The sequence below is a fragment of the Ammospiza nelsoni genome, chromosome 3, assembly GCF_027579445.1.
Source record: "Ammospiza nelsoni isolate bAmmNel1 chromosome 3, bAmmNel1.pri, whole genome shotgun sequence".
Classification (NCBI taxonomy): Eukaryota; Metazoa; Chordata; class Aves; order Passeriformes; family Passerellidae; genus Ammospiza; species Ammospiza nelsoni.
In genome coordinates, this window is record NC_080635.1 from 48627109 (window position 1) to 48769454 (window position 142346).

At 37.8% G+C, this 142346-nt stretch overlaps 1 protein-coding gene across 8 annotated transcripts; it reads right to left on the minus strand.

Annotated features, from left to right (window-relative positions):
• Window positions 1–17437: 17437 nt before the first annotated feature.
• STXBP5 (syntaxin binding protein 5) lies at window positions 17438–121492 on the minus strand. 8 transcript variants are annotated; one of them, XM_059467234.1, is made up of 28 exons: window positions 121205–121492; window positions 119288–119385; window positions 93816–93897; window positions 92926–93026; window positions 81229–81363; window positions 80021–80084; window positions 77561–77644; window positions 68536–68659; window positions 67409–67487; window positions 61485–61639; window positions 60386–60458; window positions 60115–60262; window positions 59815–59882; window positions 58690–58730; window positions 57602–57822; window positions 55929–56107; window positions 54039–54164; window positions 53404–53555; window positions 46030–46092; window positions 42645–42704; window positions 42497–42544; window positions 35718–35768; window positions 31382–31621; window positions 29617–29980; window positions 26971–27136; window positions 26094–26205; window positions 23873–24093; window positions 17438–23179 (listed from the first exon to the last, which is right to left on the minus strand). In XM_059467234.1, the coding sequence occupies exons 1-28, from the start codon at window positions 121355–121357 to the stop codon at window positions 23138–23140; spliced, it is 3450 nt and encodes a 1149-aa protein (XP_059323217.1). In that variant the 5' UTR covers window positions 121358–121492; the 3' UTR covers window positions 17438–23137. The 8 variants fall into 8 exon arrangements, with proteins under 8 accessions (XP_059323217.1, XP_059323216.1, XP_059323219.1 ...); XM_059467233.1 differs by having other exon boundaries at window positions 46030–46095; XM_059467236.1 differs by lacking the exon at window positions 35718–35768.
• Window positions 121493–142346: the final 20854 nt, after the last annotated feature.

Consider the following 142346-nt stretch of genomic DNA (forward strand, 5'->3'; position numbering starts at 1 on the left):
TGGAGGAAGCCATGTTATGTCAGTTTTGGGTACCCCTTGTGATGCCTTTGGCAACTGCGGTGTGCCTGGAGCCGTGGGCTCTGTGGTTTCAGACATGCTAACCCTAGGCATAACCTTAACCCTAACCCTAGGCAGGAAAAGAAGCTTTGGGCTAAGGCCGGTCTCGAGGTAAAACAGTGGAGGCAGCCATGTTGTGGCAGATTTGCATTCCCTTTTGGGTGTCCTTGGCGGCCACGGTGTGCCTGGAGCTGTGGGCCTTGTGGTTTTTGAGATGCTAACCCTAGACGTAACCCTAAACCTAGGCAGGAAATGCAGCTTTAGGCTAAGGCCAGTCCCAAGGAAAAACAGTGGAGGCAGGCATGTTGTAGCAGATTTGCGTTCCCTTTTGTGTGTCTTTGGCAGCCACAGTGTGCCTGGAGCCGTGGGCACTGCGGTTTTGGGGACGCTAACCCTAGCCGTAACCCTAACGCTAACCCTAGGCAGGAAGTGCCGCCTTGGGCTAAGAGTGGTCCCGAAGAAAAAGTGGTGGAGGCAGCCATGTTGTGGCAGATTTTTGTTCCCTTTTGGGTTTCTTTGGCAGCCACGGTGTGCCTGGGAGTATGGGCGCTGTGGTTTTGGAGATGCTAACCCTAGGTGTAACCCTAACCATAACCCTAGGCAGGAAAAGCAGCCTTGGGTTAAGACTGGTCCCGAGGAAATAGCAGTCAAGGCACCCATATTGTGGTAATTTTGGGTTCCCCTCGGGGTGTCTTTGGCAGCCGCAGTGTGCCTGGTGCGGTGGGCTCTGTGGTTTTGGAGATGCTAACCCTAGGCATAACCGTAATCCTAACCTATTGCAGGAAAAGCAGCCTTGAGCTAATTGTGGTCCTGAAAAAAAAGTGGTGGAGGTAGCCGTGTTGTGGTAATTTTGGGTTCCCCTTGGGATGCCTTTGGCAGCTGCGGTGTGCCTGGAGCCGTGGGCACTGTGGTTTTGGAGACGCTGACTCTAGGCGTAACCCTAACCCTAGGGAGGAAGTGACGCCTTGGGTTAAGACTGGTCCCAAGGAAATAGCAGTGGAGACAGCAATGTTGTAATTTTGAGTGCCCCTTGGGATGCCTTTGGCAGCTGCGGTGTGCCTGGAGCCTTGGGCTCTGTGGTTTTGGAGACGCTAACCCTAGGCATAACCCTAACCCTAACCCTAGGCAGGAAAGGCAGCCTTGGGCTAAGGGTGGTCCCGAGGTAAAACCGTGGAGGCAGCCATGTTGTGGTAATTTAGGGTTCTCCTTGGCATGCCTTATGCAGCCGCTGTGTGCCTGGTGCCTTGGGCACTGTGGTTTTTGAGACTCTAGGTGTAACCCTAACCCTGACCCTAGGCAGGAAATGCAACCTTGGGCTAAGGGTGGTCCCCAGGAACAAGCGGTGGAGGCAGGAATATTGTGGCAGTTTTGCATTCCCCTTGGGATGCCTTTGGCAGCTGCGGTGTGCTGGGAGAAGCTGGTTTTGGGACGCTAACTCTAGGCATAACCCTAACCATAGGCAGGGAATGCAGCCTTGGGTAAAGGGTGATCCTGGGGAAAAACTGTTGGGAACAGCCATGTTGTTGCAGTTTCCTGTTCCCATTGGGGTGTCTTTGGCAGCCACGGTGTGCATGGAGCAATGAGTTCTGTGGTTTTGGAGACGCTAACCCTAGGTCTAACCCTAACCCTAGGTGGAAAAAGTTGCCTTTGGCTAAAGCTAGTCCCCAGGAAAAAGTAGTCTAGGCTGCCATGTTGTGGCAGTTTTTGATTCACCTTTGGATGCCTTTGGCAGCTATGGTGTGCCTGGAGCTGTGGGCTCTGTGTATTTGGAGGCATAACCCTAACCCTAATCCTAGGTGGGAAAAGCAGCCTTGGGCTAAGGCTGGTCCTGAGGAAGAACAGTGGAGGTAGCAATATTGTGGCAGATTTGCATTCTCCTTGGGGTGCCTTTGGAAGTGGTGGTGTGCCTAGAGCCCTCGGCTCTGTGGTTTTGGAGATGCTAACCCTAGGCGTAACCCTGACCCTAGGCAGGAAATGCAGCCTTGGGCTAAGAGTGATCCCACAGAAAAAGCAGTTTAGGCAGCCATTTTGTGGCAGTTTTGCGTTCCCCTTGGGATTCCTTTGACAGCCGTGGTGTTCCTGGAGCCGTGGACTCTGTGTTTTTGGATACAGTAACCCTAGGCAGGAAAAGCAGTCTTGGTCAAGGCTGTTCCCTATCTAAATATTCAAGAGAATCATGCTGAGGGAATCTCACCCCTGCGGTGTGTCAGCTGTACTGATCCCCAAAAATTCAGAACAGTCCTGCCCATAAGCTTCCACGGCTCTCTTCAATAATGATTAAAGGTTTATAACAGTGTTCAGCAGGTGATTGATTAGAGATTTAGAGTTTTTGGGCTGTGCTGTGACAGATCTGGTGTTTTGTGGTTGTGTTGTGACAAATGCTGCAGTTTGTTGGGTCTTCTTTGAAGAAGAATTAATCTGTCCTGCAAGGAGCTGCCCATGACAAGTCGTCGAGAATGTGTGGGAACTTTTGGTCTAAGATGGCCACAGTTAGTGAGCACGATGTGATCCTATGCTGATTTTGGCAGAGAACTGTAGAGAGAGCAGCAAGGAGGTGATCCTGTTGTGGTTTGGGAAAAAGACTTAAATATTAAGCAATGTGTTCCCATGGTGATTCAGGAAGATGACTGTAGACTTAAGAGAAATAAGATGGTGGAGTCAGGCAGACCAAGAGCCTGAGAGCCTAAAAATCCAGATGAGTCGTAGCCAAGCAGACCTGAGGACATAGAAGTCTGGACAATGTAGGAGATACCACCACCAAGAAGAAGAGTGTTGGATATGAGGAGTGGACACTACCCACTTTTCTTTGTTGGTGCTTTGGAGCAAGCCCCGTGCCCCCTGTCAAGGTATGGCTGCAGTTCAGGGGGGACCCAGGGCCGTGCCGGGTTCCCCCTGAAGGGCAGTGTGTGCAGCAGGACACAGGAGTGGCATGATAGAAGTGGCAAATGGCACGGCCACAGCAGCAATAGCATGGCCCCTGAGGAGTACAGGGGGAGGTTTGCTAAGTCGCTGCTACATGAGCACTGGAACAAAAGCAACATGGAGCTCTGAGAGGCAGAGTAAGAGCTGCACAGACAACATGTAAGAGAAGCCTTCTAAAATTGTATAGTGGCCATCTCCACAGTAACCTGATGTGATTTGGGATTGGGCTGTAGGGTGAGGTGCAGCCAGAGATGGAGCCCAGCGTAGCACTGAGAGCAGCTGGGGACACTGCCTGGTCTGGATGTGACAGATTTTGACACCTGGACTACAGGTGAGCTGCTGGGGACACAATGGGAAATAACATATCAAGTGAAGAACAGATTGTTTCATCTACATGGAAAACAGAGCAGGGCAAGAGAGGCTTGCAGTGGCCAACTAATACAACAAAGAACTGTAAAAGGAAGAAGAGACAGCAGTTGGAGCTGGGAAGAGTAGCTCTATCATTCAGTATGGTGTATTTGTTTGCTGATGAAATTTGCATTTTGTTTGTGAATTGCAACTATTAATCTTTGATTAGGCATAAGTGTAAAAGTTAATATTCCATAAGCATAAGTGAAATCTTTGGTGCAAGTTATATTTTGGCAGTATTGTGTTCACCATGGCATGCCTTTTGCAGCTGCAGTGCTCTTGGAGCTCTGGGCTTTGTGGTTTTCAGAACCCTAACCCTAGGCGGAGCCCTTACTTTAAGCACAATCCTTACCCTTGGTGGGTGGGTAAATGGTGCAAGGGGTGAGGCTGCTGCCAAGGAGAAAAGTGGGAATGGAGCCATGTTGTGGCAGTTCTGTGTTTCCTTCAGCATGACTTTGGCAGCTGCAGTGTGCCTGGAGCTCTGGGCTTTGTGGTTTTTGGAATTCTAACCCCAGGCATAATCCTCATCCTACACTCATCACTGGGGTTGTGCAAAGTTTTGGGGTGGAGGTGGGAAAGGAGCACTTTTTACCTGGCAGCAGGTTCTTTAAAAGGATGGCTCCTGATTTCTGAGTGAGCCTTTTCATGGTATTTAATGTTAGAGAACACTGAGGGTTTTAGGGAAAACAAGTTTTCTAAACCTTTTCTATTCAATTCTGCAAATGCTTATCAAGGATTGTTTATTTTAGGCAGAAAATTATTGATTTGGGAGGATTTGTTGGGGCTGGGAATTCAATGCCAGACTATGGAATGGGAGACAAATCCTGAATATGGGAGGATTTGAAGAAAGTCAGATTGGCAGAAACTATAAAAGAGTGACAGGGTAGGAAACTAGAGAGGGAGCGGATTGCCCAAGAGGAGAGGGCAAAATCTGGCAAAGATACAGATGCTGGGAATTTGGGGACAATCAGCAAAGCAGGGTTGGTATGATCCTATCTGGACCTTTTAAACTTCTCCTAGCATAGAGAGAGGAGTGCATAGCTGAGAGGTGTGAGGTGCTGTAGGGCAAAAGGAGCAGCAGGAGAAGAATGATGGGGACAGGCTGCTCTGTCCGGGGTCTGCAGTCCCCAGCAGCCCTCAGAGGCCAGCCCAGGACACTGGGATGAGCTGGGGAGCAGTGATGGGGATGCACACTGGCTGGAAAACTGTTGTGTTGGAGCAGGGACAAGGAGAAAAGGTCTGCCTTGCAACCAGATCTGCTCCTACAGTACTCATATAAAGCAAAGCTGTTTTGCCATAAGTGGCTTACATTTTCACTTTTCAAGCTAGGAATCGAATCTATTCTGATCTGTTTGTCGTGTTTCAGGTTAGCATAAAATATACAAATCTTATACACATAAAAGATAAAGGACTAGCATAATTTAACATCTAAAATACAGCTTCCTATCATAGTTCTCTGTATTTCTGTTCAACATTTGAAAGGGGAAAAAAAAATCATCTTTGCTTTAAGCTGGTATTTTTACCCACTAAGGATTTCCTTCAGAATAAGCCACGCTGACCCATCTGCCCACAGATCTCTGTAGCCTGAACTGGATTTTCCACATGTCATTATGCCATCATTTACTTAACTTGCTATAAATTTTTAAAAGTAGAGAAAAGGGCAATTGTAAATAAAAAACCTGCAACTTCTTTTTGTGGATTAACAGATGGTGGGGAAAGTTTGATAGAAAATGGACAGTGGACATTGTTGTTCTATCAACATGGTTTTCTGTTCCATGCAAACACTGTTAAATTTGTTCTATTTAGAACAAATAAGATCTAAGCTGCAGATGTATACTCCTAAAAGAGTATATTAGAACAAGTAAAGGTCCAAGCTACAGATGTATAGTCCTAAAAGCTGAATGAGTAATTATTAGCAAAATAAATAGTATGCAAGCTTGGGAATGACAACCAGGTCATAGAAACAGAAATTGATCAGGACTGCAAACCCTTCAGCCTGGCACAAAAGAGACTTCTCTGATGAGTGTGACAAGAAGGGTCCTGGATGAAGTAAATTGGATCCAGGCTGCCTGTCTCCATTTTGCAGAAATGTGAAGTAGCTTCACAGATGGAAAGCAAGACGAAACAGTATGACCACCACACTACTTTGAAGACAACTCTAAGGAAGAAACCTCTCCTCACACAACCAACACATTCAGCTCTTGGCTTATGCATATGAAGTACAAAGCAGCTGTATGAGACCCCACATACCACTTTGGGTTGACAAATTTTACTTACACTGAGGGAAACTACATTTTTCAGGGTTGCTCCTATCAGGGGTGTAAGCGCCAGGAGAGTACAGCATTTATAGCACCACACCATAGAGATCTTGCTCTGAAATGCAGTGAAAGCATGTATTGAAATATAAAGTGCCTGTACAGTCATCTTCCTGGGGTCACAAAAAATTGCTTTGCTTTACATGAAGATGTAATGTAATGAATCAAATCCACAGAAACAAAAGAACTGGAGGCTACAAAGCGTCAGTGTTGGAATTTGTTCATGAAAAAGTTCTAACTTTGCTTTTACTTAATTCATTGCAGTTTATTTTTTTTTTCTTTGCTTATAATGACAGTAACTTACCACAACAAGGAGGAAATCCAGACAGGTGTGGCATGGGCTGTGTTGTCCTTGACTGGTGTGGGAGGAGCTGGGCTGAGCTGACAGTGGTCCTGCCATTGCTGCCTGAGTGAGGTCCAGCCCTTCTTCCCTCTTCCTATCCTCCATGCCTGCCCTTCTCCTCTCAGCCTCACCAAACCATTTTCATCTACCATTTCAAATAGCAGCTGTGCTGGCACTGTAGCTTAGGCTTGCAATTAAATTGCAGGCTGAGATGTTTCATGAAAAATGCCATGGGAGTATGAATGATCCCAATGAAAACAGGACATCTCTAGCACAAGAGGGCTGTTGCTGCTTATTGGCGGCATCAGGGAGATTGTTCCAGTAGTTATCACCTGTGATACCATTTACCTGTTGTGATTCAATGAGGTCATACCTCCACAGACAGGAATCTTGATGATACGTAGATACCCAAGCACATGGATAGGTCCCCGAAAGCCATGCTCAACCCCACAGGTTCACAGCTTTATCAGAAAAAAAAAATGGCACTTAAGTGCTTCTGGAAATGCCCAAAGAAGCAAAGCTTTAAAGGTAAGCATGGCCTGATTTCCACTTATTTTATCGCTTATTGAGGATCTACTTCTAACTGCTCTATGACTGCAGGTTCCAGCATAAGACGGAGCCAGACCCTAAGTTTGCACTGCTCTGGATTTTCTTTAGCATTGTCTAGTTCTTTTACTGGTGTACAGAGGAATGCTAGCAAGCATACTCCAGAATGATTCCCATATGCCCAAATGTTTCAGAGACCACACTAGGCTTGAGTGGCACACTGCTCTCATTGTCCTCACAATTTGTTGTCGTAGAATTTGAAGAGTTTGAAATAATCACACTCTATCACATCTGCACTTGAAGGGAAACATCTAAAACTTTTCTTTAATGTTCTAAATGACTTGCAACTAACAAGTCACTACTTCACAGCTGGCATTAATGAATCTACACTCTGTACATCTTCTACTGAGTGGCCAAGGAGCTCCACCATAATGGACAAAACATGGAAGTGAGGGTGGGGTTGCATAGGGTCACTGGAATAACAGCAAAAGCAGCTTTGTGAGAACATGGTCTGCTAATAAACGAGATCTGCAACCCAAATAAAATATCTGAGAAGACTAAAGCAAGAATGAAATATAATACATAACACTTTTGAAACATAAAACTCCACTTTTTTCCCAGGGGACAAAATGTGATTTGTTAACACCCACAGTAGCTGTTCATAGCAGAAATACGTCAATGAGTATTGCTCATATGGAAAGGCAGCAGAACCCCTGTTTCAGCAAAATCTTTTGAGAAGACGGTTTGTCATAAGCTGCTGATGTTACACAGTATCATATCCAAGGTGGTGAAAGACATCAATTTTTTTTTCTTTGGAACAACTGCCAGAGAAATACCTGATGGGTCAATGGCCTCACTATGTGGGGGGAAAAATTCATGGGCATCTTTTGTCAGGAATGCATAAGTAATTATTTGCACTTGCTCATTCTGCATGAGAGAAATTGTTTGCAAGTGAGCAATAGTAAATTAGGCACTTTAAACAGTTGATCCTCTGCTGTCAGAAAAATGTCAATACAAAGACAGTTTCCAGAAGCTAAGATTTGTAATAGAAATTTAAGCCCTTTGTGCAAAGGGCATTGGATTTAAGGATCTCATCTTTTTCTGTAGTGGAAAAATAAGTAAGAACCTTGTCTATTTAGGTAAATCTATATGCTTGATAAAAACTTTATAGGATTTTCAACTGGCTGTTAGATTTAGAATGAACCCATTGACACATTGTTATTCTTACTCTTATTCTTAGCTGAAATGCTGGATTTTGCTAATGCATGTGGCTGGTTAATGGGGTCACTGCAGTATTGAAAGAATAATTGTCAGAAACAGGGTAAATTGTTTTCTCTGCAATTTATTGTTACCATTACTATTCTGAGATGCATATCAAACAAAGTTACCTAAATTGCCTCAGAGAACCTCATTGCAAAGTGATAGATTCCAACAATTTAGCTGGAAGGATGAGTTGCCTCATGGTCTTAACATGCTGCTCTGTGAGATGCCCCCTTCCCAGTTCAAGAGGCTTTATGGTTTAGTCTCTGAAAAAAGTGATACAGTTGTGCTACTTCACCTTCATGACATCACTGTGACTATCGCTACTTCGACCAGACTTCCTATGTATTTTTTAAAATTTCCCAGGGCAAGAATAATTATGCAGATTATAATCATGGTTTCTACAAAATGCATTATAGAAACCCTTGTGAAGAAGGCTCCATGTAAAATGGAATGAAAAGACATAAACAGGACTTGATTGAGTCCTGCAGTAAAAACTTAGAGGATATTTTTTCTGGAATGCAGTTATATAAAAATTACTTCTGATTTCCGACTGAATGGCCTCTTACAATATCCAGTCATATCTGCTTAGTTGTTTGACAGAAATTTCTTTTATTGCCTCTTCCCCTTGAGATACAGTAAATACTAAAGCCATTTTTAAAGTCTCCTTTCAGTACAGAACCACCTCTTGCAGCCAGAAAGAGACAAAGACTCCAGCAAGGCCTTTCAGTTCTCCTCTCCCCCTGCCTGGGCTCACGCACTATAAGGATGGCCTTTCTCTAACATTTTTTGTTGTTGTTGTCAAACAATTTATTGCAAATATCCAGGGAGGTAAATTGACAGGCAGGTACATGTTAGGGTGATATTTCTCTCCTGACAACACTAGATGGACCCAGACATAGGAAACAATGTGCTATCATGAGATATTTTTGCTGAATATGACACTTTCAATTGAGCATCTTCAAGACTGCTTCAGCTTTAAATCTGAATTTGCCTGATATAACAAGGATTTGACATTGACCTTTCACCTGACAGTAATACATTTTTTATCTTTTAATAACATACAGTAATGCTGCTTTGTGATTTCAGGGAGATCTTTGAGTAAACAAATCACATTCATTGCCTGGAGACTAACATGCCTTTCCAGAGTCTATAAAGATTAGAGATAAGCTGAAAGGCAGGCTTGAAAAAGTTTTTAGCCATCTAGCAGAATATTTTTAGGAGCACACTGCTGCACCATTTAGAAATTATTACTTACTTCTATTTTTTTCAAGGGACTGTTGTTTATATGATTTCTCAAATTAATTTCTCAATACTGTTTGATTCAAATGTACTGAGGGTTTCAGAGTGGGTCTTTATGCCAGTTTCTCAGAAAAACAAATGTTATGTCCATATACTGTCTATCTGCCTATGCTGAGCAAATTATTTTTGAACTCAAACTTCAATTTACAATTTCTCTTAAATTTCACATCACACTAGAAGCAATTCCCTCCAAATTCTGATTTACTCTCTGGTCATCAACTGTTAGAATGAGAAAAGCAGTCCCACTTGTGCCATCACGCCCACACCCCATGGCAGAAATGCTGAGGCCTGGAGAGTGTTTAGTCTGGCAGAAATGAGTCAGCGTGGGGAAGATCAGTACTACAGTGAAATACAGCTTTTAGACAGTGATGCTTTAAAACAGAAAATGAAGACACTAGCAATAGAATTGAGGACTTTTGTTTAAAAGGCATTCTTGCAATGTCCAGGGGACATCAGCATTGCAGTGTGAAACCAATGCAGCATCACGTGCTGCATGCACCCCTGGGTCCTCCCAGCAGAGCACAGCACAGACTTTCCTCCAGATCCAATTTTGCGTGACAGCTGCCACTTACAGGGAACTTCATTTGGCAGCTGGTGGTAGGAATGAAATGTGTCCAGAACAGTAGGATGACAAAAAATTAATTAACTGTGGTTTAGCTTGGAAAATTGGCAGGATGAGGGGAAGCAGAAAGATTTGTTTGAAGTTTGAGGAATAGCCTCAGCAAAGTATTTCAGAACATAGAGGGGACACGTGATACTTGCAAACCAAGAAGAATTTCCAAATATGTGTTTAGGAGGTGAAGGCAGAAAGACACAAATACACACACAAAGGATGGAACATCACCCATATATATGTTTCAAGGTTCCTAATGAGGCTTTTGAAACTGTGTTCAAACTGGAAGGGAATATTTTTGTGTAGCACAGTGGAGAATAATTACTGGCAGATTGAAGTGAATAGCACATGCATTGTACCATTTATTTTATCAAATGAATTCTATTTGTTCCTTATCCTACAGTCTTGTAATGGCATTAAGTGATAATTCTGTGCTACCATGGGTAATCAGAATGAAAATTAGCCTTTTCCAGTTGAATTAATTGTCTCTATTTATTCTGCTTCCAATTCAGTTTTTAGCCATTATTTGTGGTCTATTTAAAAAAGATTGCATCTCTTCTGCAAAACCACTGTCTTCAGCAAAACCACTGTCAGAAATAAGAGCAGTTTTACAAAATCTGAAATAGTGCAGTGTTTCTCATTTCAGTTGGCTGTGCCTTCCATAGTTAGCTTTTGGCTTGAAAAGAAAGCCATTATATTCAGATAATAGTTTTCCCAGCCAAAAGCACGCATCATATGGAAAAGATTGACTGTTAGACTATAGCAAAATCTGTAATCTACACACAATGACATTTTATAATAGCAGCCTAAGCTAAGTAAAGGCATTTTGTTTTTATTTAAAAAAAAACTCCTGAGAAACCACAGGGCTGATGTCTGAATCCAGACAAGCAAGCGGCCTAGTACCCCACTGTGCTTTTGACAAAAGCTGATTTGTTCAGTTCCAGAAAAGGCTGGGATGGTTCTATCAATGTGTTTTTACAACATAGCAAAGGTTGCTATCTGATACAGCTTTGTCTTGCACAGGAACTGAGTCCCATAATTTGTCAAGTGCTATTGGTCAAACATTATAATTGCTAAATGACCCAAGGTTCACTTCTTTGCCATCAGACCTATGTAAAAAATCCACACTGCTGCTTTCATTATGTATTTTGGGGTAAGTTTTTCCTCTTGCTCTGCCTCTTGTCCCCCTCCAGGCAGGCAGTAATCACAAGTCTATGTAAAGCAACCTCTGAGAAACAAGATTTTCCTGGCAAACACAAATTACAGGTGAGGTGGATTATACAGGGTGCAGCATACCCAAGTGTTTGATTCGGTCAGACTTTGGGTGACCCACGGACTGGTGCTACTCTTCCTGTCCCTGGGGGATTTTCTCAGAACTTAAAAGAGGTGAAAGGCTGTATGCATAGCTGGTCCCTCTGTTGTACTCTGCTGGTTAGAGAGCAAATTAAATTGATGGGTAATAGCATGAGGTGGAAGAGTCAGAGAAGCCAGACCACATCTCACAGGTATCCAGGCTTGCCCAGTGTTTGGTAAACATGACACTGGATCCCAGCAAGCCGTTGAAGCAGCAACTCTCCCTACACAGAGCTTTTTCTTCCTGCCATCCTTGGCCCATCCCCTCCACCTTTGAACTCACCAGCTGCACACAAAACTCCTGTGGTGGCAATCCACAGGCTTTTCTTCTTCCTATCCCTCATTTGTCCAAAATACAGCTGAACCCTGCCTGGGGTCCAGCAGATGTGGCTGGGACCCTGTCCAGCCCCTCCTGCACTGGAAATTCTGTTCCTCCTGAGCCCATGTCCCTCCAAATATTCCCTTCCTGTGTACTCCAGTCCCTTGTCCCCATAAGTGCAACCTGCTTAGCCCCAGGGGTCACCTCACCTGGGAGGGGGTAAAGAGCAGGGGGAACAGCCCTGCAAACTCTACACATCCCACCCTGCTGCCTCTCATTTCTCCTCCTTGTGGTATAACAGCATCTTCTTCATGCACCTGATGGGAAAACGGTGGCTGCTAGTGAAAAGACAAAGACTTGGAGAAACCTTCCTCTTCCACGACATACCTCCATACCTCCACTCCTGTGGCCCAGTGGCATTTGTTTCCCTGGCACAGAAAGCAAGGAAAACCCTCCCCAGTGAGCTGCCATGCTGATGCACAAAAAAAAAAAAAAAAAAAAGAAAAAGTGGAGCACAGGTTTTGGGAAAGGTTTTCTTGTACTTTACACAGTGATAGGAAGAGTTAATATAAAAAGTAGCTGAATGTGTGAATCTTTTAAGTGACTCGATCAAAGTAGAAGTTTGAGACTCATATTTTAGTTATCCAGGAGCTTTTAATGGGAAGTTTTACTACAGCATATACTGGTGACTGCATTACTCCCATGTGCAGAGGAGCAAAGGATAATGCTGTCGGGAAGATATACAACTTCCCATTTCCTATGCAGTAAATCATCCCATGTAGGAGAAGAGGTGTCTGCAATTTCAATCATTCTTGATGCCCTATAACATACCAGCACTGCTTTTAATTAAAACTATGGAGCAGGAAGGGCTTTTATTTCATTCCAGAGCAGGATGGGTGGTAATGGTGAGAAGGGGATGACTCTTTGCTTATTAACTTGCAATATTACCAGTACTCCTCCCATGAACAGCCATCTGGTGCCTGAGAACAACCCGACTTATTTTTACAGGGCACGTTCACTGCTGCGTCTGTGAGGCTGTTGCACATCCCACTCACAGAGACCTGGCAGTGAAGCTCAGAAACCTGGCATGCCCATGAAATCCCTGTCTCACAAGTCTTTAGCCAAAGTGTGACACTCCACTGAAAACTATGAGAATGAATCAATGAAAAAATCTGCTCCTGTGTCCCATGCATTGCTTGCAGGGAGCAAATGTCCCAAGGCATGGCATACCTACAGAACAGCAACTGTGAGGCCAAAAGTAAGTGTGCTCTGCAAATCAATTTCTTTGCACCAGAGGGTGTTTGCATCTGCAGTGCTCTTTAGACAGATGTGGCCCCATATCAGTTCACTGAAGTAAGCTGCATTAAGAAACATTGCTTGCCAGTTATTTTGGCCTTGAGCAGTGGAGGGTAGGGTCTTTTCTTAAAGAAAAAGATCTTTAAAAATCAAAGGCTGTATCTTCATATTCAGTTCACAGCCACCTCGGGAAATCTCGGGCATCAGAACCCCAGTGTCAGAGTCAGACAAGCCAACAGGACCACACACCTCCCACCATCCGCAAGGGACAAGAACCCCACTGGCATCCCTTTGAGGAGGACAGAGATTCTGGTCTGCAGTCAGGGTCTGCCAGGACTTTGGTGTCAGACTCTGGTTCTCAGTTTCTCTCCACCAGCAGAAGAGCCTTGGGGTCAGCGTTCTCCTCATCCTGGCTGCCAGACATATTTGAAGCCAGTCACTCCTGGGCTGTCACAAGCCACAGGTCGGCCCACTGGAAACATGTGGCCCATGTCTGATAGTGTCCATATGTGAAGTGATACCTGGGGTAACATGGGTCCTCTGGTCAAGCAGGTGTCTCCTCAGGCATTGTTTCCAGCTGCTCTCTCCAGGTGCTGGAAATGGGGCTGCCTGCTGCCTTGTGGGACCTTTTTTGTGCCCCTCTTCTAAAGCAAATCCTGTTGTACACATCTCCAGGACAAAACTTCATGCCAGCGCTCACTTAGATGCTCTCCTCCAGTTCTGACAAACACCATCCTACACAACACAGCCACAGAGGTAATTTCAGAGCTGGCTGTCAGGCTTTTGCTGCCTTCCCTCTTGAGAGCAGCAAATGCAAGCAGCTTGTCTCCATGTCCATTGCCTTCTCAGCACCCTGTCCCCTCCAGAGCTATTGCTGCTCTTTCAGTGGCATGCCAGGTCTCTCATGATCAGTGAATTATGCCAAACACTACCACTTCTGGTTGGGTTTTTCAAACAGTCCAACTTCTCTCTTTCCATGCTGTTTATGTTAGGGAGCAGCTCCCTGTAAATGCACAAACTGTCACTTTTTCTCATTTAAAATGCATTTTTAAAAGACTTTCTTTGGAACAATAGCTGCAAAAATGTGTCAAGAAGAGAATCGGTGCTGTGCCAAGCAGCTCAAGCCTCTTGTTTCTGCCTCCTTGCCTCTCTGAGCTATGCTGCAAATTCTTTTTCCAGGCTGAAGTCTATGGGACCATGAGCTCAGATCCACATACTTCCCATGTTTTTCCATTGCCTGGAACAATCAGGTAGTAGACCAACGATAGTAGCTCAATGATAAACCAAGACATGCAACTCACACTCTTGACTGAGAGCAAATTATTGTTTATTAGTGCAAATATAAAGAAATTCCTTTAACACCTACAGGAAAAATGGTAGGTAATTGCTTCCCATCAGTCCAGTGGGGGAATACAGCAAACCACCATTATTCACATAGGCTTTGCCTTTTCCCCAGGTTAAATCAAAAGGAGTGGGGTTTTCAGGCTAGAAATTTGCTCTCTAGGATGTGGTCAATGTCTCCAGGACATAGCCAATCCCTGTCACCTTATACTTTGAAAGACATCTTGGTGGTCTGAGTTACAGCCCTCACTAAACTCTGCATTCACTTCAGCCATGTCCACTCCTACTGTTGAAATACTCTGAAATAGTGAAAGGCCTCAGATGCAATACTCCCCAGGTCCAACATGATGCAAATCCCAAGAGTTGCACTGTTCCCTGCAGAGGGCACACTAAGTGATTTCCTATTGCTCCTTAGGCTATAATCTGCTAAATACTTTGAAGTAGTTGTGATACTGGTGTTGGAACCTCATAGTTCCAGCCATATTTAGAAATTCTTCAGTTTTCTTTACCTGGAGAAAGTTTGCATTGGTGACTACAATCCACATGGGTGACTACTTGCCAAAACTGGTTCATGCAGCATAACTAGACTACTGGAGAGAAAGAAGCTGCATACAGAATAATCCTAAAAAGAGCAAGGAATTGCATGTCAGACATAGACCCAAACCAACTACTGGCCTTTTAAAAATGAGGGAATGTGGTAGAAGTCAATGCAACTTTTATAGATCCTACTCTGACTACAAATTATATTTTAAAATGTGTAAAAACAAGTTTTCTAAAGGGGTTTACTGAAACAGTAAAATAAGGAGCTAATTACCAGAATGTCTTGAAAAAAATCTGTGAAGTGGTTGGGAACTCAAACCCAACCAATAACTGCTCTGCTAGAGACAAAATGGGAGGTAAAGGGCCTCTAAGTTGACAGCTAGAATTGACTTTGGATTCAAGCATACTTAAAAGAAACCATGATTCAATGACCTTGATTAGTCCTTTTTCTAACCCTTTCATATTTAAAAAAGAAAAACACAGCAGTTCTTCCTTCTATAAATTTATATTAAGTTCTGACATACATCTTGAACAACAGACATGCATACTCAGTGTGAAGACAGCAATTCTAAGGAAGAGAAGTCTCATGAGACCTTGGACCACTGTGCTGAGACCTTAGAAATCCTGGAAGAAAAAGCACCACAGTGGGTAGGTGATGCTAGCACTCAGTTAAAAAGTACTTGACTCAAGTGGTGCTCAGGGAGTTGCAGGTGCACAGGAGAATTAGGGGATACCAGCTTGAAATTGTTTTCTGATCACTCTCTTATGGGAGACTGCATTCCACATTATTCTTTCCAGGAGTGTCTTGCATCACAGAAACCAGAATTATATCAAATTTCTCATTATGTCTGCTTAATTAGGCAGAGGAGTTCCTAAATTTATCAAAACATAAGCACAGTCTGGCATTTTGACTGCAAACCCCTTCAAACACTCAACTCTCAAACAAGTCCTGTTTGCACTGAGACTGCAGCAAGATACAAAAATGCAGTCACTTGCTCCAAAACACCTCAACCTTTCCATTTTTGTCTTGACTGTGGCTTTGCTGGAGTCCTCCATCAGTCCTTCTGAGCAGTGTTGGAATCAATCAGCTCTAAAGGAGTGTTTGAGGCTAAAGGAGTGTTCCCCAGGTCTCAGCAGGGGCAGTAGGGGTGGGTACAGCTTCCTCCTTCTGGGCAGCCTGTACACAAAGCCTTAGCCCAGATTGTCTCCTGTGGCTGGCAAATACAGAAAGCTACAGCAAGTTTGTCTGCTGCAGCAAGTGAGCAGAGGTCTGCTACTATAATGAGTTGCATATGCAAGCCCCCAAGCCCTCAGTGAGGGAACATTAATTACACATTGCGAAAAATCAGCCAGCAAACTAGGAGATGAGAAACTGGGGCTTGCTGCCATCCCGCTCTTGTGGGCTCACCTCCGTGCAGGACTGTGTGGGAAACATCCCATTTCCTCAGGCCAGGCTGGGATGCCTCCTGCAAGAGGAAGCAGACAGTGCCTCTTGCTTGGCTGACCCGAGGCCAAGGGAGCAGTGCAGGTGCACAAGGCAGGAGGAGGGAGCAGGCAAGATCAGGGATACCACTGAGCACCCACAGGCCAGTGGGCAACAAGGAGGGGCTGATTCAGTGACCCTGCCTGGATGAAAATTCCCAATTTAAAAAATCAGGGTAAGAAAAGTGCTGATGGGCATATAATCCTATGTCTGTAGGTATTAAATGCATTTAATTTACTGTACCTTGGCAACAAAATTGTTGAAGCACATGATGCGCAAAGGAACCACGTTTTTAATATAGGTCTCATCAAATCCTGAGTTTCACTGAATGAAAATGCTTCACTTTGCAACCTCACTCTGGTACTCCCCTCTTGTCAGTCCATTGGTCTGTGCAGTCCTACAGTACCCATAAGAAGCAGCTACTTCTCCTGTAGCTTTTTTACTTTTATTGGAGACTACCAGACCTAGTGAGTAGCTGGAGGCGCTGTGACAGCTCCAAATATCTTGAATCCAATTAAACTGAATATTAAACAATTTTTTTTCATTCCAATGCATTATCCTTTTTATAACTCCAAGCACTGCAGAGCATCCAGTTCATTATGCGTAACCATCAAAGAAAAAAACAAGTCTGGAACTAGCAGACTTTTTCCACAGATGAAACTATATTCTCACATACTAAAACAACCAACATGAAATATTTTGCTATTTGTCATCAAGAGATCCAAAAATTTCTCCAAGGTACAGCAATTTCACTTCTCAGATTTACTGCCCAAGCCTCTCTTCGGATTCATTATTTCCCCACCATTGAGAGAGTATGTTTACAAAGCCAGGTTGTTTGTATTTCCCTCTCTCCCCAACAGTAAAAGATAGCAAATTTAATAACACTGCAAGCTAGAAAACTGCTCTGTGGCAAAGCTGAGCCTCAGTCCAAGAGAACAATCCATCTGCTGTACTGTAAACATGGCAAAGAAAAAAATACCAGTTTCATCTCTTCTCCCCTTACACGCTGGATTTTTCATTTAATAGACAAAATGCAAGTACAGAAAATACTTTGCTTTACTAAGTCTGTACAATGAATGACCTTAACTTTTCTGGTAACTTAAAAAGATAACAGGACTCCACATTTTCACCATCAGTATACACATTTCAGAATGTTCTTACATGTGCTTGGGGACATCACTGCAGATGAAGCATTTCACACCTCTCAGGGTCTTTCAGGGCTGTTCCTCATCAGCCAGGCTGGCTGCTCTGCTTGCTGTAAAGCACAACTCACACCTTCCTGCTGCTCCGGCCAGCAGAAAAACAACTGGTCAGGAAGAAAAGGAGTAAGCTACACTCATTTCAGGAGAGATTTGAATAGTTTATTTTGCCCAATCAAGAGCCCTTCATCATAATGACACATTCATATACACATATATGAACATTTTTTTCTGAAACATTAATGTATAATACATTTTAAATTTAAAATACCAGCTGCACAGGTATTTTTATTTACAAAAATATTCCATACTTAATTTTTTAACTTCATTATGATGACATAGTTCAGTCCAAGTACATGTAAGTAAAATAACTCTATGCAATCTAACATAGTTGAGTTTGTAACAGTACAGTTTGCAGTTCATATGAAACTATATTTGTAGACAGATGGATTTGCAACCCTACCTAAAAATGCATATTCCAGTAATCATCCTCAGAAGAGCTAGTGGGGCTCAGCAAGACTTAACTGAAGAATAAGTTGCAATGAACATAAGGGAAAAAGAAAACACTCATGTACACACTAACATATACAGAAACGAGAACTGCTACACATCAAGCATGCTTACCCAAGAGTGGGCAATGTTAGAAAAATTTACGGATGTATTTTTTCCCCCATGGTGCTGGTACAATGAAGCAGCAGCATAACTAGAAAGCAGCATGTTTTCCTAGTTCTAACCACTACAGATAGCAGAGCTCAGGTCTAAAATAACACAGTACTGCTTATTTACAATTCTGTTTTAAAAGGGAATATTTAAAACATGTTCCCACCCCTCTCCCTTTCCATCACCTATGACTGAATGGTAGTGGTAATCCACATACAACTTCTTACATGTTTTCAACTGAAACAGTTTAACTTCTAGTTATTTGCCTGGTTAATATGGAACTTAGGTACTAACAGAAAAATACAAGTGTCAAAGTAACCTACAGCTGTAGGTTAGCTTAAACGTTTCTAGGTGCACATGGAACTTCTAAAAGATACTGATTGACATCTTCCATTTGATTGTTTGGTGTTTCTGCCTCATTTCTCTTCCTTTTTTTCCACTTTTAAAAAATTAATGCCTACATCTTTAAGTCTAAACTTTATAAGGTGGAAAAGAACCCAGAAACAGTACACTCATCGGATTTGAAACAGTAATAAGGTAGATATATAGCACATCTTTATAATGGGCTTAAGAAGAAATCGGCCCAGATCAGCTTTTCAATGAAAACGGAAGTAAAATTGGTTTAACTGATTCACCTACATTACACCCTTTTTTCCCCTGATTCTGTTCACTTCCACCCCTCAAGCATCATTAATTTCTGTCTACAGAGTATTTGAAGATTTTGTGGTAGTAGCAAAGTTATCAACATCCACCCAAAAAGACTCAAATCAATTACCCAGGAAATTGGCTGGCACGAGGGAAGATTGAAGTGACCAGCTGCCCTTCTACCTGGAAAGGGAGGCAAGGCACTGCAGTCCCTCCCTCCCACACTGGACTGTCTGCAGTCAGTGCCTGCCCAGACATGTTAAACTACAAAGAGAAAGTAGTGGGCACTTCAGCCACAGACTCTTTAATTTTTCCAACATGTTTCAGACACAAAAAAACCCCAACAAAACAAACCCACATAAAAACCAACCCTGATTTACATGTAAAGAGCTGATGTATAATCAAAATACGCAAATTACTCAAAGAAAATGTTTACTGGACAAACCTCACTTCAGTTTTGGAGAATTTTAAAAGTTCAAGAAATAGAGCTGAAAAAAGTCTCTCATGTGTACCAGAAAAAAACCCAAACCATAGAAAACCAGTCAGCCATGGACTGCAGCTATTGAGAAAACTTGAATATTAGGCTAGTTCCCTATCTTCTTGCTCCATACTTGGAGAATTATTCAAGGAAGTTCATAATGGGAGGTAAAAATAACTGATTATTTTCTGCAAAGCAAAATGGGCTATTTGTTTTAATTGCTTAGTAATTGTATCATCTCGATATGAGATATGAATGTATTCATAAGCTTAAAACAACTTCTATGGATAATATACATACTTTAAGTACTTTGACTTAAAACTTGAACACAAGTCTTTTTAAAATTAAAGGTAGAAGTGTACATATAAAAATTATTTAAAACTAAAAGTATATTCTTAAGCAGTATGTATAAATATAACAGATTTCTTTTGTATTATCTAGTAACAAATGCGAAAGTGTTGCAGTAATTTATAAACTGAATGCTGACACAGAATACGTGCCTTTCATTAAATTCTATATTGTATATACATCTTTTGCTAAGAAAACACACATTCTAAATAAATCACATAATTAGCAAAGGTGCCTGAAAGTAATCTGTTCTAAAGTCTTTATTGAACATGTGTGTTTATATACAAATAATGAACCTGAACTGCACAAATGCAGAAACAAAATTAAGGAATAAAATACCATGATTGAATTAAAGTGCAGGAAAAATTCAAGTTTAAAAGTTCAGGTAAGATCAGTGCCATTAATTAAGCAAAAATGAAAAATAAAAGAAACAAAAGCAATGAAACAAAAATTCCCACCCTTCAAAAAAACCCAAACAAACCAAAACACCACCAAAACAAATGAAATTAAAAAAACCAAAACCAAAACATAGAAAGGAAAATAAAAGGAAAACTAAAAGGAAAAAAAAGCAAATGAACTTGCTTCCAAAAATCCTCCTTTGGATGTAGCTTTCCAATCTCCTGCCATGCAAGTACCACCTCAGGCACAAAAACTTTGCATAAAGACAGACAAAGAACACAGCTATATATTACTCTACTTTATAACTGACTGTTTGCTGAAGAACAAATCACTGGAGATGCCTGTGGTGTAACATTTTCAGACTGATTTGGAATACACACATATTTACACATACCAGGAATCAAAAGTTACGATTTGGCAGGACTAAGGTGAAGAAAAGTTTCTTCAGTTTACAGTTTCTAATGAGACACACTACATATAAACAGATAGGTAGCAGCAGGTAGTTTCTTACTTTCATTTAAAAAAAAGTAATAGCTCAATAGTATTTTTTTAGTTTTCCAGACACTCTAAAAAATGTCACACAACTAAAATGCTAGTGAAAAAACCAGGGGTGCTTCCCTGCAAGGATTTCAATACACTTTGCTGTACAAAAGGTGCACCACCAATAGCACAATAAGATGCAATGATGGGTGTGTGATCGCCTTCCTTCCACTGGGAAGGAAAAAGTAACATTTTAGACTAAAATTGTACATAGCCCCTTTTATTGACCAAGAACCATTTGTGTATTTATCTCAAGAACAACCATGCCTATTCTTCCTATCTAGAAGCATGCCCTGAACACAAGCACCAGAAGAGATTCAACTACGATAGATTCTGTAACACCAAATCAGCCGCTACTCCTCTGGTACTGCCAGATGGTCTCTCATTGCCTCTGATTATTTCGCTTGCTGGTGGTTGTCAAATACATCTTGATGAGAAAGTTAAGTAGGCTTTCCTTTCAAGCCAAGGTCATCTTCATTGATTGATACCATAATTTGTTGAAGAATACTTTTGCAATCCTCTCCCCCAGAGCCTGACCAGATTAATTCCCCAGTATTCTGTTGCCCTGAAATGTACTTTATTTTCAGCAGGTCAAATAATAATGAGTCAACTCAATTTATAAATGTGAGACAAGGAAGGGGTCAAGTGTCAGCTAGGGTGGGTTTTTTTGGATGTGGTATGGATAGTGGTTTATCTCATTTTCTTCTACCTGAATGTCTCACAAAATGGTGTTAAATAGGCATTAATTAGACACTAAAAAATAAATTAACATGCAGAGGCAAATATTGCATGGCAAACTGAGTTAAGTAACTCAAGTAAACATTGCCTCAGTAGCTATGGGACAGACCTGTCAAGAAATCATAATACTGCTTGTTTGAATTGTCACATTCTTATTTTTTAAGTCCTTTGAGCAGTGGGCATAGTAGAGCATGCCCTTTTACTGGCAACACAATTCAACTGTCTTTTTAAAATGTTGCTCTACCTAAAGTGAGAACATGTATTAGTTTGTGCTTCAAAGCCCGAACATATTTTTCTCTCATTTGAAAAGTGATTTAAGGAACCATAAGTAACTTCAATATTTTGCATCCTTGAGGTGTTTTGTAAGGTGCCTTATCTGTGTACCTGCAACATCACTTCACAATACAAATATAACCAAAGTTCTGCTTTGGGAACATTCGGGAAGTTTGTGAAAAAAGTACACAAAATGCAATGCTCGGAGAAGCAAACCTAAGTGATTAATTTCAGACAATGTAGACCTATCAGCTTCTAAGTACTCCCTTTTATAAAACAAAATGCGTCAATGACTATTCCTGATTTGAGAAAAAATGTCTAAAGGAATTTTTGAAATGCAAGCATTTATTTTAAGGAATACTCTCTTTTAAAAAGAGCCCTGGTTATTCACACTGATACAGCTTTAGTGCAGTAGCCATTAAAAAGTTAGCTCAGCTGTATTATTTATCTCACCCAAATAGAACATTATTTCAGCAATTCCTAAAGTTTTTATGCACACTTTACCACTGCTTACAATGAAAACACTGCTTTAGAGATTAAATCCAAACTTTAGGACAAATGCCTTTAGTGCTGCACGGGGCTGAGACAGGTACTTGTAAAATAGCACTACTGGCAGAACTTAGAGATTGGCTAAACAACATACTGACAATTATCAAGTATTAAATGCTTGCTTGCCATTGTTCATGCATCAGCACCTCCATGGTGTGCGGAAGATTGAAAACCTGAGTCCAAGGTTATCTGATTTCCTAGTGAAGGACTAAAGGGGCATCTCGAACTTAAGTCTTGAGCAAAACTATCTCAGCTATTTCAATTAATGGCTGTAAAGATACATTCTGTTAAACATTTATAAAAATTCACAGCATGAATGGAACCCACAGCCAATTCTAAATGTTACACAACCTGAACCAATAACTATTTTTGGCAAAAATAATATTTAACTGAACAGAAGTTGAAGAATTCTTACCACAAGGAAGATGTTACCACATTTCACATTGCACGGCCATAACACAAACGAAAACTCCCAGCATGACACATTCCAGTCATATTATTCACTTGACTTTTTAATGCAAAAATTACGTATTCTTTTGTTTTGCACGTCACAGAATATGATGTGAATACAAGAATACTAGATCAGGGGTCCAAGAAAAGACTATGCACAGGTCAACTATGTATACAATTTTCAATAAGAAATCTTCCAAGCTTCCAGCTTTTTAAATGAAAGAATGACAGGAAACTTCAACTCTTCTTCAACAATAATGGTAAATATAGCGAGTCCTAGAGAGGGCAATTGTAAGTCAGCTACTGTCCAGCAAGACAAACAGCTCGATTCCAGCTCTTGGACCCCTGATTTATTGCCTCTCCTTACAGGAGGGTATAACACTGGCAGCAATTACAATAGCACAAAAACTTTTGGCATATGAAATATTAACACAGGATTGACCCTGCATTGCCCCTGCCCATCTCACCACGATTTCCTTTTACTCTCTTTCCCACATCTTCCAGCTACCTTCTCTGTTCCAACTTTATGCTAACCAACAGCTAAGAAACACTCAAGTTTCTTTTTTTGTGTGTGTTTCTTAGATATAAAGCTCCTCAGTTAAAGCCAGGACTGAGGTAAAACAGTGTGTGATTTGTGCTAAGAAACAACAGTATCCGATGGTGAATACTCCTTTAAATATCAGTGGTCCTGCCAAAATTAATGAAAAAACAAGATTTTTTCATCAGGACAAAATTAAACAGATGTGATTGATGAGAGTCATCAGAACTGGTACCACTTCTTGTCTTTGTACTTCAACATCATCTAAAAAAACAACAAAAAAATTCTAATTACTGTTTTTGTAATGTACCAAAATGTACAATGACACAAACAAATAATATGCTTTACAAAGCAGCGTGAGAAAGAAAGATTTTAGCAAGGTTGCACACATGTCGCTGAACACTGAGCGTTTAGCATGATGAATTTTCTAATGGTAACATTATTGGTGGTGAGCTAGCCTCAGAAAAAGACATTTTAGGGAGAATGGGGAGGTTGCACAGGAGTTTAGGGTGTGGAAAGAAGTTGGCATGAAAATGAATGAGAACAGCCATTCTGTGGAAGTCACTGAGGAAAAAAACAAAGTGGCACTTAGAGGGTTTGCATACAACAGGACCTTTCTTAAGGACAGCAGGAATCTGACATAAAACATTACTCTTCTTATTAATTCAGTGACAATAAGCAATTTTTACAGTAATAGGGATTGAGTTGCACATTTAGAAGCTTGCATGCCACTCCAGCAGACTGCATGCTCTAGAGCAATGTGCTAGGAGACAAGGCTGTTTCCAGGGAGTACTTAATTGTTAGGAGTGACAAGTGATGGATGAAAAGGAAGTATCCTTTATCAATGATGCTGCATGTCCTTCAAATACCTCTAACATGCCTTTGGCAGAACTCAGTCACCTTGCAGAATTTGCATTTATGTGACAATCAGTTTAATGTTCAGTTTAACATACTCACCTCATGAGCATGTTTTGAGAAAGAATCAGCACTGTAAAGCATAGCTGCAGTTTTCTCTTCCAGTTCTCCCAGTTTCTGTCCTCTTTCATCCAGTGCCAGCCGGGCTCGTGCCAGTTCACCAACTACACCAGATGCTGCTCCTTTGACACCTTCGATACCCCCAGGTCCTGGAATATGCTGGGCAAGACTCCTTGATGCCTTCCCAGATGCTGATTCTCCAACTGGAGGCATTTGCAAAAGCAGCAAATACAGAATAGTAAGTTTTTCTATCATTGTGACATAAATACCACTGAAACGAGTTTATCTAGTGGTGTAATTTCTTTGCATGGAGACCAAACAGCTTATTTTGGGTATGACTAAGCAACACTCACTACTCTATGTTAGCAGATGTTTCTACATTAGAACTGAGGCATTCAAACATATTCTTAAGTTTCCAGGTAGTTTATAAAACTGTAAGTGCTTTGCTGGTATGTGAGCCAGCCAGTGCGATTCCACCAGCAGAAGTTTTTTTTGATGGAAGCATGCAGACACCCGAAGATTAGGTGTCAATGCTACCATTATTGTAAAAACCTTGCCAAAAAAAAAAAAAAAAAAAAAGGAAAAGGAATGTAAAACCACAGTATGGCTGTAAGAACAAATCAGCACAAAAGGTCAGCTGAACAGCTCCAGACTCCAGTGATAGCACTGACTACACTGACTTTGCTCTTAATGGCATGTCACTCACCCAGTTCAATCCATACACTTGATGTGCCAATCTCAAGCAGAACTGTACAGACCACAGAAATATGAGTATTTGTTTCAAACAGTGAAATATTGTTTGAATATTTTCTGTTTTTTAACCTCTAGGAAAAATAATATTAACTGGTTAAACACATTTTGATGCAGTATTTCCAGACTCTCTGATTTGATTTTATGCTACCAAGAATAATTTACATTTAAATTAGTCCCATAAAGACCTTTCTGTGAATTCCCAAAACAAAAAAAATAATTTCAATTATTACAGATTCTGCTGTGACCCTCATGGTAAATATGGCTACATTAAAGATATTCTCAAATGTCTTTTGAATTGTCATTGAAGTCTCTGTCAGGCTTTCTTTCATTCATTAGGATTTTTTATTTCGATTCAATAATATTTTCTTTCTAAAGATCCAAGCCAAAACTTAATGGTGGAAACTTGACATGATATAAAGAGGTAGCTTCTTAAGTTACACAATATTTTTCCTCTGTCTCATTCATATTAAATTATAATTTGTGCACATAAATTTCTCTACTGGAATACTTCACCAACCTTCCATAGTATTATATATACATATATGTATATAAAAACGCACAAAAAATAAACCTTTGACACAAAAAGTGACCTCTAAATATCTGAGAGTTGCTCAAAATGTAGAGGCACAAGTAATGAAGTTTAATTTTTATTCTACAGAAATCAAAAGAACCACCATAAAAGAAAGGATTGGCAGGGCACCTTGTCCATTTTGACAGGTACATTTCACATTAATAAGAAAAAGGTTCTTAAAAGGAAGGATGCATAATATGGTGTTGCATCTAGCAAATATCTAAATAAATAAGTGGAAGCTATTTTCCTTAAATATATTAAAATGCTTAATGCCATCACAGTAAAAAAAGTAATAAAAAAAAAGAGAAAATTATAAAGCAATGAAAATTTTGCCAAATCTGAATTTTACTGTCCTATAAACAGAGGACTGAATTGAAATATCATACAGTTCTGCCCTTGCTGTCATTTCTAAGGCATTTCCACACAAGCAAAACAAGGAAAATCTGGCAAATAACTGAAGCAGAGTGAAATTTTAATTTTCTCACTGTCCAGAATAGAATTCTCTAAAAGCAGTGCCTTTCAGTTCACCAGCATAGATAGAATCATGGTCAGTACTACATGCTTCATAAAGATCAATAAACATAAGATTATAAAACAAGAAAAGGTTATAAAACAAAACCAAAATGTTCTAAAACAAAACTCATCTACTGCTGAATAAATGAGCTAAAAGAACCTGTTAAAAAAATCCATCCATGCTTTTCTGATCTTGTTGGTAGGTTGTACAACACAAAATCTATGAAAAAAACACATTTGTCACTCCCTATTTTACTCTCCTCTTCACAAAGGTAACGTTCTGTGAACACAGGTAATACATTCACCAAGGATCACTAGGTTCCTTGGGAAGAAATACCAGAAAAATAACAATTAACAATAACTTACAGAGTTCTTCTCTGTCAAGTGATTGTGCCCCACCTCCGAACAGACCTTTGAAGAACCCCCTGTTTGGTGCTTCTGGTGTTTCTACAAGAGTGAAGAGCTCGCCCAACATTTCCTTTGCAATGAAAAAGAGACAGAAAAAGTCATAAATTATTAAAAATAATGGAATATTCTTGCACTTTCCAGATTTGTTTAATGGATTTGAATTTTAAAAGAGATACGCTTTAATGAGCATCTGTCTTTGCAAGGTGATGTAGGAAATAGAAAAATAAAAAACATATTAAGAAACTTGTCCAAACTATCTGCTTCTGATGGTTACAAGCTCAGAGCTCATAGAATTCAGAAGCAAAGAAATGCATTCAAGTAAAGCTTATTTGCCCCTCTACAACTTGGGCAAGGCTTTTGACTTTGTTCTATTGAAACTGCATCTACAAATACTTATATCCACATAGCAGTATGAAAGTAGAGCCTGCAACTCTGCTGTTTCATTATTCTATACATCTACCAACCTGAAGCATGACTGAGAATTTTTCAAGCTGTTAACACCCCTGAGATATAATAGCTTCCTTCAAATATCCTGAGTTGGCATTCCCCACTTGTGTTAGCACACACCTCCCCCAGTGTCAACTGATCAAGCGAATTTTAATGGCATGTTAAAGGAGGATATTTCCTGTTGATCAAAATTAAATTAGGCAAGAAACTGATTCAGCTACAATAGGATGGATGAAACAAAAATTTAAGGTAGAAGTGATTTATTCAGAATCAGACTCTACAGTGAAAGAAAACAAAAGGGAAAAACAAATATCAGAGCACAAAAGCCTAAATGCTCAGCTCAGAATGTATCTAAGACAAAAGTGATTTTTTAAAGAGAGTTCATTACCTGAAGATTTTCACATGTTTCTTGGCTGTAGGTGAGCCTCTGTATTTCAGTTGGTGAGACAAGATAGAGTGCTTGTCCATTATCGGTGAAGCAGAACGTTCTGGCTATCCGCATGTTGGTGAGTGGCAGGTAATACACATCCAACAACGGCCTTAAACTGGGCAAACTTAAGGAAAATAATTAAAACCCCATTAAATATAGCAGAAATGTCTCTTATTGATCAAATGCTGATTTTTAAAATGCAATACATAATTTTTTCTCTTCACCATCTGCATGATACCACATAAACAGGTATCATTTAATGATGCTACAGAATCTCAAAACATCAGATTTTTCAAGGCAGCACCTCAAATGTGAAATTTAAACATCTGCATCACAGATGCATTTAAAAGCATTTTTTAAAAATTATAGTCTGAGCATGTAAATCACAAATTCAGTATTTAATGAATTAGGCATTACTTAATAATTACCAAGGTATTTTGATAAGTATGTACCAGGAGTTTACAATTAAACATCCTGTCTCTTCTCCCAGGTTAATAATTTCTCCTTTACTAAAAATAAAATCTAAAAGATCTCTCCTCAAGAAAATGTAAATATATTACGAGTGTGCTGTCAAAGGAAAGCACAATACAGTAGCTTCAAGCAATTTTTTTAGTTAAGTCCCCCCTTTTTCTCTAACTAGATGTTGAAGAGAAAGTCCTCTTAGAGCAAAGTTTGCTTACCTTGTATTTTTGGATTCTATACATGTAACTGCAGAACTTACTGTATCAATCTACTGAAGAAGAGACAGCACACTTGGGCTAGAGCAATATTCCCCTACCAAACAGTCCTCTCCCTCAAAGTGATAATAAATGCAAGGGACAAAACACCTAATTTCTTGACCAGTAGAACACAAAATAAACCACTGTCTCAAACATCCCCTGCAAAGGTCTTCTAAAAAAATTACTAAAGTTGTTAGCTTCCAATGTCCCAATAATTCAATAAACAGCTTCTGCTGCAGCCACCATCCACATAAGGTTATTAATTCTAGACACTATAAAAGCAGTCAATGGGGAAAACTGAAGTTAAAATCTAAAAAAGATGTAGTAACCACAACAGTATCAGGCTGTTTTCTTTTGTTTTTTTCTTTTTCTTTTTTTTTGCATGATGCTGAGATTGCCTTTGGAGGCAGGTTTCAAAAGTGAGAAATAAAAAGCAATATTCTCTTGTAAGCATATCACCCAGATATGACACCTCTGCCACGCATGTCTAAAATAAGAATATTCCTAAGAGTCAGTAACAGGGAAGTGTTTTGCTTCAGATCAATGGGAGCATAAAACATTCTTACAGCTTCAAAACACAAAAATATCATATCAGATAGGACAAGTGTGATATCCATGATAACATTTTCATAATTTCTGTTACAGATATGTTTGTTACTAAGTACTATCTGAATTTATTTCAGTAGTTAAGTATTGGGCATCTTGGGTATGACACAGTGCTCTGACAACTTTACATGAACTGCAAATAAGGTCCATCTCCAGCAGCAATTCATGCTTATGAAATGGAGCTCAGCATCAGAATTAAACTTCCCTACACAAGGAAACAATTCAGCATTTATAATTTACCACTTATGTAGAGTTCATTAGAGAATAATGTGAATCCTCAAGAAGACAGGATTTGTTTCACTATATGATATCTGAACATAAGTTTAGTTTTAGTAGGAAAAACAATAGTGTTTGCCCTGCAAGGTGAGCAGCATTTTTTAGAGATGTTTAGCATACATAAAACATGGGATATATACCAATGGATTTACAGACTTACATACTACAATTAAAAAACAAGTTTTGATTGTATCAGTTTTAGTTTTACTCCTAATAACTTCCTAAAGAAGTATTTTTTACAGAGTTTTCCAAGCTGAAAGCTTCTTTTGGCATCATTAAAATAATCTTTTAGGAACTTTACTGGCATAATTTTATAGGGCCATGTTCTACATTCATCTTATCATCAGGCCACAGCGAAACTGCAGGTGGAAGCGTTTAAGTATATACACACTGCTGGTTCAGAATAAAATAACACTTAGAAACATTTAAGATAAAGCACATGAAAATTACATAGGTGACCTGTAAGTATATTTAAACACTACTGCTACAATAACAACATGCTTAAACTCCTAACTTAAACCCCTTACTTTATTTGGTACTATACAAATGGCAGTTTATCTTGCCTTTATAGCCTGGGTTTGAGCCTTTAAGGCACAAGCAAGCTACACGAGAAAATATTGAGGCATGAATGGGATGCCCACAACTGCACAAAAATAGGCAGAGTTCTGGTCAGGTGCAAGCTAAAGGTCTGACTGAAGGCATTTTTCTCCATCAGGAAGTAAATTCAACTTTTAGACAAACTTAAAGTCATGGACCTATATCACCTGTTTGGAACTGTGTGTTGAATCAATGTAGCTTGAGCTAAAGTGGTAAACTTTTTCATGTGTTAAAGACATAACTAACAGGAATGTGCAGTCAAAATTATTCAAGCTTAAGTATTAGAGAATCATCAACACTGAGTGAATGTAATTTTTTTTAAGTTCACCATCCTGTGGAAAAGGAACCTTTCTGTGTAGCAGAGGACTATTTCTTTTTGTAGAAGTTACTATCAAACAGGTCTTACCTAAAAGTCATGATATGTCCATTGGCACAAAAACATGCAAGGCAGATACTGTTACTCAACGACACTATGTCTCCACGAAGAACAAAAGAAGTCTCTGTTATATTTTGCTTATAAATACAGTTCTGGGATGGCAGTGAGATAACTTTTGCTTGCTTTTCTGAACATATCACTGCATATTGGTTTTCACTGATTTCCTGAGAGGAAGAAGGGGACACTGAGACAGGTCGTCGCTTTTTTGCTTTTTCTTTTTCATCTTTATCTTCATGGTGTTCTCTCCAGGTTTCATGTGCTGGTGGGACCAAAGATCCTGTGGTGTCCAAAAAAGCCATTCTCAAGATTGCCCCTTTTAGCCTCAGGATGGTTCCTAGGAAAGAGTAGTTGAGCACATTTCTAAAACAGTTCTCCTAAATTGCTTTCCAAGCTACAAAATACTCCTTTAAGAAGCTAGGAGAATGAAAAGAAAAGAAGAACTTCAGTTTGTCTCCCTAGGAAAACAGATGTACACAAACCTTGGGCATTTATCTAAAAACTAATGAAGCACAAAAGTAATCAGGAAAATGTTAAACCAGTTTTCAAGGGTAAAGTGGGTGCATACTCTTTTATTAACTTCAAGGGAAATGTATTTGTATTTAAGTTCAGTGCCACAAATGCAACTCATTTAATTCTCTCCTGATGAGTACACAGTATATTTAATATCAACAATAAATGTTATCAGTCAAAGGTGAGCACCATCTTTTCCTTCAACTGGTTCAGAGACAAGCATGTGCAGTTTTTTTATTTCTCCCCTGCAGTTCACATTTGAATCTGCTTCTCTAGCTTGAAACGAAAAAGTATTCCCTCCTTACAGTTCAAATCACTGTCTCTGTAGGCCAGACCTTTAGCAAATCAATTTTATTTTACCTTAATTCATTTACATGTAAGTAACAACATCAACATCTGCTAGGTCCAAAATAAAAAGCAGTATCTTTTAAGGATTATGCTGCAGATGCAAAGGGGAAACACACTGCCTAGCCTGCAGCATTGCTTTTATGGCCAAATGTTACCAAATCTGACCACTGCTGCCAATCCCTCACTCAATGGGCACAAATCCCATGTATGGTCTAGATGTCCACTCCTCATCATTCCTAAAACCAAATGGCATTGCAATTTGTATGTTTGATACCATCTGTGTAGCAAAATGGACTAGAGCAGCATGTTCTGCATGAGAGTGGTAGCAGGAAAGCTAAATCTGTGACTAACAGTCTATCCAATAAACCATGAATACAAAATTACAACAAAATTAGTGGCTGTGCATCAGAAAAACAAGATCCAAGACCTTTCACAGCAATTCAAAGGAATATAATTACCGCTAATATTTCAAGCTAGTTGTTCAATTTACAGCCTTAGTTTGCACTCCCTTTTTTTGCTGCAGGAAAACTGATTGACTCTTACCTCATGACTGAAAAACAGTAATAAAATGAGCATTTGATACTATTAATCTCTTCTGCTATCTCTGTTAACAACTACAAATGGTTTCTCAGCAAGCAAACACTAAAGTTACATTTTTTTATTTTATGAAATTGTACTTACTATTTTTCCAATTTAAGAAACTCTGGTAACAAAGTAACCAGTCTAGCTTGTTAAACTTACCAGCTAAATCAATGCAATATATATTTTAAATTAATCAAACATTGAAAAGCAAACCCCAAACAGTTTCCTAAAAAATAGGAAGAACGACAACAATACTTTATCAAAGCGTCCTTTAGCCTGTCTGCTTTGTACATACCACTGGGAGAAACAATTACTGGCTGAAGAAGTCTCTGCTCTCCTCCTGGGGGTAAGTTCAGTACAATGACAAGCACTGTACCCAGCGTGGTGCCAACCCACAGGCATGGGGAAGGTGATGTATCAGCCTTTCTTGTGAAAGTCTCACAAAAATGAAGAGCGGAAATTGCCTCGCGTGACTCTTTATCAATGCTAGTTACACTAGAACTCCGGGATCGACTGCAAGAGTTGTCTTTGACATCTGAAAATAAACCAGTATTAATTAAAAAGAATGGCTAATTGGAGGGATTAAGAGAATTTAATTATTTTTGTTCTTTAGCATCAACTGTATACTAACTATAACGCTATTGATTTTTGTACCCCTATCCTTCATAAGTCATATCTCCTCATTCCCCAATTTCCAGCTGTTTCTTGAGCAAAGCACCCAATATTTGTTGCAGAGGTTGCCATTAGATAATTATAATGAAAAATCTGAAGGCATATTTTTGTCTTCTAGAGCCAGAGAATAATAGTTATCAAGTGGTACTCTTTTAAAAAGCTGAATGACAAACCTCTCTGCCAATTAGTTCATTGAGCAGATGAAAAAATATTGGTTTTTTCAACACAGTTAACTAATCTTAAGAAGATACAACTATTTTACTTTAGGAAATGCAGTGACATCTGCACAGCATAATAGCATGGGTCCTTGTAATGACCCACAATATTGTTCCACTTAATGAAACTGTGTGCAGGAGATCTAACAAGCTACTTACACACCCCCAAACTTTAGTGAGGGGGAAACACATGCTACCAAATGCCACCTGGCACTGTTCTGCAAAGCTGAATATTTCCACTGGGAATGCTGTAGCATAGTGCCAGTAGTAGCACTAAAGCCCTTCTGGATGTCTTGCTCACTGTTTAGCAACAAGTGAATTCTAATGTTAACAAAAGTAAATTGCTGCTCCACTTTTGCTGCATGCTGTCTGTAGGTGTGGCAATACCTGATACATCAGCAGACACTGAATTTATCTATGCATTCACATATTAATGCTGTACTTTCTTATTTCATAATTACAAAGTTTTAACACAAGACAGCCCTCACCAGCAAAAGTTGGATGCAATTTATATTATGCTTTAAAAAAAAACCCTCAGAAAATCTTTTGAGTAGGGTATAGATGCAATTGACATTTTAAAGCAGGATTAAGAGCTAAAGAACAACATTCAACCATGTACTATTTGGAACTACTATGTTAGTTTCATTAAATTATTGAAAAACTTTCTACAAAGAATATCTAACATGCAATTGGAAAACATACATGCTAGATTTCAACTGACTAAATACACACATCTACTTAACACAGTGAATCTTCTGAGGAATTTCCTCATTCCAACAAGGATAGAAAAAAACCATTGTCCTGTTGAATTTTAGCTGTCAAATATAAAACATGGATTATAGGAACTAACTCCACCAGATGTTGACATACTAAGTTTTCACATTAAAAACAATAAATCCAGTGTAAAACAATGAAAACAATAATGTGTTTTTATAATTCTTCTAATGACCACCACCTCTTATGATGCTTGTTTTTTTCAGGCTTCAGTATTTACTAATTTAGTTTTTTTTTTTCAATTTTAACATGGATCAATCAGTCTGAATATAATCAATCATACAGTAACTACAATAAGCATAGCTTTACATGTGCATTTGTGTGTTCTAGCTATTAGATTTGAAGAACATGTGTACAAATTCCAGAAGCATTGGAATGGACAGGAGAAAACCAATGAAAACTAACTTGTCAGACACATGGGCATTTTTGAGAGAGGACAATCCATTTGGAAGAGAGAACAGAGGGCTAAAAGTTTAACTGCTTTAGTTCATCCTACTTATCCTGAAGTCAAGGAAGAAGTTTGTAAATGGATTAGGTTTAGATGAAGAGGAAGGAACAGCAGTGTGATGAATCACTACGCACCACCAGAAGGATGGACAGATGAGGCTCTTTTGAAGAAGCAAAGCAAGGAGTAGCACCTATGGCAGTAGCATCTTAATTGCTGGATTAGAACATTGAAAAGCAATGGTATAATGCAGACAAGGGTATGATCAAGATAACTTCTGTTTTAGAAAGCAGAGAATAAATACAGAAACACATAGTTTAGATTTTATCTGTTCAGAGAGGAAGAGGAGCCGGTTAAAGCTCCAAAGACAGAAAATTAATTTGAAAGAACAAGATCATGAAAGAGAAGGTTTAAGAAGCCATGGAAAGAAACAAGAGACAATGATAAGGATAATGAATTTAGGAGAAAGGCATTTCTGTTGTCTCCTACAGCCCATAGATATGGCCACATAAGTGACAAAAATACAAGCAAGCCAACACTGAAGAACACTATGCAAAAACTGTATCACTACAAGAAAAGATAGAAGCAAAATTAAATGTAACTGCTTAAGAAAGTGATTTACAGACCTGAAAACCTAGAATAATTTTATACAGAACAAAATGAGGTGTCTAAGCACAGACATTCACATACATGCAAAGTCAAAACCAGTCAAAAGCTATTGCAACTCAGAAGGTACAAACCATTTTATGAGTTCATCAGAAATGATGTGACAAAAAAACCCTTCCATTATTTCAGCAGAAGAAATAGCAAATATTAAGTGATGTAGAAAACACTGTAACTCTTTCAAGATTGGAAAGTGCTGAAAAAAATTCAGCATCCACTTTTCACCAGTCTTCATTAGGAAAAAGCAACACTTCCAAGTAATTATTGCCATCAAAGAAATTTGAGTAGAGCAGCAGAATTACAATTGGTTGATACTTAAGTATAAATGTGTTCCAGTTTGCCAAGTATGAAATTAACCCTATACCAAAATTATCCCTAAACCATTGGTGAACATAGCATAGAACAACAGAAACATATTGAAAAGAGTTGTCAAATTCTTCAGCTCTTCTGTGCCAACATGGCCACAGTCAAACTGCTCTAGTTCCAGACACTGAGCTTAGAAAGATGAGGACAAATTCCAGTTCCAGAGGAGATTAACAGAAGCCATCTCAGGGTTAGATAACATAACCTAAAGAAGAAGGAACTGCATTCTAGAAAAATAATTCTGTAAAAATGAAATTAGAGATATGATGACAGATTTCAACAGCATTAAAAAATTACTAACAAAGAGGGGGAGTATGTGTTATTCCTGTTTATTGTGCAAAGGACAAGAAAAAGTTAATATGGAAGCAAGAAAGTTGGATTAAGTAACAGGAAATCTGTCTAATTAGACTACACAACACTGAAACTTTGTCTGGTATATTTCTAAAAAACTTTTTTATTAGAGGTTCATGAATAGATCAGAGGTTGAATTGTCCAAATATCTGTATCCCTGCCAAAGGATCCTTGCCAATCCTTGGATAAAGAATCCCTGAGAATTGCTTCCAACTTAACATTTCTCTGAGAGGGGCAAGCTGTAACTGTAAATCAGGGTGGTCCAGCTCAGTTTGAGAATATCCCAGTGCCACGGACTTTTCCCCTTGTTGACAGCAGCAGCACCTGGCAAACACACAGAGCTACAGCTCCCATCTGATCCTGGCTGTCTTCTGCTGGGCTGGTGGTGGCAATTCTGCTGCAGAGAGAGGAGCAAGCTGTGGCAGGCAGAAGGCAGCTGCATTTGTTACTGCAGGTCTACAGTTGTGCCCCATCATCTTTAGAGAACAAGTCAGAGGAGCTGGACCTGATCTAACAGCTGGCAGTCAAAGTATTTAAAAAAACTCCAACCAACTCATTTGTACATTGTTTTAGGCAGCACAATGACCTTTAGTACCACAGACCTCATAACTGAACTGATCCTTAAAAAGTTACAGTGCATTTTCAAGAAAAATAAATTCTCAGACTGGTCATCCATCCAAACAGCTGTATATTGCTTTACTTTAGAGAGAGTGGTCACAAGACAATTAACATTTATAAAATTATGCCCAACTATTCGTTGAGAGTGTCTCAACATATCTAGTTAAGATATTTCATTTTTCAATTTAAAGTGTATCAGATGGTCCTAAACAGGAAGCAGCAGTTTTCCTAATGCTGTCTGCTTATTCGTGGTTTTGCTATCACAGCACTACTGATAAAGTGAGTGACAGATACCTAAAAATTATGATGAAAGTGTGATAAGCCATATACAGGAATTGCAGGCTTACCTTATGATGACAGCAATGACATTTTGTGCCTGAGAGTCCCCAAAAAGAGTGGAATTAAAATTTTATTTCTACACTTCAGATAAATGCAACATAAAGTCATGATAGCTTACATAATTCAGGCCTCTTACTTTAACATACTCACATTCAGATTTAGTAAAAATAAAATCAACTATATAAACTTACCTAAATCAGGCTTTAACTCAGTTGGCAAACTTAGCTTCCTGGACATCTTTGCTGAAAAGTGAAGTATATCTTTTTTTTAAAAAGAATAAACATAATTTTGCTGGTCCTTATTTGCTTCTTTTGCAATATTTAATACATAATTATTTATTACATTCATTGAGGTACTTTAAAGGATTTCCACTAAAGCAGAGCCTCACTTCCTCAAGTGAGTGGTATCAACTAAATCATGGAAGACAGCAAAATCCCTAAATACAGCATCTTATGACTTTGCTGAGCTTGATTTCCCTTCAGGCAGGACTTAATGGATTGGATGAACTTGGCTTTGGCTCGACCTCAAGTTTTAAATCCTCAGGTGAGAGGTCAGAATTGCAAGGATGTGCAGAGATTCTTACAAAAAGTTAAGATCCCATCCCCCTTTCTTATGCCCTACTTTCTGATCAAACCTGAGACATTTAAAATAGAAAAAAAAAGAACTTGAAATTATACTACAATTAATGCACATGTGTAAAAAGATAATCACCTGAGAGAAAATCCACAGCCTGAGAACCATGAAGACATTACAGAGAATAATCATAAAATCAGCAATGTACAAATACTTGCAACACATTCAAAAAACCAGAAAGATTTTGAAAATACTGCTCAAGTGAAAAACAGCACTTCAACTCATCCCTGACTTAGAAATTATTTTTATAGGATTGGAAATCTTGCAATCCATTTAAACTGCAGTACAATACAAGCAAATGCTGCTACAAAAGCCATCACAAATAAACTAGTAGGCATACATACCACTTTCATCTTACTTTCAGTAATTACTGGAGAAGGAATTATTTTGATATAGTTTATCTGCTAGACCAGGAATACACTCTAAAATTATTTCTCAGCCACATGCTTCTGCTTTGATGTATCATTTTTATGATCTTGCATGGGTAATACTTCTTTTCCTAAAGTAGATACTAAGCTTAGCCTCATAATTCTAGGAGTACCTTGTAATGGGTACATCTCAAAGCAGTCTGAATTCTGCTGCTTTTCTCTGTTAAAATTGGAGTTACCTCATTCCAATTATCACTTTAACAGAAGTCATTCCAATTTCTTCATACCATGAAGAACAGCATGTGGCCCAAAGTTAGTTCTAGTCCTCCAAAAGTGAAATACTTCACTGTATCATCAATTATGCTCATCAATATTGAAAATTCTAGTTATCTGAGTAGTTGAACAGTTTTATTCCTGTCATACATCATAAAAATTTGAGAACAAGACTCCAGAAATAATCTCCTAATTTCCTTTATGTGTCAATGTTAAAAGTATGCTTGAATTAAATTGAAATTACTTACTCTCAGGCAGAAATGCTAATCACCTATTTTACTGCAGGCTGAAACTGAAAAGGGCAGCCTGACTACGTGTTTTGTACCCTCATCCTTGCTTAAGCACTGGCAAATACCTAACCTAATGGTGAGGTCAAAACTCATCTAAATGAAGTTTCTGCCAAGGGCTGCTTCCAAACAAGATCAACTCAAATTTCAGATCAGAGCTCAGAGACAGGAACAGAAGACCAGGGTACACAACAGCAGTAGTGATGAGGAGCCCGTCTTTTTGCTGTCAGCTTGAACTTAAATCAGCTTCTGGAGAGATCATGAAATCTCATCTGGAATAGTCAATTTCAGGATGGGCATTCCTCATAACACTTGTTTTCTCAGTTGGACATTTAAATAACAAGAGCTGAGGTACTGAACAAAGCCTCAAGTATGTACACACAAAATAACTGGAGCTATTTTTGGTTTTTAACAGCTTTCACCATGTGTAAATAACCTATTAAATTAATTGAAGACCAGTACAGTCACTCTTGGCTTTTCAAACAGAAACATTTGGCACAATCTTAACAACTGGGAGAAAACTGACAAAAAAAAATTCCAAAGTTACAGATAATATAACATGTAATAGCAAGTATGGACAAATGTGCTGGATTCTGAGAGCTGATCCAGTTTTAGCTTTTTGTTCCTTAGTGAAAGGCCAGCTGTGTGAACTAAGCCGGTAAGATAAAACAAATTTGTCAGACAATTTTCAACACACACTGAACTATGCCTCATTAATAGGACAAGAGGATACAAGATTTGTTAAAAAGGATATAATTACTGGAAATTGTGAATTACTGTGCTATGCAAAAAACCCCCAACATTTCAAAACATATGTTAATGTGTCAGAAACCTCAATAATTTAAATGTAAATGAGAAATAAGAACTTATTTCAACAGCAATGGTGCCATCTTGTGTTTAAACAAAAAACTGCCTTAACATGCAGCAAAAAAATAGGAATATTTTACCAGCTAATCCCTTTTTGACTAACATTACTCAGTATTAAAAAAAAACTCTGCTTTCATTCACATTGGCTAAGTTTTACAATTTTTGATAAATTCAGTTTTTTTATGCCTCAGATGAAAACCAGCAACATGCTAGATACCTTGTACAAAGCAAAAGATATAAATCAGAAAAATGGAAGATACATTTGGAGAGCTACAGAGACAGCATTCAACGTCAGGCTTTTCACTTCAGCTGCACAACAGGGCAGAGGTGATGCTGACTGCTCCTGCTGCACGTGGCTGACTTCAAGTAGCAGCTGTCATATCAGAGTTCAGTATCTCCCTTGCTGCTGCAGCATTTACAGCCCAGACAGAGACCTGGGAGCAATTGTGCTCCCCCGGCACACTGCTGCTCAAGGCAACAGTCACTGTTTTGCCTGGGTTTAGTCCTACAGTTAATATTTCTCTATTTTAGAAAACCTAGAGTAATACACAGGTGCACACACATATTCTCTCAATATATATAATTAGGTATCATATTAGAGAACTGTCCAAACCCAGGGATTCTTGGAGATTTCTCACAGGTCAGGCTTGGGAAGGTAGGTGTTAAAATATGAAAGACTGCCTTTCCATAAGATGTTGTGTGTCAGTGTAGCAGGAACAACCTTCAATTCAATGAAGAAAACCTGAAGGCTGAGAAGGCTTCTCACTAGGAAGCTGTGGCTTAGAAGCAACAGCCACATTTCATTTGCAGTGGGTTATCCTGAGCTGATGCTTTAAATGTATAGCACATCAGTTTGAAAGCTATACAGTGACTTCTCCTCCACTCCTCTTATTTTAAAATAAAATTCTAAAGATTATAAAAGAGACACGTGTCTTGAAGCTTTGACAACTAAGAGAACAACTTATGAAGCCTATTTCATATAACATCACACAAGAAATAACGAAGCAGCTTAGAATTTGTTAGAGACACCAAAGCTCCCTAATAATTCTATATTTGACAACTACACAAAATGAAATATTTCTACATTACCAATTAACTAATGTTGAAATCTCTAAAATTCACATGAGAACAATAAAACCATTTTATAAGAAACTGTATGTAAACATGTGCTTGGGTACATCAAAAATTAGATCAAAGTATTAAAAACACATTGAAAGAATTGGTCTTTGACATTAGGGCAAATAAGAACTTATTATGAACATCCTAAAATTTGATTCAATGAAAACAGCTGTAACTGTCAATTATGATAGCAATGTTTGAAAAATTTAGGTACACGCTTAGAATTTAAGAAATGTGAGAAACCTCTGTCAGTATTAACAGCAGGGATTACAAAAGTTTGGAACTAAATCCACTCTGCTTAAGTCCGTCTACTAATACTTTTTACAATTATTTTTAAATTTGTAAAGTGCAGGAAATAAATAAGACAAATTTTCCTAAGAATTATCTGACACAGGCTACTAGTACAGTTATAAAGGTTTTAAAATCTATCATATTTTGCAGGCACCTTTACTAAAGGTTTTTTCCAGAAATGGTTATTATATCGTAACTTCCAATACAATTTGTAGTTATACTATTTAGTCATCTGTATCTCTTCATGCCAAATACTTAGTTCACCAAATTATGAGTAAAAAAGCGGAAGGTTTTGCTTCCACTGAAGTTGGATCCCAATGTCTTTCTATAAAAATGTCATAGCCTTAGAAAATAAGTACTTCCTTCCTGTAAATTCATTTACATTTAGTATATTCCTTCATATTACTTCACAGGATATTGTTTATACCTTCAAATATGTGACATTTGTAAGAGAATGGGCTGGATTCAGTAATGGCCACAGTACTTTCTAAAATTTCTAGAAATGTTTAGTTAAATCAAGTATCTCAATATCTCCAAGGAAACAATTAACTATGATTTTTTCAAGGTTCATCTTTGATGCAAATAAAAAGGAAACATGACCCAAAAGCAACACATTCACAACAGGTCTTTAACTTGACTTACTATCCATTCCTTAGCACAGAGCATTCACACTTGTGTATTTAGAAGAAGACAACAAACCAGACCAACTGATCAAAATGTTGGTGCATGAAGGATTTGCAGAAATCTGTAGAAATTATGATGCTTTACATCAGTTGCAATAAATAATAAATTAACAATGGCTTCATATTTATAATTGTGTGTGTGATGTTACCACCTTGCAGCCCTACCACTGAAATGAAATTACTTTTTCCTTTGCTTCTTGTTCCCATTGGGAAAACACAGGCATGATATTAACAGCAACTGAAGTTACCAATGTGAATGATTTTAATTCTGTTTTGCACCACATTTAGCAGGTTGCATTTTACACATTGACAAGGAATGGAAAGACCTTGAACTGACTGCTCTGTGTGCCAGTGCAGAGAGCTATGACCATGCCATACACATCAAATACATCTAATTCATCCCCAAGAATACAGTTGATGGCAAACAATGTGTTTCATACAACACAGTGATGTTGATGACAGTGACATATTTTACAAAACTCATCATCCATGCACATTTGGTTGTCAATTCAGTTTAAAACAATGAAAAGCAAAACCATGCAACTATTAACACAGGAAAGGTGTTTTATTTACATTAAAGAGCTTAGAAGTAAGTTCAGAAAGAGCTAGAATAAGCATGCCAGATATAGAAAACATGGTAGCAAAACAACAACATTAGTGCACAGCAAACCACTCAAAACTATGAAAATGCAAAATAAATAATTATCTTTGGGCTTCCAATAAACTCTGCAAATTACACAAATCACAGTATAACTTACACCCTGAAGAATGCATTGTTTATAAATAAATGTTTTTCTTTTTTTAGCTTTGAGAAACATTTCAAATACTTTCAGTTGAAAGGCTTCCAGATGTGAATGGCTCTACAGAATCCTCATTAGCATACTTTATTAATGCTCTAACATAACTCTTTCAAAATAAGTGGAAAAAAATAAAAAGAGGTCACAGTCAGTCAAATTTTCCATGTGTTTTGCACAAGACAGTGTGTCTTATGTTCAAAAGAGACAAAAGGGAAGCATTACCTCAAAGGACATTGATATAACACGCACAAGATTAGGTCCTGTTTTTTTCATGGTTTTCTCAACCTGAATATTAGGTTCTAGTTACTCTGAAATTCCTTTAGGGGAACATATTAAAGCTCATGTAAAAGACACTAATTTCTTTTTTAATTACAGATGAATTCACATAATGTATTATTGACAGCCATTTGCTTTCTTGACTGATATTCAGACTTTTGCTGCCCCAAAATTAATTTTCCCTGCTATTTCTGAGGTCATTGCAAGAATGTCTCAACACAGGGCAAAAATAGACTTTTGTACAGTACTTTCTCATTCTGTACCTCAGATTTCAAGGATTAATTTGCCATACTCCCGAATTCTGAATGATTCTTTGTCTCCCTGAATTCTGAATGACTCTTTGCCTCAAATACTGAATTATGATTGAAGGGATTAATATTTTAGGACAAAATTTAAATTGTCAAACAGAAAAACAAAAGGGAGACTTCAGGAAAAGAAATCTCTTCCTCCTTGGTCTCAAGCTATGATTCCACACAACCTGTGAAATAGTAGCTTAGTAACTAGTTTTACTTTATAATTTCAACCTAAACTGACTGAAGAGAAAAAATGAAATTATTCTACAATGATATACTAATTTGCTAAATGAAAACAAAATGAACATTAGCAAAGTCATTCTGCAATCAAAGTAACCATATCCCAGTTAAGGAAGAAGAGTCCCTTTCCCAAAGACAAATCATACAGCCTGTTGCTTTCATTTATTTAATGAGCCAGTTGTCAGAAGCAGAGTTATTTCCATCCCAGCCATGAAAGGGTTCAATCCACCTGCATACAATATATCCCAAGGCAATTTTGTTGCCAAATTAAGACACAAGTCTAGAGCTGGTAGGTTATTGTGTCACTGTTGGATGCAGAAAATTAGAGAGTTCTGGAACAGCAGTGGGGAATACTTATATATATATACAAGCCAGTCCTCTTCCAAATGAATAAATGAAACCATGATAGTACCTCTTTCCTGACCACAGCCATGTAAAAATCTGACCATATGGCTATGAATACAACATATAAAAAAGAAATGGCATCAGCCATATGTTTCCAAAACCAGCGCATCTTCGCAAAAGTGGAATCACGTTGTGACTTGTATAGACTGAACTCTTACTATGCATTAGAATTTCACCCATCCAGAAAAAGAGAAGTGAAACTGCAAAATCAGAGAATTTAAATCACCAATATCCTTGATTTTTTTAGATTATTGTGCCCAGTGTATTTAGTACAAAAGCAGCCCATAGAATAACCAAGTAGCGCAAAGAATGAAAAAATTAGTAACAGAATGCATTAAAATTTGACTGTTATTTTGCCTTTTTTTTTTTGCTGCTGGGTTAGCGCTGCATAGAGTAAGGCACTGAATTAGAAAGAGTAGATTTTTTTCTAGTTCCTACCTATGTCATTGGTTACCATCTTGGAAAACTTTCTGCTTTTGGTCCTCACTGTAAATAATATTATAATTAAAAAAAAAAAAAAATCAATCTAAGTGTATCAAAAGGTGAACTAAAAAAAATAAGACTAAAGAAAAGAAAAATACTGTACCCTTTTCTATAAAATTATTCATTTTTTGTTCATCATCAGAATTGTTTGGTGAACCAGAACCTACAAGTGGAGACAGAATGAAATGGATATACATTTGACATGAATGAAGGAGATAGTTTTGACACAAAAATCAATGTATATTAATACACTTAAGATATACATATATTATACAATATATGTATACATTTAATATACAAAATTATATTCAAGATTTGAGTTTAACAAAGACACAAAGAAAATATCAAATACTGATATTGGTATTCTCTGTAGCTGTATTAGATATTATAAAGTACAAATTACTTTGGCATGACACAATTCTGGCATATTGGAATTAGCCACAGAAATTACAATGCAAGGTCCAACGCTGCACATTGAGTTTATTTCTAGAAATAATGCCCTCATTGAACAAATGTTTATACTAAATAACTAAATGGCTCTACTAATCATTGCTCCAGACACAGAGATTAGCCTAAGTTATGATTCACAAAACACAGCTGTAACAATAAAAACAAGTTCTATAAATCTGTTTGGGTTTATTTCCCCCCCAATGCAGTAAATTACTGTTGGACCACAGTTCTTGAATTACTATGCAGACAACTGTAGGCCAATAGTGCCACCTGGATTTTTCTGTATCCCTACCCTGAAAAACTGATCTTAGCAACAGACCAGAACTCCAGGCTTACCATTGTCATGAAAGTAAAAAATTGCCAGGAAATTAAAACAATTTGTCTAAAAATTTTAAAATTTAATTGGATTTTATATTGTGGCAGTGTGAAAAGAGAATAGAACACCAGTATTTTGGCACTTCTCTAAGAAGACAAAAACTTGACAGTTTAAATGCTGTACAATCTTTTAGGTCAGATAAATGTTCCCAGAGTCTAAGCCTATTGCTGCTTGACATCTGTAGAAAAAGCAGGAGGTAAGATTATTCCTACTGCATTTTCACAGTATTTCTATAGTTCTGTGTTCCTGAAACTGTAGGATACTCTCCTAACTTGCATAGACAGGCAGTCCCTTTTGCAGTCCTCTCATCTATATAACCACCCACTGGAGGAATCCTAATGGAAGTTACCTTCCACTTCACTCGGACATGGAAAGGTGGATTTGAGGCTTCAGTCCAAACAGCGACTGGTATCTTTTACAGATCACATTGTAACAATGAACACCAATAAAGCATTCAATTGCCAATCTCATCCTCGAATTTTAGAGCTAGTAGCACGCAAACATTTTGTGTATTTTACTCTTAACTAGAAAACCTCTAGACTGCAAAAAGTTTCCTTAAATTTAGCCTCCATCCTTCTTCTCAAGCTTGCCAATACTCTGCAGCAAATTTCTCAAAGAGGTCTTTTCTTACCTCTGAAAGCTAAATGCCACTTTCAAGCATGTTTTCAGTCTTGAGGTTTTGCCCAGAAAAGATATAAAACTTAAACCAAACCTAAGGAATTACAGTTCTTCTCTCTTCACAAACATCAACAAATTATTTCCATCCCAGGGTGGTTCATCCAAGACTTATTTCAAAGGAAAAGTTGAGAAGTCTACCATAAGCCAAATCTAATTCACTGAGAGCAGAGGACAGAATCAAGTGAAGCAAGGCACAGTCCAACCTCGCTACTAGAAGTTTCTATTTTACAGGAGAACGCAAGAGCTACATTCCCCCTCTATCTTTTGTGCATTCACACTTTTTGGTACTTTAGACATTATTTTTTAACCTTCTTCAGCTCACACTCAACTCAAACAAGCAGGAGGAAGGTAGGGGAAACCAATTGTTAAATTTAGTAGTTTTCCATAAACCTTAATTTTCATCTTTGCAGTTGTCTTCCTTGCACTGTTGCAGAAGTGTTGAAATTAGTTTTACTCTACTTCAACACTCAATTATGAAAGAATCCTCTAATTTAAACAACACAGTGTTTTAAGTAGGGTAAGTTAGGAGTTGTTTGGGCTAACATTTGGGTGATTCTGGAGCAGGGGAAAAAAGGATACACTTTAAAGGCTATGATCTATTAGCTGTTCATTGCAGACATTTTATAGCAGTGTTCCAGAACCTATATTTAGCCCAGACTTTTCAAGTGGGTCAAATTCAAATAGTGAATTGATAACTATGCTCAACCTTGACAGACAAAGGATTTACTGCAACTGCAGCAATGCATAGCAAATTATTTACAGGCATTGGTGTCAGTGTGTAAAAATGAAATAGGAAACATGCTCTTTATTCTCAACACCACAAAAAAAGCTTTCATCATGAACTATACTGAAGTTGATGACTTCAGCATGCCAATACTTAGCAACACAGATTTGTCATGAAATGACATCTTCAGGCAAGACTTTTAACTAAAACTCACAGCTAGGTTGTGCTTTAATTATGAATAAATCAAATTTACTCTAAGAAAGCTAGCAAAAATGAAAATGACATTGATTGATCTAGAGGAGTGTTTGGCAGAATTTATAATGAACGTCAAAAGACAATTGTCAAATCAGAAATTAAAATTCATGTTAAAATTTCTACTACTGCTACAAACACAATGTTTTAGTTTGTTGTGTTTTCAATTTGGCTTTGAAAGACACAGGCTACAATAGAAAAGGAACCTATATTAGACTCCCATCTTAATTAGCATTTTACACTACATACTACTTTTCGTGCTTCATTTAAATCTGCAGTTGAGTCCTTTAACCTTGAGTAGCTTTGAATGAAACAAAATGAAATCTTTAAAAGTTCTCAGAGCAATAAATAAAGTGACAATTTTTAGGTACTACAAAAACTATTCACTCTATACATTGACATGCATTATTAAGTATTTATATGGTTATAGCCTCAACTAGCCAATATAAAAATAATAATTCTTGAAAGTTTCATTTAAAATATTCACATACAGCAGTGGCAACTGGAAAATGGAAAAAAAAAAAAAAGGGTGCAGGAGGAGGAGTATTAAGTAGGGAAATCTTATTTTCTCAGCATGCTGGTTTCTGAAGACCTCTGATTCCACAGAAAAATAGTAATTTGCCACTTATGAGGAAGCGGAAGTAAACTTGCTCAGAAATAATCTCTACCACTTTTGAGGAATACGAAACACAACCATACGAATTATTACAGGAATTTGTGCATCTCTTGTCAATGCTTCAAAACTCCATTGTGCAGCAGGTTCCCTGAGACATAAATATTTCAGCTTATTCTCTCTTCAATCATCTTTATAACATACTCCTATTGCATCTCTTAAGTCAGCCTTGTTTTAAAAATGCAGTTGTGCAAGATGGCAAAATTTATGACAGTTCCAAAAGTTTATGAGAGGACAAGAGGCTTTATATAATTACTTAACTAGTAAGTGTTAACTTAATGCATGCCATCTTCTGGGAAAATAAGAAGCTGAAGATCAGGGAAAGTTATGATTACCTGATGTGGGTGACTTGCAGCGGTCTTCTGGCACCACTGTACCTTCATTTATATCACAGAGACCTGCTGAAACACAAAACCAGTGTATTATAAATACAGCTCCCATTTTAGTTTTACTTCCACCGCAGTCAGGAACTTCATTTCTTATTAGAGACAAACAAGCCAGTTGTGATAGAATTTCTGTTACATACTACTCTTTTTGACACTACCTACAGTAACTGTAGAGTCACTTCTTCTTACTAAAGTTGTCTTTGCAAAATATACTCTCTCAATAAATTTTAGTGAAAACCATTATATTTTCAGCTAGACAGACTTATCAGAAGAGTTAATTATTTACATGTTCCAGGAATATATTAAGCATAAACATAATTTGTTTTGAAAAAAAATGCATCATATTAAAATATGCATCATATTAAAAATGTAATTGCAAAAAAAATCATATAAAAGAGGGTCCTGATGATTGCAAACAGGATGTGTGAAATTACAGTGCCTTTTTCAAACTAATTTTCCACTGTTAAACTGATATGCCTTGTATTTGCAAATTTGAATTACCAAGTTAATTTTCCAGAAAAACTCCTTATTGGTGTCACTTAAAGAACTCAGGTGTTAGGGTGTTGATAGGTGTTCTCCCTTGCATGGAAGAACTTCACTAAATTTCTTACAGCATCAAATCTGATCAATTTGAATAACTGCAGTATGTTAAGATCTGAAAGGTAATTCCTTTCATTCCACTGAAGGAAACAAAATCTAGTCATACACAATCAGATGCAAAAGATGGAAGCTGCCTCAAAATGCTCCTAAATATTATTCCATTGCATAAATTAAAAGTATACAAGAAATTTTCTGTTTTTTTTGACAAGGAATTGCTGTCAATACTGCCCAAAATTAAGAGAAGTGCATTTTGTTGATATTTTAAAGTTAGTAATGCATCTTCAGGTTTATATCATGAAGCTCTCCTACAGAAATTTCATTATGTGATACTAAGGCAAACAAGCATGTAATACTGAACAGTAATAGCTAAGAAATATTTGCTAAAATTACAGAGTTTTGCATGCACACAAATATTCTAATACTCAAAAAGTTTGAGTTTTAATGGTAATGGCTAAGGCAGGAAAGGAATCACGTGGAAAGCCTGTCTATACAACTGCACACTACATATTCACAAGCGCAACTGTACATATCTATATATGTACATATAGACATACATATATATGTACATATACCTACAAAAATACAACAGCTCTACTCCACCAAAGTTTTAAAATTTCCAAACACTTAACCAGAAGTTAATACTTTAAAGGGAAAAAGGTTCTCCTGAAATAAAATATTAATATGGAACACATTAAAATTATGTTACATTAACAGTTCCATTTATCCAAAATAGTCTTTTTTAAGATTACTAAGAGCATGTATAGCTTAAACCCCAAAACTCAATGACTAGAATTGTCAAATGGCCTTAAGGCTTTGTTAATCCTACATTTAACAGTCCTGGAACCAATTTAAATTTTCTAAAATGTCAAATGAAATTCCAGGTGGAAGCTATATATTTCCACTACACAGGAGAAAGAAAAGAGCAATTTATTTAGTCATCTGTCAGTAAATCAATGAACACTATGGGATAATCAGAACATTACACCAGAGTTTTAAACAGGCACGGGAGACTAAATGTTTTGAACTAGACAGGATTGTGTAAAAAGATTTTTGAAAAATCCTGAAGTTGCTTTCACCACAAGCAATATAAGTTTTAGATGATAGCTGTACTGGGAAGATAAATCCATATTGTGCTCTTAGAAGTAATTGCACCCTCAGGAGCCAAACCAAACAAATTCATACATGCAGTTCAGGAACACAATTTCCTCCTTTCCAATAAAGATTAATTCTTTACCTTCAAAGGAAGAGTTTAACTCCTTGTACAAGTTCTCCTATGAAAATTCATTAATTGACAGCAATAATCTTTAGCCAAGAACGAAGATACCTGCACACTTGATTTCTTTGTAGGAACTCTCAAGGCTATAATTTGATTAATATACATTTTAAATAGTAATAAGAATAAGTGTGCATTGTGGTAATCATTATGGTATGTAAATCTTGGATATCTGTTCATAGCCATTACTGCTATTACTTAGGAGAGAAAAGGAACAAGAATAGATGAAAAGTCATATTAGCTATGATTAAATTGGTAATTAAACCAAACAGAATATAACAAGAATGATCTAAGTTTGTGAACTAGGAGGGTCTGCCTATGACCAAGCTGAAGAAACCTGCAAGATAATCTCTTGCTATTCATCTTGAAACCCCAGGTATCCTGACAGAAGCGCTGGGAGCAAGGCAGCAATCCTGGAAAAATTCTCTGGTTTCAGGTTTATAGTATCCATGCAAATTGCTATGAATTACAAAAGAAAATTGATCCAAGAGTTTCTGTTTCAGAAATACAAACTATATCCTTTTAGAATACCAATATATGTACAAGTGACCTTCTAATAAGCTTTTAGTTTATCTATGCAAACTCTAGAAGCAAGAAATTGGAAACTCTCCAAATTACCAAAAATTAAAGAATGTAATTGAAAACATCATTACCATGCTGCATTAAAAACTCCACAGAATTACAGCTGAAATTAAATTATATATAAAGCTTCATGAAAATTAGTCCGTTTTTTGCACCAGTTTTAAGCAGACATCTCTTAGAAGATATGAAAACTGTGCAATTAAAGACTGAAAACAGTGCAATTAAAAATTACAACTAAAACTAACTTGATATTAGGTAAAAGTTAGAATTAAATACAACCTGAAAAACAAAGTCCAAAACTCCCCCCCAGCCCAACAATAAAACTTTCTGATACAGTTTTGGCCTTGGCTGATGTAAGCCACAGCTGATATTGGTCTCAAAACATTTAAGTTAAAAATTCAAATGTTTCATGAGGGAGGATGGGAAAAAGAAGATGACCAAGCAACTCAAGAAGAGTTCCAGGCATGTATTTTCTTCCAGTTTTCTCCACCCTACTTTTTGAATCACTCATAGATTACTGCCAAAAAACTTTTTGATACAAAATAAAAATTTTAAAAAGTCACATGCATGTAAGAACGGTTTCATTTTTGTCACAAACCTAAACTGCCTCTTGTAGAACTAAGAAATCCTAACTTTTAAAGAGTTGTACTAAATTGCACTAATCAAAGAGTCACATAAAATCTTGTAACTCTCACCAACAGTAATTTACAAAAAAAGGAGTTATGATTCATGTTCTTTGTGAACTTATGGAACTACGCAGGAAAAAATAACAGCTATATAAGTTTTGGTGTTTCATCATGAAATTATGACCTTATTAATGATTGATTTAATGACTCCTGTCTTATTTAGCAAAGAATACATCAAGCAAAGCTGCATAACAGTGTAAGCTCCATCATGTATAGCTTTCATCACACTATAAACTTTTACTTACACATTTTATGTCTTTGGGCACATGGCCAAAGCTGATTTTCTACACCCTCCCCCCTCACTATTAGACTCTGAAGGCAAACTTTGATTTTGTTTTTAACCTTGACAAGCAACTGATGACACTGTCTGGAAGCCTTAACAAAACACATATACTGCATGCTTCACGAACTATAAATTGCCACCCAAAACATGTGAGTAGTATACCTGGTAGGAATCACTGATAAATTCCAAAACACGATCCCAACTGGGAGCTTGTGTCTGTAGAGCTAGCCTGAAATGACATTTTACAGTCTAGCTAGTGTAGAGAGCCTTGTCTCTAAATAGATGCTGCTTTAAGACGGGAATCTGAATTTCTTTTCTGAGTAGAAAAAATAAGATGACAGAGAAATACATCATATTCTTGCAACACAAGAGAAGGGAAAAAATCTCGCATTTCCATTCATATTTTAGAAGATAAGTAACTCTCACTCTATAAAATTTTTTAAAAGATGCCTTTGTAAATTTTTAATTGTTTGATTAAGGACATACCATTTACTAAATCTTAAGTATGCTGGCAGATACTGATAATCTATTGAATTGACATTTTATGCTGAAACATACAAAATATCTGGGTTTTTATGAGGAAGGATCAATCCTTCCTGCATTTTCTGGGCTTGGTTGAATGTACAATAGCAATATCCTGCTCTGTTGCAGGCTGTCTGAATGCATATGTAAACTAGTATTTTTTTTTTTTCCTTAAATACACTGGTGTTGTCTCAAAGAATAGGAATTTTCTAAACCAACGATATTAGATAGAAAAATACCTTTTCTAGGAAGATTTAAATATCAAGTACTAGTAGTCCCTGAAGATTATTAGTTGTATAGCCATTGAAAATATCTTATTCATAGATAAAAATAATTTTGAAGTATTAAAGTAGAAATGTTTCCAAGATAGAGATTCAATGAAGGCACATCTTTCAAAGCAAAAAACAAGGAAGCATAAGCTCCTTGCATTTTTGAAAGCACTAAATGCAAATAATGAATGTCCAAGAAAGGGAGAATGCAAAATCTGACTATCTCATATAGTTCCAATCCTATAAATAAATCAGAGGGTAGTACTTAGATGTAACAGACTCATTATTTGTGGAAAATTGTTGAAGCAATAATTGAAGTCTGGGCAACACATACACTGAAAGAACTACAAATAATGAAAAATGTTAAATGATAACTAAAGAAATTATTTTCGGTTTTTAAACCACTGTAGCTCCGGTTAACTGAGATACTTTCAGAATGGTAAAAAGAAAGAGAATTACATGGTTATGAAATTAACTCTCAGGTACAAAACTTGTTTACACTTATTCCTAAATAAAATAGTCCAAGTAAATACAGCTTTACAATATTTACTAGCTTTGGGATTTCTACCCATCTTGTTCTTTTTTTCAAAACAATAATCAATCAGTGCCAGATTCTGGTTTTCAGTTCTGTATCATCTTAAGGTGGACGCATTTCTTTTATGCCCAGCTCCCTTTCTGCCATGGCAGTAGAAGAGGAAAGACTATAGAGAAAGCAGTATTTGGCAATTGAGACTATCCTCTGAGATGTATTTATTTTTTCTTGTTGGGAGAAAAGAAATGGCAGAACTAAGACTTGGACCATAATTTCAAGTTTGTTTTGCAGTTCTGTTTGTTTGTTGTTTTACTTTTTTAACTCCATTTTTACAGTAGCTTAATCTGCTCTACTTCATTAAAAAAAGGGCTGAGACTACCTACCTCTGCCTGGGGGCTGGAGAAAACTGACATCCTAAGAAAAGGCACAATTCTATGCTTTTAAAAAATAAGATTTACATTCTCCAGATCCTTGGATGCTGTGAATGATGTCATAAGTCAGACTCTCTTGGGTAATTCATGGTTCTGATGGCTTCCCTTCCTCACACAGATACCTGAACTTCAAAACTGCTTGGAAACTGAACAGGGCTGTTCACAAACACCTCTTAATCCCTATAAACAACATTTTTGTAGAAGTAACTTTTCACTTTTAGAAGAAGAATCTCTCTGTAATCACAATGTTGATTCTTATCATTGCTACTAATACTCTAACTCTAGACTTCTGAAGCTTTTTCTGCCAGAAAGGGAACCCAGCAAGGAAAGTTTCTAGTAAAATAACACTAAATTTTTGAGTAAGATCTTAGCTCTATAAACATCAGCAAACTCTGAGATAGGATCTCCTTTTGATTTTGAGATTTATTTGTTTAAAAACCCAAAACACAGAGACTATTATGGTTGCTTTATTCCTTTAAATTTCTTAAAGATAACACGAACGACAAATACAATGGATGCAGGATGGATTGCAATCAGTTTCGATAAGTAAAACAATTACTTAAAAAGAACTAAAGAAAATAATTATGGTGAGTGAACCAAACAAAAAAAAAAGGTCAAGTTCAGATGTTCAAAAAATATTTGAATGCCATGAGATGACTTACTTATATAAGAGGTGCGAAGCTTTTTCACAGACTCTGAATATAAGTTAGAAAGGCCGCACATGCAAGAAGCCACAGTCAGCATACCTTCATGAAGCAATGAGAAAAGGAAAGACCAAGACACTAACAGTACATTTGAGACAGAAAAGCCAGCTAAGTAACTTGTACAACCAGGTTATTAAAATGCCATTGCCATGCAGATTGTTAGTATCAGAAGTTAAGATGCAAAAAATATGACTTCATATAACAGCTATATCAATGAGCAAAAAGGGCTTTCATCATGAACATCTTAGAGACACAGTTGAAACACAGAGTTATGTGAATCCAATGTATTGGATCAAAATAACGACAGTTAGGAAAACAAAAGCAATGAAGTTTAAAGCTCCAAAAGGCAGTTTATAATCTATATGCATGAGGCAGAATTTAAGCCCTTTACTCCCAGGACAAATTAACACAGTGAAACAGTAAAGCTATTTCTTTCTCTCACAGTTTGTATCACACAAGACAATATTTTATCTGACAGGACACCGACTGTGTATGCTCTGCTCTGTATGAATGATTTTTACATCCAATTGCTCAGTTAAAATAAGCTGACTGGTGTTAACTAGATCTTTTTCAAACCATTCATTTACTAAATACCTCCTAGAACATCAATTTGAATAAAATATTACCTGAAGAACTTACAAGGACTTTACTCTGGATCTCTTAGAGAAATTAACAGTCAATCATGAGAAAGGGTTTTTTTTGAACAGCTTATTATTATGTCTTGTGTTTTCTGAAATAACTTAGGAGTACCCATGACACATCAGGGAGAAGAAAATTTTAAAATACTAAATTTTCCTTCTGGTTACAAAAAGCTTTGCATTTTGATTGAAAAGTCACTTTCCATTTTAGCTGAAAAGGAACATTCTTCAGCATATTTTAAAATCAAAATCCTTTTTTTCTATTTCAAAGAGATTTATTTTATCAATCTGTGTGTAGAAGTTTATTTTGTTCATTTCAATCAAAGGTTTCCTCAAGCATAACATATATGTATTAACAACATAACATGATTTAGCTCATCAGGGACATTTGTAGTCAAATTTTAAAATAGGTGCAAAAAGATCCCAGCAAACACTCAGGCTATCTGCAAACATTAATGGATTTATACAAACATGTAATATGGGTACTATCTTTATCAGAAACGTCAGGATACTTCCTAATGCTGAGTAAATTCTTGTAAACTGCATAAATCCATTGTAAATTTATATTTTTTCTTAAAATACACATTACCCTGAAAAATAAGTGATGGTGTGAAGCATCAGTAAATTTCACTAAGCAACAATTTTTAAGGAAAGATGAATTAAGAAAGCTGCAATAGTGACATTAGCAACAGATCAAGAAAGAAAACCACAGCGAAGAAAGTGTGCATTTTTTAATACAAACAAAGACTAGATGACCAACTGTGCCTTTCTTCTGAGCTTAAAATAAGTTTTGGGTTACCCACCTCCAGATGGTTGCCGGGTTTTTCGGGGAGATCGTGGCTCCCTGCGGTAGGGATCATTGGAGCCATACAGTTCAATAGTGCCTAGATTCAAGAGCACTGTCTTCTGGAGGTAATCAACCATGGCAATACCATTACAGTTTCCAAAAACTACTCTGGAAAAAGAGAAGTTAAAGGAAATACAATGCTAATTAAATGTTGGTAATGTTTCACACAGATATTTTTTGCAGTTCAGCATTTAACACTTCCTAATTTTTAGGAATTATCCTAGATTGCACTTATTTATAAATTTTTATTGTAGAGTGCAGTATTGATTAATTGTTCTCCTGTAAAAACATGGTGCCAGGTAGAACAGATCACTGTCAGTGTCCTTGCCAACCCATCTGACACAGAGCCCTAAGTGACACTTCCTCTTGGCCGCACAGTGCCAGGTGAGGAAGAATGATGCTGATTTGCCTCTGCTGTTAGCATCATCAGTATCTGCCATCACCCAAAAGGAATTCTCTCAGAAGCACAATAAATTGATTACCTGTATGTTGCTGTGCAGCTCATGTGAACACACACAGAGACTCAATTTTAATGGATAGTTTCGAACCACTGTGATGGAATAATGAAAGAATTGTGTAGAATATACTTACAGGCCATATGCAGAGTTGATGGCTAAGCTGGTTATCTGTTGAGGAGGTTCACCACTCACCCACACCAGCTGGATAACAAGCTCAATTTGGTAGCCTGGAGACTGCTTGAGAGGAGAATTTTTGACTCTGCAAAGTAAACAAAACATGGTGTCTCCAGTGTCTCAAGTTTTTCCTTATGGGATCAGAGTTCATTAAATTCTACATCATGCTGGACTTTAAAATCTTGGAAAATGGTAAAAACTATTATCAAAAGCAAACAAAAGCAACCAGAAGAAAAAGCCACAGTGAAACTAGGAATTCACTTATTTTGATTCACTACCTGATTGAAAATTAATTGAACAATGATCACATATTTTTAATTTTTTTCAACCTCAGAACAAGGTGTAATAGTGCTATTATGCTGTATTTCCTTTAATAGATAAAGGTACTCAGTCAGTGTCTAAAAAAGAAGGTGTTACACATTTTTTCAGACCTTCCAAAAGAACTCTGATTTAGAGAACAGAAGGGGGTGAGAGGTGTATGTGGAATAAGCACAAAGAAAGGGAAACAGAAGCACAATGTATTGAGATAAATGCAAATAAAAAGCTGACTATATGGCAAAACCAAAATGAAAACAAGGAAATTATTGTAATGGTACACCAATTGTATGCAATGCACCTGGGACTGGGGGAATTGAAACTCCTGTAAAGATTTTGTTTGCATGCTGATAAATTTACACAGAAAAGATTAGATCTTGCATTTTTTTACACTAAGAAAATTGTGTAGAACAAGCTCTTGTCTCCTCAATTCCACTATTTTACCCATTTATTCTCACTAATGGATATTTGAAATTGATATTTGAAAAATTATTTGAAAATATTTTACATAAGTTTAGAATTTTCCAATTTTTCTACTTAGGTGAGTTTCCTTCAGAAATACACCTCTCCAACTCAGTACAATCAATACAATTTGAAAACTCTTATCCAAATAAAGCAACTCTATCAGAATTGTTTTCTGGATGGATACACTCAAAAAAATTAAAATCCAAGTTGGAATCTTAAACTTCAGAAAACAAAGTATATACTTAACTTTATATCTCTAGATATACATTAGATATTTCTTACATTCTGTTAGAAAAAGTCATGGCTCATAAGTCACAAAAGGCACTCTTGTAGGAGAGTAAAAAAAGACTTTTTAAAATCTATTTTCTCTAAATGGGTAAAAGCTCACACAAAGAAGCTTGCAGAAAAAGCTCACAATTTAAAAAGATCAAAAAACTTGTCAAAGACTTACAGTGAGAGCACTATTAGGCATCATGCAAAGTGAAGGTCCATGAAAAAGGGACATTTAATTAATTCTGTTTCCAATACACAAAGTTGTTCCGTTGCAAGACTTTCAAAAAATAAATATATTTATAAGCCTAAAGAGTTAGCACTCAGCAAGCTATCTGTAAGAATTTTCACTTCTGATTTGCTTCTAAAGCTTAAGGCTCTGCAAAACTTATAGAAGAAACATATTCAGACATACTTGGTCTAAAATTAAGGAGAGCCACAAAACATCAGCTTTCCCATTCATTTCAAGGACAATAATCAGTCCAAGTGACTGAACTGCTGCTATTAAAAATTGCTCTAAGGCACCATCATCTATAGTTATACTAACATCTATGCCAAATTTTCCTAAAATCAGGTAAACCAAAAGATATGAACCTTTTTTTAAAAGTCAGCTTAAAAAGTAAAAAAAAAAAAAAAAAAAAAGGAGATTGCAATATTTATTTCTTAAAGCAGAGCTCAAATTACAGACACTTGGAAAACTCTGCTTTACAAAATAAAATATTTTCAGCAGCAGTGACATACTCTGACATATTCTTGCAATGTTTCAGACTCACTTGAAAGTGTAACAGAATAAACTTACTTCAAACATGGGACATTATCACGAAGTCCATCAGATGAACTGCTACTAGTAGATGGATGAGACTGGGGAACAATGGATTGGGGATTGGAGCCTGTGCCTGGAGTTGGTACAGGTGGCACCTGCTCACCGTCTGGAGTTTCAACATCATTTATCTCATATAGGAGACGTACTTCCAGCATCTGTTAATTAAAGGAAAGAAAAGTATCTGTAAAGTACTGCCTTTCAAAACACTGAGTATGAAATAAATGAAGTGCAACTGAAGGTAGTAGTGATAAAAGTGACATCCAGAACTTTTCCATCTTTTGAAAGATAACCACCCAATAGAAAGTGTAACAAAGACACATGTAGCATTCAGAAATGCAGAGTCATACTAATACAGACTGAATATCTGAAGATTGCTAGAACTTGAATGTCTGATGTATTTCCCAGTTTTTAAAAGTTTCCTTCTTAATAGCGAAATAAATTAAATACTGGACCTATTTAATTATCATTCTGCTGACTACATATTTAGTTATGAAGATGACTTGGTTTATGTACTTCAGGAATGGTAAAACAGAGCTAAAGCCACACAGACTGCTAAATTTTTACTGATGTAATACTGTACACATGGTGACTTAGTTCAGTGTTTGATGTGTTGAACTGGATCATACATTTTAAAGAACTGTAAATTCATCATGACTTTAGATTTCCTTCTCCAGCATCTGTAACAACATCAGAATTAACTGCAGTGCAGTGTAAAGGAAGCTTTCAACTATTTTATAATCTGCAAAATAGAACTTAACTCATAGACTATAGAACTGTATAGTATTTTTTAAAATGTTGAAGAGTACTCTAGATTAACTCAATTTAGGCTGATTCATAAAAACTTAGAAAAAAACCTGTTCCCTAAGAAGGAAATGTACTTGTACATAAAAACACACAAAAAAAGCCCCACACCTCAGGTCCTAAACTACAGCTTACACGTGAGCAGAATAGCAGGGGGAGGATGTGTGTGTTGGAGAAAGGAGGTGAGAGAAAAAACCCCAACTACATTGCAATTAACACTTAGAACAGGCAACACTTTATAATTAAATGTTAAGTTTTTGTTCTTACATTCAAATACATAAATTTGCATGTGTGTGCTTCTGATTTAACAAGAAACTTCTCAACTCTTGTTATAGAATCATTGTATCTTATACAGAATAAAACAGTGACACAGCAAAGTTCTTAACAGATTTCAGGGCATGTTTGGCACATTTTTATTCTTCTAGCTCTGCGTACTGCAGAAGTTTTGATAGGACAGATGGTAATTACGAAGATTCAAGGGTCAACTCCCTAAAATCTTCAAAATTCCTCAACTCCATAGCTCATTCACTTCTGTTATCATTATACCTTTGATACAGACAAGCTTTGATCCACTATTTGTTTCCATAGAATGACCGAAGAATGATTATTGGCTGAAAAGCCTCAAAATGTCACTGAAAACCATCTCTCTGTGCAATATTTACTTTTGCTGAATTTCATAATTAATTACTTTCTCTCCAAAAACCCACACCTCTGTTTTGAGTCAATTACTTTTGTCCATTTCACTAATGTAACTAAAGACAAAAACAAAAAAAAAAAAAAAAGAATTGCTACAACAGTCTTATTATAGCTAAATTCTACCAAGTTAAAAAATGGTCATAACTCTTTACCGGAATGACTTCTGTCGTCACTTCCTGCTTGCTGAACCTGTAAATAATGACATGTGCAGAAACTCCAGCTATGCACAGCATTCTACTTTCTGGACACCATGAGATGATCTGAATAGCGTATGGATCTTCATCTACTATATCTGTGTTTGGCCTGTCATCTTTATTCCGTGATTTTTCAAATACTTTGGCTGTTTTTAGCTTATAGAGTACTTGCAGCGTTACTAGAACAAAGCAGAAAAGAAAAATCAGTTTTGATCTAAATATATAGCTAATACATTGATACAGCTAATTTTTGAATTGTACCTTCTCAACTGGAATTTTAATTTTGTGTTAGATTTTTTTGCAACTGTCTACATGCTGATTTCAAACTTCACCAGCATATTGTCTAATCAATGGCCCAAATTACTGCTATAAATACTAATCGCAACATTAGGAAAACCTAAATTTCTCCTCTTCCATATTTCACTGGTTCTACCTGAATCACATTTCCCTAGTTCACCTGTAAGAATGTCCTATTAGAAAGATTCTAAAGTTTTTGAATCAGTAAAGAGGATACTTGCAATTTCTCCCTTAACAGGTTTATTTATCTGTTTCAGAAAGAAACTAAGTATCTTTAACAGAATCTCCTTTTGACAGATCTATGCTGAATAGAATTTTTAAGTACACAATCAAGCAGGTTTGGCTTACCCACCCTCCTCTCTTCCCAGGTTCCCCTCCCACTCCAAACCGAAATTAAAGATCTGTAACACTCCAAACAGTCCTCCTCCCAGCTTTTAAACATATACACTGCATCTGCTCCCTCCTACAGCCACACACGCCTTAGCCTTTTGGAAGCTCACCAGTTTTCCACACGTTTTTAAAGACAACTGATGACGATTCCAAGATTGCTTTAAACAGCCTTTAACTACCAAGAGTAAGCTTAGTTCCAACTAGAGCAACTCAAACATCAAACTTTGTGCCATTTCTACTTTGAATTCTTACTGCATTTTTCACTGTGAGCTGTGTAGAATATCAGAAGTAATTGGCCCTTTAACTGAAGAGAAAAAATCTAAAACTGCACAGGAAAAATCTCTACTGAAAACACTTACTTGCTGACGCATCCCAAAATTTAATTGATCCATCAGCATGCCTATGAAATATAAAAAAAAATGAGATGATGAAATGATTAGTTGGAGTGCTCGACCTCTGTGGGAAAGTACACCGTTAACATTCTATTGTTATTAGTCTGTTTAGTGACACTTTATTTTCACAATTTGTTCAAAGCTGATATTTTACCAACATGGGCTCCAATTACTATGGACAGAAGAGACTAGAAAAACATTTGAAAGGAAATTTCCTGATGATCCCACTGTAACATATTCATTTACCATTTTAAATACTGAGGCATACCTTACCATGCACTGTTTTTTGAAAGATGCCCTATATTAGGAGTAACACTTGTAAAGAAGATGCCTAAATATACAGTATCCCACTGTTAATGAGTCACCTAACTTGTTTATTTAGGCTTGAGTTTGAGAATCAGATGACTATATTTTTTCATGACTGTCTCGAAGTCTCTGCAATGTGTAGTACAATGTGACAGTAATCCTGATTAGGGCTAATGAGCTGAAAACCACTTTAGTAGTTCTCTCACTTTTAGTGATACACTGCACAGTTATAAATTAAATTTCACTTATGTTCCTTACAGTAAGGAACTGTCTAGTCCTAGTAAGGAACTGTCCTTACAGTAGTAAGGAACTACAGAAAGATCAGTCTCAAAATGATCAGATTTAAGTATTTGCTATTTTCGATATAAAAAATTGGCTTCTCTTTGAGAACTGAGCTCAATAACTACTTAATGGACCTACCATGCTTTAAAACAGTACTCAGCTATTTTCCAAAAATCAAATACTAAAAGGTAATTTTGATCCAAGGTGCCCTGCAATCACAATAAATAAATGAAATAAACATAAACATAAACATAAACATAATAATAATAATAGTGTTGCCTGTGAAGCACCTGCTATCAATCTCTTATTACCTTCCCTTCCAAGTTCTGCTTTACTTTCTCAGTAACACGTCAAGGAGATTATGCCAAGGAAATGTCTGGTAATCATAGTTTCATGAATCTCACAAACCACTCATACAAAACAATATTTTACAAGAGAAACAAAACATTCCCACTTCTACTTAATGAGCTAAGAAAGTTATTAGTAGACTATGGTATCACTTACCCTGTAATAATGATCTCTGAATAGCTCTGAGTGATCACACCCCAGTTGCCTCCACTGATAGGCCATTCCTGGAAGATTAACAAATACACTGAGGAAGAAAATATCATACAGTGCAAAGTTAAGGCAAATTACTGCAGATCCTCCCCAGACATTAGCCACACATATCCTCCCCTGCTATTAGTCACTGTCAAAGGCTGGCTGAGTCAGGTGTAGCTTTGGTCTTAGTATGGCCACTCCTGTTATTCAGAGCTTCTGGTTGTCAGTATTTTAAAATAGAAACATGTGTAGTTGATGTTGTACCTTCTTGCTGTAACCTTGACGCTTCTGTCGAGCACCAACTGAATAGAGTGCAGGTATGAGATCCACAGGACAGTCAGCAAAATATTCACAACAGGTAACCGGAGACTCGTGTATAGTCAAAGGATAGGGATTCTCAAAGATAGGATACCTTTAAAGAAGAAAGAGGCTAACTGTTAATCTAGGGAAAACTTAAAAAGCTATAAAGTAGAACAGCAGGCTGATCACTGGAGCCAATGATTAAAAATACTTTAAAGATTAAGAAGATTCTTACCCATTTTGTGCAAGGTCAATCAGTACTAAGTCTTTTTCTAGGAGAACAACTACAGCATATGGTTCCTGAAAGTCTGAAAACAACAACAAAAGGTTACCTATTGGTAAATGGAGCCCATGCAAGCACAGCCTCAAGAATGGAATCAATGCTTGCACTCTGGCAGCTGAGATTACGAAGTCACTTAGTTTACTATAGTTTTTGAAGATATTTTATAGATGCAGACTCCTCAATCATCCAAGTTAAGTTTGGAAAACTCATGTTCTTTTATTCAATATTCTCAACAGCTCAAATAACAGAAAAAGGAGCATGCAGAGTAAATTCTATAAGCAGGTTATATGAGTGAAAGAGCCAATTTCTGAGTAACATTCTCCCACCCCTGAACTGCTTTTCCTTATATTCAGTGGAATTTAAATTTTACTTGCTTACAAAATGGCTGAAAAGACAGCTGACTTGACAGTAAAATAAGAAACTTGAAAAAGTTTTCAAAGTTTCAATTGCCCTCTTTCAGCCAGATCTCAAATTCCAAGCTAAACAGTTTAATATACTCTGATGGAAGCTGACAGATAAAACCATTGGAATCATCAGCAATATAATACTATTCATCTGAAATAACTACCTAAACTATGATAAGAAATCCCCGGCTGTAAAAGAGAGATTACAGGTTAGTTTGAAATCCATCTAAATATGGGAATAATAAAGCCACTAAAAGTTTAAAATAATACAAAAATGCTCCTCATGGTTTAGCACTGACTGGAAAGGCCTTATGTGCCCAAATATGCAGAGATGCACACATCTGCTCCAGTAACTACAGCTTAAAGTTGTAATGCTTTTGGTCTGCACATGCTTTTGGGATTAAAAAGAATAAAACATGCTATGAGTAATTGGCTTTTTTCTAGACACAAAATTGGCTTTATAATGAACTATTCTATTCATGTTTTGGCAAATAAAACACATTTCAGACAATAGGAATAACAGATGTTGCTGCTGCAGTCTGATCCCCAGAGATAAAACAGAAAGACAATGGTAAAGAATTGTCTGATGGGATAAAACTCCAACGATAAGAAGTCAAGGCACAGAGAAAAATCTTTACAGAACCTACCATTAGGATATGGAGTTTCACACAGGGTTAGAAAATCAACAATAGAATAATCCATTTCTAGCACAGCAGTACTTTTCCCATGCATGACTGTTAAACAGGGTCTTCTTCCCACAGTGTCATATGACAAGCCTCCTGAGAGAATGATGAAAGGCTCCCTGGAATAAAGCAGAAGCATTGAGGATCAAGTCAGGATAACACACTAAAAGAGACTGGGCAGGTTTTGCAACCTTATGATAAAATTCAATGAAATATCATTAAGCAGAGATGGAGTAAAAATAATGCAAACCTGCTCCCATGAAATATACAGCTTGGGTATGTATTTCAAATCTAACTCTTGTTTAAGTCAAACATCTCCCCCAAACATTTTGTTGACTTAACCAATCTTTATAACTTCTTGGCAAGATGAGATTTTTTTTTAAATTGTACTAATTTAAAGTTGCTTCCTTTCTACTGAGCTGCAGATTCTGATTTGCCAACAGTCCCATTTTTCCATAACATAAAACACCCCAGCAAAATCAGGAAGAAACAGTCCCATTTACTTGCTGTACAGTAATATGACTGTCTTGGAGATGCAACCAACTGCTGGGTAAGCTTTAAAGACATAACATCTGTTAAGTAACTTCACACATTTACTCTAGATGTTTTATCTGTTTTTCCCCCACCACCATGCACAAAATTCAAGAAATGACTTTGTCTTTCTTTATTCTCACTGCAAAATCAGAAAGCCAAGTAGAGAAAAGCGGAGATATTTCTTCTAGTATTGAAAAGAGTTTAGAAGCTTCCCTTGAAACTTTTTTGAAAAGCCTTTGCTGAAACATATGTTTAAATACATCCAAATATTTCCAATATGCACATAATTTACAGTTTACTACTTCATTTATTTAAAAACAAGATGAAGTAAATATGTTAATTTTACCAGGTATTTTCTTATTTCCTGATTGTCAAGAATCACTCATTTTAATACTGCTTATGTTTGAAATAGGACATAATCCTTTTGAGAGAGTAGAGTGACTGTAAGCATGCAGCTTACATAAATGTTACTCATTACTGACTATTGCCTGAAATTTCACATTATATTTCTGAAGGAAAAATAGGCACTTTGCATATCTATCACTTGCCTCTGATCTACTTTCATGCTCACTTTCAGTAGAAGTTCTACCCTTCATTTGCATCTTCCTTGGAAATAGCTAGCATATAAGTATCTGGAGAAAATTTATACAGGAAAAAAACCCTCCCTGATATATTGTAAAAAGAGAGGAAACCTTTTTTTTTAAATCCTTTCCTATAATACTATCTTTTTCACACTGTCTAAATGTGACCTATGACCCAAGATTTGATAGGATCAAGGAGCACTGCTGGCTGAGGAAGAGACCTCAAAGGAACAGCCATAAACCAGACCATGGGTCCATCAAGTTCAATATCCTGCCTCCAACAGCAGCCCAGAGTGTATCTCTAGAAGAGGATTAAGTTTTCTCTGAGTATTCATTTAATCTCAGTTTTTCATATTGAAACTTCACACAATTTTTTATGGTCAGGTCCTTGAAGAAATTTCAAGAAAATTATACACTTGAACTTAGTCTGGTATTTTTCAGGATGTTAGTGAATAGAAAAATACTGGTGAGGTCTCATTGTGTTGGAATGATTTACTGCAGTATTTTTTTGTCCATAGAAATCATTAGGTTTTTGAAACAATAATGCTGCCAGGACAATTTGTAGCAATTATCATATTTGCAGATTCACTGGGATCAACTGACATTAACAAAGTAACAAATTTCAATTTTTAATTTTCATACATCACAGCGACAATTGTATGTCCGCTTCTCCAGGTTTTATTTCTCAAGGTAATCAAACTGCTTTGGGCAGGCTTGCCAGAGACAGTATCCTTTAGATGCAAGGAATGGAAGAGCTAAGAATAGAGCACACTGATCTGTCACACAGAATTTTCACAAATGACTCAAAGATTAAACCTGACTTGAGTCTGCCAGAAAGACCACTAAAAGTTTGTGTATGAATTCTTCATATTTTCATGAAACCATGGATTTACCACAAACTGTGCATTTTCTAATTAAAGTGTTGCCCTTCAGCTGTGATACATATTAAAAGGTTAGTGCACATCAATTAGAAATACATAATTTAAAATAAAAATGTAGAAGAATTGTACTTTGTATAATAGCTTTGTATAATAGATTTAGCTTTGGAAATTACATTTTACCTACCTGAAACAATGGAAGACATTTTAAAAAACTCAGGATTCAGATCTTAGAGAATTGCTTTATAGCATTTTTTAATAGCAATTTATAGCAGCTGCTCATGCAGAGATTCTTTGAAACAGTTCAGCTTCAACAGGTTTGCAAGTAATCCCCTTACATGAATTTCCTCATCAGTGAAATATGTAAAATCCCTTGGAGAATACTATAAGAAATTGACTATAAAAGGGGGCAACAGGTCATTGACAAAATATTCAGAAAACACAGGATGAGGTCTTGCAATGTATGAATACATAGCACAATTGAGAGGTGAGTGGCTCACAACCCAGGAGGATGTTTCTGTTCAATTTTAGAAGTAAACTATCAAATGTGAGCCAGCTTCTGACAATCCAGATGTGTGAGAGAATGGTATACAGAGAAATCAGGCCATTGGTACCATCTGGCTTACTTTTCAAACCCTGACTAAATCTGTGGAGAAGTTAACCCTAGTATGAAGATGGAAAAGACTTCAAGAGTTAGTTTACCTTAATACTTGAAGTCTTGAAGTAGTAGTGAAGATAAAACTATGAATTTATTTTGGGAAGTGTGGTTTTAAACTAATAAGCTGACACAAGAAAATAGCAGTATTCAAAGTAAATGAACAGATTATCAGCTTTTACTTGGTGGGAGGTCCCATCACTAATGTAACTTCGGGATCCCAAGTACACACAAACATTTCACTAGAGATGACTCAGTCAGTCAATGAGAGCTGCATCAGCTACCAAGACAAAATACTTCTGAATTACGTTTTACATGGAGACTTTGGAGCTCTAATGTCTATTAGACACTGGCAATTTTACCATAATGCTAATATGAACCAGAGTATTTTACCATAATGCTAATATCAACCAGAGTAAATACAGGGCTCTGATCTTGCACACGTGGAAAGTGGTGTCAGCAAGGACGGAATCTGGAGGGGGAGGGAACTGCACAAGGAAGCTTGAGAGTGCCTCTAGAAGAAAAAGTACATATAAAAGCAATATGGGAACCAGAAAGCACAAAAGGTAAGCTACCTTTGAAATTCAGTGCTTCTGAAAAGGATGAAGTATTTTAGATGAAGAGTGGCTGCAGTACAGTGACATTACGCTCTGAGATTGCCAAATGATGTCACTTTGCACAAGGAATATACGAAGAATGTACTTTTTTCACCCCTTATTCATAATAGTAACCTTTCTCCCAGAAATAAAGCTACAGACATACTCTTGTTGTAGCGTAAGTTACTTTGGCTCTGGACACCTCACTTTTTGCACTATTTGCAAAAACCTAAAAACCAAACCGGCCAAACAAAAAGCAACAAAAAACTCCACAAAGTTAGCAAGTAAATAGGTAGCCAATAAAGCCCAGGAAAAGCCTCATGTCCTTCTTTTGTCCTGACCCCAGTTTTACAATATGAAAAACGAAATGCAGGAAAAAAAAAGTGAGGAGGAATTAAAAAGAGCTGCAACAGTAAAAAGAATAGTGCCTGTAGCCCTTAATATGGGGTACTCAAAGATTATGGTCCTTCCTTTTGCATGGTTCTGAACCACTTTTCCCAAAACCAGCTTACTAGAATTAGAAGCAGTAAAAAACCCACTTCAGAGCATATCAATGAAATGTTTTCCACTGGAGGAAATACTGAAACAGACATAGATCTTTGAGCACTCTGAATAGGCAAGGGAGAAACAAAAAAGGGTTGATAGAAAGATGTTCAAAATAGAGCATGGAAATAGTTAACATTTTTTCCTAATAAAGATTTTAAATATAACTTAAATAAGTAATAAATAGTATCTCTTAAATGTAAGCTTTTTTGCTTTTTTCTGATTCCTTCTGGGTTTTTTTATAATTTGTTTTTTAAGAACAGCTATCATGAACTGCCATAGAAAAAAGTTTATTTGATATATTTCTTACATTGTTTCAGTAGCCTGAAAAATTTTGTCCTGTCCAGAAACGATTCTCCTCTGTGCTACAGAAATTAAACCATTAATAAGAAATGACAGCACTTTAGATAAAAGTTAAAATCTTGCTCATATTAAACAATTCCAAATGATAAATAGAAAAACCTATCAAAAATTCAAGTATTAAAAGGTAGTTCTGTCTTGCCTTAAAATTCTTGTAAGATTACAAGAGAAACTGAAAATTGAGTACAAACTGAAGTACACATAGCAGTAAATGAAAGCAGATTTCCAGTGCACTGCTTCTCTACAACAGTGCAGACCAGTGCAGTTTTGCTTGTTGCATTTTTTTTCCCCCCCTCTCTTACTTAAAGTTAAGGAAGGGTTATCAATAATTCTAGATTTAATAGTATACTGAAGATAGAAAACAATTGTACAAAATTGTAGATTTAACAGTACACTGAAGATAAAAAAAAAAAAAAAGAAAGATAGATTAGAGAGAAGAGTAAATTGAAATGTATCAAATATCAAAACATTCAGTTTGGATAAACACCAGAAAGTGAAAGGCGCAACAGAAAAAAAAGCCAAACCAGGAAAAAGTAGCTTCCCCAAACTATCAAGATTTATTAGAAATTATACTAGAATAAACTCCTCTTTATACTATGTGAAAAATCAGGTAGTTTTCACATTGTAATACTATGTCACAGAACAAGCTCCAAAGTAATTGTATCTTTCAGAATGACTATTCAGAATAAAAGAAGGCTTTTGATTGCAGAAATTGTAACTTGTTGAAGCTGAGATTTTTTTATTATCTCTCTTTAAATCAGATTTTGATATTTCAGTTGAGAATGGATTTTGCAGACAGATGTAGACTTTTGCAAGTAAAATACACTTTCTAGATGATGACAGATTTTTATAAAATTGGGAGCCAGCGACCGTTTTAAGTTTCTATTTATCTCATTTTTAGCAGAAAATAATAACGCCTTAAGCCGGTGATATTATGAGTATATAAACACAATACTGCACTGTATCATTTAATAAACCATCTTCTACAGATTTGAATGCCTGAAAAGCAAATAAAAATGGTACACAAACCCCCCAAATACAAAAGAAAGCAAACAAAAAAAAAATCAGCTTTTGCAAATAGCTGAACAGATTTCCATGAATATTTTATCTTAATATTGCACTTTTTACTCAAACATTTTGGAAACACAAATAAAAGAAATTCCACACAGTTCAGGAAATCCATCCACCCTAGCTGCAGTCTGGGTAACAAAACATGCTACTTTATAGATCCTATAATTGCATCTGAGCCTCTTGTTGCAATTACTGCTTTGTTACATTCTCAATATGCATAATTGGGCATATTTCATGGCATAGAAAAACTACATGTACTAGAAAAACTCCTGTTAATAACATTTTAGGGGGAGGAACATGTATTCAAAATTAAGAATATTCAATTTGGGATACTATTTGTCAAAGTTCAATTTATCATGTCTGTATTTTGGTGTCTTCTTTGCTTCATCAGCCTTTTTTTCTTCAGAACTCTCAAAAAACTGAGCAAAAACGCATACAAGTTTTAGTAGCATGAACGAAGAGTGTAGATAATGAATTAGCAGCATCGTTAGTTTGTATACAGTAATTCATTCACAAAAATTTCTGTATTTTATTCATCAATATCTGATTTATTAAAGCTAAAACAAAGCTGTACCATCAGAATATGCACCCCAACAACAGGGAAACAAAGTCCATTCCCAGAGTGTTGTACTGTTACATATGCTCATTTTGCATACAAAACAATTCTTACCCAGCTCTAGTTGTTTTATATTCCACCTTAAGGATAGGTTTGCAGGGTTCTGGCTTCTTTCCATCCTTCAGCTGCTTTCCTAAAGTAAATTATTTTCCTGTGTTAATCTTGCAGTTCCATAACATTATGGCAAGAAATGAAATTCACTGTGCAGCTTGAGAAGTATAAAATTCACACAACATATATTCAACAACTTTGACAGTAATAGAGTATGCCTTGGAATAATATAATTAAACATTTCTTAAAGCTCTCAGCACACCAACTTTGAAGGTTTAGGAAAAAGAGCAACTCTAAACCTGATTGCTGTAGAAAATTTGTTTTCAAACATATAATCCTCCCCTAAAGTGCTGTTTTAAGTAGCACTAGGAGATTTAAAATTTATGTTGTGCCTACCCTTTTGCAATTAAAATTGGTCAGCTTACAAGTAAAGTGAGGTTTACCCTAAGTATTGTCCTTAAGGGCTAAGACTTCAATTGAGCATGAAAAGCCCATTCTCTCATAATTATCCTTACTGATACATCCACACTTGAAAATCTTAAGTAAATAAGTTGCAAAGACATGAAATAGAGACATGCACATCATGTAAGCCTGGCATTTGTGTACAACTTACTAGAAGAGCAGCAGTATACTTCACAGAAGAACAACATGGAATGATAATTTCCTAGATTAACATTAATGCAAGACCTCTCAGAAGTGGGAACATCGTACCAGATGCTATTCTTGTTCTGTTACAAACCCTCCCAAAAATTTGTGTGGTAATCTACACATTTATACATAAAACAGGTACTTGCTTATATGTATTTTAAACAATCTATGGGATTCTGATATAACAAAAAGCAAGTCCTGCAAAATATGCATTCGTTAACTCTGAGATCAGTGTCATTGTCTAAAAGACAAGCTTTAAGTTTACAGAATTAGAGAAAGCTGAACAGATTTGGGTTCTTATTTCATAAAGATTTTTCTTTTTCAAGTGAAATCTATGAGAAACGGGCATGACTGAGAAAGATTTTTACTGCATTGCAAGTACACTTTTAATACTTGTTTTTTGCAAAACACAGTTCTATTAAAAACAAGTTCTCTGTGTTTTAAGAGCTGTCAAGTGCATTGGGTATTCATTTTCACCTTACCATGTGGAGTGATTGTCTGGAATGGTTTGGTAGGAGATTTTACATTCCATATGGTCAAGGTACCATCTGAGTGACTACAAATGAATTGTTTGCCTTCATGATGCCAAGCCACAGAGTGGATAGCCTATGCAAGAGAAAGCAGAACAACATCAGCTGTGTATCTTATTATCATTTTATTCTTATACCTTCCTCAATGACATTAAACAGAAAATGCCAATTAGAAAAATTACTAATTAAATAATACCTATCCTATTATGTCTTAATTTAACCACATCAAGTTTTCCAAGCTTTTTTTTTTACATGAGTGGTACTTTCAGACACACTTTACCCATCAAAAATACTGTCTTCTCTGTTTAGGGGGAACCTACCCTCCTCAGCAGAGTACTGAAGCACTCTCCCATGAAGGGTAACATGAAAACAATAACTGCAAGCACTTATTTAAGCTTTGCTAACCAAAATTTTCAGTATTGGGAAAAACATATTGTCCAGACAAAAAATATGGGATGAGATTATTAAGTTCAAGTACTACATATTGTTTTGAGATGTTTATGTGAATGTGCACAAGAGGCAAGCATTAGGTCAAAACTTCCATAAAACACAAATTGAAGCAACAAGATTTTTTTGAAATTATGATGATGAAAGCAAAGTATTAGCCTGGTCACTCTAATATTGCAATGGCAGCTTTGAGGTGCAGCAAAGCACAAGAATCTACTAGTAAATCTTTCCATAAATACAAAATCATCTCTAGATTCCTAAAATTAGGAATGGAATAATTACACCATGCCACATAAAAGCTACAGAAAAATCAGCTAAATAAATGAAATCTAGTTGCTGCCTTCAGGCAAGAGGAAAGTAAACAATGATGCAAAGAATACAAATAAGGCAAAAATATTGACTAGCAAGAAAGGATTGGTGCCATTTCTGCTTCCAGCACTTCTGTTAGTATATGGAAACATGATGGAACCATTAACTGATATTCAAAGGAATTTTAGTTATAGCATGAAAGTATCAGTACATAATGAAACCTTAAAGCATTTCTCTACTATCCAGAAGGTGCAAAAGGAACTGTTAACTGCAAGACATATGGAACTTTGGTATTACTGAAAAGCTAAATTTTATAATGAAGACATTACTAAGCTAGAAAAGCAGGTGCTGAATGAGTGAAAACTGATGGACTTTACCCTCAGTGGGTACCTTCAGTAGTGATTCTGTCTGTAAGAAGGGCTTACACTCACTCCAGCTCTGCAGGGGCCTTGGGATTATTTCCTCTGTGAGGAAACCTGGGTGTGTGAGCAGTAGAGAAATGTGACCAGCAATGACAACCTAAGCAGTAATCACTGGGTGAAGAGCACATCTCAGGACAGATCCAAGTGAGCTTTGCTCAACCTGATTATACACAAATCAGGTCTTCATATTTCATGAAGTTATACAGAGAGACAAGACAGGTTCCAGCAAACTGAATGGGAGAATCCAGAGCTTAAATGATAGAGGAAAATGGCTATGCTACATGAGTCTAGAGTCTCCAAAAAAGATTTCCCCAATATAAACTAATATAACATCTGGACATATGTAAACTACATATTAAGTTTAGCATTTCTTTGTGAAATTTAATATTGCTCCCTATGTATTGTGGAATCACTATAGATTTTTTTAAGACAGATTTTGTGTACCAGTATGACATTTACACATGTAGCTCAGAAACAAACCTACTTGCCTCACATGATGTGTCCTACTATCAAAGTGAAATTCTCTTGCTCATTCTGCCTGTCAAATAAATTTTTATATAGCAAAAACTGGTATTATAAAAGAAATCTTGCATAAATATTGAGTTTTTATTTACCAACATCATACCAAATAAAGCAAAGGGTCAACAATTTTGAGCGTGCAGACAGTAAAGAGAAGGTTGCATTTAAAAAAGCTCATCACTGACAAAACAAATGTCTACAGCAGACTTGGCAATACAATATAGTCAGTACATTTTACATTATCTTCCATATGAAGTCTAACCTTGACAACAGTAGGCAGCCCATAGTGTAAATGAAACAGTTTGATTCACATTTATGTAGAAATAGGTCTTAAGAACTATTTCTACAGTAAAAGAGCAAGTTTCACAAAAGGAAGCAAGAAAAATCTGAGAAATGATCACTTCTTTCCTTTCTTGAAAGAGATGCCAGGAGAAGGGAAATGCAACAACTTGTTACTCTTGAAACAGCATTAATGCTTAAGAAGATAAAAAGATCTGAGCACAAAGGAGAAGAATGACTGCTCTCACTTTCTGCAAGGAACATGGAGGTTAAAAAAAACGAACCTCTGAAAGAGAACAACGAGCCTTTTGGCTTTATGGCTATTTACTGCCTAGTTTTAGTCTCTTTAGTTTAAGAGTCACTTGTTATATTTAGTAATGCAGCTAAATATTTTTTAAAATGTAACTGAAAAATATGCTTTATGTTTTTTTAAATAATCCAACTAACAACTCTGTGGGCTGATAACTTTTGCATAGAGCAATATCCTTTGCAATCACACAATTCACAAATTCTTGTAAGCCTAAAAAATAAAACCCAACTTCATAAGTAGCTCCAGCACTATCTCAAGGTACACAACAAGCTGGCCTAGTGACAAGAAAGTTATAATGAAAAGAGTGCAATAACCTTAAGTAGTACGAGTTAGCTGATAGCACTAGCAAGAATCTCAATCACCAAAACAAAACTGATATCTGAAAAATCATCTCTATACACAAGAGCAAAGAAGTTTTAACATTTTCCAGAGTTAATATTAGTGCTGGAATCTGGAGGAATGCATAAAATAGAAAAATGGAGCAGAATCCACTGTGTCTGCAAAACAAATCTTCTAAGACACTAAAGAGCCACTAGGAGTAGTATATTTTTTTTCTAATATTTTACACAAAACTTACTGATGCAGAATAAAACATTATGTTTTAATCTTAATTCTCACTATGATTAAAACTTCCTGTTTTCTTTTTGGTACCATAATGCAGCAGGAAGCTTATATCAGCTGGTGCAGATTTAACTGTGTCACAAATAATTTCTGGTCACATGGGACCAGAAAGTAACCCCTTATAACAAGATCATACTCAAGTATCACAGATGATTGTTGTTATATTTAAGGCATTTGTATCTATTATTGGAGTTGTCTGCACAGGTAAACTAAGTCCTGACCTAACTTTCATTCTGAGTCCTTCCATCTACGAACATGAACCAAATTCAGGGAACCTTTACAGAAACTCAAACAGAAAGAACTCCAAGAAAAAGGTAACCAACTTTGTCTAGATAAAACTTTATATTTAATTAATTACCACTGTAAGTTTCCTATTAGAAATATTCCTACTATCCCCTTCATTTACTTCAAATTTAAGGTACCTGTTCTGAACTCTAGGGAAGTTTGTTTCAAAACTTCTGAGACAGTTATGTATTTTCTGGGGAAGTGGGGAATTGAATCTTGCTTTTTTGACTAACAACACAATTGACTTTGCTGTCCTACATATGCCTAAACTTTATTAGAAATTGTAGAATCTATGCCTGAGTTTTATGTAGAGACAGGCTGTACTCAAACACAAAATCAATTCACCATCTGTTCCAGAAAGATGATCCCATGTGGAAAAATTACTGCCATGCTGCCTGCAAAGAAGGTGAGTATACCTGATTTTAAGACAGAAACATTTTTGCAGCTACTGCAGCAGTTAACTAAGGGAGACTTAGCAATCACAAATAAACCAAGAAAAGTCTGAGGAACAAAATTAAAAGCATTTATATGCAAGACTCCTACAGAAATACCTTAAGTATATCACTAGCTTTTCAAGAGATTATTGCATACTTAAAAACATTTTGCAAAATTTATTTTCTTCTGCAATAGCTTCTAAATATCCCTGAAAATAACTATTAGTTCTTGGTACTTTTAGGAAGTACAAAAATGAATAATTTAAATGCAACCTTGCAATTTAAGAGACAAGTTCATCAATAAAGACCGAAGCTTTTATGGTATTTTTCCACTAGGGGAATTTAGCTGTTTCAGTTCATTAAATACTGATACAAATAATCCCATTCTTTTAAATTCATACATATTTTAGCCACATGCATATGATTTTGGAACATTTTGAGACCACTCTTCTCATCTGTCATGATTTAACCCCAGGCAGCAACCAGGCACCACAGTGCTGTTCACTCACCAGAGGGATGAGGGGTAGAATCAAAAAAAAAGGTACAACTCATGGATTGAGGTAAGAACAGTATAATAATTTCAATAAAAATAAGTTTTCAGCACAACTAAAACATCAGTGTGTTATCCAAGTTATTCATAGTGAATCTAAACACACAACTCTTTGGTAGGTACTAGAAAGAAAATTAAACCTATTCCAGCCAAAACCAGAACAGCGTGTGGAGGATTTCAATCATGTAAACACAGAAGTTATTCATTCAAGCAGTTTACCCTGTTTTCAAGAGAAATATTTTAATCCAGTTTTCTAACACCAAATTTAGACTACTGCAAATATAGAATACACTAGAGACATTGATAAGTCCTTTCATAATTCCTTGGATTTCTCAATGATCCTTTACTCTTGCGACATTAACTGAGCTTGAAATACACTGTGCATGAGTGGCAAAGTCCATGATTAGTTATTCTGCAAACCAGCCTGGTTATTTACCATATCTTATCCAGATTTCAAAGCCTTATTATGACAGTCCTTTAATTTCCAAGGATATGGGCAGCATTTTTGCTTAAACATGAATGGATGATGATACTGACTCTTTTTCTACCAGTTCACCAAAATATACAAAGAAAGTATTTTAAACCTATGCTAACTCTCTTGTCAACAACCTAAAGAAGGGAAAAAATGCTGTGAAGGGAAGAAAACAAACAAAAAAATGTAGCTAATGAGACTTAAATGACAATACAACATGAAGATTGTTTCGATGAAATGAAATACATTGACACACTTTGGGTTCTGGCAAGTCACATACTGGGGTTGTTTCTCTTTCTCCTGTCCTCTTAATTCCACAAGCTACTTTGACATGTTTTTAATGCTCTAAAATAATCTCTTACACTCAACCATGTACCAGAACAGTGAGTCTAAAAATAGTAATCTATAATGCATTATAGTTAATGCTGTCAAAGCTTACTTGACATCAGAACAAACAAAATATTACTTGAAGAACAGACTTGATTATAAAACAAGCTTTAGTTTTCAGAAGTTACATTTGAGGGATTTGGGTTTTTTTTTTAGGAAAAAGAAATACTTGAGAAATTTGTTTAATTTCTTTCATGAACATACTGGTTGGGAAATGACTGCAATATAAACTGTATTTCACACAGAAATGCACAGTGTACTTTCCTTAAATCCTCAATGTCTGCATATAAAAGGCTTAAGAATGATGCAAAAGGAATTTAGTCTTACTGTTTCATTGAGCCTGCCCAAGACAAAAGGGATGTTTTGAGTAAAAGGTTTCAAAGAAATTTCCTAAACAAAAGTTCATTTGCAGTTACAGTTCCACTATGTACAAATAATTTCCTCCAAATTCTCTGAAAAAGAATGTTACACTTGCACATTATTCTAAGTAATTTTAAGTATTCAAAGTATTGCTATTATAATAAAAAATATGCATTTCTTTAAGTTCAGGATTTAATTCATAATATAGAAAGATCAACTACAAATTATAGCTAAATTCTTTGAATTTTCCTGTAAGTAGAATGTTCTGGAGGGAAGAACATGCCAGCAATCAGCAGTAACCCTAATCATGACCTAGAGCTGCTTCCCTCAGCCATGGTTAATGTCACCCACCTGCTCCTGTGCTTGGGGTGAGTGTCCTAGAGTCCTTGTGCTGCAGCTATTGGCCCCGGGCACTGGGAAGGCACACGTGTTCAGAGAGGAAGAAGGTGTGCACTGAGTTCCATTAACCTGGCTTTCAGGCAACAAATGAGACTGCCCTACCACAACATGGGAATTTGCTTCAAGAAAGCCTCCTAAAGGTCAGGCCACTTGAAATGAAACCAAGCAGGAAGCTACAAACCCATATAATTGGATTCAACATCTTCCCTCAGGAAATAATAGGTATCTTCCCAAAGACCTCTGAACATGCCGAGATTTTGACCCTCATTATGATCTTCCTCTGCTAAGGAAGAAAGGATGACATTTGGATCCCTGCACACATCTGAAGTTTTGAGTTAAGAAAGTTGCATCAAGTGATGGTGAAAGACCTTCCAGTTGCATGCTTTAAGAATAACATCAACTACAAAGCGATGAGAGAGGAGGAAACCAATGCAATGGCAAAGTTTCAAGCACATGTTCTTTATGGTATCAATGTCCTGGCCACCCTGCTCATGATGCCTGAGGAAGCCTAGCCACCCACTAAGATGGCAAATGTGACAAGATTGGACTAAGTAGCTCTCTTCTTACTGGCTGTCAACTCCTCACTCAGAAGAGCCCTCATCAAGAACAAGCGGAGAACCAAGTGCATAAATCCTGAGGCTTCAAGTCCTGCTCCTGCGACGGGGCAGAATGTCACACGCATTACCCTCAGTGAGAGAAGAGGCGAAGCATGTTGTGACATGAGATGCTCCCTGTCCCTTGAGGGTAGGTTGGCACACATGTCCATGATGGAACACAGCCCTTACAGTCAGTGTATGAAAGAAGTTCTCTAACAACGCCATGAAACCAGGAAACCAACACGAAGCTGGCCAGAAAGATTCTCTGCACAGAAATGTCCAAATTCACACAGTTTGTTAGCAGGAAACAAAATGGCCAAGAACTTTGCTCTGTGTCACAGTAACCAGAGACAGAGGAGATCTCTTGAGACAGGGCACTGCTCCACTGCTCCATTCTGATTCTTCTGTGTGCCCACTACCATGAGCAAGGAAACCACTACATTACCAGATTATCACTTTTTTCTCTTCCCTTCCTAACCATTCCCAAGTTATGATAAACACACTTCTTTACTGGGTCTGACCTGAGGTATTTCATTACTTCTTCTGCAAAAAAAATCCTCAAACTTAAGATCTAGATGCATTCACTTCTAAATCCTAAAGAAATTCAAAGATTTAACATCTGAACAATTCCCTGATCTCTGCAGCCTCTCAAGTCAGAATTGGTTCCAAAAAGTACTGAGAGAGATATTAATTTTTAAATAAATGGACCACAAGATAAAAAAAAACCAAAACACAAAAACAAACAAAAAACCAGAATAAGCAGCATGGTGTTGACCTTAGGTAAGTTTCTAGAAACTGCAACAAAATTTTAATAAAGAATAGAGTTAATTGACATATGGATGAGTATAATACACCAGACAGAAGTAGTCAACATGCTAAATGCCTCTCAACATGAGAGGCAGTTGTAGTCAAACCTCCAAGAATGGTAACAGGCATGAGGTTCATGGAAACACCACTTAAACTGTCTACAAAATTTTCAAAGTCCTTGAACAATGTATCTCAAAGGAAGCTAAAACTAAACAGATTAGATAGCTTTGAATAAGTAAATAACTGGTTAAGGAAGTAAAGCAATCTGGAGTAAAGACAGGCTGGCACTAATTGATTAGTTCATGGATGAAGTTAAATGGTAGAGACCCTCAGGGATCTCATCTGCTCAGTTTCTTCATAAGCAACTTGGAAAACTAGAACAACAATATTAAGACAGTAAAGTCTGCTGACAGTACCAAACCACACTCAAAGCAGAAATCAGGATTTCAGTGAAAAACTGCCAAAAAACTTCAATTTTTACTGTCCAACTATGTCAATAAAAAACAATGCCTAATTGTCAGGACTTTGACCTGACAAGTGACACCTGAAGAACAAGTCTCTGGTTTTACAGTTGGTTGTTTCAAGGAAGCATCTGCTTTATGCTTGCAGCATTAAAAGGCTAATCCAATATCAAGATCAAGAGAGAAAGAAAGCAAGGCCAAAGACAATTATTCCACATGACAAATCCAGTGTGCCCACATCTTCATATATACTATGCTACTGTGTTTCTGTTTTACAAAACAAAGATAAAATAGAATGGTTAAAAAAGTTAGGGAAGAATACAACAAGTAAGAGGTCTAGGAAGAAAAAGATGATAAAGACATGAGTAAATTAAAAAAAAAGAAAAAAAAGATAAAGGGAATTAATTAGGTTCGTGCAATGAAAATGGAAGGGAGAAAGATTGCTCTTTCCATAACACATTCTGGGGCTTATTTGGACATTTCTGATGATCTAAGGCTTAGACTATTTCAGAGCCTCCTCCTCCAAGCAAACTCTTGATTGGTAGAATACACAGAAGTACAAGTACTGAGCCAGAACTGCCACCAAAAAAACCCAACAACCCTGTTCCCCTTCCCCAACAAAAACCCTAAAGCTGGTACTGAACAATGACAAAGCTATTTTACAGTTAACAAAATGCAATCAAGACCAATTTTATATTATTTTAAATTAAATACATCAACTTGTATATTATGCTGACTCATTTTTCCTAATCTCAGTTGTTCAAAAAGTCTGTTCTGTCAAGAATCAAGTTTTAAAGAAATGAATGGCACCTAATACCATTTTTTTAAGCCTCCCCAGTCTTATTTCAAAGAGAATTGATCATGATCTTATTCTACAGAGAAAAGGTGGTTAGAGAAATGTTGTAGTGAGACTATTTATTTAGTGCTTTTTCCCCTACCCTTTTCTCTTGCTGTTCCCAGAATATGTGAGAGATTCCAAATTACAGAAATTGATAAACCATCTTCTTTAAACTTAAGCCCTTAACACAGGTGAAAGACACACAATTAAGATAAATAAGATCTAAAAGCTTAGTGAAGAAATCCAATCCATGCCACCATTCATTACTTTACACACTTAAACTCAGTGAAGTTGTTTGGTCTGAAGTTTATGATCCAAGCCCTACTGCTCTTTTAGAGAAAACTTCCAGTACTTGCAATTTCAAAGAGACCTACTTATTGATCCACTGGTGACAGAAGCAGGAGATTAAAAAATAATAAAAATCACTATTTGAGTAGTGAATTATATGCTCAGAGTAAGTAATGCAGATGAAAAATGTTACCTCATCATGTGTATATCTGTAATCTGCCTTCTTTGACTTCAGGTCCCATAATACCACCGTCCCAGATTCAAAGCCAATCAGTAGCTGCAATAAGAAAATATATTAATTCTTTATAAGGAAAATCAAAATGATATCATTTGCAATCCTGAGGTTCTTGTCCAAAAAGACATGCAGCATAATAGTACATGTAGTAACAGCAAGTAGTTATAAAAACAAAAATTAAAGAGGCAAAGGCCTCAATATTAGAAAGGTTTACTTTGTACTTATTGGCCTCAAGTTCCAGAAAATATAATGGACATTCATGTAAAACTAGAAAAAAATCAAAGTATCCTTCTGAAATTTCCTTGGAAATCACTTTGAGTTGCAGAAACATCTATATTAACCCTTGCTATGGGTATTCCACCCTGAGTGAAAATAACAGGTGTTGAAAAGGAGAACTTCATTGTGCATTTCCCTCACTGGAATTCATTCTGCTTAAATTTGCTGTAAGAATACAACATTCCCCCTGAAGTTCTCAGTAAGAATTCATTGTCTATTAAGAAACTATATACTATGAGGTTTCTCCAGAAGTTAATCACAATTGAGATAACTGGCTGAAGGAACCTCAAAAACATTATTTGTTCGTGGGAAAAAAGCTAGATAAACTAAACTAGATAATTTCCCAAATAATCCTTTTGCAAGAAGCAAGTTTAAATCTTTACTGCAGGGAGTGAAGACTCAAATTGCTCATAACAATTGTTCCAAGACATTGTTGACTATTTAAGTGTTTCAGTCTCCTAACTTAACTGCTACTTCTCTTAATGGAAAAAAAAGACATAAACCATGTCCAACATAAGGCAGTAGGAAAAATGTAGTGCCACACCTAGAGGTTTTGCCTGGACAGTGTTTTCAGAATGTTAAGATTTTCAAAGTATACAGTTGTCTCCAGCTCTAATAGATGTCCTACAAGCTTACAAATAAAATATTTCATCTCTTTCAGTGCTACACAGCACTAAAATTTCATAAATATTAGACATGTTTGATCTAGTAGAAGTGAATATTCAATTTTTCCCATTAAGATTATGTGTATGTAGGCAAGATTATTTTTAAATGATTATATGTCATATACTATACTTTTTCTATTTTAACTTAAAACATTAGAAAATCCACTGTGATTAGAAAGCTAAAAGCACGAACACATTTTAAAAGTGTGTACATGCGGAATTTTTGCAACTACACGGGGCTTTTTTAGTAATGTTTTCTTTACAAGAAATAAGAAAAGCATAAGGTCAAGATCTCAAAACACTTATTTATAGCCTGATGAATAAAACCAGTAATTTTTAAACTTTGACAATAATTGGATGTGGGGTGGAATACATCAAAGTTAATTGATCACTTGTATTTCCTGAAATTACAACAGCTTCATTGCATTCATATGCTACAGCCCATAAGCCTGGAATGTGATTCAAACCTAATTCAACAGAGAAACCCATTAGTTATGCAATTACTGCAGTGAGCATCATACTAATAAAAAAAAAACTCTACTCATTAAATTCTCTGCTGGACTGAAACCTCAGGTGTTTAGGGTACAAGCTGATAAATAGCTAAAGCTTTCAAACCACTGTTAAGACAGTGGGATCATTCCCTCTCTCCAATTTAATCTACTACTGACATGGAAAACACAACGCAGACAAAAAATATTCCTCCAGCCTATGTAGAGCACTAGTAAGCAAAATTGTATGTCACAAGACAAGGACTCCTGTCTTGCAAGGGCTTCAAGAACGTGCACTGTAAAACTTTTTTAAAGATGAACAGATGATTATGTTAATACTATCTCATAAGAATGAAAATACAAGTCTAATACATAGATCTTTCTCACATATTTTGGTTTATTTTTCTGAAATATCTTGTTTTTCGGTAGGCCAGTTTCATCAGCAAACAGCATCTAGTGATCATAATAAATGGCCTAATATGGGAGTATGAGTTAGATACCAAATTCCACAAAACCCTCAGATTAGTTAATCTAAAGACAAAGTACATGGTATTCTATAAAAATATGCTATATAAATAAGCATATTAAAGTTGTGAAATAACACACAAGAGCATGATAAAGTGGAATTAATTTCTATCCCACTTTAAGCATTCTGGTTATGATTAATTGGGTTTTTTTTTGTAACATCTTAATTTTTATCACCATAAGTAAAAGTCTCTGCTTTTATTTCCAAAAGTTTTGCAGCTAATCATTTTCATCTCTGTTTTCAAATTACAAGATGATTTATTCCAGTAATGTGTCCTACATTCATGTATGTACTTGGTTTTATGTGACTTTCAATGAAGTACCTTTATGTTACTTACAACAAAGGCCTAAAACCTTTGTTGTTCTTCACATACTTAATCCTTCCTTAAATAGCAGTGGTATGTAAACTTTAAAAAAGTCTTGGTGTGAAAATAATGTATCGAATAGTCTTTAAAATATCCTACCTTTCCTTCATCCATTGGATTGTCACTAATGTGGACAACAGGTCCTGGGTGAGATTTGGATGACCTGAAAAAGAAATATTTCCATTAAAAAGAATTGTCCCCTGCCCTAAATGGCATCTCAAAATGATTTGAAGTAATACAGATTCTGCAGATACAGACTCCACATAAGCAAGTTGTGACATTTCAAAATGGAGTTACTTTCACTTTTATCTTCAAGCCCATAAATACTGTGTCTGTTTGTAGACATTTAGTTTCTGTCTTAAGGAAAGACTAATTTATTGCCTATCAACAACAACGACATTAAAAAAAACCAAAACCAACCAAACAAAAAAACCACATTAACTTTAAACATTTTATCCTAATATCTGTTGTTACAGAATTGACACTGTAGGATCAAATGTTTACTTTTACACTGGAATACAGGTTTTGCCACCATTCATAAACTGCCCAAGATGGCCATTGTTACAATAACACAGAATTAACACTTTATGTGGACTTCCTGCTACTGAAGAAGATGGACTAATACAGAGCTGTGTTTGCTTCAACACCTTTTGGCAAGTGACAGACTTCATGTATTTTGGAATGATGTACTGGGAACAAAACACCAGCACAAGAAAGAGCAGCACACAACTACATCTTTCTCACACTATCCCCTATATTTGTGCATAAAATTTTAACATTGAAAAAAGGAGATGCAGTGACAATAGCTATAAAATGTATTTTGGTCTTGGCATAGACTTATTTAAATTTGCATTTCAGAAAGTCACTTCCAATTCAGAATATATCAGCCCTCTTAAAAAATGAATTATCTTTACCCTTTGGTCTTTAATCCCCAACTGCAGAAGCAACATGTCTGTCCAAGTACCAGCTACACCATATTTTAATGTATATTATTTTTTCTTCTGCTTTATCTCAACACAGAGATTTTTGAATCTATTTCTATACTGTTTGTTTTGTCTATTTCCATGTCCATCCCAGGAGCTATAATAAAATACTGCTAAATTGAAGAAACATATATTAACATTAGCACCTCATATTCTTAAAAATAAAAATATCTACATGACTGTGCACTTTGATAGTGTATGTAGTGCAGTAAGATGAATATGGAGGCCTCTCTAGAAAACAATGACATTCCTGCAACTGATGTTAACAAGAGCTGGGACATTGCTGTTCCCTCCCCTCCGCAAACAAAAATTGGTTAAACTCACAGTTCAATGGCTTTATTCCACATGATGACATAGCCTGAGAGAGTAAATGATTCCACATTGACGATGTGAATGTTTCCTCTTTCAGTGCCCACATATAGCCATTTGCTTTGGAAAGGCAGGTGACAAAATGTTATCCTGAAAGAGAAAGCCACCAGAAAGGAATTAAAGAAATGTCTTTTTGATATCCTACATTGCAAAGTCTATGCTACCAAAAGGTAGAAATAAGGCAACAGGCAAACAGCAATATATAAGACAAGTTTGAGGTAAAGTAGAAAAGCCAGTACACGACCAAAGTAAGAGATGAACAGACAAAGTAGAACCTTAGGCTGAACTAAAAATAGAAAGCAAGGTATTCTAAAACTCATAAATCATTCCAAATAAAAAAAAAAAAAAGAAATTACAGTCACCTTTAAAAATTATTTAAGATATTTGATTGTTGTCATGTCAAACTTAAATCACAATGCTCCTATAGTCTCTAAATCTCCCTTTGGAATCTATCTACTTTCAAGTTTTAAAGAGCAAAGGATTTTAGAAGTTTTCAGATGCAGATAAGGCTGATTTCAAGTAAGGAGACTGACAAAAGATATAACTCAATAAAAGTAAGTTCACATGTCATCTAAATTAATGCCAAAAGAGCAAACCTTAGAATAATCCTAAACAATTATAAAAGTAATTTTAAAAGTAGTTTAAATTTCAGGCTGCAGCTTTACTTCAATCATATTTTCATTTTCTGCCTTTTAGTCTTTTCTTCTGCTAGAAAGGTGTACCTGCACAAGACTCAACAGCTACCAACTGTATGTACCAGCAGAGGACTCCTCTTTGACTGTAGCTCCAACCCAAATACTAGCATTTGAAAACCTGATTATTTCTGCACCCTTGGGTCCTGATTACTGTTGACTATTTCTTCAAGATAAGGAAATAATGTCTGAACAAACTGACAGAATGCTAACTTGAAATTGGAGTCTAGAAACTTTCTGGAACCTCTAAACCATTTCAATCTGACAGGGTCTGACATTGAAAGAAATTGCCAAATTACTTAGCTATCAAACTTGGGCTTTCAGAAATGTTTTAGTGATAAGGTAAAACAATTATTCAACAAGAATTTGTTCTGTCGCCTCCAATCCTCAGCTTCACAATTTTTTATGTTCTTGTTTTCTCCCAATTGGATTGCTTATTGCCAAATCCATGCATCACTTCACAAGCCTGTTAAGTATTTATGCAAAGAACAGCTTTAGATCCTTTGCATTAGATGCTGCATACGCCCACCAACTTCAGCTGAAAGGAAAATCTAACAGCAGCAAAGAGAGAAATTGCTGTGGCTGAAGAGATGTTAATTTGCACTGCAGGTTTCAAAAGTAAAAACTTCTGTAGTGATACTACCTGGATTCAGATTCAGATACCCCTGGATCATGGGGTTTTTTTCACTTATTTCTCCCTAATTAGGAAATGGACTTTGCTCAAGCAAGTACTAATCTATTTGCTTTCCAACTCAATTTCTTGTCCTTGAACATTGATGTCAAAATAAAAGACTCCATTAACTTTTTCAGTGATGTTTGACAGAAAAAAAAATACCACAAACATGATTTAAAATGTAAATCTCGTACTCAACTTGCAGATGTTGTAACACATTTAACAAGGAACAATAATCTGCAACCACCACAGGTTGAAAACTTGTGTTTCCCCAACATCCTAAAAAAAAAAGGATTTTGATGGAAGCTAAATCACATACATTGGTACACATTCTTCCTAGGCTGACAGAATAAGAAGATAAACATAAACCATCAGCACTCTGGAACACCACAGCAGCTTTTTGTGCCAGCGCTCCACATGCCAGAAGCAGCTGGCAACCACATCAGTTGGATCCAAAATCATGGCCTAGCAGCCAGAAAAAATAATCAGTAGCAGGGTTGTAGGCTTGCCTTGATTAGCAAGTTAATATTGTTAATTACAATTGTCCAACGCTTTCGTTATGAAAACCAATCTATTTCACGTCATTTGAAGTAGGCAAAAATAAAAGTTTGGCCTTCAGCTTTAACTGTTATAGCCCAAGGGCAACATTTAAAGTAGCTCCTCAGTATTCTTGATACACTTCTTGAATACGCAGGAATTTTCAATTTACTGTCTCCTTTGTGCAACTGAGATTAATTTTGTCAAGAGTTAGCAAACAATGAACTGATTCAATGTTAATAGCAAATGAAGAGAACAAATAGCTTCACAAAATATTTACAAACTCTCAAAGGCCGGAGGCTGAAAAGACTTCAAAATTGAAAGAATAGGCACATAACAGAGTTCTTAACATTATTTGTCAAATTATTTTACCATTCTTCTACAGACTTGTGTGATTTGTCTATAAACTAAGAAATATTCCTAGATCTTTTATTTCACAGAAAAACTTGTTGAATCCAAAAGGAATGGCATGCTGATCCTGCTATAAGAACCAAGATTTCTCCCTGAATGTAGCAAATGTTATTCATTTGCAAATAAAAAAAATACTATTTCATTTTCTTAATAGAAAAACTGTATGTCTTCCAACTTTCAGAAAGTCCACTATATTTTGACTTAATGACTCATTTCAGATAACTGCATTTATTTTAAAAATTTACAGAATAATATTTCCAACATCAAAGTTCATGCATTGAGCTTCCCGCCTCACTAGTTAAGGCTTCACCTTAAGCTATGTATACTTTAAAAAACTTTGGAAGTGTTACAGCCCTCTTAAAAACTAAAAATCAGTGAAGCTAGGACCATCTGAATGGCCTGAGCAGCCTTGTTAATTCTGCTGAGAATTGGACTGATGATTGAAGGGATTCAAACTCCTTTTGGAGGATGGAAACAAAAGGTTAGAGTCTTCTTGGTAGTGATGCAATACCTGCTTATTTAACACTTGGCCACAGACAGCATTTTTTTTTTGTTGTTCTGAAAAATGAAGATTTTTCTTTCAGAAATCTATCTTTTTGCCACCAGATACGAATATACTTCATTCATAATGTATTTTGAGATCAAGAGAAGCAGAATTGGCCATAGAATCCTGTAGCCATTTCTACAACTCGAGCCGTCTTCCCCCTCTCTCCCCACCATTTGTGAATGGATATATATATATAAAAGTGGAAATTGCAATCAATTGTTGAGAATACATCAAAAAGACTACAGATGAAAAAATTTCATACTTCTCTTTCTTGCACACAAACCCCAACTGCCTGAAAACAATGCAGCAGTCAAAAGCAGACTGCCATACTGCTCTCCTGTAGCAAGCCATTCTGCCCAAAAGTACTAAAACAGAAGCATCTTTGATTTAAAACCGTCCAGTGCCGTAGATCTAAAGCGACAGGCTGCGATTGTTGGAGCCAGCAGCCACAGAAAGCAGGCTTTTTCAGGCAGCTCTTTCATGGCACAACAGATTCCTCATGTTGTCTCCAAGGCAATTTCAGCTCCCTCAAGTAAGTGTAGTCCATTTTGTGAAACAGACCAAAGTTTTAGCATAAAACAGTATAGGGCACAGCATGTCATTTCAAATATTTCACTTCCCCATATCTTCACAAAGAGGAAGATCCCTTTATAGAAAAAAATGCTTTAAGGAGATTTATCTTTTCAATGTGAAATCTACAGCAAGATTTTAGTATAAACTAACATCACCACTAAAATGAGGCCCTGTTATACAACCCCAAAGCAGTCAGGGTTGCTTTAAATTCTCCTGTAGCTGTAATTTACTGTAAGCACAAAATCGTCATCCTCACCACACACATATTTGCAAAGCTGCTCCCTCCCCACTGCTCAAAAAAAAAAAAAATACAAACCCAAGACTTTTCTTTCTTGCAAAACTAATTTGTAAAAGTTGAACCAATAGTTCAAGAAAACAAAATTATATACAGAAAAGCAAGTGACACACCCACAGGGAAAAACAATGATAAAATATTTTCTGTTCTTACACTAATTAAAAATAATTTAGAATATTGCTTATGGGAGAGTCTTAGAAATGATGGGAAATTCTTCAATAAGTGTTTTTTTAACCTGCTGAAAGGATTCCCTTTCTTTACTGCAGACTATGTATATTTTCTTATAATCTGTCAAAGATATTAAAAAAAATCTTAATTGCTGCTGTTTCACATCATATATCAAAACAATTAATTCAGCAAGTGATAATACTCCCTACAGGAATTTAATTACAGAAATATTAAAGAACACAACTTATTATATTAATACATTATTCAAAGAATTAGTTTTTTAAGTGGAAATACTAAGGAAAAATGGCAGGCTGTTAACTTGACTGTATTATTATGACAGCAGAAATCCTTCTAAATTAATCTTTACCTTTTCCTAGTCTACTGCATTATGAAGCATTATACATACTTCAGAATTTTTCACTGCTTTAACAAAGCACAGTGACAAATACTTTGAAGTATGACAAGCACTGATAACAGGTTTTATTGTTAAGTCACTAAAATATTTCTAGTGCCTCGGCCTATCATTATAGGTCTGCAGTAACTATAAGCACACAGCTGCTCAGATCATTACTGTATAGGCAAAATAAAAGCAAAAGATTAAGCTATCAAAGCTGTATTCTGCACACCTTTATCCTCAACCTTTCATGTATGAGATAGCACCACGTAAAATTCAGAAGCTGAGAAGTTTAATTCTGATGTTAGTGTAGAGTCCAAATCCATGGACTCTTGTCAAAGTCCTCCATGGGCTTTGAAAGTCAAAAGCCAGTGTCAAAATGACATTCTGATGGAAGCAAGCAGTAGTTTTGATACCACCTGACTGTTGCAAAAGGGTCTTTTTCCACATCTGATAACTTCAATAAGCTTAGAACATCTACCAATACAAAAAAGGCCTCAAAGACCAGCAGGCATAAGCAGAGGAAGATGCATCCCAAAGAAGTTGCTCTTCAATGCATCCCAAAATGTCCCACCAAAAAAACATGTGGGCAAATGTGGTAGGAACTGAAGCAGGTACTTCATTTCCATTTATATCCCCAACAGCACTCCAAATGTTGCTTCCCCAAATCCACTGACTGGAATTGCTGTCTCTTCAGGCAGCGGAGAAGCACCTGTGCTCAGTATCTGAGTTGTGCTGGACATCAGGGGTGTCAAAATGGAGTAAGCATGTGTCAGAGCATGATACTCAACTGTCTTGGGATGACACAAAAAGTAACAGACCATTGGCATGTCAGACACACCAAGAGGAGTTCACAAATATACAGTGCAGTGTATTTCATCAGTGGTAAGAAAGTTTCTGATTTTTTTAGCGTTTTGCGTAAATTCTTTCAATACTGAATAATTCTCTTAGTTTTCAAATCATTTGCCTCAAAAGACACATAGGGAATCACAAACTCAAACTTTAGAAAAAAAAATGGCCATGTCAGAGACGTAGCCCTACCATACGAGGCAGAAAAATTATTCCTATTGCTGATGGAGAAGCCTGTCATTTAGGCAGAACTTAAAGACTAGAGGTCAAATTCTGCCCAAGAACGTGGCAGTTGGCCATTATACGCCTTATATCACTGTGAAAGTCAGTGTGAAAGGTATAGCTAAGAGGGCAGCTGAGGCAATTTAAAAACCATTTCTCTGAAATTTGAAATTTCTGAGTGACAGGACTCAGCATTTTGGTTCCGCCTCAGTGCTAAAGGCAAAAGAAGGCAGCTGATGCAACTGCAGCTCCATCAACCACACTGACACGTGGAACTCTGCATGCATGCATGGCCTCAAGGAAACATTTTTCAAAGCAATTTTATCCTTGTGAAAGAACAATTCATATATATGACAAATCCAGACAGCCAATATGTTAATTTTCTTCTGCTAGTTTCTCGAAACAAGATCAAATTCCTTCTAATTACATGCCCTAGTGAATCACCACTGAGTTAAAATTTTGAACTCACTAGGTAAAAGGCTTTACATGACACCATCAAGGCAAGGAGACCAGATGATCGCTGCCTCTCGCTCTGAAGAAAGTCACTTAAAAAAGTGTGAAAAAAGAAAACAAACCCGACCCCAAAAATTTAGCTAAACCAAAACCCCATAAACAATGTCTATCACCAACTGCTCTCACAGGCAAGACAACCTGTATGTCCTCCTGTTATCCACAATGTGGCAGAATTGGTCAGTTTATAAATTCAAGGTGAACGAAAACTACCAAGTCTGCTAAGGCACAGGCTGAGTACAAAGTTACAGTATCTAACAAGGTAATGTGTGCCAACAGAAGTTTAAAATCTTACTGCTAATTAGTAAATATAAGTGGGATTTTCCACTCTCTATAGACAGTGTTCCAAACATAATGCTAAACCTGCTGTTTACAGCAGGATATAAAGCCAAAGATATTTTAAGCATAATTTTGTAACTCTGAATTATGCAGTTTCATGTTGAGGAAAACGATTTAAATCCCACAGCACAGAAGTTGACATATTAAAAATTAAATTGCTATCAAGGCATTCAGAGATCGATATGCAGAGCACTGGCACAAAACACTCAGTTCTATTTTTATGCCATTCTTGCTTTGTGACTTAGCATAAAGACAAACTTTCTTTTGTCAACTCAGGAAGGATGTAAGTCTCAGAAAATGAAACAAATTTTTCATACATGCATACAAAGCTGGTTTGCTTTGGCAAAGGGGCTGGCAAAGGGGCCTCAAATTTGTCATCCCATGCTACTTTTTCTTTTTTCAGTCAGGTTAGTCTGTCACTCCACCCTCTCAAACAGGATCTGTCAAAGTCCCTGGCTGGTTAGTGATGCATGTTTGACTTTTCACACCTCAGATCAGCATCAAGTTTAACAGTTTCTACATGGCAGGCATGAAGCCAGATCAGTTATGTATGAATGTGTGTATTTCAATATTTACTCTAATAAGATCTTTTAACTACATTTATTCCAGAGCTAGCTTAGTGGAACATTTATATTTACTACTGAGTTAAAGCGAGTTTGACATGAATCTTGCATTACTTGTTAACACACAACAATCTTGTGTTTAAGATATTTATAAATAGATATGTAGATAGCAAAGGAAATAGATAATGATCAACTGAAGTCATCTTAGAGATGTACAAAACCTGAGATACTGAGTTCACACACTGAATTATGCATTCTGAAAAGAGGTAGAGTATTTAGACACTTTTGCATGACAAGTCAATGACAAGTCACACAAGCAACTGTTCCATATCATTATGCATTTTTGTCCTGGCCCCTACACACTGCTTCCCACAGTCAAGGAACAGTGGCCAAGCATGACATTGGTCTACTATCTCCTAACCCTTATTTGGTAGCTAGAACATAAAGCAGCTGCAAAATCCCCACAAATGCAGCACAGAAAAGGCTAAAAAACTTGAACTAGCTTGTTTTGCACTGAGCTTTTGTGACCTGTCAGTAACTTCAGCTAACAGATTTATTAGATATGTAAAACCTCACCAATTCCTGCTTCAGAAGACTTGCTTCAAATTACTAACCATCATTGTTAACAAAAGGCAGTCAGGAGCTATGAACTCATTAATGGTCTGTTGATTATCTACAGATTCTTTACTAATTTAATGATTCAAGAGAAAGCAGCATATTTCAGGCCTCTTGGCAACAGCTTTTAAAAAATGTTTTGCTCCAATGTAAGATTGATGTAAGCCACCCAAAGACATTTTCCACGTATCAGAACAGAGCCTGCAATGGCAGAGAATTATATTAAAAAGAATCAGCTCTTTCATCACTCCCTGTTCTTAAAATTCATGAGTAGAAAAGCAATAATTCATATCACTTTCCTGTCATATACTAGAGACTGCATTCTGAAATAATTTACAGATTTAAAACTCATATTTTCAGGTAAGATTACAAAATATTTAACACACAACAGAAGCATTCATTAAAAAAGCTAGTTCTTGAGTTTGCATCTTAAGATGTTTAAAACATCTTAAGCGAGGCAACAAAATTCAATTACCAACAGGATAAACACAAATATGAAATCTAGAAATTGTGTGGTTAGACATTGGGCAGTAGTTCTTCCATATGACTAAAAGAAATTAATTAGGCAGAGCTGTTAAAAGGCTGTGCTAAAAGATTACAGAATTAGTTAATGAAGTCATAGCCTTATCACTTGATTTTTTAATTATTTTTTTAAATACAGTTAAAGAATAGTTTTCAAGACTAAGAAAATCCTTTCATCTGAGTAGCTAACTGCTACAGTTGGCTTTCTATGCTAAAGACAACTTCTTAGACCAAATCTAAACCTTACATATCAAATAGTTATTTAGAAACAAAATCTGAATAAAAATTTGCCTGTGACAGTTTAAAGTTCAACTCCTGTTACACAGGACACAAATACTGCTTTTCTGCAATTTCAACACATTTCCAGATAAACCAAATCAGTTAAATAATTTTAAACCTTTGCCTTAACAGAGTCCTAGAGCAAATACTGATGCCACCACAATCATTGCTTCCATCATATAATGAGTTTCAAGATATCTAATCTCACAAACTGACAAAGTATTATTAGAGAAGACAGTTATAAGGCCGTGTTGTAGTGCACAAAATATTTCAAATAAGTCCCGTTTGAGAAGTTAGTTATCCTTACAGACAGATCTTAATCCCACAACATAAAGTAATATAACGTTTTTATTAATTAGGTTTATAACAACTCCATGACTTGAGAATGTAGAAGCTGAGAGGAGCCGACTTTAGTCGTGGTATGTGTTGCGGTGTTGCATGCCTCTGCCACCCAGGACACTAATTTCTCTGATCTGAGAAATGCTCATTAAGCCCTGGCCGTGATGAACTGCATTTGGATTAAATTCCCCTTCAGCTTATCAGAAACCCTGTCTGTTCCCAGGAACTAACAGGTGTCTAATGAACATCTGCTTTTAACAAACAACCTTGGAATTTTTTGTTTTCAATAACAACACAAGTGGAATAATATTTTTGTTGCTGAACAGTCAAAAAAAGTTACCAACTAAAATTGGCCAAAATGGAAAATTACTACAACTGAAGCCCACTCTCTTGCTACCCTATAAACAGTGGTCCAAAGTGAGACGTTTTTGAGCACCTGGTTATAAGAGGCTAATGTGTTTTAAAGCCCATTGTCTGACAACCCTATAAACAGCAGCCCACAGTGAGATCCCTTTGATTCCCAGAAGACAAGGGACTAATGTGTATGTCTCAAACACAGATAACTGGATAGCTGTGGAGCCAGCCAAGGACTGTTATTACTAACAGACAAGAATTGCTGGTAAATCCAAGGACTATTGGTATTAACACACCATGAGAAAGAACAAGGTTTGGCTGGAGAAGGGGGGGGTCAAGTGGAGATAGAGAGGCACTTTTCCTTTCACAGTACAATGCAGTAATGAGTGGCAGGAAGCGGACATGGACTAAAGGGTGGGAATAAAACCACGAAAGACCTCCAAAGACCCCTGACACATTTCCAGAAAAGCCTGACAGAATGGACTGTGCATAATTAATTTACATCATGAACACTCTTCTCAATAAACTTAGTTGTATATAGCATAAAACTGACCAAAGAAAAGTCCATTTACTTCAGATTCATACAGCATACTGAAACTATTAGGTATAATGAATTACAAAGAACTAAGTGTTATAAAGGTCCCTATTTAGAATTATTCAACAGTGAATTTTTTGCATTTCAAGTTCCAGTCAAAATATTTACCTGATAATGAAATTATAGGTTATTTTATGAATTTGTGTTTTATGAACTAGTCAAAAGAAAACAGAATATTTGAAAACATTTAACAGTCATCCACCATGACCTAAGCGGCTATGACAAGGTACAGATCTGGCAATCTTAAGTGTTCTGGCTAACTCCATATGTTATTATAACAGATGTTTTAAGATTAAAATTGCTAGAAGAATAAGCCCTTGTCTCAAGCTATGCTTACACCACTCATGGTAACTGTGGTGCTCTCGTTACCTACCTTGGCAAGACAGGATTAGTAACTAAGTCAGCCACTAAAGCAATATCAGTGACCAAGACTCCTTTCTAGCCCCACTCAACTCCCTGTGATGGATTTTGCTACTGACATCATTACATTCACAGAAAAAAGGATAGTTTAAAACTTTCACTTTACTTAACCAAAGATACAACACATCTAAAACTCTATGCCAGCCTACAACAGATTTACACACAATCAGAATCAGATATCTGTTTTAGAGCATTAGTTAGAAGCCCATTTTTAAGTGTGGTTTCAGGATACAAATCTTACTTTTACACTGACACTTAAGTAGACACTACAAGTAAGAGAAAAGTCACTAAAAAAAGGAAGGGAGAAGTAGAAAATCCAGTTTGGACACACTACTGTATCTCTTACATTTGGACAATCCTCATTAAATTAGCGGTTATAAATTGCATTTCCCTCCATTTGCCTTCTATACTGCATAAAGGAACACTGCCACTCCTTTGGGGCAGAGAATTTGCCCCAGTCAACAAAGCTTCCGGTTTTCTGTACAACAGTTCAGAACACAGAATTGTCTGGGCCTGAAGGGGTTATTAAAGATCACCTAGTCCACCTCACCTCCTGTGGCCAGGGACATCTTTCAGTAGGTACTTGAGCAAAGCCCCATCCAACCTTCTCTAGAACACTTCCAGGGATGAGGCACCCACTACTTTTCTGGGCAAGCACTTACAGTGTCTCAGCACTTACAATGAAGAATTTCTTTCAATATCCCATCTAAACCTACTTCTTTCACTTTAAAGTCATTACCCCTTGTTCTATTCCTACAGGCCCTGGTCGGATTTTTATGCACAGTGATCACAGAAACAATTTCAAAAGGGAATTAGAATCACTTAATCCTCTACACAAAGAAACTTCAGTAATCTTCATTTATGTTGTTCCTGACGAATTTGTTCATAACCTACTCTTTAAAACTACCAGGGTACCATTTCACCCACCCAACAGTTTGTTTAGTAGTTGGCATGACACTACTTTAGAAGGTATTAGATAAGTATTTACCTTTTTCTATTGCTATCGATTACTTAAAATATATTACCTCCTGCCCTATTCAAAAGAAATACAAGTGACAGATTATTCTGTGTTCTTGCTAGTACCCTCCGAGCTCCCCAAGCAGCCCATCTCTAATGCACACTGTTGAAAAGCAAATACAGCATTCCAGCTGAGACTTTACATGTACTGGAAAAGAAGGAATATCTCCTAGAAGGGAAGGAGTAGTTGCTTTTAAAACAAAGGACACGTTTTTCAGAAATTTACTCAATTGACTTTAAGAATTTAATCTTAAATGTCTCTCTAGCTTGCTTGGAATTTTATTACTTGAGTACAAAAAGTTTTAGTCAAAATACAAGTGGTTTTCAGATACTCTGATACAAACAAGAGCTCTAACAATGCAGAATCTTGTTTTCCCATCAAGGGAGAAAAAATTCCAGGTAAAAAAATTGACCAGTTTTCCTGATTGTCTTTTTGGTGCACACACTTTCTCTTGTTCCAAAATTCCTCTGAAGACATACATTCAAATTACTCTGTTCCTCCACCTTTTAAAGATATGAAAATTGATGTTCAACAATGCAACAAAAAGTGATAGAAAAGGCATCTCAGTTTAGGTCACTAGTGTATCTTATTCACAACTACTTTGGGGCCCAACAGATTGAAACTCAAACCCAGTGTAAACCCAGCTTCAATTATGTACCAAGTAATGACTTGGACTGCATCAATAAGATCTGATCTCACAATAGCACATGGGCATTGCAACAATAACCAGTCCCTACCGTTCCCGGTTAAATTTGAGGGAATGAAGGATAGCCGGCCTCTTCTGGCGCAAGTTCCACAGGTGTAAGGTGTCGTCAGCCAAGGCACTCACTAGAGCTCCCTAGGAGAACAAAAACATTTTAGTCAGCCTGTTTTCAAAGCCCTAGGAACAGTATAGCATCACAGAAATAAACATTACATATTTATTTCCAGGATGAAAAAAACATATAAGCATGTGCATCAGTACCATAGCACAGCTATGTTCTAAGTAGAAGGAATGAGATAAGTGATGTGATCACACATTCAGCTCACTCATATTTGGTTCAGTGCTACTCTGAGAGGTGATGGGGAAGGAGCTTTTTCCAGTGTGTGCTCATCAGTTTCCTCATGCCCATCTCTGCAGAGAAATCAGGCAATGAACTGCTAATATCTGTGTGCTGACAAAGCCAGCGAGATCCCTCTAAAAGCCCATCCCTAGCTCAAGAACAGCACTGCTGTCAAATCTCAGCTGCTACATCCCTAGAAGCACATCTGAAACTGAGGCAACATTATTCAGTTCATGTCTAAGACAGTAACTTGATCAAAATAAAATTAACTACCTACTGAAACTGGTAGTACTGTGTAAAAAGTACTTCACCACTTCCAGAGATAACTTGCAATGTTCAAGGACATGAAAAGATATCCTAGTTCTTGCTTATACCAAAAGAGCACTTTGGTGACAAAGATATTTTCAGGAGTTAGTCAAGCATTTTCCAAAACTAAAAAAATTAATTTATTTATAATTGTTATTGCAGCTTATTATTTGTGCTACCCCACTTTTATCATTATTATTTTAATGCTTGCCTAATGAAAAATTAAAGAAAATGTGCTCCATTTCTTCTCTGAATTACACATAAATCATTTTACTAACCTCATTAATCAGGAACTGAAGTTGGATTACTGCAGCTCCACTGTCATGTTGACAGTAGCATTCAACTCCTGGCCGACCAAAGCTGGAATTAGTACCATTAAGGAATAATTGTTGCATGTAACAAACAAAACACACAGCATAACCAACATTTTCACTTTCACTAATACCACATTCACACAGGCTAACATCCTGGTTCTAGCTAGTGCACTCAACATATCTAACCACACAGAGCTGAATAGGTACCAAAACAGTCATTTATAAATGTAGAAAAGTAACGCAAAAAATTCAAAAGGCCTACCTTGAAATATAAAAAATTATATATAACTGCCTAATTTACAGAGATTTAAGGATTATTCATCATGAAGAACTTGAAGAATGATGAAGCAGTTATTTTAACAATGTTAACTATCAGGACTAGAATGAAAAGAAGTTAATCTAAATAAGCATCATAAACAAATTATTACATTTTTCAAATGCCAAAGGATCTTTCTCTCCATTTAAACATTACTTAAGGATGAACAGACCTGAAAATGCAAGGCATGTTAAAAAAAATTCTGCTGTGACAGAGAAGAGATCAGTAGTCAAAATATGGAGGAGTCAATGGGAAATTATGTATAATGTAAATTTTCAGGATCTCTGTATCAAGACTTCCTGGATTTACACCAGATATGAGATAGCAAAAGCTTGCTCATTTTCACCCTCACACATAGATCAGTCCTATTGTTCCATAACGAATATTGCTGGAGGCTGCAGCAAAACAGATTCTTTCACTTCTCCATACTTAACTCATCTTTTAGTTGCAAACATTCTGTATTTTAAATGTGGTTATGCACCTGCTTCTGATACAAAATTAAGTTCTCCAATGTTTAGGAGATCAAGCAGAAATAAGAGAGGAATTAAGCAAACTGGTCAGTATTTCACCATCATTGTATGCCCACGGTTTCTGAACTATAATTTGTCAGTGTTGAACACTTCTTGTTTTAAAGAAACACCTTAGCACTCAGAAGAAAAGAAATTATTCCAAAGCTTTATGGAAAACAGGGACTATATGTACAATTTTTTCTCTCAGTATATGCTAAAAATTACTAAAACAGTACAATTCTCACCCATTTTGCAAGCTTTCCATTTACTGTGAAATTGCTGAACAAAACCTAAGTGGATGATATGTGCATTCTTAAAAAACATGTGCATTCACTCTATAGACAGTTGAAAGGCTGAAAAGACCATTAGGCCTCATGCAAATCAAACCTAAAACACATCTCCTGCTCAGCCTCTAAGCTGGTAAATAAAAAAGTACAACAGCCAGGAGAAGTCTGCTTTAACATACTGCTATATTTTAACTTTTAAACTTGAACCACATTCTTCTAGACTAATAAATCTGCATAACATCCTGCTAAGTGGTGAGCTACACACTAGACAGATGTTGAATAATCCACCAAACTTAATACCAGCTTTCTTCCCCAAACAGAATTAGTAATTTAATTTTGTTCTGCCATGGAAGGACTTAAAGAGTCAGCGAGCCTCACCTGTTTTTTCCTTTTATTTTATATTTACAAACATAAGGTTTTTTACAAAGTAGTTATCTGTATTCTAGTCACAGTTTATGACTTAAAATACAAAAAGAGTGGAGGGGGTGTTGTCCCCAAAAACAATGCCTTCCTACACAAACTCACAATACTTTTAATGTAAAGTCGTTGCTTTCACATTAACTATGGATTGACGGCACAAATTGCCAGACTGAAAAAACTCGCAAGAAATAAGATAAGTTTCAGAGCTGATTCCTTTCGGCCTTGCTCATGCATCTGCATTCGCTTAAATTAATAATTATTTGCACACGTAGACAAAAACTATTTTCAAATGTGAAATTCAAATGCTTACAGGAATTGAATTTTAAAACTTGTTTACCTTCACTGACACAGATAGCTTTCTAATAAAAGATTTCCCCAGCCCCTCCCTGGAACAACATTTTCCAACATAATTAAATGCAAACCTTGTTTGTAAACCCGGAGTTTATTTGGAATTAAGACTCTACAGCTACCTTGCTTCAAAATAAGAGGAATATGACCCAGAAAAACATAAGTCCATAGACTGCTCAAGTTACTTCTTCCTTCAAATTCTATTCCTCAGATGCTTTCTGCAAGCACTTATGATGCAAATATTTCTGGAAGCACTGTTATAACTAGTCAGTAACAATTTCATTATTAAGAATATTTCAGTGTTTCCTTAAACAAAAAATTCTTCCACATTTTCCAGGAATCAGTAAATATTCAGCACTGGGAGTAAGATTATACAAGTTTTAAATATTCGGAGCAAATCTCTGTTTGACAAATTAGTGGAAACCTCACATCCAGATGTGAAAATGGTTTGGCCTCTTCTATAGTGCTCGCCATCATTAAAAAAAAAAATAGTCCTTGCAGCTAGTCTTATTTAGTTCCTTTACTCAAGGATTATGTCATCCTCACTTTTTCACCTAGTAGCTAAAATTATTCTTCTCATCTCAAATTAATATCATCCTCCTAACCAGCATTAATCTTCTTTTCTAAAGCAATGCAAAGCCTCCCTGTTTTGCGGGGTATGCTGAATTGAAAAAGCACGTCACAAAGGCTGACTGCAGAAGGATAATACATGCCTGCTTCAGTACATGAAGCATTTCTCAACCACACAAAACAGGCAGCAGCCCCGGGAATGCAGTTTGCCCAAATCCGCTGCACTTGTGTATGTGTGCTTTAGGCAAGAGAGCTCACTGTACTAAGCAGTGATCAGCCACTACATCGTGGTTCCCAAAACAGGCAAGGCAAAAATTATAATGAATAATGACAAGATGAGCAAAGCATTTTAATTTTGTAGACAGGAAAAACTCTGTGCCAAAGACCTTGGGTAGCTCTAGAGGAAATACGCTGCTCTGAGCAGTTTTGTAATCAAAGACCCATCCCTGCTTCTTCAATTCAGAGCAGCTCATTCTACTAGTCCTGCTTCATCCCCAATTCAAACTATTAAGGAATTGGATAAATTAATAGCTTCTAAACTGTAGCTTTGAATATTGCTTCCATGTTCCCCACTGCCATTTGGAAATTAACCCTAGAAAACACTAGCATTTCAGTGTCTTCACTGCATATGTTTTGAGAAAACAAGAGACAACAGCTGCACCTGAGACTAGAAAAAGAGAACATGCTCACATCCTAGCATTAGTGCTCATTTTCATAACTACTAGAAGTGCAGGTAAAACACAAGGAAATCACAGCATGACCTTAGTATCACATAAGACTAAATTCACTTCAATTTATGAGAAAAAGCTACATTTCCTAAAGGTATTTTTCCAAACAAGCTTCAGACCTAAGCTTACACTTCAAGCATTTCTTTTAGCGATATGCAAGATTTCTCCTCAAAATACTCTTTTTAAAGTTATCACTATTATTTATAGCTTAGCTACATAGTAGCAACTCAGTGCACATCTGCCCTTAGAAATCACATTTTAAAGTAAAAAATAATTCCAGAATGCTTATGAAAGTCAGAGAAGACCAGTTGGTTTGTTTGTTTTTAATTCTTTAATTCTCTAAGTAGACCTAGGGACAACTTCACCTGCGGTTGACCCCTCTGACACACAAGACAGTCCAAAATCTGTAGCTATCAATTCAACCCTTAGCCTAAGGCAGTCATCAAAAAATCACAGAATTTAGATTTAAAAAGAGCTCTAAGTTAATCAAGTCCAACCTCTGACCAATCACCACCTTATCAACTACAGTATAGAACTAAGTGCCATGTCCAATCTTTTCCTGAACCATCCTCCAGGCATGGTGACTCCATCACATCCCTGGGAAGCCCATTCCAATGTTTAACCTTTTCCATAATAGAATTTTTCCTGGTATCAAAGCTAAACCTCTCCTGGCACAGCTTGAGGCTACGTTCTCTTGTCCTGTCATCAGTTGCCTGGGAGAAGAGGCTGATCCCCACCTGGCTACAGCCTCCTTCCAGGCACTTGTAGACAATGGTAGGGTCTCCTAGGTCCCTGAGCCTCCTTTTCTCCAGGCTAAACACTCCCAGCTCCCTCAGCTGCTCCCTGTAGCCCTTGAGGACAAATCCTTCTCTGGACACGCTCCAGCACCTCAATGCCCTTCTTGCAGTGAGGGGCCCACACTCGAGGGGTGACTTCATCAGTGCTGGGTACAGGGGGACAGTCACTGCCCTGGCCCTACTGCTGATACAGGCCAGGGTGCCATTGGCCTTCCTGGGCACACACTGGCTGATATTCAGTTGGCTGCCAAAAGCACCCCCAGGTCCTTTTCCATTGGACAGCTTTCCAGCCACTTTTCCCCAAGCCTTCAGTGTTGCACGGGGCTGTTGTGATTGTAGTGCAAGCCCTGGCACTCGGTCTTGTTGAACCTCATAGCACAGGCCTCAGTACATGAATCCAGATCCCTCTGCAGAGTCTTCTCACCCTCCACCAGATCAGCATTCTCATGTAACTTAGTGTCATCTGTGAACTTACTGAGAGTGCACTCGATCCCCTCATCCAGATCATGAATAAAGGTATTAAACAGAACTGGCCCCAACACTGAGCCCTGAGCACTTGTGACTGAACACCAACTGGATATGACACCATTCACCACCACCCTCTAGTCTGGCCATCCAGGTAGTTTTTAACCCAACAAAGAGTACACCTGTCCAACCCATGGGCAGCCAGTTTCTCCAGAAGAACACTGTGGGAAACAGTCAAAGGCTTTACTAAAGCCCAGGTAGACACATCCACAGCTTGCCCCTCATGCATGTCACCCAGTTTCCTAAACCAGACTGGCTGGGCCTGACCCCTTGGCTCTCCTGTAAGTGCCACATGATCACACTCAAGATACCCTGTTCCAGAACCTTCCTGGAGATCAAGGTCAGGCTAACAGGCCTGCAGATCCCCAGATCCTTCTTCTGGCCCTTCTTGTGGGTAGCCAGGACTGATGATAAATGACAGAGAGCAACTGTGTGAGCTCTTCCACCAGCTCCCTCAGCACACTTGGATGAATCCCATCCAGTCCCATAGACTCAGGAGTGCCTAAAAGGCTCAGCAGGTCACTAGCTACTGCATCCTGGATTATAGGGGATCTATTCTGCTTCCTGTCCCTGTCTTTCAGCTCAGGGAGCTGGTTACCCTGGGGTATACACACACATTTATAATTTTAGATTATTTTCCAAACTCTCACCACACAGATATTGGCTTCTTTATTTATTACAATGTGATAAAAAGTCTTGATAATACAGAAAAGACAGACCAGGTATCAGATTTGCTACTGTTACAATAGCTCATGAAATTAAGACAAATCTGAAAATGTAGCTGTTTTTAATATTCATTCCTAGATACTTCTCAAAACTATAGCTGTAACACCTTCCAGTACTTAAACATTTGAAAATTTTGACAAAAAAGATCATTGGCTAGAGAAAGACACAAACCACTGATTTGAATTGTATACAAAACACTAAAATCAGCAGATTACTCAATGCATTCTTACGTATAGCACTCTAGGAGTGCATGACATACCTGCATATTTTACTACAGTAATGTATGTGTAGCAGTTTTCCACTTAATCAGACCCTGAAAAATTTTAAAAAATAAAAATGCACCACTGTATCTCATCAAATTGAATGATTACTATTACTTTCACATACATAATCTACGGCCATTTCAAAGAACAATCTGTCAAAATACAGTTATTTAGCAAGTGAGATTTATTCAAAAAGTCAGAAGGTACTACAGTCAAATACTGTCTAGAAAATACACTTTGACCTTTCAGATCCATGTACTACCAAACAAGATAACATATAATTTGTCCTATTGTGAGGGCAATAGCAGGTACAACATTTAAAAAATGGATGTTAAATCCACTTACAAATATCATAGTAGTTTAACAGGGTATAGCAAACTACTACTGCTGTTTGCTACTGCAACTTTAGAACTTCCAGTGAAGTGGTGACTAAACAACTGGCTGGAAGTTGAATTTCTCAATTTCCAAATGACCTACCAATAATGTTCATTCCTACATAAGTACAGATCAGCTTCCTTAAGTATTCACTTTGTTTATAGAACAATGCTCAGCTCCTTTAAACACCAGAAGCTAAATGATTCCATGTTAGCTTGCAAAGAAAACAATCTCAGACTGACAGAGTAAAAAGGAGCTCTGTTTTGAAAAATACCAGTCTATAGATCTCAGCAAAAGTTTATTAAGTGGTTTTCGTATAAAGGTAGTTGTAGCAAATTTAAAGCACAAACCCACCCTTTTTTGCCTCAATTTGCATGAGGTTTTTATTTTAAAATTAAATTAGTTTTCATGTAATGCCTGAACTAGTTTTCATGTAAACTGATAAGGAATAGATAGGGAGCAGTAGCTACAATCCGTTTTCTAACAACAGCAGACAGGGGTCAAAGCACTTCCTAAACGTCAAAGTTGTTTACATAAATGTGCACAAATACATTTCCCAAGCAGCTATAAAAAGTGGCAGCAAATTTTCTGTAAAGGCTGTATTTGGTAGAGTTTTCTCAGAGCTGCCAGCGAGAGGCAATCATTCATTGGAACAAGATGTAATCGAGCAGTACAAATGCAAACAGGATTTAAAAACTCCAAAAAAAACATGATTTAAAATTAAACAAGAAACAAGATGGGTTTTAATGATAAGTTTCTATATGCACAATTCACAGATGGCAAAGTATGCTATTAAATGAAGAGGTAAAAACATCAATTTAGACCAAAAAAGAAAAAAACTAAAAAGGCTACAGGCTTTCCTTGATTTTACTCGCTTTGCTTTCTGACACAGGTTGTACTCCTTTAGTGTAAGACCTCTATTTCAGCACTAACAACACCAAGATGACTAATCCAGTACTTTTTCTGGGTGGGATGGAAGAGAAGGAGAACAGCAGAACACAAGGGTAGGAGACTCTTACAAATACTGGTTTCTACGACTACACAAGATGCAGTGAAATGGGTGGTAACTGCTAATTCAGTAAAGTTTTTCCAAAGACTGCATATGTAAGCGTAATAATGGAAATAATGATATATCTTTGAAGAACTTCATCAAAATTCAGAGATAAAACATTTGTTTTCTGTTGCATGCTTCCAAGACCTGCTCACCTGTTACCCATTTAATCCAGTTTTGTTTCAAGTCAAATTTCAACATGTTATTACATACTATATCCCAATATTAATAATTAACCAGGCTTTTGCTTTTCACATGCATAGATTCTTGGCCACGAATAAAGGCAGGGGCATTCATTCTATGCTCCTAGAACTGAGGTATACTGGAATAAGAATGATGTCTCTTCTCAGAGTCCAGATATTTTGTACAAACATTGCCAAGAGCAGCATTAACAAGTGTAATGTTCTAGAACTAGATGCTAAGGGAATTACATACTTATTTAATTTAGCTTATGAAAACATAAATAACCTTGGATGTTATCTAATAAAAGGACAATTTAACATTTTCGAAGAACATAGCCAAACCTTGCCCAATCAACTATTGTCTGTCATCACCTATTTCTGACTGTAAAGCATTTTGTTAGGTCCAGAAATCTCTTCATTCATACAGCATGATCTAGAATAGTTCCCTTGACTCTTGTCTGACAGGCAAAGTCTCTTCAGCTATTTCCAAATCACCAACCACTGGATAGAAGGGACAGAAGACCAAATGCAATCACCAGTCATTCCATCTCAACTTTGTTCACACACAAGCCCATTCTCTAATCCCCTCCCCACAAAGTTCATAGCAGTGAGTGTAGTCCCCTAAGCCAATTTTACCAGTACCTCATTAACCCTTTACACCATTAGGGGTCATTTAGAATCAGACCACAGGTACTGTTATCACTCTTCATGCAGCTGCTTTTACTCACTTGCTTTGATAAAGGCAGCAGGAAAAGCAAGGGACCTAGGCATAGGAAGAGGTCTTAAAGAAGATCTCAAATTAAAAGTTGGTCACATCTATCAATTTCTCCCCCAGACTTTGCTGTAGTTTCTCTCTCAGTACTGATGCCAGCTCCTTCCTTTGGACACAGTCCTTTAACATTCAACTTGGGGATGAGGATTAATCCACCCTTCTACTTCCCACACCACTTTGCATTGTATTAATGATAGAAAAAATTTCTTCCAAACATGCTTCTGAAAAAAGTTTAATCACTGGAAGTTTTATCAATACAGTGACACAGGTATGCCATGTTTCTGCTTACACAGCTTTTTGAAGTAGTTACCAGCAAAGTCATTTGTTGAAGCACTAAGCAGGTCAAGGATTAGAAATACCAACAATTCCATGGCATAGGCAAGTTGGAGAAACCTAGATCCCAAATCCAGGTGGCAGGTACAAGTTTACTTGTTCTGTCTGTGCCAAATTGATACGACAATCTGTCCCCAGACTCATAGCAGTCTTTCAGCTATTAGCCTGGGGAACAGACATGCTGAAAAACCTTCCAAATACCCCACGTGATGTTCACAGGCACAGCTTCACAAAAAAGCTGCTATTGCTTTTTAAGTATTTCAGCTAGCAGTCTCTAAACCCTAGTAATTCAAACATAATGAAATAAATGGGTCTTGGGACAAAATTTCCCTCATCTGCTCAAAGCAGACGTAGAGGCTTCCTAAATAGTCTCATTCAAAATGACACTAAAAAATTGTTAAAATTAGCCTTAAGTGTGAGCAATCACAGCCATCCTTTAATTGCTACTTTAAGTATTTTGTAATTCTAAGATAGTGTTTTTCACTTTATCTTAGCTTAAGCCTCCTCAGGTTCCACTTCAACACAATTTTTAGTTTTGCCTATCACCAAAGGACTGAGAAACTTGCTATTTCACTGCTATCAAAACAGTAGTGACCATTTTATAGGTTTGCTCAAAATTACCACCACAAATGAAAACTAAGGTACAATTCCAAAAATTCAGTAGATGGCACTATTCCACAAAAATCAAGAGAGGAAACGATGTCCTTGCATAAACAAGGGGTACCATGGAGCTCAAACTCTTATTTTAAATATGCAAAAAACAATGCTCCCTCATTAGAGTGCCTTGCATTTTTTCATGCGTTTCACAGAACATGGAAAAATACATGCCAAAACATTAAAAGAAATCATTGTTTTGTGGAAATAGTTGTAATTTTACTTAGCTATTTTGATGAGGCATTTTTGTTATTATACAGAGCTCCAGTTCACACCACAAAAATGGCTGCATACCAGTGTTGCAAAAAGTAATATTTTTATGGTTTGTATTTACCAGAAATCAAATTTGACACAAAATATTGAAAGGTTGACATTGTCCCTAGAAGTTACTTATGCAACCTTAATTCACATCTCCTCAAATCCATGATGGTAATTTATTTTTAAAATTAAATGCAGTAGCTCAAGATCAATTGTAAATGTTTTGCATTATTCAGCCTGATTTTTTTAAGTGTCAAAAAGACAACTGGTCACTAACAAAACATAAATTGCCAGATTTCAAAAATTGGCATTACAACACGTGTCTTCAATATGATTAAGTTGTAAAGCATAGCCCTAAAAATAACCCTACCCATTCCATCTTAACTCTTAAAATTTGTTGCAGGTGCCAGATTAGGTCCTGTAGTTTGCTTCGTTCTCTGTGTACTTGAGGACTTCAGATGGGTCCTTTCCTCAGCCCCAAGAAATGCAGCACTGGGCAGTGCTCAGGAGTTCCCACAGGAGTACAAATTCTGAGCTACTGTTTTGCACAGGCTGTGAGTTTCACAATCCCAAGGGTTTTTCTTAGTGCTAGGAAGTGGATAATTCAAACAGTGTTACGGGATTTCCAAGAACCCAAGGCCCAGTTTAAGACTACAACAAGATGGAAAACAGAAAAACAGATTATCAACAGATAAAGCACAGTCCAAGGTACTTCTCCTGTACATCTTTCTTGCAGTTTTTCCTAGCAGGTGCTTTAACTACAAGATGGAGGGAGGTATTACCTTCCAACTGTACCCTCAGCGACTTTTTTTCTGAGCCTTTAGAGAATCTCCCCATCTCTTATTCACTTTACTCCAGTGCTTGGCTGGAGATTCCAAGTGATGTCTGATACTTCAGGCAGTGCTTATCTGCCCTGGTATTACAAGAATGATTGGTTTACTAGCAGAACAAACAAATAATCTGAGTCTAAAGAGTTATTTCAATCAACTTTGACTGAAGGAAAAGAAATCTTCAGATAATACTTTGTCATAAATTTCATGAAAATATGAAGCTGAAAAGAGTGGAGAAAAGAATATGGAAAGGTGGGGAGGGAGCCAGATTAGGCCCATATCCCATCCAAAGCATTTCCTCAATATCCTAAAATACAGGCTCTGCTCAGTCACAGGAAGCACTTAAGAGTTACAACAGACATGTAATACTACTACAAGATTGAGTCATATGGCAGCAAGTTTCACAGTGAAAATGTCTTTCCTCTAGATAAAAGTATCCAAAATTATAGATGTCCATATATTACAATTCACTTCACATAACTGAAACCATTCCAGTTCCAAAGGAACTTAAAGAAGTGCCATGTAGAGCAAACTGTGTTGCTGCTCAGAACTTTTAAGTTTTTTCCACAATCCTGCACCTTAACAGAAATATCTAGCAATATTTCTGCATCATAAGACAGTCTCAATAAAAAATACAAGCACTGAAGGTTTATAGTTAGATCTCTGATTGAAAAGGAGAAAGGAAAGGTTCAGGGCATTGGTTTTGTAAAGAAATTTGAGCATTTATGTACACTTCCTGCATAGTAAAGGAAAAGCTGCAGAAACAGTAGAGCTTTTCTTTTCTACAAAGAATTTACATCTCCTTCACTACCACCCTGCATGCCAAATGCCAAGAGAACACATTCACATTTCCAATGTTCCTCTCACTTTTTTTTACCATAGTAAAGAGATGACAATCTAAAGAGCAAGTCTGCACAGAGATGTGCTAGAAGAAGAATACAGCCAGTTTCCTCAAAATTATTGCCTACAAAGTGACTGTAGTTAAAGTACAAAACTAAGTTTCAACTCTTTTTTCAAGTAATTTGGGTCTCACTGGAATTTTCAGCAACATATTTGCACAAGAATCACTTACAAGAAAGTGAATGTCTGCTGTTCAGTTAAAATATAAAACCTACCAATTATGGGTATTCCAAAAAAGTAACCTTGATCATCACCACTAATCACAGTACTACCCCATACAGGAAATTTAAAATTAAAAAGAAAATCACTTGCTGTTTGAGGAAGACTATCACCACAGTCCAGAGCTTTACTGAGGTTTTAATGTTAAAGCCTGTAGTTACAAATGTCAAACAGACAGGGTTTCCTACCTTTTCTATGGAAGCTTCCAGCTGTGAAAAAGGGCACTTCAGAAATGTCTGAGCCCTTGAAGATATCCAAGGGCTCAGACAAAAGAAAAGCACTGCCTGGAACAGGACCCTTCATCCAACCTCAAGATAGTTTCTAAGCACCAAATCCAGATCATTAAAATTAATGTGGCATTGTAGCCCCATCAATTCAGACCAGCTTTGAGTCAGAACTTCCATTTATGCAATGTAGTTCAGTGTTCACTGTTTTGAGTGTCAGATAGCTTTTTCTACTCAGCAATAGAGAAAATGAAATGAATTCATTCTGGAAGTTCACTTCTATAACACCTTCCATCAAAAATCTGAGAGGAAAACATGTAGTTGTCAGGCAGCTACAACGTCCTAGAAGCTGTAAACTGGAACTGTAAACTGGAACATCTGAGTTGGTACATGTCAGACAAGTCACCTGTGGTGCTCCTCAAGCATTCACTAGGAAAAAAAACTAAACAAAAAACATGGGAGAAAACGACTGTTTCCAAGACTTCACTAGAAAAGTTTGAAGAGAATAAATACTACCTTTACAAGGTACTGTTTAAAGTTTACTACTTCTTTCAAATGTCAGCATGGCAGATTGGCAATGAAACAGGAACAAGTAATCCCATAGTGTATTTACAGTGTCCAACAGCTCTATGTGAATTAAAAAAAAAAAAAAAATTAAAAACAAAAAATCAAAAAGAGCATTAGTCTTCCTGATGATAAAGAACTCCACCAGAACAAAATTAAGTCGCATATGTATTCAGAGAAAAAGCTAAGGAACCTTTTCTGGCTAACTACATGGAGATTTACTTTAATTCTTTGAAGCGTTACAAATCTGAAAGTGTTTCACCTGCAAAGCATCTCTACTTCTTTTGCAACAAAGGACTGTAAAATTGGACTCCCAATTGATACCTTTTAGGCACAGCAACCCAAAGTCTGAATACTACTCATTTTTCAGATACACACACAGTCTGCTCAACACCCTAAACTTGGTGGGTCTGCAGAGAACTAGTAGTCTTCAAATTCACTGTCAGGTACAAGACTTCAGAGTCAGGATAAAAACATTTCAACACCATCAAGCCTCACCCCTCCTCACAAACCACATCCATGCACAAACTCAATCACCTCGAAGCAGAGAAGAGGAAAGAGTTACATCATTCACCCCAGATCACCAGAGATGTAGGACAGTTACATTCCTAGAAACTATTCATTGACAAGGGCTACAATTATTTCTACCAGAAAAACCGCTATACTATAAAGAACACTTGAAAAACTAAGATAAGTATTTTTAAGAATTATTTTCTGAGAAAAAGAAACCAGTCATATAGAGATGCTGAAAATTTTAAAGATAATATTTTAAAGAAAAAGTAGAAATTATTTCTATTACCCAAAATTTCTACTAAGAAAAAACAGCAACTATAAAAGAAACAATAAAATCTCCATGAATAAAAATAAAGGAAAAAATATTAATAAGTGGCCTGTTGAAAAAATCCAGGATTAAACCTATTTTACTAAAAACCACTGTGACTGACTGGTACGTTCCAGTGTTCCAGTCAAATATCAAGAAAATTAGTACACTGAATGGCATTTATTAGTAGTTATTAAAAAAAAAAAATAGACAGCCAGAGATCTAATATACCAAATAATAGCTGTGAGCAGCACTGAGCTAAGATACTCAGACTACTAAATATGTTTAAAATTTCTTGTTAGAAGTTGAAAATTACATATTTATAGCAGTTCAGTATCATTCATACAGAATTCACTTACACTGATCATCTTTACGTATTGTCCATTAAAACACTAAGACAACACTAACAAGTATGCACAACTGAGTTTAATTTCATCAAATGTGAACTTCTCCCAAATTACCTACAGTTGTATAATTTACAGTTATTGTCTGTACTACAGCAAATAAAGACAGGTAGCAAATTCTCTGGTATTCTGAAACTTTTAGGGTGGTATTTTTGTAGAATGAACTGTGTGGAAAAACCTTTCAAACTATGCTTTTAAATATTTTACCTGTAATGCACTCAAAGCCTGCATAATTCAAGTTTGACATGAAATATGTTTTCAGAAATATTTTGCAAGAATAGCCTCTTTGTATAAGTCTTTTACAGCAAGTGAGATTACACTTCTAGAAATGCCAGTCCATACTGGGTATATGAAAATAGCAAGCATTAGCAGTATCTTCTTTGTCAAATTGCTTACAATTACTCTGGTAGCACACTGTGACCGCTTAGAAACGGCACAGAGTAGCATTTCTCCTTTAAAACTTACTCAAGGGCATTGTTTTCTGAACTTGCCCAGCCTGTGTTGGCATTGCAACAGTATGTTCCACTGCAGAGAAAGAACTGAAGGCAGAGAACATCCTCAGATGGCAGTGTGACCATCGCACTCCCGTCTGCACAACAGCTTCCTTGATAAACTCTCCACTGCATCACTGCAACAGTCTTGGCTTTTTACTTTTTACCATAGCATCAATACCTTTTCATCAGCTGTTCAGGCATCTCAATTTTCAGCTTTAGTAGCAAAGGTGTTTCCTTACTAACAAACCAGAAAGAAAATAAATTGTGTCGAAAAAATGATGATAACATGAAGTACTGAGTTGAAATGAAGATGTGCTTCTGGTCATATGCTAAGATATAAAATTGCAGCTTCTAAATATCAAACTTCACTGTCAGCATCATTTGATGTGCTCCTTCTCTCACTGGGAAGTGCCAACATAAGGAACAGATCATCAAAAGTCAGTAAAGTTGGCAATAAGTCAATAAGTAGCAAAAATGCCACTTCCTCCTTACCTTTTTTTTTTTTAATTATTTATTTCTTAAATCCAGTACACCATTTATTTGATCTGGAAATTATTGGCAGAGCATTCATATGGGAAAAAAAATTCTTTTAAACTGCCAGAGTTCAAATGTCGTTTTTGTCCTTTGCTACTCAGGTAAGGAATAGGATTGTACAAGTTAACTCCTGCTGCCTCTCCTCTAAAATATGTATAAATCAAATTCCCCCCCTCCCTTTTTTTTTTACTAACCCTTTGACTATTAACATAACTGAGACTATATTTGCAATACTTCCATGGACCAAGTCTGTAAGAAAACAGGTATAGCTGTCATATCCTAGGCAGCCATATATATTGAGGGTAATTGAAAAAAAAATGTGGACCTATACCCCTGTTTAGGTTTTTTTTAAAGATAGAGAAGCACAAAGGTTTAAGAAAATGGTAGCATTCTTTGTCAGTGGCTACTTGAACTCTATTTCCTTTGACAAACAGCCCTTATGAAAACATGGGGACATTACTAACAAGCAATTACTAACATTGCTTTTGACATGTAGGCTACCTGATCTCTCTCCATCCCAGTTAGTAACTCACCAGAATTTTCAAAAAGGCTATATTTTCCACCTTATTATTTCAAAGAATGAGGGGATATACACCATGCCAGTTTGGGGGGTTTTTGTGACTTTCTTTTTTATCTGACATTTAGGGCTGGCTGTGGAGGTAATCTTACTGCATCAGTTTATTACACAGATTTGGAACACATATAAAAGGGAACATCAGGCAAGTTATTGTTTTGCAGCCCATTCTCCATATTCATAAGCATCACTAAAGCTTAGTAACTGTACCTCTAACATCAACATTACAAAGTCCAGTTAAGAATGTTTTTCAACTGTGAAGACGAACATCTGCTCTGTTTAACAAGGTAGTATGACTGGATAGAGCATATGCTAAAAAACTAAGGCACGCTGAAACTATTAATTGAACATTAAGTGATCACAAAAAAAAATTAGTATTCCATCTTTTTCCCTAATGAGCAAGTGGGAAAATGCAAATAGGTCCATCTGCTGCTACTGACTAGGAATCATTGTTACTAGCTGGGAAAGAGGGACGGCCTATAGTAGAAACTGTTATCAAAAACATTGGACACCAACTGGATTACCTCTTTAGTTGGCTACTCTTGAAGAGCTACATTTATCATTATTATGTGAACCAAAAATCTAATAACGTTACTTGTACACATACAGAGTACAAGCCAGACAGCAGTTTCAAGAGGCTAAAAAAATACAAACCCCTACTTAAATAATATGAATCACACAAAATAAAATAATAGCTCACTAAGCAGAAGTACAAACATATTGCTTCATTTGGATCCGCACCCTCTCTTTAATTCCCTGGTTTACAAAGTTCCAAAGCTAAACTCCTGTGGAGTTTACATGAGAATATAAAGCAGGAAATAACAATTAATTCTTGGAGAATCTGTGAGAGACAGCTCAGAAAAGGGTGAGTTTGATCTTTAGCCTTCTTGGTGGAGAACCTAGCCTCCACTCTCCACCAGCACTGCTTGAGAGAGCACTGTGTGGTTTGAGGAGGACAGGCTAAAGACTTACTGTGAACTATTATTATGTCAAATCCAGAAGAAAATTAAGCTTCAGGTTTCCTAAACATAAATCAGGTTTTGTTACTACCTTTTTAAGTTGTTTATAAAACAAAATCCTAGACATTTAGCAAAACTGGCAAATACAGTAACATTCAATTACTTCTATCAAGCTGTAAACTTCTCTCTGTACAATAGCAATCAAATAATTGATTTGGAAAACTGCAACACTTTGGACTGCCCTTTCTCAAGTATTACAAAATCTGCATCATTATTATTACAAAAACTTCTGAGTTTATTTTTTGAAGAAGCCATCTGGACACAATCCTGAATCATGTAATCTAGCAGGGTCTGTTTGAGCAGGGGGGAATGCATTAAGTAACTGAAAAATAAAAAATAAAAAAATCTCAAAACTCTCAAGTAAAAATCTGTAAGATTAGAACTACTTAATCTTAGGATTAATAATACTAAGACTATGGATGAAAGACTATGCATGACCTACTCCTGATACTCAAAAAAATTTTTTACTAATACAGTATTAAAAATCAATCTTAATTCAGCAATTGATAGAGTTGCCTCAATACAAGCACCGTCAATAACTACATTTTTTTGTTTAAGCAAAGCTTAGGGATTCAAAATACACTGAATCATTGCACAAAGCTAATAAGTTAAAATAAGTAGTACACAGACCAAGGACGTCATCCAGTTGTACAGATCTCAACACAAAGCCAGTTTTAGAATTTCTTAAAAGGAGAGAAGACAAAATGGTTCTCATTTGTGTCAGTCTTAAACTGAACATCATTGTTGCAGAACTCAACAACAGCCACAGAAAAAGTAATTTCATAAAGGAACTGTAAAAATCACAAGGAATCAGGATTCTGTATGAGTCCCCAGAGGCTGAGAGCTGCTACATATTTTAGAAATTTACTAAATAAGGCATTATACCACTCTACCAGTCCTCTCTTCCGAAATATTTGTTTCAGCTGTTTCCAAGACCTTCATTATTTTAATGTGTCTAAATTCAGTGATACAAATACCACTGACAAAGATTTAAATTATGTCTTTAGAACTTCATCTGTATTTGCACTGAGAGCCAACAGTGGTGGTAACTTAGAGTGCTTCCTTTGATAAACATGTAAGCTGCACAATTACCAAGTGCCTAAGATAGAAGCGTTGACACGAATGGGGTCACTGAGTTATCAGGAATTCTAAGAGGCTGCACTTGACTGGCATTAAGTACCAATTACAACACCACAACTGAAACATACGGGTCAGCAAAACAAGGGAACTCCAAAAGCTGCTGGCAGACAGCACACAGGCAGTGGGTAAGCAATGCAGTTTTGCCTCAAAAGTAACACACACCTATTCCTCAGGCTGGCAGACAAATTACAAATTACTACATGTTAAAGAACTGCATCTCTGGGAAAGCAGAGTCTTGTCTACTTAAGGAGATGAACTTCGCAGGATCACGAACCACAATTTTTCAAAAAAAAACAATGATAAGTTTGATGGTGCACTTTAAGATAGGCACATTGAGAGCAGGAAGAGGAAGAGGGAAGACCCAACAGATTAAAGATTACCACAGTATTAACTCTCTCAAAACTATTAGGTACTCCAATATTTTTCAAAATGTAAAACCATTAGCAGATAGCTGAGATCAAGGGTAAAGCAAACTGTTCCCAAAATCCAGGTCCTGCAGTTCTGTTTATCTTCATATTGAATGTAATAATTTGCAGGTTTTGTTCTGTTTCTCACTGAGTTTCTACATAGATAAGCCAACTTAGTCACCTTAAATTCATTGTCTTACCTTTGTCTTTTGAAACTTTTGTGCAACAAAAGGACCTGGACAATTAGAAGTTTAATGCAGTCACAAAATTTCTGTCAAACAAAGTTTTGTTAGGAAGGGTTTGCAACATTGATTTGTGCCTTCATGCTTTCTTTATCACATCTCATCTTAAGCTGCTTCTATTCTTCCAGATGTGACTTGACTAAAAGTGGTCATTTCCCACAGCAATAATGCTACTTCAGTTCTAAAAGCCATTCCACAGTGATCAAGAAAGCATAAATCTAGTAAAATGCCAAATTAAGATCTAAGTGAATTGAGCAGTGTATCACAAGTCTGAAAGCCTAAGCCTGGCTCCAGCCATCCAATTTCCTCTTTAGTTTAGCCTAACCTCATCAGGTGGCACAATCCATATACCACCCCAGCGTTTCACAAATAACAAAATGATACAAGGAAACAATCTATGCTAATGCTACAGCAACCTGCAGCCTTACAAACTTTGCTTGCTTGCTGTCCAAATATTTCTTTCCCCACGTTCCCCATGACCCAGCAAGTTTGAAGCTCCAAGGCTATATCCATTAAGTTTCTGCTCTGTCAGAAAAATACCTAGAGGGAAGGTTAAATCATAATTTTTTTTTAGATTATGAGTTTTAATACAGCTATACTTCAAGTATTCTTGAGCAAAAGGAATTACTACTAGAAGTTGCATTAGTAGAATCAAAGTATATGCAATAATGCTCCCAGTGGAAGACCTGCTGCTTCCCCACAGCCACAGTTGCTACAGCATGGCCTTACTGACAGCACCTTCAGGAATAAACCTGCTCTGTCATGGCTTTACCCATGGCTGCAGTCCTTCCAGGGGAGCACCTGCTCTCATGTGGGATTATCCACGGCCAAACGCTTTCAGGTGCTCCAGCATGGATTTATCCACAGGCACTGATGTGTCAGTATCCACCTGCTGCAGCACAGCCTTATCCCTGGGCTCCATCCCTTCAGAGGTTCCTGCTGCTGCACTGACACAGCCACAGCCACTTCCAGATTGTCCTGACTGACACAGATCCAGCTGCTCCCACGTGGAGCCGTCCATGGGTCCCTTGGAGTGCAGTTCCCAGCACAGCCCCAGCCAGCCCAGGCCAGCAGGACAGACACACAGCGAGTCCCTGGGCGCTGCCAGCCCGGCACATCCCTGCTGCTGTTATCACAGTGCTCCCAGGCACAGCACAGCCAGCTGATAAAGCAGCACAGCAGCAGGGAGAGCAAAAACCAGCCACTAATGAGCACTGGACTCTCATGTACAGTCAGGCAAGCAAGGCTCCTGACAAGCACCTGCCAATTAATAGCTAATCAGCAATTACAGCTATACATTCAATCTAGCACATTCCAGTCAAACTTGTCATTATCTTAAATCCTTTGAGCTGCACATTGAGTGTCATAAAGGATTGTTGCAGTTTAACCCCATCTAGCAACTGGGCTCCACACAGACACTTGCTCACTGCCTCTGGTGAGATGTGGAAGAAAAACTGGAAGAGGGAGAAAATTCACAGTTTGAGATAAAGAATGTTTAATGGACAAAGCAAAACTCACCCTGCACACAAGCAAGGCAAAACAAGGAATTCATTCACTGTTTCCCATGGGTGGGCTGGAGCTGGCTCCAGGAAAGCAGGGCTCCCTCATGCATAACACTGACTTGGGAAGACTAATGCCACCACTTGAAACACCCTTTTCCTCTTTTTCTTCCAGCTTTATATTCTGAGATTGACATCATATGGCACAGAATATCCCTTGGGTCAGCTGTCCTGGGCTGTGTCCCCTCCCAGCTACTTGTGCACACCCAGCCTGCTCATTGGTAGGGTGGAGTGAGAGGCAGAAAAGGCCTTGGTTCTGTAAAAACCCTGCTCAGCAATAAGGAAAACATCCCTACATTATCACAACTGTTTCCAGCAGAAATCCAAAACACAGCCTCGTACCAGCTACTGTGAAGAAAACTAACTTTATTCCAGCCAAAACCAGCACACTAAGTTTCCCAACAAGTAAAACCACAGATTTAAAAACAACATCATCCTATTTATTATAAAGAATTCAGTCAAAGCTTTCTCTGTGTAGGACTCAGTTGCTTTAATTCCATGCACTTTCAGGTGATACATGCCTCACCATGCCATTTTGGCCCTATTTCATTTCAGAATACCCAAAAGTAGCTGTTTTTCTTTATTAAGAGGATGGGAATTTTTCACTAAGATAACAATAGCCACGTGAACAAAGTGCTGGATGATATGACAAGAAATGCAGTAGTGTTAAAAGAAACAGAAATGTGACAAGATTAACATATGGTTTGAGCAAAGCAGTTTTCTTGTTTGAACTACTCTGTGTGAACTGAGTGGCAAGGTAGACAATAAACATTTTTGTAATAATAAATAATCAGTGTGTCTCTGACATGGCACTGCTGCAATATTTTTAATAGCTTTACAAAGTACTCCTCCCAAAACAGGCATATTTATTCAAAGTCCAGAACACCAGTGACAAGGGCTGAGACCATTTTCTTCAGTGTTCAAATGCCAAAAGACCCTGACCATCCACAAAAGAGTAGTTCAGCTCAAATTTGGTGTGTTCACAGAATCAACAGAATTACAGAGTGATTTAGGTCAGAAAGGATCACCCAGCTTCATCTGGGTTCACTTGAAGACGTGCCAACATCAGTTGGATGCTCCGTTTAAAGAGCTGAAATCTTTGCATACTCTAAACAACTCCAGCCACTGTCCTACTGCCAGTGTCGAGCTACTACAGAGAAGAGCAAGTACAGAACTACTTCAATAAAAAAATAACCAAAAAGCAAAAACCCCAACATACAAATATCTCAAGCTGATATTTCCATAAGGAACATAATCAGCCAGACTGCCTTACAAAGGAAAAATAATTTTAATGGCTATAATCACATCACAACTTGGAAATGCTGTTTTGTTAGAGCTTCAGAGAATTTACCAAATTGCTTGAATTTTGTAGTATATATCTACAGCAAAGCTATCCAGATGCTGCAACAAGCACTTCATCAGAAACTGACTGCATAGAACCACATACCCAGGGCTTTGAGCTATTTTGATTACAAGAAAAAAAATGTGAGTTTTCAAAAAGGCTGGAGAATGGATATCATAGAAAACAAGCTTTATACACTCCAAACACATAAAAACTTCAGCCATTTGCTCACATAAGCCATCTTTTAGTGCTGAAAAGACTGTGGGGAAATTAACAGATACTGATATTCAGGACAATTGGAATCTTCAGGTTTTTAATGATTGGAATGATGAACAATCTATTTTTTCCCCTTCCTGTGAACTTGGTTTGCAAGAGGAAAAAAAAAATAAGCCAAACTTTAATTAAATAACCTATTCTGCTTGGGAATAAAGAGTCAGAGGCACAATTTGGTCTGTGTGGAAGGTACAATAATTACTCTTACAGGTCTTCCCTTCATTTTCAATTATTTCTAGTGAAAATGGTCTTCCTTTCTAGAACTCGCTCTATCAAGAGAGGCTGAACTTCATGCTACAAATGTATATTTTTAAGGCACAAAACACTAGCAGATATTGTATTTATGTTGGGAGATTATCACAAAACATCTAATTTGATATACTGTCCTAGTTTTGCTATAGAAAAATTTAAGTGCAGAGAAATGAAGAAACTTGTTTAAGATGGAGTTTAACAGCAGGGACCAGGAGAATTCCTTTAATATTTCTGCTTTAGCTTCAAAGATTATTCTACCTTATAAAAGCAAATAAAAAAGCTCAGCTGACTACTATTATTAATTGTACAGGGCCCTGGACTTAAAACTTCTGAGGAAGCACCATCTTAAAGGCAAAAAATATCCTGAAAAAGCTCATTACATCTTCCTCTATCCTCTTCAGAGTTTACACACCCCCCTGCTCAGATCACATTGGGCTTCCAGAGGGCCTTCTGAATAGAAGAGCAAAAGCAATGAAGAGCACAGGAGCAGGGCTGTTACTTATGGCACTGAGCACTGTCAGGACGTCACGGGGTAAAGTCTAACTGATTACACCAAGTTAAACCTTGAGCAGATAAACTGAACTCTAGCTCATTAGAAGGTTTTGATACCTGCTAGGAAAACAAAGCACAGCCAATTATGCACAAAACTTTCTTAAGACCAAGGATTGTATGTCATACTGTAATGGTTCAGGTAGGCACAGAAAAGAAGCAAAGCACAGAGGAATTTTTAACTACTTGATATCTCACATGTTGTGACAGTGGATCAAAAGGTGAAAGCCACCCTGGTAACAGCAGCTAAACCCCTCCAAGTATGGAGAAAACCAGAGATGCTGACCTGATGTGACAACAGAGGCCACCAGCAGCTTGTACTGACCATAGCAGTTGAAATCAATAGTGAGCACAAGTGTTCCCTGTGGGGATCACATCCAAAAAATCCAGCACAGAGGAGAGGAAGCCTGAGGCAGAATTGCCACGCAGGAAGCAGGCCACCAGCCAAGACTCACACACCTCAAACAGCTGGAACAAGCATCCTCCAGCCACACCACAAACTCAGAGGAACAACTGGACCAGCATGTCCAGGTGAGTGCCACTACTCGTGAGGAACCATTTGAGATTTCATATCACTCAGCACAGTGCTTCTGCCCACGTGTCTACATCATCCCTACATTTCCCTTGCAACAGCAAAAACAGAGTCCAACAGCTTAACTGTTTTGAACAGATCCTAGTGGCAGGAAGAGGGTCACATCAGGCTGGTCAAGGTTTCTACTCTACTACGCTACTCACTTTGTACTTTTCCTTATACACAGTAAAGTAACCAGGTTGATGTTCATAGGTGAGAACAGAACAGAACTTTTGCTGTTAATAGCTAAATCTGTTATTTTTGGGGTAGGGAAATACTTCTCTAATTAAGGATCTGTCTGCCTCCAAAAATCTTGGTTTTAAATCTCCTAGCTAAACAAGAGTTAGAAATGTTTCTTAGTAACTAATCAAGTTTTTTAAAATGAATGCAAGGGATATACTGCTCAAGTTACATCCGTGAATAATCCCAAACTAACTTTCCTGACTCATAAGGTTAAAGTTTTACATTTTAAAAGCAGTCTCTTCCTAGTATTTTTATGGACTTGAAATTGCACGATCTACAACCAACTGCTGCTTAGGGGCGTAGAATGGCAAAGTTGCCCCTCTGGCATACTATGTTACCAACTACACCCATCCAGCCTAGAGGCAAAAAATATTAACAGAGTAGCAATTCCACTTCTAATCCCATTAGTGCAACATGAAACTCATAATTTAGGCACTTTCATTTTTACAATTTGTGGATTTAGAGAATTCAATAAAGTGTTGATGTTCAGTATATTTATCCATAAAAAAGACGTCATTTAACTGGCAGTATACTTGTAACCACAGATTTTGATTCTTCAGAAAAAGCTTCAGTTCTATTTTTAAATAATTTTAACAGTACTGCAAACATTTAGCACTTGTGTATAAGAAGTCACTCTGTTCTTCCAGTAGTGGTTACAGAGGCCTCATAAAGAAGAATAAGAGTGTGATTTAGAAAACTCCTCACATTAACCTGCTCTGAACAATACTGGTTCGGAATTTAAAACACCCAATTTGAAGACTGATCAAATACAGAGAATCTCTGGAAAGAGTCTGATAAATAGTCCAAAGCCAAATCAGGACTGTAACACTATTTTCCTCATATATTAATGGCATCTCAAACAGGTTCTTGCTCCTTGATTTAAGAATATTTTGCTTTTAATACCCTTTCCAAAAAAAACCCCAAACTTGTTTCTCCATTACTCAGACTACTTGCAAAAGAAAGCATTAAAAGATGTACCTATACTTGAAGACATAAGGAAAACACTAATACCCACCTCCCATTTGCTGGTAGGCAATGAAAGAAGCATTATCATTCCTTTACTTCTATACTCTCACAACATGAACACAGAAGAAAATTAAGACTGCCTTCTATTGCACTTTTATGATTTTTCAATGAATAACATTTTACTGACACTCAGTCTTTCTAGTCCACACCTCATTTCAATTAAAACCACTTTTGCAGCTTTAAAGAGTAAGTGGATCCCACTTTAATGAACCCTTGCGCATAATTTATTATTCATAAAAACCTTAGCAGCAGAGCATCCTGAGGGTTGGCTCTATCTTTGAGCAATAGAATGAAATAAGCACTTCTTGCAAGCCTCACTCTGACCCATTCTTCTCAAACCAGCAGAAAGCAAGAAGCTGCTTTTACATTGGGAATATGTCTGAGTCTATTCCTTCTGCCTGCATTCCTCCATCACAATGAGGAGGTAATCACAGGAGATGCAAATCCTGCAGTGCTGTCTGGTTACAGGGCTACTCTGTCAGCTGAGGGCTTTTAATCAGCTCTTCCAAGAATCAAGAGCTGTATCAAAGTACTAAGAAGCATATTTATCTTCATCAAGTTAGAGGAGCACTAACATTTCAGCCTCTGCATGAAACTTCTTCCCCTCCTTTAGAAAACACATTTTCTGTCATTTTCTCACAGTAATGCTTTCTTTCCAAACAATATTGCAATACCTCTCTCTCAATTATTTAGAAAGCAATTCCTACTCCAAGAATTCACAGGTGTGTGTAGCCATGGATGAGTGCCCAGAAACAGGTTTTGTTGAGTCATCGTTACCCAAACTGCAACATCATGTTGCCCAAAATTACAGGTGAGTAAGCTCTAAACATTTTGATCTCTTCTTTGCCTCCAAACCAACTTCTAACTTCTATATCTCTTTTTGCTTTCTCATCTATTCTACCAATATGAGAGTAATTAACACCACCCACACACAGTTCACTCTTCATTTAAGTCAACTTTATAACCTGTTAAAAAAGAAAATTTATTAAATTAAGTGTAGTTTCAAATATAGCATTAAGAACATTGCATTATTACCCCTATCCTCTCGCTCTTGAGTTAAAAAATCTGGAGAGTTCATAATAGAAATCTAGTTTTTCAGTTCTAGTTTCTCAACTTTTAAAAATCAACCCCCTTATGTCAATTAACCTTATAGACAGGGTAGTGATATACCAGAAAGAAAAAAAAAAAGGTCTACTTGAAGACTAATATAAACACCAAAGGAAATTGTTAGATTTACCTACAATTTAAAGAGGACTAAATCAATTTCTCTAGCAAGATGGCCTAAGCCTTCCCCATAATGTTTACAAATCAGGACATTTCAGGACAACAAAGAATTCCATTCATTCTCTTATGCTGACAAGTAAAGGTTCTGACAACAGCAGCGTGGATTAAAGACTCTACAGGACACTTCTCTAAAAAGTAAAAGTTTAAACACATATGTTGTTACATGGCTTGGATAGTAGCATATGGCTGTGGTACCATATGGCTATAAACATATGGGTAGTTCACTTTTTAGTGAACAAAAAGAAGCAGGGTTACTAGTGCTTTACTTCACAAATTCATTCCGCTTCTCCCTGTCACTCGGAAGCTTTTAGCAAGATACAATCCCTGTACCTTTTACTGCCCCCACTTGAAACCCTCATTTGGCAACACAGAAGTAGTAGCAGGTCACTAGAGTATTACAAGGTTTATCTTAAGAACAAGCCCACCACCCAAAAAAAGCCCAACCAAAAACCCTACAAAAAAACCCCAACCAAACAAACATCACCTCACCAAGCAGCACAGAATGTTTCAACCCCAGAGGATAGAGCAGAACAACACAAGAGAGCTCAGCCCACGTCTCTCTTTAGAGTTGCAGTCAGCTGCTGTAAATTGTCAGCACACTAGTAACCCTCTACAAAATTTATCTATTACCTTGAGATAATGGCAACTGAGCAGCCGTACCTCACATGATTTACACAACTTAAACTGACACAAAGAACAACCAAGCCACCCACCAACAGCAAAGAGAGCTTGCTGCTTTACTCCCCTCCTGCAAAACTGGCTCCCACCAGACTTCTGAATGGCTCCAGCAGCTGAATCAAGACATCACCTGTGTGAGGTGCACTAAATCCACTTCAGAACACAAAAGGATACAGCCTTAGTGCTCCAGTCTGAGTCCCAATGGCCAGTATTTTCTGAACCGGATCAAATGCCAAGGCTGAAGGTTGGTAGGGGAAACCGTGGCGTACAGTCTGACAAGTCAGAGCAGCGCAGTAACAATGGGCCAAGCAGGATACCAAAAACAAACAGAATCAAGACTGTATGTTAGAGAAGAGGATTCAATGTTACTCACAATTTTAAAAGGAACTACAAAGCAATTTAATCATAGACTGAGAAAATCACCTGCCTTACACGAACCAGTCACAAAAAATTTTATAGTCATAATTACTCATTCATCTTCAAGCATCAAGAGACAGTCAGACTTTCTAAAACTTAATTTGAATCTTACATTTCTTCTGTATAAAGACTGTATCAACTCAGCATTTCATTTTCTCATCAACCTCATTACCTGACTAATTTTATTTTCAGCTCTAACAAAGACATTAAACTATTAAAATCTGAGATGTTCCTAGCAAGTTTGACAACAAAGCCAGACATCATCAGAACTATTATAAACTACTTGACTTGCTTTTCTGAGAATCACTTCAATTTCAATCCAACAGACCCAACATGACAGTGCAACCTCTCTCAGCTCAGTAAAGAAAAAAAAAATAGCAACTTGAGCTTGACAGAATCAATCTCTCATCCTCTACTTCCCTCAAATAGAAAAAGCAGTCCCAGAATTGACCAAACAAAAAAATACTTGAATGAACAAAGTCAAACCCCCTCAACCATGGGATTCTTTGTTAATATGGAGCTATTGGCACATTTAGCTTTTTTGGTTAGCCAGGACTAAGTTGGTAATTGACCAAGCAATAACTCCATTAAAACTTCTCAGGCTGCAATTAATCAGAACTGAAAACATAATACAAGTGTCACCTACTCTTACTTCCACTCTAAATGCTCACATCCTAAGCCATACAAATGCCAGCTTTTCCATTTCTAAGGCTTTAGTTTAAAGCAGAGGTGTTTCATGACCTCATAAATGCACAGCAAGCTTCTGATATAGTCCTTGTACTTCACTGAAGTTGCAGGCATATCCCACAACTTTCTGCATTTCACAACTGAATAAAATCTAACTGGCAACAGCTCTGCTCCTCTCCACATTCTTCATGAGCAGCTCCTGAAGGCAGCAGAAATGCCTGCAATACACAAAAAACCGAGGAGAGTCCACAAACAAGCTCATCCATGTCAAGTTAGGCCATGAGTGCACCGCAAAGATAAAAATGACTATTGATATTCCAATCAGCTTTTATTCCTCTTGATACAGCTGCTGGTTAATTCGCTGCATCATTTTCTGAACCGTGCAGACACAAGCTGCAGTTATCCTACCCTACAAAAAAACAAGCAAATAAATAAACGGGAACTTCCTTTCTAGATAGGATTTGCAATAGCAGCATCACCAACTTGGCAACACACTGCAGTGAAACCACCACCACAAACATCGAAAGCCTTTTTCAGGCATAAAGGAACAGGATAAATGATTTCCAAATAATGCAGAGGGACAGAGTCCCTGTCCTTCGGGCCCATTAGCAGAGGCTTCTGCTCAAACGCCGGGACGATCAGATCTGCACCACAGCTAAGTATCACTCCTTCCCCCATCCATCCAACTCTTTCTACGAAGCCCTAGTGAACACTGTCAGGGTTACTCGCATGAAAGAGCCTAGACGACGACAAAACCCGAAACTCTCCAAGAAAGATGACTAAAGAAATCCAGCAAGACCTGTACAGCTACACCCACCGCTCTCTTCCCGTCTTCGCCCCCGAAAATAATCAACCCAAACAAGTAAACAGGAGCGGCGGGCAGGCTCGGCGAGGTCGGCACGGAGGAGCGAAGCCCGCAGCGCCCATCGCGGCGGCGCGCTCCCTTCCCCGGCCGCCCGCCGGCTCGGGGCTGCAGCATTCATTCACCTTGCAGAGCTGGAAGTGCTCGGACTGGAGCGTCTCCTGGATCTCGGTCTCCCGGTTCCCCGCCTGCTGCTGCTGCGCGGCGGACGACGCCGAGGCGACGGCAGAGACCGCCGTCAGGCCGTCCAGCACCTTCCTGATGTTAAATTTCCTCATGGTCCTCGGCGGCGGCGCTCCCGCTGCCCCGGCCCCGCCACCGCCGCGCTGTCACGGCCGCGCCGCCCGCCCCGCAGGCGGCAGACGAGCCCCCGCCGGGAGGGCGGTGCAGGGGCGGCCGCGGCCGGGGGCGCCGCGCTCCTCCTCGTCCGCGGCGAGGGCGGCGAGGCGTCAGTCCGGCAGCGCAGCAGCGCTTCTCATCGGGGCCCGCGGGCTCGCAGACGGAGACTGGAGCCAAGCAAACAGGAGTCGGTCAGCCCCCCGAGCGCCGCCACCGCCGGTCCCACGCTCGCCGCCCGCGGCCGCCCCGCGCCCTGCCCGCCGGGGAACGCGGCTCGCCCCGGGCCCAGCCGGCCCCGCCCCGGCCGCCCCTCCCTCCCGCTGCCGCCGGGGCTGTGCGGGCTGCCGCGCCTCGCCTCGCCACCCCACCCCGCGGAGCTCCGCGCCCCCCGCACGGCCCCCGCCACTGTCACCCGTCCGCGTGCGTGCGCGCGTGTGCCGCTCCCCTCCCGCCGCCGCAGCCTCTCCCCCCGCGGCTCGGCTCGGCACCCTCCGCCTCCTCCTCCTCCTCAGAGCTGCGTGTGCCGCCAGCCAGTCACCAGCGGGGCTTCTCCCGGCTGCTGCCAGCGCCTGCCGCCGCCCGCCCCCACAACCATCCTCCTCCTCCTCCTCCTCCTCCTCCTGCCGCGGAGGGAGCCTCCCCCGCCTCTCGGTCGCTCCCCCTTGCCTGACAACGCGGAGCGCAGCGCCCCGGGGAGGAGGAGCGGCGGCGGCGGTACCGCGGCTCCCGGCCCGGTAGCGGCGGGGCGGCCGCTCATGCGCGCTGAGAGCGGCGGCGCCCGGATGTGGCGGCGCCGCTCCCCCCGCGCCGTGCGGGGGCCGGGGCGGCGTGCGGGGCGCGGCGGGGCGGCCGGGCCGAGCGCTGTGCTCCGGCGGGGCGGAGCGGCGGCAGGTAACAGGTGGCGGCGGGCAGAGGCTGCCGCGGGCAGCGCTGTTAGCGCCGTCCCTGCCGCCGGCGCGGCGCTGGAGGCGCTCGGTGGCTGCGGCGGAGCCGGGCCCCGCGCGTGGCGTCCCGCGGGAGATCCCCGTCCCGGGCGGCGGGGCTGGCGCGGAGCCGGAGCCGGAGCCGGCCGATCCCGCGGTGGGGCCGGGCCGGGCAGGGCGGCCGCCGGAGCGGGGACAGCGCGGAGCGGCGGCGGGGCTGCGGGCGCGCCCGGAGGAGCGGCGCGATTCCATCTGTACCGCTCACCCCGAGCGCCCTGCTGGCTCCGCGGGCACGGCCCGGAGCGCTCGCTGTGCCGCTGGGCAGAGGCTGCGGAAAAGCTGCCCAATACCGCCCGGCGGAGTCGCGGCCAGCTCTGCCATCGCAAGGCGAGCGCCGGGATTACGAAGGTGCTTCCATTCATTTTTACGGCTGCAAAACCAATTTAAACAGGTGGCACAGAGCCAAGCGTTTCGTTCTGATAGCCACTGTTGTAGAGTATTCTGTATTTGCTTTTACTTTTTTTACTGCGAGCTTGCAGTTTGAGATAGTCAGTGGTCAGGCAGTAGATATTATTCCGTCTTAGTCATGTTTCTTTATTCATGAAGGTCATAATTATTTGTGACACGTTATTGAACTTCTTTTCAGCTAAAATTAACTGATCAATCCCTTTTGGAGGGAAAACTTGTAGAGATGTGAATCAGGACGCTGGCTCACATTTCCTAGCTTCAGCATGAATGCCTTAGCAGTAGAAGACTCTGCAGGCTGGAAAATGGTCCTTTCAGGTGGTGTTTCCAGCCTGAGGCCCGGCACGCTGTGTTAGCCTAGTGTCCAGTGCCCTAGTGCACTGAGGGATGGGCATAACCCGAATGCAGTGGTTTTGCTACGATGCAGCCATCTTCATAACCTCAGAAGTAAAAAATCCCACAAACTCTTCTTAGACATGTAAGTTCTTGTTAATTTACAGCTGTATTGCCAGCAGGTATATGAGGTACAGGCATTTGAAAGAAACCAAGGCAGTTCACATATTCTTGCAAAGTGAACTTACAGAGCTGTTCCTTGCATTACTGGGACAGAAATGTTGGACATTTCCTAAAATCATCTTGGTAAAATGTGAAAGAATGCTTCCAAAGATGACAAAAGTCCTAGGAAAAAGAAAGAAGTAAATTTAAATGAGGTTCAGTAAATATCTGATGTGAAAATCAACTTAATTTTAAGAGATGAATATAATGATATGATAATTATCTGTAAGATATTTTAGCTAACTGTGTATACGTTACAGAAGTAATGTCTATTTTCCCATCTATTCACACATCTTTATTATAACACACTGAACTGGGAAGGAAGCTGGTAGAACTTGGCCATTTTTGAATGGTAAATATAAGCTGTTACAGGTAAAGACAGGTACACGTATAACTTTAAGAATGTAAGGTATAGTCCCTTTGAGACCTTCTGTTCAGTGTGTTTTAGGCCAGGCTCTGCAAACACTCCTAGATACAACTTTGATAGTACAACTAACCTGATTTTTTTAATAGGAATATTAATCACAGCAACAACCCCCTCAAAACTGGGTGACAAATTAAAAGACATTAAAAGCTCTCTTTTTGCATACTGCAGTCTCTTTCTTTTTCTTAGTTTCTGTATATTTGGTCTATGAATGCATTCTTTATTTGTACTGTACATTTTAGAAGAAATATTGGATTTGATTTTCAGCTTATATTAGTGCCTAAGAGGAGCACCTCATTCATTATTGCAACCTTGTATCGATACATGCAAACATTAAGTGATACAATATACACTTGGTTGGACCAACATGAGTTGCTCTTCCTCATGCTTTCAGGTTAATGCCATTCAAGGAATCTATGTTCTCTGGGACTGCAGCTCTTCCTGTAAAAATGTTTCAAAAACTTTTGTCCAGCAAATTAGTGAAAAAATTTGTTGGGTTCACTGGGACATCAGTTGGAACAGTAAAAGGCCTTTTAATATTATAGTTCAGTAAATACCCTCTTTATCTCTCTGAATTTAGGTGCTGTATTTGAGAGCTTCTTTGGGCCCTCCAGCACTTACACAATAACCACATCCTGTTTTACAAACAAGACCATTCTGCTTAACTTCCTTCATGCTGCCCACTCAGACCTTCCGGCCTCCAGTGTCAGAAATCACTTGCCAGTTTTATACCCCAGTTCAAAGCCCAGTATCTTGCACAGCTGGACAAGAAGCAGTGAGACCCCCTAGTGTGCAACGTTGTTGTACTCAACTGTGACAGGGTCCAGCTGGGACAGAGCCAGTGTTAAATGTTCACAAGTTTCTTAGGCCCCAGCAGTGCTGTTGCCACATGGCTTATGTTTTCTTTGCCTGTCATTTCTTACTGGTCTTGTTATCTAAGGCTCCTAGAAAATGAGAGAGGGAATCACTTGCTCATTTCTTGATTGATATTCTACAGATACCACATGAACAGCCACTGTTCCTAATAGGTATCTGAGACAATGGGGCATGAAGCGTTCTGCATATCTGTGCCCACAGACCATCAGTTAGTGTAGGTCAGACTTGTTGGGTCTTTTGCCTCAAGGTATTCACAATAACTTCACAGATGACTGTAGGGTGCAGTTATCACTGTGCTTATGAGCCTTCTTGGTTGGTTTTTGAGGGGGTTGGTTGGTGGTTTTTGTGGGGTGATATATCACCAGTGTTACCTTGAAGAAGAAAGGAGTGATTGCAGTCCCGCATGAGCCAGAATGAGTAAAAGGCCACCCAATTATAGTGTATTCTAAAATTTGTTGGAATAATCAAGAGAAGAGGGTAGGTAATGAAGTGAAAGGTCCATATATGGTGTTTGTCATTAATTTGTACATAAGCCCCAAAAGTGTTACTGGTTGTGTCCAGAGAAGGCTGCAGGGGATTTGCACACCCTGTAAATTTTTTGGTAATTATTGCAATACTCAGCATATATGAGAAATGGATCATCAGAAGCGACCTCAAGATCCCCTGCTTGGCCTCTAACAGCACTAAAGCTTTTGAAAGTCAGTCAATCCAGACTTTGAAGTCTAAGAAGCACGCTTAGCTTCCTGAGAACTTCCTAAGGTGCTTAGTCACTGCAGTCAGGATCGACTGAGCCCTAGCCAAACATTTCCTCGCCTTAAATAGAAAGAAACTTGGAAACATTTTTGGACTAATCTTATTCAGGTTGTTCTACTCAAATGTATTGGACAGGGCAGTGTAACCACAGCTCCAAGTAAGTTTTGGAATCTTTCCTGCCTGCTGGGAAACTGCTCAAGCTTTCTAGACTTAGAGCTGTTGCCAAACAAACATCTGTGATTTTTTTTCCCACAATAATCGGCACTGGTGATCAATCCTAAGGAGGACTCCCAGCTGCAGGTGAGGTTTTTATTTTTCTGCAGCTTGGTTTGAATAAGCCGTAAACAAGACAGAAACTAAGAGTGTGTGTCAATTAGCTGGTCAGCTCCAGGAAACAAAAAGCTTTGCTAGTGCTCGCCAGAACCACAGCTGGAGGTGAACTGTCTACTGTTTGTAAATTCATGCATTTCAGAAACATCCTGATGGACCATGCCTACCCTGATAGATGAGTTTCTGCATCTGGAAGCCTGTGTGGTCTTTGGCAGGCACACAGGGCATCCATAATAAAAGACCTATGGAACAGCATGACTAGCACTTATATAAGGATGCCATCAGGCTGTAGGGACATTCATGGCAGAGACACACCTGCTGCTGCAGAGTCTGCACCAACATTCCTGCACATTCAGCTTGGGTCAGCAAATAGAATGACAGGTGCTTATATTTGTTGTTGAAATCTGAATTGGCAGGGCTCTGCAGCACTGATCTACACAACCAGCATAGCAAATAATATACAAATGTCCATGTAGTTGTTGTGCAGAGCTGTAGCATGGGAGAAGAAAGGCATGGATGTCTTGGAAGAGCTCAAGGAGTTGTTGCAAATTGTGCACTGTAGGTCTCAGACTGCTGGTCACTACCAGTGACAAGAGATGAAGAGCTGTGATGCACAAGGAGGGGAGAGTACGTAAGGAAAAAGAGAGGAATGACAGCAGAACTGCACAATGGAAACATGAGAAGGAGGTTGTGCAGCATTCTCCTCACTATCTCACGTGCTTCTTTGCACCTTTGTCCCACCACTGTCATGATGGACCAGAATAAGGCAGTGTCAGCTATTAAACTGTGCATTAAAATTTATTGCATCTAATGAAAATATCTGTGTTACTCAATACTGAAGTGCAATGTTGTACTTAGGCCTGTAAAATTCACATCTGTTATACTTCAGATCTGACCCTTTGTCAATTTATTCCATTCCTTACTATTTATAGTTTTTATAGATACATTTTTGTGTATGAGATGATTTCATAATATTTATCTCAATCTGAAGGGGTTTCAGTCTCTATGTTTTTAGGAAAATCATTACTCAGGCACTGTTAGTGGATGGTCAAGATTTACAAGAGGAGCAGGTAATACATATATTCAAAACCGAGGTTTCCTTAATGTGTTGTAGGTCTTTAGATGTCAAAGTAAAATTACAAACAATGATTCTAAGGAATTTCTAATTTTTACATGATTTATGCAATCACTTCAACATGTAACTAACCTGATGTTTCCTTCAATTCAATCCAGGCACCTTCTTAACAGTTCCTACAAGATTAGGCTACATCACCAGAAGACATGGTTTACTCCACTGACAGAGTGACATGCTCATTACCAGTACATAAATTGCATCCTTACTTGCCTTCTATCATATTGCTTCTGTAGTTCCATCTACTCTGATGGATATTTGAGATATATTAATGCAGAGTCATGTAAGCACAGAATAACTGAGGCCAGAAAGGATCTCTGGTGATCATCTGGTCCACTGGTCAACTCAAGTCATAAATTGGATGCAACTTCAATGTCAGAGCATGTTCCTTACAGTCATGTCTAAGTTTTCATGCCTCCCAAGATGGAGATTGTTTAACCTCTGTGGTTTTTTTTTGCTTTTTTACAAAATAAAATTACAATTTCACGTTCCATTCGCTGCATTTCTATTTTCTAATTTTTACATTAATAGCAGGCCTAAGTCAGTATTAAAATGTCACATATACAATGCTAGTCAGAACAGGTTTTTAATAGCTTAAGGCTATTATCCATCTGGAAAAATATGGGCCAATATTTACTGAATAATGAATATTGTTTCATATGGATTTATCATACACATTTTATAGTTTTCAGTCAAGTATATTACAAATGCTTCTTATTACAGTGCTACTTTATGTCCTATGTGAAGTAAATATGAATTACAATCTTTCTCCATGAAAAGAAAGCAAAGTATTAGAAGTGAAATCAACAAAAGCTTTATAAAGTAGCCAAATTAAGATGAAGTACAAGTGTCTGCCAAGTGAGGAAGGTTCATTTTGTACTTAATAAATTAAAGCTAAAATATGATGGACAAAACAAATTTATCCATTCTGAAAACAGAATTATAGTGGTGCAATGTCTTTCAAATACAGAGATCTGTTTATATGCAGTACTTTGTGTGAAGTATAGCGTTTCAGACAGGATCCCTCATCAGCAAATCATTTAAAGTGATTGTCAAACACAAGAAAAAAACCCTTTTTTTTTACTGTCATTCTAATTACAATGCATTAGTTGGAAGGTCTGTTGTACAGTAGTTTAATAAATTAGACAAGTACTCAGACTACAGAAACATTAGGCCTTTGTTAATAATGGCTCCTATTTCACTGATATTTTCTCTTCTTGCTTTAAATTAAAAGTGGTGAATTACATAAACCGCAAAGCTGAGCACGCAAGCAAGTGGACAATCCCTTTAAAGATGCTGAAGCTAGAAGATCCAAAATGCATCAATGCTTCATTTAATTTTAGGCTTTCATTTTTTCAATACAGTTATTTTTATCCCTGTTACCATTTTTTTGTGAATGCAAACCCTTCTTCCGTATAAGAACACCAGATACATATTTAAATTTTATTATTAGCTCCATCCTGTGAGAAAATTTCAGATATCATGACAATTAAAGCATTCACCATAAAAGTATGAGCATTCTAACATGCATTCTAGCATGCTCTTAGCTTCATCTGCCTCGTCCTGCATCTCCCCCCCCCTCCCTCCCAACTGGTGAGACAGGAGGTGAAATACAAAGACAGCTGAGATATTACAAAGAAAATGCTGGTGTGCTCCAATTTAAGAACAAAATAATCTGAAATTAACGAGGTAAGTAATTGTTTCAGTGAAAGTAGACAGGTAACAAGGCAAATGGGTAGGAGAAGCCTAGAGTATGCAGGATGGATTCCAATTTATTCAAGTCAGTCATCCTGACAATTCTCTTTTCTCCCATTTTTTAAATTTTTTTGGGATCTGTCCCAGGACACTACCAATCAGTGAGCTTCTTGAGTTGGCTTTAGATCCAACTGGTGACTTAAAAAGTCTAAGACTTTTTGAAGTCCTAATTGTGGCAATTGAACTTTGACATGAAGTAGGTGATTGAATCTAGAGGAAATTGTAAGATTTAACTAGATCAGCTCAGCAAGCTCCATAGTGCATGGCATTGTCGTGACCAAAATTCAGACCTATTGCTGAGATTGGGTTGAGCAACTTGATGTATTATCACAGTTTTCAGCTTTACTTCAGGCAAGGTGTGTGAGAAGTCATTAATATCTGCTCCTTCAAATCTCCCTGTGAGTCAGCATCCCTGCTGCTGTAGCACTCCAGTCAGACTGGTTCCAGCATCAATTAGGAATAGCCAACGTTTATGAATTATACCTTTATTTTATAGCCCATTTCCATGTAGGTGCTCAGTTTGAGAAGATGTTTCCTGAGTCACGGTGGGAGAAAAACTTGGCACAGAGGCCCCCTCCTCCTTAGGCAAGACTGACAGGTTAATGGGAAAAAAGAGATTGCCTTAATTTTAGCAACTGGAAGTTGAGATCTACACACACAAGGCGAGCGGTGCTGGTTTAGCTGTGCGAGTCTGTGGTACAGCCTGTACTGCTGCGTGCAGCTGTGCCTAAATTACATCCTGCACTGGGAGCCGCTTCATTTGCATTCGATTTGCATCTCTCCCCTCACATGGAGAGCAAGTGGCTTCCCTGGAACAATGTTGAGGTGTGTCTGGAGGAATCACAGAGGCTGCTGGCACAGCCTGAGGTTACCCACAGCTCGGCCTCCCAGCTAGGGAGTGGAGATCCTTTTTCCCTCTCCACAGCCAGCCCCACTCCCTCAGTCATTCTCCTCAGGACACCTTCTCCTGGTGGAGCCTGAGTGGCCCTTACTTACATTCTGAACTTTTTCAGGCAAAAATGGCAGCTAAGCTCTTGAAAAACATTCCATCCTAACAAATATCCCTCTCTTTTCCCCATCCCTGCAAGTATCCAAGGCCAAGATGGTCAGGGCTTTGAGAAACCTGGTCTAGTGGAAGGTGTCTGTCCATGACAGAGTGGTTGGAACTACATGATCTTTGAATTCCCTTCCAGCCCAATGTTCTTCTGTGATACTAAATACTGAACTGCACTAACTCTGGGCCATGAAGGTTTATTGTAAAGATGGTTTAATATGTAGTCAGGGCACTGTGTGAGGGCTGGTGGCTCTGTGGGTCATCAGTGGCTGCCTATGGGAGTCCATTGGCACAGACTGGAAACCAGGATGTGAGACACCCACCAGCCAGGAGCAGGCAGCCATGAGGCCCAGGGCAGCCCCAAACCTGGGCACCATGGGGAACCTCCATGGGGATGTGTCAAGGCTGGGCTGGGCCATGGGCCCGTGGCTGGGCAGGGCCATGGCAAGCTGCAGAACGGCCTTGCTGCAGCATTTCTGGGGCAGGGGTTGGTGACTCCAGGTGCTGGCATGAGTCCTGTGTCATGGGAAGCCCTGGGGGCTGCCAGGGACAGTCAGGGCTGGGAGTGCCCCCAGGGCTCTGGCATTTTTATGCCTGCATTTAGAGTAGCAATTCATATCTGAAGAGCAAGCAGTCTTGTGTCCCATGGAAATATTTTTCTAGGTCATGAATATTTTTGTCTAGAAGTCCAGCAAAAGCAAATTTTTTTTGAAAATAAAGGTGCATCCCATAAATAACCATTATATAAAATGTTGGTGAGTTATTTTCTTGCTCTGTATTTATATTTTGCTGATATATTCTCCATATATCAGCTGATATATTTGTGTCTTCTATCTTCCTTGTGCATATGCCATTCAGATTTGGAGACACTCCTGAACTCACCAAATTTCAGGAATCTCTTAGAGCTACCACACAGAAGAGAGGCTGCTCTATCTTTCAGTAAGTGCTTTGAAGTACTTTTGTCTGTCTTGCAGATCCCACAGTAAACACAGTTTTTTAGAATCAGGATCTTAGGCTACTGAACAGTATTTTCAAATAATTATTCCTGTTTAAGCACAAATTTAGTGAAGTATATATCTAACAGATGGATTCTTAATGCCTGTGACTTTGGAGCTTTCAGGTGTTGACAGATGTCTTGAAAAGGCATCTCCTTTTCTCCTCCCAGAAAAAAACCATATTAGGGTTATACCATAAAGTAACTTCAGCTGTGCTGAAATGGAACATACAAGCATTAGCAATCATTGCCCTGTATATGAAATTATTCACATAATGCTGAGTAATAATGCTTTGTTCCTCACACCTTTTGAAAGCATGGTATCTTTGAGCTAAGTAAACAATCAAGTAGAATAAGAAGTTTATCTCCCTATTGTGATCTGAGTAGGTTCTAATTACTGCTATTGAGTTCTGCATTCAGCACTGTAACTCTCATATGTCATATGCAGCTTGTTTCCTCTCAGTCTCTACAGAGAATTATGTGAGCAGTATAATTCTTCCTTTGGTAGTTTTCTTTGAGGTGGAGAGCCAGTTGCACATATCTGCTGCTGTATTTTTGTACAAGTGAAGATATGATCAAAGAAATATGCCTTGCTCTTCAGCAGAAAATTATAATATTTGTGACAATACATGAAAATTGTAAATTTAATTCAGTGAAGAAATAGGACTTTGTGTAAACTATAAAGGAAAAACTTTCATTAAGGTGAAAGCATAGAGAAATTTTTCTCCTGTGGATGTACATAGAGTAAGTAAATACATAAATAGCAGTGCTGTTTAAACAGATTTTCCCTATAGAAGTCTTTCTGCCCAAAACCCATAGGAGAGTTCAAGCAGTGAAATTTATGTGCACTAGAAGTAAAACATTCTAAATTTTAATAGGAACAAAATATGCTCATGTATTTTCATGAGCTGAAAAATATAAAAATTAAACAAATTAAAAGAAGAGCATAAATAGGTGAAAGCAAGATTCTGCTTTGCTTTGTATAGGTTATGAAAATGATCTTAATATACCACAACCCAATATTTAGTTTCTGAAGTAATTTTAAGCATTTTGGAGTGTCTGTAATAAACATATAACTTTAAACTGAGTTTAGATACCCCACTCTCTCCAGTCAGAGCAAGGTGGTTATTTCTCTTGCATAATACAAAGTATGCAAGAGGGTAAAAAATAATGTGATCTGGAGGTCAGTGACTTCCAGCTCCAGTGGATTAACAGAGAAACACATCCCAAAACTGAAGATCCTTTGGTGGAGGTCTCTTCTTCCAGCTCCTTCCTGTCTGAATGTGGAATTGTGAGTGCTTCAGCTGACCTCATCTCCACAGTATTCCATGAGTGAGAACTGAGCAAAGGACTGTGTAACCCTCCATGGCCCTGTATTTTAATGCATTTTTCACTTAGTCTTCTTTTATTCAACACTTATACCCCTCAACTCTTCATTTTATTGCTCTAGTTTGGAAGTCCTTGACCTAAGATAGGCTTTAAAATGGAGGAGAAAATGGAGGAATTGTGTCTAGTATTACATACAATTATCACTTTTCTTATAGTGCATAAATTTCTTTTCATTCCCAACATGCTGTAGCAAAAAAACAAAAACCAACAAAAAACCAAAAAACAAATCACACACAAAAAAAAATCCCCGCAACAACAACAAAAACCAAAAAAACAACCCAAAACCCCCAAAATCCTAACAGAAATTAAAATAATGGATCTGAATTGATATACCTTACACATGGAAAACTTAAACATTACAGGAGATTGTTTTGAAAGACAAGAAGAGCACTCTTTCTTGCTGAAGTATCTTTGCACTCATAAGAACAATTTTACATGTCTGAGGTTACTCTTAAGAATATTTGCTTTCTTGATCTTACACTGAGAGTAGCCTCAGGGTGAAGAATTTATCTTTAACAGAGAAAAACCCTTCTACAAATAAAGTGAATAATCCTCCCCAGATTTACTGTCTGGAATAATTTAGTGAAATCTAGATTGCCAAAGATAAGGGAAAACTTGGTGTATTCTATTTAGTCATTATTGATGTCCTTCTGATCAGTTATTATGTAAAAAAAAGTAATTGAGTAGACCTTTGTAAAAGACATAAAATTAAAGTAAAAAAAACCTTTCAGATATAAGGAGCAACTTCAAAACAATAATAATCTTAGCAAAATATTTCAACACATTTTTAATATGTGCATTTACATATATTTAATAATGATCTTGAAAAGGCAGTTTATGGCATCTAGGCAAGAGAACTAGTCAGAAAACTTCCCAAAACTAATAAGAGCCATATGAATAGTAAAATAAAATGCTTGTAAATTAATATTTATGGTGGGAAAATTTCAAATAATAATATGAATATCTATTTTCACGTTTTAAATTACTATCATCATGCCTATAGAAAGCTCAGGGAGAAGCTATGCTTGGTAATAGCAATCAAAATTTCTAAATTTCTAGAAAATACTAATGCATATTGGACTGAGAGTGAACTTTATCATTCTAAACACTATTGTGAAATGAAAACAGGTAAGGAGAGTCTGACCTGTTTAGGAGAATTGTAAGGTATTGGAGAGTAAGTCTACATCACTGAGGAAGGAGTTGAATCAAGGAGGCATTAGTTATATACAAATAATAACGAAAAAGAGAAGGTTAAAGGGGGTTATGAGAAGGGGATGTGGCTCTACGTGGTATAAAAATGGAAAAATAAAAGAAATGGAAAATGCTGAATTAAGAGCTAACAAATTAAAAATTGACAACAGGCTACATCTCTTATACTATACCAAATGAATTGGTGTAATTTGATGGAAAAAAAAAATTGATCAGCCAAGAGCTGTGAAAGATTTTTTTAAGATATTTGGATGAATAATAAGCACATCCACTGATAATTAGGTGACAACTTTGAAAAATATTGCATATAGACATTCATGACCAAATTAATCAGAATTTTCCTGGAGTTGGGAAGGAATTGCTTGTACTGAGAGATGAGTTGCATTTCTTCATTTTGGATGTCTTTTCTTAACTTCCTGTCCCCAGTATTATCTGCTGCCAGACACAAGATTAAGTGGATCACTGATTTAATTCCATTGGTAAACTGCTGTTCTACTCCCAAGCAAGGCAACATTTATTTGTTTTGTCCTAGTTTTTTACTTATGGCTGAGTTTCTTTTTGTTTACAATACTTACAAGTATCTAGATTTCTTTATTGTTAGCTATTCCCTGATTTATGATATTTCCCTTCATATTTTGGAACAAGCATTTCCCATCCTCTAAACAATATGAATGGGACAATTAATCACTTTCTAAGTAATATAAATTAGAAAGATTCCCTGTATTGTTTATATGTGTTTGAGAACCCAGGTTAAAATTATATGTATTGTGCAAACATTGTATCTGACCTTTAAAAACTTAGGAATATTTTGACAAGAATCCTGGAAGACACTTGAAATTCAAGCAGCACTTATGCCTGAGTTTCTTGAGGAGAAATTTTCAGCATGTGCAAAGAAATATCTGTTTCTGTGAAATATTTGCACTGTTTCAGGATTGAAGGGAGTTATGAAGGATGCGGACTTTTAAATCTAAAAGCTGTTTACAGACCACTGAGCATACATATGGTTCTTTAAATATTCTTTACTGAATAATAAGCTTAGCATGACCATTCAGATCCATAATTTTAACAGCATATGTGAATTTTTCCCAGTGCTGAGATTTGTGAGTGGGCACTGTAGTGGTTATTTCACTCACAAGTTTTCAAATTATCACAATGCATTGCAAAGAAATTTACTCCTGAACTATTTGTGTCGAAGCAAGCAAACACTGTGTTTTATATATATGTATATATCTACATATATATGTATGTATGCATGTATGTATGTATGTATATAGTGTTTTGTATATACATTTATTTTGGGTCAGTGTTTTTATTGTGGGGATTAGTAATCAAAATAAGAAGGAAAAGAGTGAATCAAATGCTAATCTGAAAAATCAGGGCATCATGATAGCCTGGAGGTACGAGATTCAGGCCTTGAAGGGCTGCGCTTCCCAATGGTAGGATAACTCACATAAGAAATTCCTGCCACTGGGTATGACTGAATTCAGTACAAATATAAAGCAGGAGTTACTCCATAATTTTTCATATACTAGAGTGGCAGAAATTATGAAATCCCTAATCAGAGAGAGAAAACTCGTTTTCTGTTAGGTGTGTTGACTGAAGTCTACAACTGTCACTAATCAATTGCCTTGGAGTTTTTCTAGGTTGCCCAGGGCTTCAGTCTCACTCAGAATGAACATCTTAAAAGCAACTCACTCTGCAAGTAAAACTCAGTTTTTAGGTTATGGTGCTGTCAAAGGACAGGGCCAAACAAAATATTTACTTCAAATTCTTTTCTACCACAAACTTCTCTTTTGGACTGAGCTGTCCCTTGCTCTCAGATCTGGCAAAGGAATGAAAAAGTGAGAATTTGTGTTTAAAGAAAAAGCATTGAGGAGCTTAAACTCACTATGAAAGTAGGAATCCTCTTGAGTTTTTTGTGTAACACATCAAATGAGAAGGGTAAAAGAGAGTACAGGCAGTTCTCCTGGGGAGAGTTCAAAGGACAAATCAATTCTCTAGCCATCTGGAATCCCCTGTCAAAGTGAAACCCCTCAAATACACCTGTATAAGCCAGACATGCATTACAGTCAATGGTGAGGACCCAAAAAATCAGGACAATGACTTCTGATACTTACTGTGAGAAGACCTTCCACCAAGCGTAATATTCTGTTAGTCTGTAGAGTCTGATTAAGATAAAATGAAGTGAAATCTCAACAGGTGTCTATACTCAGCCTTCTAACACCATTTGAGACAGCTCTCTGCAGGGAACGGGGACCAGGCAGGACAATGATTTGTGAACCTGTTGGTACCCAGAGAGAGCTGAGAGGAAGATACAACTATTGCACGCTTGAGCATGGTCTGTGTGAAAGGAGGCATTAACAATTCTCAGCAGTAATTGCTCTCTGGTTATTAGTGTGTCTTTGCTAACTTTAGTCAGCCATGAAGAACATACTTAATGATGGTGAGATGGTGCATAATGATGTAGGTCTGAAATTTTTAATAGAAACTCTCTATGTGACAAATGATGTATTAACTTTAACTTGGACTGAGTCTTTAATATCCTGCCCAGTGAAAGAATCTCAGAAGTCTTATGGGTAGTACCAAATTTACAGGCAACTTTCTCATTAGTCTTTAGAGGTTCCTCAGTTTGATCTTCCAGCTGGTAAGGAAATGAGTAAATTTTGAGGGGTGAACAGCCTCCCAGATCTGTGTTTTACTTTCCTAAATATACCAAGAGACTGGTGTGGTAGTTGTTGCAGTCTTTGTGCTGGAAATTGCACTTCACTTATCTGCAGTAGAGAATAATATAAAAAAGAAACATTTTTGCTTAAGAAAACTTCCTTTCCTTACATAAAATATTAGGAGTATGCGCTTTTTAAAAAGATAATGTGAACTTTAGAAAACTGGTGCCTCTTGATATTCATGTAATAAAGGACTTTTTACAAAAATATTGCATTTGCAAGGCTCGTGCTCAACTTTGTTGATTCTGTTCTGAAAATTAGAATTCTATGTCTATTGACCATCTGTGCTTTTTTTTGTTTTAACTAAAATTTGCCAGATTTATAGATAAAAAAGAATTTCCTAATTGGCACCAAAGCAAATACTGCTTTGGAAAGTGAAAACCAAGACTGGTGTTTTGCTGTCTCACATGTCATGATAATGGACCACCCCCTTGGCACCCAAAGCAGAACAGAAATAGTTGGTTTGCCTCTAATTGCACAGTTTTAATCACACAGTACATAAGGAAAATGGAATTAGTGTTTTGATTCTTGACAATGTAAAACCTGGCTCGTTTTTTTATTGTCTTTTTGGAGCTGTGACAAAGCTAAGAAATAAAATGTATATTGTACAAAGGTTGCTGTGATGTAACTGACTAAAAGCAGAAAACACAGCTGAAGTAGTGCCCCACGATAGATAATAGAGATACCAAAATCTGACCCCAGCAAGTAAGTGTTAATATTAGGCTGTTGAAAAACAAGAAGTTTCAGTGTCTATTCCCCTTAGGAGAAAGAATGCAAATATGCCTATATTTACCTCTAAAGTAGCAAAAGCCAATCTTTGACAATAATTATTTTTTATGCTACTGCATAGCAAATATTTTTTTAACTTATGCAACATAATAGCAAAGATGATCTCAGTAAATATAGACACAATCTTACCACAGGCCACTGCCAAGCCTAATAAAATTCCCTAAGACATCATTCAGCATTGTATGCTTTTGATAGACACATTTTAGACACCAAACCCATTATCACTATAAAACTAATAAGTTGTTTGTCTAGAGCAAATTTTAAAAGGTCATAATGTTTTTTTTTTTTTGCACACATGTCTGTAAGGAAATAGTCAAAATACTAGGGATGGAGTGTTGGCATTCATCAGGGCTTTAGTAAAACAATAGCTGCAATATGGAGCTATGACCTCCATTTCTCAAAGATGTGATGGTTTGGAAATACCATTATTTCAGAATGCCCACATTTTGTTAGTAGCCTCCTATTCTTATCCTAAGTGTTGGTTACCAAGGAAGTTACATACTGGTAGCCAACAGATTAAATGTATTTGGCTGCTCAGTTTGGTGTTTTTCCTCCCTTAATTTTACTTAGCAAGTGCCTCCCCATTCTTGTGGGAGATGTTGAAGCAGAAAAAGTGGGGACAATAGGCACAGGGTACATCTTCCGTGTCCTGGACAGGCTGGGCAATTTTTTTGATTTTTTCCTGCTGTTGCAATGCATTTTTGAGCTGACAAATATTACACTTCTGAGGGAATGATGACTTTTGTTTCCAGCTGCCAGAAAAAGAAGTGCCCTTTGTTTGCAGCCTGTCAATGGAATGACCTTTCCCTCCTGCCAATTCATGCTCAAGAAATACACGTGATTGTTTTCCCTTTGCTGCGTGTTTCAAGATCTTCCAAATTTGTTTGATCAATAGTTCAGAAGCTTTCAAACTGACATGAGAAAATACAGATTTTTGCAGACTCATTTTCAGTTGGATCTGAAGCAGATGAAGCTGGAGATCAGCTAGAATTAATCTGTACTTAATGAAGGAAACTTGCTGAATTTCTATAAATGCTTGCCTATGACACATATCCAGAGTTATATAAGCAGTCTGCCATTTATGCAATCCGCTTTGGCAATATTTATATTTGTATTCAAATCTTCCTCTTGAAAATAAATCAAAACCTTCTAATTGCCTATCAGTCAATAACCTGTCTTTTGGAATGCTACCTCAAAGGCAGCAACAGCCTTCAAAAGCTGCTATTAGGCTTTCAGAGTTGGCGTAGCCAGCAGTACTTTATTTCTGCTGTGTTCAAAGCAGATGCTGCCTTTCACTTTAATGAAACCATGCAGACACACCAAATTCCATATATCTGCAACAAAAATTTCTAAAGTAACTTCAGATGCATTCTTGCCTGTTTGGCTACGTGGCAGGTATAGATGTACTCGAATGACTTTTGCCTGTACTCCAAGTTCTCTGGCAAACACATGGCCATATCAGCATGGCATTGTATCCAAGCTACAGATCTCTGCTAAGAAGCAGCATATGTTATCCTGGGCACATGTGACATGTTAGCATTGTGATGCTGCTTCATAAGCTCTGTAGTCTCTTACCAATCTCTTTTCTTTCTCTGAAGATCAATGCAAAATTGACATTAGGCCCTCTGAAATGCTCCATTCTGACAGCACATTTCCATCAGCAGTATCTGCAATCTCCTGTTGTGATGGGTAATGGCCAAGAACATCTACAGTGAAAACTCAGGCATGTAGAGTTCTTGCCTACATGAAACCAGTTATGCCAGCTGTGGGTATCTTAGGTGCTTTTAAAAAACACACCTTAGAAACCACTGCCTGCACTACCACACGTGTTCTTTGAGTGACAGGAAGCAGGGACCAGATTTTTAGGTGATTTTATAGAGGATTGCTTGTTTGGGTGGCACAACACTTTTCCACTAAGGTGCCTGATTTTTGATAGATTTTAGCAAGTAGCATCGTCCATGCTGTGCACAGGATGGATTACTTGCTTTATTTGCCAAGTCAGGAGCCATGGCTGCATTACATGTATTAATTGATTGATTACTTCCCTATTGATCTCAAATCTAAAAGTCTATATTATGTACATTTCCTGAAAGCTGGGACACACACAGAACTCATAAATCTCATTTTCTCACAGAGGGTCAGTTATACATCAAAGACAGAGCAGTGGCAAACAAAGGTGAAGACCCTTAACCTCAAAGAAAAAAGTTTAAGAGAATTTTAACCAAGGAGTACGTGCATGAAGATCAAATGTGGGAACAGTTATAGCAGTGTAAGCTGTTGTGCTGGGGTAAGTTTGGGTGGTGTCTCTGAGCCCTTAGAAACCTGTGACCAGCAGCTGAATTCCTCTTGCCTTCCATGTGGCCTCTCACAGAGATGTGCTGTTCTAGCTGTGCCTCTCAGCCATGTTTTGGTGGGAGCCATGCTGTCCGTCTACTCTCTGGCAGCTGCACCAGGACCACTTCTAAAAGCATCTTAAAATATTATCAGCTCACTCAGTAATTTAGAGGTCATGGCAGAGCTGTTTGCAGCCAAACATGTATTTAGCACAGACTAAGTGAACCTTTGCTTTTAGGCAATTACAGCTTTGATGCAGCAGCATCCAAAACTAACTCTCCATTATTTTCACTGAGTCAATGGTCTGCTGTTGCTTCTTCTGGGCAGAATGTTCTGGTTGCCTCAGCTGCATAAACTCTTGCCTAAATTTACTTCCTGATGGCAAGCACTTAATCACGTGGCTCCACAATGTTTGCTCTGGAAGATGGCAGTAAGCACTCCCACAGGTGGGGAAAGACCTCTCCTGGAAGTTGCAGGGGCCACCCTTCAGGTTTTCATTGCAGCCTCTCAAGGGAGAGTGCTGCCTGAATTGAGAGTGTTTCTCCCTCACTGCATTTCAGTGCAAAGTGCCAGTGATTTAAGGCCAATGTTTGAGGGCACAGCTCTCAAACAAATATGGTCTGTTGCATTAAGACGCAATTCAAAAAGTCGCTCAACTGTTAGTTACTGGTTCTTGGGTAAGAACTGATGAAACACAATGCAAGTAATTCTAGTCCCTGAAGCTGACTTTGCCTTAAACAGACCAGATTACTTGGGCAGCTACATGGAGAGGTACAGTAAGCAAAGAGGCAGTAAACATCATAATCCTAAACAAGTCCCACTTGCACTTATCGAGATTACAGTCTTCCTTCCCTCTGCTTGCCCTTCAGCATCCATCTACCAAGACATACATTCTTGGAACGAGTGTTGGTCCATCTGCTTATTAATGGAATTTTCCATATTCCTACTCAGAGCTACATGGCACTGGAGAGCTGCCATGCTTGTGCCTAGTGTAAGGCCTCAGAATGAGATTTTGTGCCAAAGTAAAAGGGTATCTGACTTACCACAGGTACCAGCTATGCCCTGAAAAATGCTACTAGATGCTCTCTCTACTAACTTAAAATCCTTTAGCACCTTCAGAGCTGTGCCTTGAACTCAGGCTCTGAGCAGCTGGCATGTTAGGTGGAAGCTGATGCCCGTGGATGGAAAAAAAAGATCCATAGTGCAAAAAGGAGCATGGTCCATGCTGTAGACATACCAGCACAGTGTCATTCCAAACTCATTGGGCTTGCTGAGATGTAAAGCTTAGTTCATGTCCATTGGCTTCCTTTCACAGGCAGGCTGCTTCCTGAGGCTAAACCAGTGTGCTGGCACATGTGCTACACCATATTGTCATACCATTTGGCAGAGCTCAGACACTCGTGCACTCCCCTCCTTGTGTGCTGTAACTCCCCTCCAGGTATCTGGGAGAGTAACTAATGACTGAGCAGTGGCTCTTTACACAGTACATGCACGGTGCTGCTAAGCATCTACAGTCTTGCCCTTACTGCCTTTAAAAATCTAGACCTCAATGAGTGTAGGTTGCCAGAATTCTGACAATCTGATAATATCTGATAATAGCCAGGTGACTGCAGGAGTAGGACAAGACACATTTTTGTGGACCACTGATAGGGTGATTCTTTTACAAGATGTGAAAGATGCTTTCCCACCTTACACTGATATTCTCAACAGAAAGGTGTGAGTGCATACATCCAGACAAAATGGTCTTCCATCTACACATTACTTAATGAAAGACCCACTAATTACTGGTAGTTACTGCTAGTCTTATGACAGAGCCCGTTTTTAGAACAATTTATGGACTTTGGCTTTCGTTTTCTTTATAACCTCATTTATGTTTGTTCTTAATTATGCTTGGGCTTCTTCATTATCTTCCATATCCCAACAGCCATGATTATATCAGCCAACTGCTTGATTGCTGTCTTAGGAGCTAGATAGAGCACCTTCCTGTTCAGCAACTGGAGATTCCATGCCTACCATGGTAAGTAGCCTAGGAGTGCACCGTCCTTCAAAGACCAGTAGCCAGGTAAACAAAACATTCAGAGTGCAAAATCCACATACTGAGCCATTAGATGCTCTCCCATATTTCTCAAATCCTCTTCTTCCAATCTCCTCTGCCCCCTTGAAGAGCCTTTAATCCTGATAGGTGAATTGCACTCCTACTGCCTCTTTCCCTCACTCTTCTCAAACCAGCTCTAGTAGCTCCATGCCAAGATGGCATTTTGCCACCCCAGAACTGAGCATTACTATTTCAAAATTTTACTTCTTACTGTCACTGAAAATCTAATTTTGGACCAGGAATAGGGTCAAGTATGTGTAATCTTTGTGTTTGGATCCTGACAACAACACAGGATCATGTAAATGCTTCTCATTTATTTTGTCACTTTTTGTTTTCCTCTTTTCTACTCATTACTTGGTTTCTTTTAGCTTTCCTCCTCACGTGTAAAATTAAAATAGAGATCACTTTAGAACTTTTAGAAAAACTCCCCCCCACCAAAAAAATCCAAAAAACCCTAAAAATCCTTCCATACTGTTAATTTCACATCTGCAAAAGCAGATACAAAAATCCCTACCACCCACTTTTGGTCAATAAATATCATTACTGCAAACAAGCATGAGTTGTTAGAGCTGAAGAAATCAAGATGCGCTTTTGACAGGTTCATTTGGCAGTGTAGGAGGTATTCTACAATTCTAAAAATATGTTCTATTTTCACAGACATTTTGAGATGTCTCTGTAAGTTCTCTTACAGAAGATGGCCTAGGGCCCATATGGTACAAGTCAATCTGACAGATGTTATATAATAATCTTTCTTGATTAAACTAGTACAAGACATTCTCTTCTCACCAACCAAATAACAGGAAAGAACCCATCCATTCTGAAATTAAACGCCACCAGCTACAGAGACATGATAGGGCTAGAGACCTTGCTGTAAAAATGTTCTGGTCACTTTTGGGAAATCCTTGTCCCTCTATGTCCCCTCTATAGGAGGGGTCCATTACCAGGGGAGGTAAAGTGACAAACAGGATTTGTTAGTTTAAGATCTTACATCCATGCCATAAATTCAAAAGCCAGATTAAGGAGTAGTAATATACACAAAAATCATTAATTAAAAAGAAAGCAGTAGGAAGAGAGGGATTCGTTTTCGTTACAGAACTGATAACCATTAAATTGCTTTGCACAGAAAAA

What these genes read in the sequence shown, in the direction of transcription:
- STXBP5 (XM_059467233.1), bottom strand. Translation starts at nt 121,357, where the DNA reads ATGAGGAAATTTAACATCAGGAAGGTGCTGGACGGCCTGACGGCGGTC. An exon ending in ATTGACCTTGCACAAAATGG is followed by an intron (nt 60,263 to 60,385) that starts GTAAGAATCTTC and finishes TCTTCTTTAAAG; the next exon opens with GTATCCTATCTTTGAGAATC. An exon ending in GTCAAGGTTACAGCAAGAAG is followed by an intron (nt 59,883 to 60,114) that starts GTACAACATCAA and finishes TTAATCTTCCAG; the next exon opens with GAATGGCCTATCAGTGGAGG.